General features: G+C 43.4%; 2 protein-coding genes across 6 annotated transcripts; one reads left to right on the top strand and one right to left on the bottom strand.

Annotated features, from left to right (window-relative positions):
* Positions 1–66,209: 66,209 nt before the first annotated feature.
* Positions 66,210–69,709, bottom strand: LOC147634269 (uncharacterized). 3 transcript variants are annotated; one of them, XM_086805396.1, is made up of 7 exons: positions 68,975–69,405; positions 68,678–68,843; positions 67,444–68,389; positions 67,213–67,334; positions 67,005–67,045; positions 66,816–66,914; positions 66,210–66,584 (listed from the first exon to the last, which is right to left on the bottom strand). In XM_086805396.1, exons 3-7 carry the CDS (start codon positions 68,276–68,278, stop codon positions 66,416–66,418), a joined length of 1,266 nt encoding a protein of 421 aa, XP_086661522.1. In that variant the 5' UTR covers positions 68,279–68,389; positions 68,678–68,843; positions 68,975–69,405; the 3' UTR covers positions 66,210–66,415. The 3 variants fall into 3 exon arrangements, with proteins under 3 accessions (XP_086661522.1, XP_086661521.1, XP_086661520.1); XM_086805395.1 differs by lacking the exons at positions 68,678–68,843; positions 68,975–69,405 and adding an exon at positions 69,624–69,709; XM_086805394.1 differs by lacking the exons at positions 68,678–68,843; positions 68,975–69,405 and adding an exon at positions 69,455–69,611.
* Positions 69,710–83,803: 14,094 nt separating this feature from the next.
* Positions 83,804–117,295, top strand: LOC147634268 (inner membrane protein PPF-1, chloroplastic-like). 3 transcript variants are annotated; one of them, XM_086805392.1, is made up of 12 exons: positions 83,804–84,434; positions 85,577–85,687; positions 106,930–107,004; positions 107,391–107,451; positions 107,534–107,607; positions 115,341–115,445; positions 115,598–115,705; positions 115,803–115,906; positions 116,117–116,281; positions 116,423–116,594; positions 116,683–116,827; positions 116,934–117,120. In XM_086805392.1, exons 1-11 carry the CDS (start codon positions 84,036–84,038, stop codon positions 116,782–116,784), a joined length of 1,476 nt encoding a protein of 491 aa, XP_086661518.1. In that variant the 5' UTR covers positions 83,804–84,035; the 3' UTR covers positions 116,785–116,827; positions 116,934–117,120. The 3 variants fall into 3 exon arrangements, with proteins under 3 accessions (XP_086661518.1, XP_086661519.1, XP_086661517.1); XM_086805393.1 differs by having other exon boundaries at positions 116,686–117,295; XM_086805391.1 differs by having other exon boundaries at positions 116,683–117,295.
* Positions 117,296–119,259: the final 1,964 nt, after the last annotated feature.

Raw genomic sequence — 119,259 nt, 5'->3', positions numbered from 1 at the left:
CACCACTTGACAAACATAATTGTAACTTTTTGCTTGCATAAAATATTTAGAACCTAAGTTTCCAAAGCCATTTTCTATATATTTGAAGAAGGTTCTTAACTTGACATGATGTGGTTGGAATGGCGGCCTTTGTTTCCTCCTTTTCTTTGCACATATCACCACTGCAAGTGGGGTTGGCTCTAGGTACCGTTTTCACAACTCATCTAAAGCTATTGTGTAACATATATATTGTAGTGTGCATACAAATTTACATATTTGAGGGTTTTTAGAATCTCCATTAGACACCCACTCACTCTACTCCATCCCCAACCAGCCACCCCTACCCCACCTGTAGAATCGTCGCCCCACCACATCCACTTTCTTCACGAAGGCAATGGTGCTCAAAGCCATCAAGTGACTTGGGAACGGTCGATCCCCAGATCACGAGGGGTTTCTAGCAGAACACATCTCTCATGCCGTAGATGCATTGGCCCAGCTCTTGGCTCACATTTTCAATCGTGCTTTATGTGAGGGTTTTCCACTCACATAAACGACCAACACCATCACTCCCATCCTGAAGGTGGGAGACCCCCTAGAACCCAATAACTACCGTAGCATCATGATTGGCCACACATGGGTCCAGTGTGGAGATGCAACTGAGTTCCTTAGCGGAGACTCAAGGATGGAGGGCCCAGGGGCAAGCAGGCTTTCGGGCACATTCAACATTGGATCACATCTTCACACTCGGCGCCATCACTGAGGAAGGAAAGGCGTCCAATAAAAAGAGTTACTGCTACTTTGTGGATTTTCACAAGGCGTTTGACATGGTGCCCCGCGCCCGCCTACTACAGAGACTACAAGACATGGGGGTACCTTCTGAGATGACATTGAGCATCATTACCCTATCATTGGACGAGTTGGAGTGCCTGGTAGGATGTCAGCTGAGATCTCTAGCACGATTGGAGTGAAGCAGGGCTGCCTGCTCTCTCCGACTTTGTTTGGCTTATACATTGATGAGATCTCGGACTTCATTGACAGCTTTGGTGGACCGGCAGGAAATGGGGGCGGCATACTGATCCCTCTACTGCTATATGCAGATGACATAGTCCTCATTTCAGATTCAGTGGCTGGATTGCAGAGGCATCTGGATGCTCTACAAGAGTTATGTACACAACGGGACCTAATGGTCAACCTTGGCAAGACCAAGGTGATAGTCTTCCATGCCTCTCTGACACACCTTAGGGACCACAGCTTCACATACAAGGGAGATCAGTCAAGATTGTCACCTCATACACCTACCTTGGAATGATATTCAATGGGCCCAAGTTACCGGCAGATGCCCGGCTGACCCGAGGGTATGCAGCATTGGCCTTGCTTGAGCGGCAGTGCTTCCAGGCACAGTTCTAGGAGCCCAAGATGAAGCTCTGGCTGTTTGACACACTAGTCACACCCACGTTGATGTATGGCACGGCCTTTTGGGGACCTGACCTATCACCGAATAGATGGAAGAAGATTGAGATGCTCAGATCATGTTCTCACGCATGATCCACAACAAACCATCAGTGCCACATGAGATTGTGAGAGTAGACTTCGCCACACCACCGATGGAGGTAGATGCCCTCTTCTAGATCATCTCATACATCCACTGATGAGTGCGGGAGATGAGCCTACACGGGTATCCCCATCTAGCCACGGAGTCTTCATGGCTGTTAGCAAAAAAAGGGCATGACACTTGGTTTGCGAAAGTCTCCGTATGGCTCACATCACATGGTATACAAACGGACTGCCTCCCACCACTATCGGCTCCCCTCTTCTACAGATCACACATGGAGAGATCAACTGGATCACTTGGTTGGACCTCTTCAGACAACATATTTGGGACATTCGGGTGACAAACTGAGCTTGGCTCGAAGATGGCCTTCTACCAAGACCACGTCTTCCGACTCACCAAAGATGGCTTCATCAGGTGAGCCACCTACATGGACGTTTACATGTCACATGCCATGAGGATTGCCATAGGCCAGCTCAGAGTTTCATCCCATTGCCTGCACGAGTGAAGAGAGCCACATGAGTGAAGAGAGCACATGATTTGCAGATTATATCCCACAGAGGTGGAGACAGAGGAGCACTATATCTGTTGATGCCCAATATACTAAGAGATTCGAGGGAGATTCCGCTGCCTCTTCCAAGAGGGCTTTGGTCTACTCTCCAAGATTATGGACTTCCAAGACCAAAGATGACTTGGGTATGTTTCTACTTGAGATGGGCAGACACCAGAGGATCCTCTCCAAAGACCCAGGATCCCTTTCTCGACAGGTGGCTATCACCGACTTCTTTAGAGACGGAGGGGACAGGATGCACCCACCAAGGCCATCACATTGAGACAGACCAGAGGAGTCACACGGGAGCGAGCAACAGTACTACAGCGTACCCCCCACCCCCATAGCAAACATCTGGTCTATAGATCAAGATCTAAGACATCCTACAACGGCACCAAACTACTTTCACTCAGCCATCCGACTCGATGGACCTAGGCGGCGTCTTGGCAGCTGCCCTTGATTACCCCATGGCTGTCGATGTTCTACATGGACCACTACCAGGAAGAGTTGCACCCCGTCCCTAAGAAGTCACTTCAGAACGGGCTTGCGCGCTTCGACATACTCGGTGTCCCAAGCCTATGGGACACCAACCACAATCCTCCCATCAGGTCTAGATATAGGACGTGCTTCAATCGCCATCACACCACCTTCCCACGTATTGTGAGAAGGAGACCTCTCGACCATGCTCAATAACCCCGTGCTCAACATACTCGAGAGAGGTGTATCCTTTACTAGGAGGATGACATGCCCCACGTGCTTCATATTCTCATGTACTCCATGATGAGACTCTCTTGTACTGGTGCTTATACCCCATGTACTTCCCCATGATGATCATTGTATCAATCTCTACTGTGAGAGAGCTATGTTATTTATGCTTGCTTTGTTTTTCTTTTCCATGTTGAGACATACCATGGATAGCATTGTATCACTTTGGTCTCATAGGCCCATTGGGTCTTTTAGGAGACGTTTAATATAACTTTCTCTTTCTGTCTTTCCCCTCTCTCTCTCTCTCTCTCTCTCTCTCTCACACACACACACACACACACACAATGTGAGAGAGAAAGAAGAAAGAAAGAAAGTTGTATTAACGTCTTCAAAAGGCCAAAATGACCTATGAGACCAAAAGGTTACATCATATCCATGAGGTACATCATCTTGGGTACAAAATAGTAATAAAGAAAGATAACAAAAATCTAGAACTTTAAAGTCTGATCTAGGTACATGAGAGAGAGAGAGAGAGAGAGAGAGAGAGAGGAGATGTTTATAGTGTAGTTCAAAGAGCAATTGAATTATATAGGTAAGACTTTACATGTTATGTGTGTCATGATTCACAAAGCCATCTAGATGCATCACTTAACAGTGCATTACTTCTCAATTTTTCAATGCAGGTTATGTCAAGGTATAGCCGTGTGCACTCTCGACCCATCTCAGCCATCCTTTTACCATCTCCAATGTGACCAATGCCATACACAGACTCTGAAATGGGCAAGGTTAAGGATCATGAGGGATTACTATCTGAGCACATTGCTCACGGATGTAATAGTTTAGCTCCCTTGCCAGCTGATATGCTCAACAAGGCCCTCATCCAGGACTCCCCCCCTTCCTGGTCTTGTAACACCATCACCCCTTTCCATAAGGCTCGGGATCCCTTGGATCTCAATAACTACTGGTCACATCTTGGACAAATCACATGGATCTGTGCTGGAGACAGATTAATTCACTTGCAGAGAAACATGGACACACAGCTAGAGGGCAGGCAGGCTCAAGACCAGATCTCATGTTTATTGCTGCTGTATGGATTTCCACAAAGCATTTGGTACTGTTCCTTGAGCCTGCTATCTCAAATGATTCTAGGAGTTGGGCCTACCTTCAATGCTAAGATGGGGGGTCATGTCTCTATATGAGTTAGTGACACGGAAGGTCAGAGCATGGGGAGGCCTATCAGCCAGCTTAACCGTAGAAATACACCCAAAGAAGGATATTAAAAAAGAGCATGAGAGCTCAGATATACATGGTATAAATAGGAGGTGGATACCTAAGAATGCATTATAATAAATATTAAATTCAAGGGCGCTCGCCCTACTAACATTTGCCTGTTTTGATCTCCCACACGCATACTAGTACGGTTTTTCCAAGATTGCTCTTCTTGCAAGAAAACTGAAACCAACTCATTGTTTTGGGCGTTGAGGTTGCTCTTCATCATGAGCCGAAGTGTGGATGTAAAACCCTGGTATGAATCCAATGAAGCTATGAGAACTGTAGACACCAATTAGCTGTCCGTATAGGCCTCATTAATACATGCAAGCTACTCTCTAAGATCTTTAATCCTTGTGAGAAAGTCATCCATTAAGTCTCCCTCATTCATATGCTCGGACTAACGGCTTGTGCAAGTGGGCCACTTGTGCCTCGTTACGCACTTGGTAGAGCGCAGCAAGCACATTCCAAGCCTACTTGGCAGTTTTACATGAGCGAATATGAGGAATAATGCTCCTTTTCATGGAAAGTACCAGCAATGCATATTGGCTTGTTCTGCTATGGGAGGTGCGGATGGATGCCACAGTTACTAGTATCACCATCCAAAGTACTTGTATTCTCCTACATTGGCGAGATAGGGCCTCAATGCCAATAACAACATTCCAAAGTATCGGTAATATCCTGTGCTAGCGAGATAGAGGATGTCTCAATGCCAATAACAACATTCCACAACCAATACATGACACATCATATAGGCTCACAATGGGTAGTTGGTCCCATCAAGCATATCCTCACCGGAAAGCATCCCAAATACATCACTATTGCCTGCCATTTCAGCCTGCAAATGACACAAAATGCAAATGTCTATACTCGTCTGCAGGGGCATAGTTCACAGATGTTTGCTTCAGGATATCCCCAGTTACAATACACACCACCTCCGCTGAGTATTGACTGGGCCAAATCAACTGGAGCTGACTTATCACAGAGGAGCTGCAGAACAAAAAACTCTCCAGCATTGGGAGCACATAATGTTTTAGTTATCTAAGCACAGGTTTGCGGCTGTTCACATGCCTGCTAACCTGCACTTTCCATTGGACCATTCGGTTAAGCTCACAAAACCAGAGCACGCAGCACACAAAATTAGACTTTACCACTGTCATTAGGTTTTTTCACATTTGGGCATTTTGGGCCTCACTGTTTTTTTTGCTTTGCACCACGTGCACCACATCCCCTTGCCACAACTTGTCAGCTTGTCACCTTCCCCCCTCGCAGCAGAGAAGCCCTTGACTGTAGACGGTCATCCCTGTCCAGCCATCATCAGATCCCTTGATGAGCCTCCGATTGTGCCACCCAGCTGTCCTCAGCCCTGACAAAGAAGGCACAAGTGGTCTGATGATGACCGTTTGGAGCGCTCACGTTGTGCATTTCCTGCATTGCATGACACTAGGTTGTAGGCTAATCAAGTTGGGGCTTGCTTTCTGCCTTCCAAGCTTACTCACCAGTTTCAAGTACCTGGTTGAACCTTATCACCACCTAAAGCCTTGCTCGCCACCTTGAATGATTGCCGTGCCTCCTTCAAGCTCCACCTTTACAAAACCTTCACTGTTGAGAAAAAATATCTGTGCTGCCCGTCACCAGATGTTCATGTTTACTAGTGGGCACCTTCACTTGCCCATGTCATCTCTGATGTTGTAAAAGGTTTCTTGCTATTTCAACAATCCTAGTGTCATTCATGGCCTGCTGAATTATAATCCACCTATGCATAGGTATTCTATGTTAAAAATAGTGAGACATTTATCATTTCCTATGCAATGGTTATTGAATCCAAACAACCAGACTACCTTTCCCAATTGGCATTCTATGTTAAAAATAGTGAGACATTTGTCATTTCCTATGCAATGGTTATTAAAACCAAACAACGAGACTACCTTTCTCAATATGAGACTCGTTTGCTCCTTCCACTGCCTCTTATTTTGAACAATTAGTGATTTAAAAGTATAGATGCTCCCCCCCCCCCCCCCCCCCCCCCGCGGCGGCGTGACGGTTACTCATGCTTTGTCGTGCTTGTGGCTATATGGTGGATGCCCTATCAGATATCTACGTTGGGACCTTAGTGAGTGGAAATGGACTGATGTGACTAACCCCATGAGGAGCATACCTTTCTTCAACTACATTGTGCGTAACACCAGGTTGCTCATGCTTGGGCAGACCCAGAGAGTCCCCACTCTTAGGCCTCACTATGAGGCATATGACATTACACTCCCCCTTCAGAGACGATTCTGGTAGACTCTGGCACTCATGCAGGAGGAGCTAGATTTCCTCCTTCTTATGGTTGTTTCTACACGATGGGTTTCCCACCAATTAGTGTAGATCTATTTTTGGCATGAATCCCTCTCGTCCTAGTGCCCAGCTTCATCTGGATAGTGTATCATTTCTTATGCGAGTGCAAAGGAGCACATAAAATTTGGGTATCCGTATCCATAGCCCAGCTCTTGGGCAGATTAAGGATTGATCCTATCTATATTACTTGGGGTGCTATTGCACGGTTGACTCAGTCTGGCCCACAGCTTCTTTTTGAGGGCAAGAAGCAGATCCTATTATACTTGTTTGTAGGGGCATAGCTCAGAGATGTTTGCTTCAAGATATCCCCCAGTTACCATACACACCACAATATTGACACCACCTGTGAGATTATTGCTAGTATCATAGCGAGGCATATCTGGAAGGCCAGATGCTCAGAGGTATTTGAGGTTATCAATAAATGGATTGACATCGTTAATACACTTTTGGCCACCTGGGCCCGTATACAAGGATCACGGTGAGGCATATCTGGAAGACCAGATGCTCAGAGCTTATACTGTATACACACATTTTCTTGAGCTATGTTTTTGTAAATTTATTTATTTTTTGTTACCTGTGAGACAAACAAAATAAAAGGACAAAAATTCAAGTATGCATGAGGCTTCATCCATATGAACATGTCAACATGAAAAAGCAAACCAAACACTTCATTTTGATAAATTATAAATTTCAAAATCATACCTATCTTCCAATTTGTTCAATATAGATTCGGGATCCAACTAGAAAATTGGAAACTGGGGTGAAGATAGGGGCAACTGACCATAGCTTGTCCTCATCTGCACTTTGCACAGCACTCTTCATATTTGATTATTAGAAATATTAAAAAGGAAGCATAAAGAAAAGTCCAAATTAAGTCAATGTTCTCCTGAGTGCACACATTTTTATCTTATATTGGAGAACCCTTGAAACAAGCGGCTCTCATCAAAGTACATCTAAAAGCAATGGAAAAACACTTCGTAGTTCTACTGATTAATCTACCAGCTCAAAACTATCATGCAATAACTGACGTAATGATCGATGGAAGTAAATATACTTGTGATCCGAGGTTGTGAAAACACCTCATAATTAGGATCCATCCATATTTTCCATATAGCCCAATATCTCCTCCAACCAAAGAAAAGAGCGTATGCTTGCAATCTGGAAGGACTCCCTTGAGTTATTGCAAGCCCATAGCAAATGAACACTACTCTTCATTTGATTATGGCACCGCAAACAATTTAGAGCCGCAATTTTTGGCTTTGCCAAATACTCTCCTAACGAAAGCATTCCTGTGAGGCATCTCCATAGAAAAACCTTTTGTTTTAAAGGCAATTCGCTTTGCCATATCTTTCCCAAATTACCTTTCCACTAGCCTAAGGACTTATTCATATGCCACACCCAATCCGCATGTCCCTTTATCCATGGCAGTGGAAGCAATAATCTATATGCCCTTGCCTGTCAGCCCATAAAGAGGAAATTGTGTAATATAACCTCGTCGACTTTTAGCAGCCAATCGTCTTGTCTTTGCCAAACCGATATATGGGACATATCCCCATGTCCTGCTAGCTGATCAATGACAAGTCTCCATATAGGGCGGTAATGGACTCCCAAATGCCATCGTCTTTGTGCTTGTGGAAACGACAATGGTTTGCTCTCAGTCGATATGACATCTCCCACCTTGGAAATTCCTTTTTGTGCAAAAAAATAAGCTTTTCTAGGCTTAGCCACAACCAATGGCGTATCAAATGCTCTGCTTTAATGCACATTTTCATCTACCAGTGTGTTTCTAGGAGGCATTGGCCTATGTGCCCAATGCAAATGCATGAGCACAGACTTCCAGTCTTGGAGCAACCTGGAAGAGTAGAGGTAGCTTTGGATTTTTCCTTGTACCTAACCTACCAGGATATCCCAGTAGGAAAAATTCCAATGCCCAAATGAAACACGTACATATTGCACCCAGCATCTGTGCACCCATGGTTTTCCTTGTTCTATGAAAGTTATTATCATGGTACTTTTCCGAGCCAGTACATGGTAATGCCTCAAAGCCTTCTCCTTAGAGCTAGTTTTCCATAACAGTTCCATTATTGATGACATAAATGTGTTGATCAATTTTTTGTCCCAAATCATTAATGGCTAGAAGAAATGTATGTAAGCCATTATGATGGATTACACTCTTCACAGCTTGACATGCAAAGACCATGTAGACAAGTGCTAATGTGGTCATGCCATTTGGCTTGACGAATGCCCCAGCTATATTTAACCACATGATGATGCGTGTTTTGCGTGTTTTCAATTTGTCAATGTGTACAACAGCAAAGGATGTGTAGGCTTGTGCCATAGAGTGAGTTCCATCCAGTTTCTGCAAGCCATGAAGCTGGCTGCTGTCCTATCTATGTCAATTTGTCAATTGCATGTAGTAATGCCCTCAAAGGGAAACCTTGTCTTACTTATCTTCCCAACGTCCAATGTCTGGAGAGATCCTTACCCAAAATACATTGGTTAGAGCCATCCCTATACAACCAATAGATTACATGCTACATTTTTGTGCCAAATCCCAGAGTAGCCATTACATCACCTATGTAATCCCATTGCACTATATCAAATGCCTTCACCACATCCACATCCATGGTTAGCACATCTTGTTTTATATATTTGGCATATTCCATAGTGATATAGGCATTAGCAATATTATCCATTATTTGCCTTCTTGGCACAAAACCATATTGTTGAGGATGCAATTTAAACACCTTTCGCTAGCATTAAAGTGATGGGAACCATTCATTCAGCATTTCACACAATTCCTTTTTAGAAGCCAATGTAACCAATCCTTCTTTCCACGATGCTGGCATTTCACCGCTCACCCATGCAACATTAATCATATATAGAATTGGGTTCTTCAGATCCTCCCAGAATGTCTCGGAGAATTCCAGTGTCAGGCAGTCCCATCCAAGAGATTTTCAATGACCCATGTCTTTTAATGCATCTTCCAGTTCAGTTTCACTAAACAATGCATCAAATCGTATGGTGTCCCCATTAATCACTATAGGGCTTACACAAGAAGATTCACACCTTGCATTTTGGACATCTACTATGATTTGTGAGTGACGGATGCCCAAAAATCTAAGCGAAATGTTGCATACATGTGTCTATCAGCTCAGTTTTTGTGCTCATCCAATGACGATTAGCTTTTTTAGTTCGAGCAATATTTTGCCTTCATCTTTCCACATGTAGAATTTTGAAGAAGGATTTTGAAGAGCAACCTTTGTCTATTATTTATTTGCAGCATGCCCTTACCTGTCATTTTTATCTTCCTTTGCTCATCCAGAGTAATACAAGTTTTGGCGTCACACAATAACATCTGGTAATGCATGACAAACGGCTAAGTTCTGTCAATGATTGTACTGTTTGTTTTGCATCATCCACCCTTTGCCTTTGTTCCGCCATGTACAATCTACCATAGTCTACAGCAACACTTTACATGCAATGAGCAAAAAGCGACACCAAGCTGCATCCAAATCTTCGATCAGTTGATCCCAGAGTGGTGCAATAGCATCCTTAACCATTGCCTTAAATATGATGTGTCTAAAATAGTTGTTGTCAACAATCAAAAGGCGTTGATGCCACAATGGAGGTTCGTGTGGACAGACATTTGAAAATATAAGCCCATCCATAAAGATACATGATCAGACAGTTGTGAACAGCATAATCCACCCATAGCTTGCATGTGAATGCATCATACTACTGAGCATTTAGCATGTACCATCTATCAAGACATGCCCAATAGTGATTGACATCATTATGTTTGAAAGTAAATCCAGGCACACGCACCATATTGGCCAACCACATATCACTAGCGTCCATTTGAAGAATGAAATTTTGCCATTCATGTCTTTCATTCACCAGAATTTGAGATGCATGGGAAGTAGTCTTCTTCTCTTGGGGAGTTATTGAAATCCCCAAACACAAAAGCATGTGTGAGCTAAGGATAGGAGGCTAAATTCACCACCACAACCTTTGTTTTGCTGTGACAATTGAGAAGTATAAAGTCTTGCAAACTAATATACTTCTCCCTCCTGCGACATACATTGCATAACCTCCATCTCCCATGAGGATCATTGAATTCAAGCAATGGCTGCAACTCATGCCTTACAAGGAAAGCAACCCTTGAATAACTACTTGTTCCCGCATAAAATATATCATAACCAGCGAAGTGCCTAGACTAGCCACCAAACTCATGTTGATTATGTTCTTGGATACACAACACATCAAGCTTCATTCTATTTACATAGTACCAAAAAGCACCTCCATTTATTCGGATCACAGAGGCCCTGAATATTGTAAGTCACACACTTTCAAGGAGTCATTGACATCTTTATCAGAAAAAATATAAGAAAGCTAATTGACATCCATGTTGTGGTCACCACTAACATCCTTTACAGATTTTTGCCCAATTTCTAAACACAACATTTGTGAAAGGACTTTGATTCTGACCTCGTACAGTTTGTAGTTCCGGATATGATATGTAGATTGGGACAGCTGTTTAGTTGTTTTCTTTGGAGTCACAAATGCATCTTTGTCAACCTTCCCTTTTACTTTGTTCTTTCTAGTAATTGATGTTTTATTATTTGCTGGAATTTGATTATGCATACCCTTGAACTTTTCCTGAATCTTAACCCCAGCTCCTGTGTTAACCACCTTGTGACAGGTTGCACAACTTCTTGTTTTGCTGAGATGGGGATACAACTTTTGGAGGGGGTTGGTGTATTACAAATTGACATTGTGAGGCCATGTGCCCAAATTTACGACATTGGAAACAGGCTCCAGCAAACACACCCCAATTAAGCTCATAATATTTTCTGTCAATAGCTAAAGACAATTCCAGGTCTGCTCACCCCAATAGAAATGTGAGGGATAGCGGGTTTATCAATGTCCCACAAAATACATAAAAGATTTTCATTTTATGTGGGTCTAGGTGGGAATATAACCTTACCCAGTGATGCTGCTATGCATGGGCGATGAGCCTTGAATTCTTGCGAAAAGTGCACCACTTCCAATAGTGGCTATTTATGCTTAATCACATTTTGATAATCCTTATTAGGTGACTAGGGCAATCCATGCACAATTTGTGTGCCATACATCAACGACGACATTTCTAAAAGCGTAGTACGATGTATGCTATCAGAGCGAGGCACTTCAAAAAAGCCACGAGAGGCCCAGCACATCCCATCAACAAAACCCCCTTGCAAGACTGATTTCAACCACTACGCCACTTCTTGGGCCTGAGGTATTTTCCCAATTCTCAAGAAAGAAAATCAGAAAACGCTTGGGAGGGGTGACAGTTGAAGGCACAGGAATGTACCGGATGTTTCCAATTCTTTCTATTATCCGGCAAAATCTTCAGCACAAGCGCATCAAAAACAAACTGCTCTTCTGGAGAAAGAGCCACTTCTGTATTGACCGATTTGTCTGTACATAGCTGCTTATTCTTCTTGTGTCCCCCTTCATGTGACAAGAGTAAACTTGATTGCTAGGATCACCCATGATGAAAACACAGAGACTCCCACACTCTGACAAATTCTCACTCAGTCTCTCTTGCCCCTCACACACACAACACACATGCACACACGCACGCACACGCACACACCCACGTGCCCGCACACACAAAGCAAGGATGAAGAGGCAAAGGGCAACGAGTCCGCACACACACATACAAATACGCGTGCACAAGGCACACAATTGTGCGTCATAAAAACGAAGATCACACACAGAGGAGGTCACGCACGATAGAAAAACAGAGGAGAGGTCGTGCACGACAGAAAAACATAGGTCGCACATCAGGGAAGCAGAGCGTAGCTTATCTCTCTCGGGAAGCCCTGAATATGCGTGACGCTGCACACCCGCTGCAAACACGAGATCTCTATAACCTTGCGCAGACACAAACAATCAAGCGATGGAGTTGCTACACACTCTTTTTATATATATAGTAAAAAACCGCTTTTAGGAGCAATGAACATGGGGAGGATATACTTAACAAAGAAGTCATCCAATCTGTTGGGTATCTATAGCCTCCAGCTGTTGACAGTCATGTAGAGACTAGCGCAAAGTGGTTGAGTACTTTACGTATGGTGCGGTACCGTACGCGTAAACCAACGCAAGTATGACAATAGACAGTCGCCACTGGCATGGGTTCCAAAAGCGCACAGTACGGTGTAGGTACTAGACACGTACGGGATACGCGACGACGGCCCAAAACACAAGGAATTTTTTTGAAAAAGGTACATAACCCTACGCGATGCAAAAGCGACCCATTTGGGATCCAAAAAAAAAGTCCACGTCAACTGTTCCTCCATACGCCATACACGGATCCATACGGAACGTAATGTACGGACTGAACCAATCCGTACAAGTACAGAATGTAACTATGGACTAGCAAAAATTGGCACGAAAGAAAGCATAAGCATCTAGAAAAGGCTGTCAAAACATAATATGGTTCCTAGACTTCCAAATAGTCCAAAGTGCCCAGTATCTCATCCAGATAATGAAAGTGTCAAATCCACCCATGCAAGATGGCAAAACACCAAAAGTCTAGAAGAGTTTTCCTCCTTTGAAGGATGGAAAACATCCTTGGAGATTGTGATTCAGTGCTTGAAAGAAAGTCCTAGACTTTGTGCAATGCCAAAGAAGATGCGAAACGGACTCTACATGTCATCCACATCTACAAAAACTATCACTAGAGATATGTCGTTTTGCCATAAAAGTGGAAACTAGAAGTATTCCCACAAGGCATCTCCATAAGAATAGACGTTGTTTGAGAGGTAGCTGACAACCCCAAATTAGTCAAAGCCTTTGTTTCCACCATTAGTATTCTTATGCATTTTCCATAAAGTATCATCATGAGGCTAGATCCACAGGAAAGGAAGCAACAATTTGTACACATTACTTGCCGAAAGCGCATCCAATCAAAGAGGACTTGTATGACCAACAAGTTGCAAATAATGAAGTATTTCCTGATCATCCGGGGGTGGGATGGGTTCAAAAGGCCTCAAAAGTGTTGTAAGTGTTCCACACTCGCATGTGATGTAGACCAAATTTATGTTTCAGAGAGGCTTGTGGGAAGGCAACAAATGAGTCCAAGGATGCAAAAGGGGGCTCGAAAAAGAAGTCGGGGGGTAAAAAGGATGATCCTACATCGCAATTGTCCTCAACTGCAGATTGTAAGTTTTCTAAGAATATCCATATGTTCCCAGTACTAGCCTTGTCGGGTGAGCTTCTGCATCTGGTCTTTACCATATCTATGGTGTCATTTACTCATTTGACAACATCTCTATGCCTTTTCTTTAACCAATAGCTTTGTTCTTGATGGTACTTCTTCATGGCTTGTTACATGTGTTAGATAAAATAAATGCATCCTTACCCTGTAAAAACTAGATAGACGCTAGTCAACAAACAAGTATGCATCATTCGCGTCTACTCGGTTTTCCACGTACTAGCCAAGTAGTTTGGAGCCTAGTGGACTATCATATGCCATAAATCCAAGCATTGTCCACACACAAAAATAGCACACAAAGTTAAAGAAATTTAAACATACATCAGTATATGCAGTGCACAAGTAATGATTCTCCTGTTCATGGATTGTCCTGTTTGGTTTCGTCAGAAACCATGCTCAGCTATATGGTTCCCGAGGTAAACCACTCAGACTATCACTCAAGGCCATCTAGTCACTAGGACTGCCCGACTATGAAATCCAATACAATCATTTGGGCCATCTGGTCGCATAACCACCTGACTGTGAAGTCCAATACAGTCATGCCCGACTGTGAAGTCCAAGATATTTGGCATCATTGCCTCCCATATACAAATCTCGTTCTAGCATCGTTGACATCAATGGGTCATCTTGCATCATTGCCACACCCAAATACAAATCTTGCTCCTTGGGCTATCGAGCATCGTTGCCACACCCAAACTAGAGCATGTCCAAGTAGCCATTATATAAGCAAAATAATGATCAATTCCAGTCCAATATATACACAATGAAGAGGGCTAGAGGTACAATCCATCCCTCTTGAATCTGTCTTGATCGCAAGACGTCTATATCTGTACTTCAAATTCATCTGGACCAACCACTTTCTCATAAGCTCCTAGTATATCTGGATAGTCCTTGAAGAGGGCTAGAGGTACAATCCATCCCTCTTGAATCTGTCTTGATCGCAAGACGTCTATATCTGTACTTCAAATTCATCTGGACCAACCACTTTCTCATAAGCGCGTAGTATATCTGGATAGTCCTTGAAGTACTTCTCTAGCATCCATTTCGCATCCAATAGCGACTGATTATCGAATTCCAAGAGAAACTTTCTAACCACTGTCTTTCCTCTTTTTCTCACAGAATGAAAATCTGTTTTGGCTCTTCCACCCATAGACACCAGAAACGAGAAACGGGAACGGAAATGTTCGAGGAGTGGAAATGGAGAAACGAGTTTTTAGGAGTGGAAATAGTCGTTTCCTATGACAATATCACTTGGGAAACAAGAAACGGCCATGGAAATGGATGGGGTCTTGAAAAAGAGAAACACGTTCCTAAAGACTGAAACGGCCGTTTCTTGTTTCTACCCCTGATGGATCCTTCCATACAGGCTCCTCTGGGGGGTAACATTGTACATGGTTCCAATAAACTGTCAAGGAAGGCATCATATATCCTCCAATGCTCTGGAAAGTCCAACCGATAACATACATGGTTGATCATCTGGAAAAAAAAGTCCAAATACTATCATTTCCATTCCCTGACTTTGGCAATCCAAAGATAAAGTTGATAGGAATACTCTCCCAATGGGTGCAATATTCTTGCTAGTTTTGTCGATCAAACTTTGACCTTTTGACAAAACAGTCTCGAATGTATAGCTCAATGTCTGTTATCATGCTTAGGCCAATAGAAGTAGGTCTACAAAGCTTGAGTTGTAGTCAAGATGTCTCTATGTCCCATGTAAGGCGGAGCATGGCATTTCTTCAATCACTTTTGGTCTCACATACACCGGTTGGCATCAAAAGAAAACCCTCTTTGATGACATAAGACATCACCAAATCTTCATTCTATAATCTATTCCAAAACATCTTTGAAATCCTCTTTGGTAGCATAAAGATCCTTCATCAAAGTGAAATCCATATGGTGACCTATAGAAACCACATGGCTCAAGGGTCTCCAAGATAATGCATCTACTTCATTGTTGTCTTTGATGTTCATAGGCCAAAACATGGCCTGCTTGCCGCTCCAATGCAATCTCATCATGTTCAACCACAAAAAGGTCTAGAATAAATAACACTGGTCCTTTGGTAGCATAAAATCTCAAGGCTTCAAAGAATTCTTTTTCAGCTTCTTTGATCCCAAAGATCCTACAGCTTTCTTTGTCAAAACTTACAATGGTCTCCACTGCAAACCACTGATGAACTTTGTGGCATGATGTCCGCTCTACCAGCAATCTCCATCCGTCATCTGAATAAAGAACCATCAAGTCCTCGCAGCACAACATGATTATTTGGTCTCACTGACGAGTATCATGACTCGTGGTACCCCATCAACACTAGCCATGAGTGACAGTTGTTGCAGCCATGGAAGGTGTCTCTAGAAGGGCAGGGACTTCTAGAACTTGTCCAAAGGCTCACCCTATGGAAGCCAAAAATTTTCAATAGATCCGTGGGAGCCCAAGGAACCTAAGGAAGAATAGACAAAGTTGTGGTCCTCTAGCACCTCTGGTCGAAGTATCGGAAGAAGAATAGTTTCCTTGAGCTGAGGGAAATGGACTGCTCTCAAGAGTCTGTGAGATTGTCTTTGCCGAATCAAAATCTACTTGGAAGAAGGCCCTTCCAAGTAAACCGGCAACATCAGTAAAATGTGATGCAAGCTCTATGGGAAGTGTTGCCAAGATCCAATCCCTAGCATAGTGGTTACATACTTTAGGTACGGTATGGTATGCGTATGAGTACGTTAAGTATGCATCGGGATAAGTACGTTCACTTTTTTAAAATAATGTATATATAAGAAAAAAATATGTATTATAAACCATTCATAATTTAGCAACACCGGTACACAAAATTGCGCAAAAAATAATTGAAATTCAAACATCTATGCTCTATAAATGTCAAATGAGCTGCAAGCATACAACATGAAGTCGTGTTGAATCTGAAAACCTAGTACAAACAACAATAGCCATATGGGTATCACAAAATAATATGACATCATACATGTTTGATCATAAATCATGAAAGTACAATGCTAGCTGCCGCTAGCCGCTACAAGCTGAATATGTGACTAGTCAATGGTCACTATTGAAGTAAATACCGATATGTGAACTACTATCTAGTAAGAGCAACTAGTCACCACAAGACCACTGGCTAATAAATGCAAGCTCACAGCTACAAGCTGAATATGTGACTAGTCAATGGTCACTATTGAAGTAAATACCGATATGTGAACTACTATCTAGTAAGAGCAACTAGTCACCACAAGACCACTGGCTAATAAATGCAAGCTCACAGCTACAAGCTAAATATGTAACTATTCAGTGGTCACTATTGAAGCAAATATTGATATACTAACCACTAACTAGTAAGAGCGACCAATCGCCCCACAAGTCCATTGGCTAATAAATCAAGTCTCATGAGTCACCACTCACCATAGTTGTCAGGTACGAAAAAACGGTACCGGTTACGGGACCTTTAAATTTTGAAAAATAAGCTTGATTGAGGTATGATCCACTTTAAAAAACACTTGAAAAAAATATATTTATACACATTTAGAGATGCAAAGTCTAGAGAAGTTGTAATTTGTCATAAACTAGAACAAAAACTCAAGAGTCATGATGAACAATGAACACTGAACATGCCATAAATAAGAGTTGTGGCCCATGGCCTACAATAGAAAATACAAAAAAGTGTGTTGTTGTCGAAATTAGAGCAATGTGATGAGCTATGGTGGATCAAATACTAGAATCAACATCATTAATAAAGTGATTAGCAAATGATTAAGACATAATTAGTGAGTAATGATTAAGACATAATTAATGAGTAATTAGCAAATAATTAAGATATAATTAGTGAGTAATTAGCAAATAGCTTAATGTAGGCATGAATAATAAAAAACCAGCAAATTCTCATTAGGCCAATGCCTCAATTTATAGAGTTTACATCCAAGCATCTAATCCCACTGATTTCTCCTTGATTCACTCTAGAATATCTCCATCTCTTTTGCTTGATTCTCTCCACCTCTTCACTTTTCCCAAAATATCTCCATCTCTTTTGCTTGATTCTCTCCAGAATATCTCCATCTCTTTTCACTTGATTCACTCCAGAATATCTCCATCTCTTTTGCTTGATTCTCTCCACCTCTTCACTTTTCCCAGAATATCTCTACACTTCCTAAATCTTCTTATGCTACCCTTTATTCTCTCCCAGTAGATTTTTCTCACCTTTTCACAGGTTCTTTCACATTTACACATTCTCTTTTACAGCCTCTAACCAAGGGCTTGTTCCCGCACACACCCTATTCACTTGTATATTTCAACACCTCCTCTCAAGTGAATACTCTCTAGCACACCTGGACCCTATACCAAGTTTCCCTCTTACTTGATAGTCCGCGACCAGTGTCTAGCATACCTCCCCTCAAGTTAACTTAGCACACCTGGACCCTGTACCAAGTTTCTCTCTTACTTGATAGCCCGCGCCACCTCAAGTCCCTAAACTCATAGTCCTTGACACTCTCTCTCTCTATGTGTCCAAGGCTTACTACAAGTGCCCGCCGCGACCTTGACTAAAGTGCTCACACATACATCTACCACGTGGCCTACATCATCGGTGACTTAGAGGTGGTTTTACTTTGTTGGGGCAGGTTACATTGGGTTGTGGGGTCTCTCTCTCTCTCTCTCTCTTAGAGATTTTCACATGGCTCCTCACTCTTTGGAGCCTCGCATCTTCTCTTGTCTTCAGTCTTCTTGTCGTGGCAACTTCTCTCCATGTGTCCATGTCATCCTCTTCTTTCAGTCTTCTTGGGGCAGCTTCTCTTCACGTGTCCATGTCTTCCTTCAATGCTTCCTCTAGCTTTTCTTCTCGGTGTGGATCCTCTTCTTAGAAGGAAATGTTCTTCTTCTTCCATGGCTGGGGCCATGAGCTTGTCCGTCACTCAGGCCTTCTTGCTCCATGTGAGCAACATGTTTAAATGTTTTGTTGACAGTTCTTTTGGGCTTTTGATGTTTATCTTGTATCATAATGCAATGCAAACCCAAATTTATGCGGGAGGTCTTACCTCTTGCCTTATTCTGGACAAGGGCAGTGTCTGATCCCATATTTACACTGATGTAATGTGTCCAATACATAATGCATATAGCATTCATTCTAATGCACATTCCCAAATGCAACTCTGGCTGTGAATAATCTTGAATTTGAGTGAGATTTATAAGCATTAACCAAGGGTTAAATGCAAAATGATGATTACCATAATTTTATCAGCACAATTTTACCAGAAATTACATTAAATCAAGGGTAACCAATTTGTACGGAATGGTTAGAGTATCAAACCAACTCCGAATTGCAATATGAAGTTATAGGGATCTGTATCAGATACCTAATGGTTAATTTGAACCCTCAATTGCACCAAAATACAGTGATTAGCACTGATTAATCAACTGATTAGCAAATGAATCCACTATTTTGTGTACAGAAAACAGAGTATGCGAGGAGTCCAGATCTGGTGCCTTAGACTTCAAATAAGCTCAAATGCTTTCAAAGCCATCAATATCAATGAGTCTAGTAGAGGATTAAGCTAATAAACATAAGATTTGACCAAATATTGAATGCTTAATCTCTGTTTTACCAAAGTCACCTGCAGATTTGATGAAGAGCTTGGATCTCACTGTAGACTTGATGAAATTGAATTCTGACTTCACCAACTTGTAGAGCATGCTTGAAAACCCCTGGAGCTATGAGTAATTAGACCAATTTGATTTGAAGCAGCTGGAATGTCAAATTTCCTCAGAAAAAAATGCGCCTGCAAATCGAGCTGCCGACGCCGGCGTTCTGCGCTGATTTGCCTCAATTCCTTTTTTGAGGTGAGTATAGCCCCTTGAGTCTAGTTTGAGTACCTAAAAGGGCTTGGGCTAATGTTAAGTTTGCAAGGAGCTAGAGCTAGAGCTCCTCCACCAGCTGGGGGTATAGAGGCTAGTTGAAAACTAACTAAAATTTTAATTAATTTCTAATTATCTACTAATCCTAATTAATTAGATAATGAATTCATAAACCTAATGGATTCTAGGCATGGCTCTGATACCATGTTGAAATTAGAGCAATGTGATGAGCTATGGTGGATCAAATACTAGAATCAACATCATTAACAAAGTAATTAGCAAATAATTAAACGTAATTAGCAAATGTAAGCATGGTGGATCAAATACTAGAAACAATATCATTACAAAGTGATTAGCATATAATTAGCAAATATATATGTAATTAGTAAGTAATTAGCAAATAGCTTAATGTAGGCATAGATAATAAAAAACCAGCAAATTCTCATTAGGCCAATGCCTCAATTTATAGAGTTTACATCCAAGCATCTAATCCCACTGATTTCTCCTTGATTCACTCCACCTCTCCCAGAATATCTCCACCTCTTTTGCTTGATTCTCTCCACCTCTTCACTTTTCCCAGAATATCTCCACACTTCCTAAATCTTCTCATGCTACCCTTTATTCTCTCCCAGTAGATTCTTCTTACCTTTTCATAGATTCTTTCACATTTACACATTCTCTTTTACAGCCTCTAACCAAGGGCTTGTTCCTGCACACATCCTATTCACTTGTATATTTCAACAGTTGGTGACTAGTCACAACAGTAAGTACAAAAATGTCCAAAGTCTAGACTCTAGTCCTCCTCCTCACAGAGAAATCACTAGGGGAAGGAATGCTCTCGCTAGAGGTGCTCCCATCATCAGAGGTCAACCCAAAACTGCCATTGCTAAGGACATTGCCCTCGTCATCGTACTCAAGCTCTCTGATGCCTGCAATAGGAGCATCCTCTTCTTCAACAATAGGTGCTAAAGTATTCCTCCAAGTCGACGACATGTTAGCATGGCAATATACAAGCCACTCTAACTGCATGGTGCTGAGACAGTTTCGTATCTTTGTGTGTATGAGTGAGTAGGAACTCCAATTCCTCTCACATGCCCCCGAAGAGCAATCCTATGAAAAATAAGAGTCAAAAATTAGAATGTAAGAACTAGTTAGTAGTTATGACTCTAGAGTACATACTATATATTCGATAGTCACCTGTGATAAGACTCTCAAAGCCACTTTTTGTACGTGAGCCATTTGATAATCAAATGACTCCCACCAAAAAAGTGAGCGGACCATTGACTCCCTACTCGAGCAAAGTGGGTTCGTGAAAGCGGCTCCGCTCTGATCATCATACCGAATGAGCTCTTGGAGGAAGTCTCTTTGCTCGTGGGGACGGGAAGTATCCTTGGTGGCAAGTAGGCATCCCGATCGGAAAGTAGGCATCCCGATCGGAAAGTAGCTCCTCATCGGAAAGTAGCTCCTCATCGGAAAGTAGCTCCTCATCGGAAAAGAGCCTTGGTACTTTGTAGGCGGGATGCAACAAGGCCGCAAGACCATGGATAGGTCTATGCATCCATTGCCACCTCCTCTCCACAAGTGCCATGATTGAATCCCGTCACTCGCGGAGTGGGTTAGTGGGATCCCTAGAATGCAAAAATTTCACTTTAAGGTTAAGCCTTTAAGGAATGAGAAAGAGATGTGAAAATGAGATTTGAAAACATGGGACATGGGTTTACCTAATCCCTCTATAGGAATGTCGGGATCCTCCTCATCAAGCACGGTGGTCGCACGAATCTCCGCTAGAGCCTCTCGCATGAAGTGGGTGAGTAGCCCCAATGTGGAGCCCTCCATGTTGGCCATGTGCAAAACCCTATACAAGGGAGTCACCGCCGCAATGACAATGGCACACACCTCGCACCAAAAGGACTCTCTCATGGATATCCGTTGAACGCCTCGGGCCTCGTCTACACTAGTCACCAACTCCTCTCTTAGCCATGTGACGAAATCCGGGAAGACCCCACAGTCATCTAGAGCTTCGGTCGCACGTCATATAGCTGCTCCAAGAGAAGCCACATGTAGGCAAACCACGTGGAAGAGGGCTTCTTAAGCTCTAAGTCGCTTTGCTCGTGAAACATAGCGAGCACCTTTACCTTCTTTGTGAAGAAATTCACAATGGATAGGCCTTGTGCGACCACCCTCTTCACCCACTCTAGCTTCCCCACATCCTCCAGTAGGACAATGGCAAATGCAATGACATTCTTAGAAGTTAGAAGCTTGAACATGTTACATAGATACTAGAGAGTTGAGACTTGAGAGTTAAAACTTAAATCACAATGCACATGTGACATGTGACATAGTACATACCTCTATGATGACTTGCCGGATGTGACAATAGATAAAGTCCCCCCATGTTTTTGGCCCCGCCTTTCCGGTTTCCACGGTGCGTAAGAAGTATGTGCCGAGAGTGCATGAAACAAGGATGTTCATGATACCTCTCTTCTTCCGATCACTCCATCCCTTAGAGAGGATAGAGCAACCATACTTCGCCCATCCTTCCTGCACGGGTGTGAGTTTGTCATTGATCCTTTGCCTCTCATCATCAAGCGTGGTGGGGCGCGCTTCTCATGGTAGGTGATACCATGCCATTTACCATGGGATGGCCCCACCTCCGCAATGGCCTTCACCATTTTATGCCATTGTGGAACCTTGAGCACATGGAAGGAGAGATTGCAATCGATCACCATGCATGCAATCTCCTCATTCATGGCTTTCATCTTCGCCTTCACATAGGTGAGGTTGTTAATGTTTGCACCGATGGCGGTTTGTCTCATTACCGGCGGAGAGCTCTCCTCCCTTGGCCTCTTTGATTGGAAGTTGGAACCGCCCGAGGCAGATGGAACGGGTGAAGGAGTCACGGATGTGGAGGTACCGGACATGGAAGCTCCCCCACATCCACCTTTGCCTTGGTTGCGAATGAGCAAGTACTTCTTCACTATACCATTTGTAATTTCTTGGGGAATCTCCTTGCACGACGCCACTTCCCCACCAAGCTTGGACATATGTTCAAGGAGCCTTGTGACGCTACTTGTGTAACCCTTCCCGCAAAAGTTACACGTCCATTTCCATGCCCCCGAATTACCAGTAGGTTTCTCACCAGTGGTGGTATATAAGGCAAAAGCCTCATGCTTGTCCTTTCCTCCGAACCTCATTGCCAAAGTCTAAAGAGAGAGAGAGAGCTTGAGAGAGGGAAAGAGAGCTTGAGAGAGAGAGAGAGAGAGAGAGAGAGAGAGAGAGAGAGAGGGAGAGAGGCTAGAACCTAGCCTCTAGGTACTAGGTAGTAGGCCTAGGGCGGGACTCGGGAGAGGGAGAGAGGTAGGGGAGAGAGAGAGAGATCTTGAGAGAGAGAGAGAGAGAGAGAGAGAGAGAGAGAGACTTGAAAGTTGAGAGCATGAAGGATGAGAGAGGAAGAGAGCTTGAGACTCGAGAGCATGAATGATGAGAGAGGGAGAGACCTTGAGAGCTCTTATAGGGCCTGGTCGTATTATGGATTTCATCCAGCTATCCAGCTCCACCAACCGGTGCCCCTTCCGGTAATGATGTGATTTGGGTGCAGTAGAAAGGTGAAATGATTGCACGTGAAAAGACAGCTTCAGAGCAGCCGCCCAGCCATTTGAGTTGCTCCAAATCCCTACCCTCTACTTAAGCAGTTCATTCAGCTATTTAACTGTCAAATCCAGCTTTTCAACGTCAAATCAATGCATTAAGTGCACCAGTACTGGTGAGGGGTAACCGGAAGGGACACCGGTTGTTTGAGCTGGATAGCTCGATGAAATCCATAATGCGACCAGGCCCATAATATACAAGCATAGAGGTGAAAGGGATCCAAGGCCATGGCACATGCCCAAATGGCTACAACAAACGGGGGAAAGAAACAAGACAAAACGGGTGCCAAAAAACGGTAAAAAACAGCTAGTTTTTTTTTCCAGGACCGTTTCGCATTCATACTGTACCGTATGGTACGAAATGGTCATTTTGTTTCGTTTCGATTCAGCGAAAAAGAACATTTCACTCCGGTCGTTTCACCCCGTCACACACATACATGTCATATTTGATTGATTGTTGCAGACATAAGTACATACACACACGCATGCTTGCATACACATGTGCACGCGCACATGGGTTCTCGAGTTCAAATCCCACTCGTCTCAGTCGATGGACACCAAGGTCCTTCGTTGCCTATGGGTGAACCATGGCCTTTCTGTGCTGAGCTTCCCCACTAGCCTCAGCTGATGCGCCGAGGTCCTTTGTTGCCTACGGACAAACCATGGCCTCCCCCTGCTCACAGTGGGTGGGTTGAGCTTGGAGAGGAGCAGCATTGTCAACTGATTACTCTACCTTGGGAAAAAAAAAAAGTCAATTTTAAGTCATGTCTTCATAAACACTGCAATGTTTTATTAGGTAAAATTAATCAGTTTGCAAAAGTGTTTAGCAGGTTTATAAATAGTGGGTTACGCCTACCCATGAAAGCTTCAAACTCTCATTTGCCTTGTAGCATCTGTGCAGCACGGCAATATATTAGTGCCTAAAGTTCATGTTAGCTACAAGATTTCTGCAATGTATGATACAAGTTATGTGGCAAAGACTCACCTACTCATTTTCTATCTTTCTTGAGAGGTCCCCTTGAATCAAGAGTTTTTGTGATTGGCTATTGAAATGAAGAGAGGAGTTTTTAGGTAGATACATATGGAAATAGCTCTCTCTCTCTCTCTCTCTCTCTCTCTCTCTCTCTCTCTCTCACCTCTTCGAGCTCCTTCAAAGCAAGTAACTTCTCCTACTACAGGAGAAAATAAGATGAGAGCTACATCTACGTCGCAAAGGATGGAAAGCTCGTAAGCTTTCTTAAGAAGTCCACTTCTTCTTTTATCGAATGTCACACGCCTGTTAAGAGTCCTTCTCAATCTTTTGAATTGGAATCGGACGTCTCCCCATGCCCACACAACCTAACCTAGGTAGCTATTGAATATAGACAAAATAAAGCACCAAAACGTTCTTTTCTATTAATTATCCAACTAAAAAAGAACTATTTTTTTATATAAAAGCTTTAATTTAGCAATTCACAAAAAATAAAAAAAATAAGGATCAATAATAACTATATATATATTAATTTAAAGCTGAGTTCACAATTATGTCTTTTACATCCATCAAAACTATTTGCTGCCCCAAACCTACAAACTGACCCACTACTTACCACATTTCACTTCATTCAGTAAATTACAAAACAAAGTCCATCTATCATCCTTCAAAAGAAAATTGGATTGCTCCCAAGAGATCTAATATCCCGGCTTGATGCAAGCTTCCATCATAGTTTCAATGGTACACCTTCTAGGGGTTTGTTTTTCCAATATGTCCCGCTTTTTAGACCAAATTTTTACTGTAAGTTTGGTCCCCATAGGATTTTCTATGATCCACTTATTTCTCTTTAAGGTACCATCTTCTGGTTTTGGGTCCAAATTTGGCCAGCTTGGTCTTCAAACCCTCAGCAATACTAACCTGCATGATATGAATCATGGGTTAGGTTACCCTAGTATGCTTGAAGATTCCCCCAGGGAGGGGTGGAAGGGAGGAGAAAGAGGCAGGCACGGGTTTTCATGTCTCTAGAATTTTGCAGACTGTTAGGGGTTGCATGACGCATGGATCGTACAACCGTTAAGGTTTCCATGTCCGCCTCTGCAAGGTGCTCCTTGTGGGCATGCTTTTTGATCTCTCTACCTTGGCATCGACAACAATTGCACTCCTCCACAACCACCCCCTCCGTCTCCTCCTCCTCTCTCTCCCTCCCTTGACGAGCCCTATACATGTGTTGGTTTTCGGATGGTTGCAACTTGCACTGTGAATCGTGTGGCTTAAGCAGATATGCATGGGGTGATAGTAAGGTCTTGGCAGGAGACCTTGAGCTTGTTTATGTCAGCACAGAGGATCAAGTAGCTGACATCTTCACCAAAGCAGGGAGTGTTGAGATATCGAGCTCGTCTAGTGAGGCGGTGGACACTGATGACCCGCCTGGGGGATAGGCCCCGCACTTACACCACTGGCATGGTTGGTGAGATCTTGGGTGATATGCGGCCAGTGGGATGACAGGCTGTGTGACAGCTGTCAGGCAAAAATCTGAAAGGTGTTTTGGGTCTGTGTACATATGGGATGCATGGTGTGTGAATAAACTTTGCCCTGAATGCCCTGGCAAATGTACAGGCTGAATGGTTTTGCAGTGAGCTGGTACATGCGTGTTGTTTTTCTTGGAGCAGATGCTTGAGTTTGGAAGTTTTTTATTACAGCAGTGTGGTGTGCGGGTGGTTGCTAAATGGAGGGCACCGACTGGAATTGGTTGTATTTTGGTAAGTCGAGGTGCTGATGATGATGGCCGTGGGCAGCTCTTGTTTTGGAAGGTTGTGGTGCCGCATGTTAAGAATGAAGCAAGGTAATGAAGGGAATGTGGCCATCCTTGAGGCTTGAGGCTTTAAAAATAAAAAAAATATACACTAATTAACGTGGCCACCTTATAAGGGTCCACGTGGAAGGTGTTGTAGGCCACCAACGTGATCATCTAGAGGCTGGCGAAGATTCGAGGGAGTGCTAGCCGCCTTGTAAAAATGGGCATCGGACTGGTGTGATAGTGAGAGAGCCAACACCTGAGGAGGATCGCCTTGCTGAGGTTCTCAATAGAGGCGCGAAGACGGAGCTGCAAGAGTGAAAGTGATCGCTTGCTGAGGCATTCTGGGGAGCGTGGAGCGTAGCCGTAGGTGCAGGCGAAGAGCAGGAGCAAGAGGGGTTTCCGTCATGTACCACGCCTTGGGTGATCCGGCAAGGACTCTCCGACCAGCGGGCAGAGCTGCACAGCGAGTAGGAAGGTGTGGCTGCCTGGTTGAAAAAAAGGCACCCGGGTGTATGACAGGAGAGAGGCGAGCAGCGTGAGGAGCCGCCTTGTGAACAGTGGTCTGGTGAGACTGCAGAGATAGAGGCCAGGCAAGAGGAAGGTGGCCGCCGTGTACGTAAAGAAGGCTGGGGGTGGTTCTGCAGACAGATGCGAAGAGGAATATGGCCGCCTTGTGATGACGAGGAGGCGGCTCTAGTGTTTTTGAAGTGGATGCACAAGAGGCCTTTGACGTTGGTGTCGGGCTAGCAAGCACTAGTGGTTGTGTGGCTGACCAACGTGTGAGAGAAAGAGCCGCCTTGGTGCAGTTGCAGAGGGCGCCGGATGTGGAAGCACCGGCAGGTGCTGAAGTCAGGCAAGACAAGGGTGGCCTTGGCGACGGGCTGGTAAGGAAAAGCTAGATGCGCAAGGTTCATGAATTTTTAGCTGGCTGTGGCTGCAAGGACTGTGGTGCCAACATGTAAAGGTGCTGCAGCAGAAAAAACGGTGGCTGTGGGTATGTGTGTGACTTCAATTTTGGATGGCAACCTGTGTGGGCTCTTGTCTATGTGTTTAATGGAAGGAGTGATTTTGTGGGTGGTTTGGGAAGGGTGAAGTGTGAAGTGTGAAGTGTGAAGAAAGAGTGTGTTGTGATGGGGATTGTGGTGCCCCATTGTCTATGGTTTAGGCTGCAGGAGAGGATACGTTGAGCCGCCGAGCTTCGGCCTCGATGACCTGGCCATTCCCATAGGTTGAGAGTGAGTTGAGTGTAGTGAGACGTGTGTGATATCGTCTCTGGTGCCCCCATATTGTTGTTGTATTCCAAAGTTGCGAGGTGGAAGGCTATAGAGGCCTTGTGTTTTCTTCCTTGTTTTCGCCTCACATCTTTTTGGTGCCCCCACTGAGGAGGACCAAGCTCTTGCCTTTGAGGGTGTTGATTTTAGCAGGGAGTAGTTGTACTTGAAGCCACCTCCAGAGGGTGTATGCCCCATAGGAGCACGACTCGTCAGCTACTTTTTCTTGCAGTGTTGTGTTGGTTTTTCGAGATGTTGATGCATCCTGAGTTTTATGGGCATAAAGATGAGGATGTGGGTGATTTTCTTGAGAGGTTTGAGGTTGCGTGCATTAGCAACCTTGTTGATAATGAAGAGCAGGTGTTGAAACTTTTGAGGATCTTTTTGAAGAGCGATGCTAGAGATTGGCTCAAAGGTTTTGAAGCAAAGAAAGCTAAGGCTGTACCACCTAGTGTTTTGACATTAGACAGATTGACAGAGGCTCTTTTGGAGCGGTTCCAGCAAGTTGAAGACTCGAGTGTGCTATGGCAGGAACTCAATGATTTGCGACAGGGACAAGGACAAAACGTGGATGATTTTTTGCATGTGTTCACAGGGTTGTGGGATCGATGGTGCTTTTCTTTGCGGAGTGAGGCTCCCCCGATGTTTGTGAAGAAAGGATTGTTTGTAAGTGGTTTGCTTCCTGCGTTGAAGCTCAAGGTCAAAGGGAAGAAACCCAAAGCGTCTGAGGATGCTGTGCAGATTGCAAGGGAGGACAAGGAGTGGAAGATGAAGAAGATGGCAGAGCTCGGTATGCATTCAGAGGATCTCTTAATGCTGGAAAGGATGCCAAATCTTTTTTGCTGGAAGGAATGCCTTCAAGGTCAAAGCAGGTGAATAAATGTATGCTTGATAAGCCGTCGGGGTTCTTTTCGTGGTTGAAAGGGTGTCCGAATGAGGATTCCATACAGGTTAAAAAGCCAAAGCAAAAGGAGTGCTTGACAGGTCTTGAAGAGAAGCCATTGTTCTTGGAAAGCAGGGTTGTTAAAGATGTTATTATGCCGAATGAAGAGATGGATGTGCTGATTTGTGTGGAGGAAGAGATATCCTTGCAATCGAATGTCGATGCTGTTGTGGAAAGTGATTTGGAATGCTCTTTTGGTGATGACTTGATTGTGGCTACGGATGTTGAACATATGTGTGATGACACACCCATGTGGGAGGATAAGCAGAATGTGGACCATGAGCTGATTGCTTTGAAGAATGAAGAGGAGCAGGTCATTGCTGACTTCTTGGATGAGCATGTTTATGATTGTGAGAATGTGATTGATGCTGTGGATGTTTCCTTGTCTGATGAGCCAAGTGATATGGATCTTATGCATGAAGATGAAACCTGGATGGGCATAGACAAGAATGTTATGGATGATTGCTTTGATGTGACTTTGGACAGGAAAGATGATGCTCCCTTATATGCTTGAGGATGGTGTTCACAAGTGGTCTTGAATTTGATGATGAGTGCTGCCATACAACAGGTTAGACAGATGAGTCTATGCATTGTGGGTTATCACTTATGTGATGCTTTGGTTGAAGCAGGAATCGAGCAAAGTTTTAGACAAAGAGGATAGGATGTGTGATGAGGATGTTACAAAGGGGCTTTTAGCTGCTAATGGTGTGGTGATAAAGGAGAAGTTTCAATGAAAAAGATGGATATATGGTCAAAACAGGTACTCTTGGATGTTAAAGTTGAATGGTGGTCTATGCGTTTTGGACATGGTTTGCATGCAAATGTTGAGGGTGCTTATCTTCTCAAATGGTGGCAGTGTATTGATCAGTCCTTGTTCTTTCAAGAGCCTTTATGCTGGCATGGTGAATTTAAAAGGATGCTCTTTGACCCAGGTGGGTGGATGTGGTATGCTATGATGTTAAGTTGGGTGACACAACTTTGGCCGTTTGATCCAGGAATATGAATGCAAGTTCTTGTTTTCTGCTGAGCATGAATGCTCTAGAAGGCTGGGGGGTTGGCAAAGTATGTCAGGCAAAAATCTGAAAGGTGTTTTGGGTCTGTGTACATATGGGATGCATGGTGTGTGAATAAACTTTGCCCTGAATGCCCTAGCAAATGTACAGGCTGAATGGTTTTGCAATGAGCTTGTACATGCGTGTTGTTTTTCTTGGAGCAGATGCTTGAGTTTGGAAGTTTTTTATTACAGCAGTGTGGTGTGCGGGTGGTTGCCAAATGCAGGGCACCGACTGGAATTGGTTGTATTTTGGTAAGTTGAGGTGCTGATGATGATGGCCGTGGGCAGCTCTTATTTTGGAAGGTTGTGGTGCCGCATGTTAAGAATGAAGCAAGGTAATGAAGGGAATGTGGCCATCCTTGAGGCTTGAGGCTTTAAAAATAAAAAAAATATACACTAATTAACGTGGCCACCTTATAAGGGTCCACGTGGAAGGTGTTGTTGTAGGCCACCAACGTGATCATCTAGAGGCTGGCAAAGATTCGAGGGAGTGCTAGCCGCCTTGTAAAAATGGGCACCGGGCTGGTGTGATAGTGAGAGAGCCAACACCTGAGGAGGATCGCCTTGCTAAGGGTCTGAATAGAGGCGCAAACACGGAGCTGCAAGAGTGAAAGTGATCGCTTGCTGAGGCATTCTGGGGAGCGTGGAGCGTAGCCGTAGGTGCAGGCGAAGAGCAGGAGCAAGTGGGGTTTCCGCCGTTTACCAGGCCTTGGGTGATCCGGCAACAAGGACTCTCCGACCACCAGCGGGCAGAGCTGCACAGCGAGTAGGAAGGTGTGGCTGCCTGGTTGAGAAAAAGGCACCCGGGTGTATGACAGGAGAGAGGCGAGCAGCGTGAGGAGCCGCCTTGTGAACAGTGGTCTAGTGAGACTGCAGAGATAGAGGCCAGGCAAGAGGAAGGTGGCCGCCGTGTACGTAAAGAAGGCTGGGGGTGGTTCTGCAGACAGATGCAAAGAGGAATATGGCCGCCTTGTGATGACGAGGAGGCGGCTCTAGTGTTTTTGAAGTGGATGCACAAGAGGCCTTTGACGTTGGTGTCGGGCTAGCAAGCACTAGTGGTTGTGTGGCTGACCAACGTGTGAGAGAAAGAGCCGCCTTGGTGCAGTTGCAGAGGGCGCCGGATGTGGAAGCACCGGCAGGTGCTGAAGTCAGGCAAGACAAGGGTGGCCTTGGCGACGGGCTGGTAAGGAAAAGCTAGATGCGCAAGGTTCATGAATTTTTAGCTGGCTGTGGCTGCAAGGACTGTGGTGCCAACATGTAAAGGTGCTGCAGCAGAAAAAACGGTGGCTGTGGGTATGTGTGTGACTTCAATTTTGGATGGCAACCTGTGTGGGCTCTTGTCTATGTGTTTAATGGAAGGAGTGATTTTGTGGGTGGTTTGGGAAGGGTGAAGTGTGAAGTGTGAAGTGTGAAGAAAGAGTGTGTTGTGATGGGGATTGTGGTGCCCCATTGTCTATGGTTTAGGCTGCAGGAGAGGATACGTTGAGCCGCCGAGCTTCGGCCTCGATGACCTGGCCATTCCCATAGGTTGAGAGTGAGTTGAGTGTAGTGAGACGTGTGTGATATCGTCTCTGGTGCCCCCATATTGTTGTTGTATTCCAAAGTTGCGAGGTGGAAGGCTATAGAGGCCTTGTGTTTTCTTCCTTGTTTTCGCCTCACATCTTTTTGGTGCCCCCACTGAGGAGGACCAAGCTCTTGCCTTTGAGGGTGTTGATTTTAGCAGGGAGTAGTTGTACTTGAAGCCACCTCCAGAGGGTGTATGCCCCATAGGAGCACGACTCGTCAGCTACTTTTTCTTGCAGTGTTGTGTTGGTTTTTCGAGATGTTGATGCATCCTGAGTTTTATGGGCATAAAGATGAGGATGTGGGTGATTTTCTTGAGAGGTTTGAGGTTGCGTGCATTAGCAACCTTGTTGATAATGAAGAGCAGGTGTTGAAACTTTTGAGGATCTTTTTGAAGAGCGATGCTAGAGATTGGCTCAAAGGTTTTGAAGCAAAGGAAGCTAAGGCTGTACCACCTAGTGTTTTGACATTAGACAGATTGACAGAGGCTCTTTTGGAGCGGTTCCAGCAAGTTGAAGACTCGAGTGTGCTATGGCAGGAACTCAATGATTTGCGACAGGGACAAGGACAAAACGTGGATGATTTTTTGCATGTGTTCACAGGGTTGTGGGATCGATGGTGCTTTTCTTTGCGGAGTGAGGCTCCCCCGATGTTTGTGAAGAAAGGATTGTTTGTAAGTGGTTTGCTTCCTGCGTTGAAGCTCAAGGTCAAAGGGAAGAAACCCAAAGCGTCTGAGGATGCTGTGCAGATTGCAAGGGAGGACAAGGAGTGGAAGATGAAGAAGATGGCAGAGCTCGGTATGCATTCAGAGGATCTCTTAATGCTGGAAAGGATGCCAAATCTTTTTTGCTGGAAGGAATGCCTTCAAGGTCAAAGCAGGTGAATAAATGTATGCTTGATAAGCCGTCGGGGTTCTTTTCGTGGTTGAAAGGGTGTCCGAATGAGGATTCCATACAGGTTAAAAAGCCAAAGCAAAAGGAGTGCTTGACAGGTCTTGAAGAGAAGCCATTGTTCTTGGAAAGCAGGGTTGTTAAAGATGTTATTATGCCGAATGAAGAGATGGATGTGCTGATTTGTGTGGAGGAAGAGATATCCTTGCAATCGAATGTCGATGCTGTTGTGGAAAGTGATTTGGAATGCTCTTTTGGTGATGACTTGATTGTGGCTACGGATGTTGAACATATGTGTGATGACACACCCATGTGGGAGGATAAGCAGAATGTGGACCATGAGCTGATTGCTTTGAAGAATGAAGAGGAGCAGGTCATTGCTGACTTCTTGGATGAGCATGTTTATGATTGTGAGAATGTGATTGATGCTGTGGATGTTTCCTTGTCTGATGAGCCAAGTGATATGGATCTTATGCATGAAGATGAAACCTGGATGGGCATAGACAAGAATGTTATGGATGATTGCTTTGATGTGACTTTGGACAGGAAAGATGATGCTCCCTTATATGCTTGAGGATGGTGTTCACAAGTGGTCTTGAATTTGATGATGAGTGCTGCCATACAACAGGTTAGACAGATGAGTCTATGCATTGTGGGTTATCACTTATGTGATGCTTTGAAGCAGGAATCGAGCAAAGTTTTAGACAAAGAGGATAGGATGTGTGATGAGGATGTTACAAAGGGGCTTTTAGCTGCTAATGGTGTGGTGATAAAGGAGAAGTTTCAATGAAAAAGATGGATATATGGTCAAAACAGGTACTCTTGGATGTTAAAGTTGAATGGTGGTCTATACGTTTTGGACATGGTTTGCATGCAAATGTTGAGGGTGCTTATCTTCTCAAACGGTGGCAGTGTATTGATCAGTCCTTGTTCTTTCAAGAGCCTTTATGCTGGCATGGTGAATTTAAAAGGATGCTCTTTGACCCAGGTGGGTGGATGTGGTATGCTATGATGTTAAGTTGGGTGACACAACTTTGGCCGTTTGATCCAGGAATATGAATGCAAGTTCTTGTTTTCTGCTAAGCATGAATGCTCTAGAAGGCTGGGGGGTTGGCAAAGTATGTCAGGCAAAAATCTGAAAGGTGTTTTGGGTCTGTGTACATATGGGATGCATGGTGTGTGAATAAACTTTGCCCTGAATGCCCTAGCAAATGTACAGGCTGAATGGTTTTGCAGTGAGCTGGTACATGCGTGTTGTTTTTCTTGGAGCAGATGCTTGAGTTTGGAAGTTTTTTATTACAGCAGTGTGGTGTGCGGGTGGTTGCCAAATGCAGGGCACCGACTGGAATTGGTTGTATTTTGGTAAGTCGAGGTGCTGATGATGATGGCCGTGGGCAGCTCTTGTTTTGGAAGGTTGTGGTGCCGCATGTTAAGAATGAAGCAAGGTAATGAAGGGAATGTGGCCATCCTTGAGGCTTGAGGCTTTAAAAATAAAAAATATATACACTAATTAACGTGGCCACCTTATAAGGGTCCACATGGAAGGTGTTATAGGCCGTCGCGTGATCATCTAGAGGCTGGCGAAGATTCGAGGGAGTGCTAGCCGCCTTGTAAAAATGGGCCCGGGCTGGTGTGATAGTGAGAGAGCCAACGCCTGAGAGGATCGCCTTGCTGAGGTTCTGAAGAGAGGCGCGAAGACGGAGCTGCAAGAGTGAAAGTGATCGCTTGCTGAGGCGTTCTGGGGAGCGTGGAGCGCGCAGCCGTAGGTGCAGGCAAAGAGCAGGAGCAAGTGGGGTTCTGGGGAGCGTGGAGCGCGCAGCCGTAGGTGCAGGCGAAGAGCAGGAGCAAGTGGGGCTTCCGCCGTTTACCAGGCCTTGGGTGATCCGGCAAGGACTCTCCGACTAGCGGGCAGAGCTGCAGCGAGTAGGAAGGTGTGGCTCTGCCTGGTTGAAAAAAAGGCACCCGGGTGTATGACAGGAGAGAGGCGAGCAGCGTGAGGAGCCGCCTTGTGAACAGTGGTCTGGTGAGACTGCAGAGATAGAGGCCAGGCAAGAGGAAGGTGGCCGCCGTGTACGTGAAGAAGGCTGGGGGTGGTTCTGCAGACAAATGCGAAGAGGAATATGGCCGCCTTGTGATGACGAGGAGGCGGCTCTGGTGTTTTTGAAGTGGATGCACAAGAGGGCTTTGACGTTGGTGTCAGGCTGGCAAGCACTAGTGGTTGTGTAGCTGACCAACGTGTGAGAGAAAGAGCTGCCTTGGTGCAGTTGCAGAGGGCGCCGGATGTGGAAGCACCGGCAGGTGCTGAAGTCAGGCAAGACAAGGGTGGCCTTGGCGACGGGCTGGTAAGGAAAAGCTGGATGCGCAAGGTTCATGAATTTTTAGCTGGCTGTGGCTGCAAGGACTGTGGTGCCAACATGTGAAGGTGCTGCAAGCAGAAAAAACGATGGCTGTGGGTATGTGAAACTGGCCTTCAATAAAATTGACAGGCGGTAGACAAAAACTTCACCACACATAAGCGCTTAAAGACAATTTAAATCACTTAAACTTGAAGAGAGACAAAGTAGAGAGACAATGTAGATAGGGGGAGCTAGATTACTCCTACACAAGAGAAGCACTGGCCCCAAACAGTTGTGGCATCCCCGCAGGTATTTCTTTACTCTCCACGAAGCTTTTGAACAAATGACCTAGGCTTAATTCTTTTACATCCATAAATCCCATGTACATCAATTTGTTTAATAATTACCGGTCTTGCTCCAAGTATCCTCGTCTAGGTGCACTCCTACACACGCACTAGCATCCAAGACCCGAGAGTGAAGGCTTCTTTGGCCTCCTCCTCTAAGATCCACATTGTGGTTATGACTAGAGACCTCCCCCATGCCTCACTTATATAGAGCCGGCTTAAAAGTAAGTTTTTCTTTTAAAACACTGTGGTTATGACTAGAGACCTCCCCCATGCCTCACTTATATAGAGCCGGCTTAGGCTTGCTTTAAAGTAAGTTTTTCTTTTAAAAAGCACTTTAAATAAGCAACTTGCTTTTAAAAAGCAACCGAAAAGCAACTTTATTGACTTTTTGTGCAAAAAGTCATCGTCCTAAAAATCTCTCAAACCACTTTGAATTTGAAGATGCTGTAAGAGACAAAGTTGCTCCTCTCAACAAGCTCTTCGCGATGACATGAAAAAATCTTCATTCTGAAAATCTTTATAATTAGGGTTAGAGTTAGGGTTTCTACCAAGGCAAAACATGTACTACGGTGACATACCCCCCTCTTTAAAGAATGCAACCATCCTCGATTGCGCTCCATAATGCAACTAGAACGTCCTGAAACATAACAACACAAAGAAAGATAAACACAAAACAAGTGTCATCAAAAGCCAAGCATCCACTCCAATGTCTCTAGGTGATGTCACAACTGCTCCAAAAGATGGCTTTTTTGCAAAACCCAATCACAGACATATACATGCAAGATGCTCCACATGTATAAATATTTCATACAAAAATATGAGTACATCCAAGACTATATGGTAAAGATCAGCATCCCAATCTTTTTCCAACCATACCCAAGTGAAAAGGTACCATAAACCATGCGACTAGTATAGATATCATAGAAGTCCTGCAAGGAGATATACTGTCAGCTCTCAATACCTCGGGTGAACCATAAAGAGATCACCAAGCGACTTCCAAATCCCATATGAGTGCGTATGTGACAAGGGAGCAGAGGAACCACCCTCTTGAGCATTAGGCAATGCTCCTCCAGATCCACACTCTGCTACTGAACCTGTGTGAGCACTTTCCATGGTAGGCTCCAAATGAAAAGCATCAAGATAACATTGTAAAAGCATAGGTGAATTTGCAAAGTCACCCTCCATCCACTTCAAATCCATAGGTGAATAGTTCCTCAACTTCACCAAATATCGACGTGAAACTTTACCTCGTACTTTTCTTTTAAAAGCTCTACAGAACCCAATCACCTGTGTCAAACACCATTGCTTCACCATGTTGGTGTATTGCCCACTTAGCTTTCTCATGAGTCTTTGCAATAAAAGCTTAGACCCCCCACTGAAGATGATACCTACCAAACCTTTGAAGCTTCCCTAAAGTTGCCTTCTCACATGGCTTCTTCACCTCAAAGTCTCTTTTGGCCTTGATTAGCCCATAAAGTTCCCCTCGAGAAACGCTGATAAGCACATTTGTTTGGCACCTCTTGTCATCCCTCCAATCTTTCTTTTTGGTCAGTGATTTGCCCCTCCAAGAGGCCTCGATCTTGCCCTCCAACAGGCCACCAAAAGCACTTCTCATTCAAGCCCCAAGAAAAAGTGACTTTTCGAACCAAGAAAGCACAAAAAGCAGCTTTTGTAGACTTTTTGCTCTTCAAAACCAAGCCAAAATCAGCCCATGCTTTCCCACAGCACTGGTCCACCCTTGGACACCCTTGTGTATTGAGTCTTAACCCTGTCAAAGTATAGTCAAACTTGGTCAAACATGCCTGCCTTTGCATGTCCTGATGTCCCAAGTCGTTCCAAACCACATGCATGCCATTATCGTGACGTAGTGGACCTCTCCATACACTTAAATTCACTTTTTGACTCTGTGGCAAACTCAGCTTTTTGGTCAAAACAGCACTGCTTTTTGATTGTTACCCACTTGAATGCTCATTGGCTAATCTACACATGCCAACACAGGACTTCACTATGCATCTTCATGCGTCTTTGGTCCATGTGAATTCTCTTTGCTTTTTCCGCAAGAGAAACCGATCCTCTTCTTAGGCTTCTTTCTCGTCTCTTCCTGTCATGCTTGCATGCAGACGACCACGAGCTTGTCCGCTTGAGAAAGTTGAGGTGATCCCGACGATGGAATCTTAAAAATCGGCCTCCAATAAAATTGAAGGGTGGTAGATGAAAACTTCATGACACACAAGCGCTTAAAGACAATTTAAATCCCTTAAACTTGACGAGAGAGAATGTAGATTGGGGGAGCTAGATTTCTCCTACACAAGAGAAGTGGTGGCCCCAAATGGCTCTGGTGCATTTCTTTACTCTTCACAAAGTTGGTTACAACTTCACGAGTCTCGCTCCAAGTATCCTCCGTGAGGAGCACTCTCGCATACGCACTAGCGCCCAAGGCCCGGTCGCGACGAGTGAAGGCTTCTTTGGCCGCCTCCTCTCAGACCCACGTTGTGGTTATGACTAGAGCCCTCCTCCATGCCTCACTTATATAAAGCCTGCGTAGGCTTGCTTTAAAGCAAGTTTTGCTTTTAAAAAGCAACCAAAAAGCAACTTTATTGACTTTTATATCAAAAGTCATCCTCCTAAAAAATCTCTCAAACCACTTTGAATTTGGCGATGCTATAAGAGACAAAGTTGATCCTCTCAACGAGCTCTTCACGATGAGGCGAATAGATCTTCATTTTGAAAATCTTGAAAATTAGGATTAGGGTTAGGGTTTTTGCCGCCGCAAGGCAGAACATGCACTGCGGTGACAATCTTTCTTGCTTGAGAGAGACATTTCATCCGATAAGATATCCAAGATGCCATACAATCTGATGTGGAGGTAATATGAAACATGGCCAAAGAACGGAATGCCAGTCAAATTCTTTAAGAGGCAATAGCCTGGACTTAGTAAAATTAACCTTTAATCTAGAAGCTAGTCCATATAGCTTCAAAGCATTCATGATTGCATTGACATCATGTTGTGTGTTTTTGGGAAAAAAGAAGGAATCATCTGCATATGCTTGACTAACAAATTGGCTAGCTCTTGTAATGTCAACACCATGCAGCTTCCCTTCTACAATCAAATTATCCATATATAAGAGCAATGGATGAGTGGGTGTCGCATAAAGCAAGGCACTCAATGGACATCCCTGTCTCACAGATCGTCCAAGCTTCCACAGAGCAAAGAGGTCATTTTCAATAATACATGGGGTTGTGCCTTCCTCATACAACCACTATATGATATTCCTCATTTTTGGACCAAAACCCATTTTTTCCATCACTTGAGGTATGAATTACCATTGAACATTGTCAAAAGCCTTTTCAATATCTATTTGCATGATGAGTACATCCTAATTCGTATATTTAGCATGTTCAATGCCTATATAGGCATTTGAAATATTATCCATGATTTGTCGCCCAGGCACAAACGCCTAGGCACAAAACCATATTGAGGAGGGTGCAACCCATCATGAAGGACATCTTTCAATTTGTTGACCATCATTTAGCAATTAGCTTGTAAATAACATGCATAAGAGTGATAGGTCTCCAATCTATCAATTTATCACATAGCCTATTTTTTAGGGAGCAAAGACACTAGCCTTTGCTTCCAAGAAGTTGGCAGGACACCAAAACAGTATACACTTACTGTTGACCATCATTTTAGCAATTAGCTTGTAAATAACATGCATAAGAGTGACAGGTCTCCAATTTTGTCAATTTATCACATAGCTGTTTTTTAGGGAGCAAACACACTAGCCCTTGCTTCCAAGAAGCTTGCAGGACACCAAAATGGTACACACTTATGCCATAATACTCTCTCACACACACCACCTGGGCCCATAGAAGTAAGCACATGTATGGGAGTGTGTATTAGACTACGTGCAAGGGTGGGATTTGAACCTAAGGCCATACAATCTTTCACCAACCGGTCCACCTACTAACGGCTAGTGTTGCTCAAGCTTTATTTCGAAGAAATAACTGAATTAAAAAAAGTTGTGATAAGCCAACATGTTCACTTCAGTTGTATACTTGTGCTCAGGTCAGATCACCATCTAAGTGGCGGGAGAACTTCTCTCCAGCCACAATTTTGTTTGTTTTATGAAACTGCTCAAGATTTCAGTTACCAAGTTGCTTTTACTGCCTGAATATACATAGAAAGAAGCTGCCATCTGCATAATGACTATACCTTAAACAACCATATTTTTGCTCCTGAGGGATCGTGTCTGTAGTTTGCAACTACTGAAAGGCTTACAGTGCAGACTTTTATAGTTTGAGAAGTTGCATTGGTAAGCCTCACAAGGTAGGACTTGAGAGATGGCCTCCTTAGTTACACACAACCAAGAGTTCTAAGACATGCTTAAACATGGATAGGCTATTTGAGTAGGTAAGGTTGGATATATAAAACCTAGGTAATGAATGTAAACATCTGAAGTCTTAATCTGAGTAGAGCAAAGTAGATGTATTTCTGAGGCACAGGTTGGAGATGATGCTTTGGGCTTACACTATGGAGATAAGCGTATGCAAGCTACAAGTGCCTTCACGTGTACCTGAGTATTTGAGATTAGCTGAATCAAGAGTTGCTACGAGAAAGGGGAGAATTATCCATCATAGTGAGGACGAACTGTGTGTGTGTGGAACGACCATTCTACATTAAGATGAGAAATATGGGTCCCAAATTTTGTTTGGTAATTAATGAATTTGTAGAGGTGGTATAACTTTAGGAGTGAGGTGGTATAACCTTAGGAGTGAGGTGTGGAGATGTGAAGTTAGGCTCTTACCCAACCCATTACCACTCGAGACCCCACAACAAGGGGTCGCTTGAACGGTTGGACGATGGTTGCAACCTTCAGCATGGCCTTCAGCTTTTACTGGTCACCATACGGTAAACCCTTGGAAACATTCACTCGACACCAAGCTCTGCAGCATCGTCGCACTCAAGGTGGTCATGCCCAAAGAGACCCAGGGCTCTTTAGTACCTGGCTTGATTATGTGACACACATGAAAGTGCCCCTTCAAACGTCAGAGATCAATAGAGTCTGCATCAGATCTGCAGATGCTAAAAAAAGGAAAATGTGCCTCTTTCCCTCACTGATCAACCACGTCCATGCAGAGAGCTCTCCCTCTGACGGTGACTCAAGCTCTTCCTCGTCCCCTCATCCGCATACACGGAAAACAAACGCCCTCCCTATCTTGACATCTTTGGTCGAGACCATGCTGCAGAGATGCCCGAACCTTCCACCAGTACTGTGCCTGATGATGACGGTGCTCAGTATGACTTCCTTCTGCCTGCTTATCGCTTTTGCAGGACACTTCAACCTCTACGTCCACCAACTTGATGTGAAGATGGCTTTATTCCACCGAGATATCTCGGAGGAAATTTATCGTCAACTTTCCTATGAAAGTCTGCAAGCTCCAACGCTCTCTGTGCAGTCATGACCACAGCTTCGGGTGCCTCAAGTTCCATGATGAGTGGCTAGCTAAACATCTACACCCGGCATTATAATCATTGTTGTGATGACATAGATGGCATCTCTTGGCACTCCCAAGTCAAAGTTCGGTTGCTTTCTCATCCATTGTGGAAGCGCAGCTGCTTCAGCAGCAACGGAGGGGCTTCGAAGACTTCTTAAGAGATTTGGGTGTGACTCAACCACATCTACATCGACAATCAATCTTGCATCAGCCTTGACAGGAATCCCAGACATCATGTGAAGACGAAACACACAAATTATTTTGTTTTTTCCAGAAAAGAGACTTCTATTAAGTAATATAAAAACATACAAGGGGAGATCTCAAACCAAAAGGTAGGGAGAGGTCAACCAATCACTATGCTGCAATCAAAGCCCGTAGGTGTGGAGGAGAAAAAAATACAATGGATCCACTCACTCATAAATCTGCTGCGTTTTGTTTGCACAACTCTAGAGGATTTTGTTTCTGCACCTCTAGAAGATCCCCATACCCATACGGGCTCAGGTGGCCAAAAGAGTGAACGATGTCACTCCATATAATACAAATACACTGGGTGTCATAAACAAGAATACCCTTGAAGACCTGTGAGCATTAATCTTCTAGATATGCCTCCCCATGATACTAGCAATAATCTCCCAAGTGATGTCAATACTCAGCGAAGGTAGTGTGCATCGTAACTAGGGGATATCCTAAAGCAAACACCTCTGAGCTATGCCCCTACTCCCTTGCCCTCAAAAAGAAGGTGTGGGCCACACTGACTCAACCATGCAATAGCACCCCAAGTAATATAGATAGGATCACTTCTCAATTTGCCCACTCTCTCTCTCTCTCTCTAACACACACACACACACACACGTGCATGCATGCACGCACACACTCCCTCTCTCTTCTCACACTCTCCCACACATAGAAGATTGATCTCTCTCTCTCTCTCTCTCTCTCTCTCTCTCTCTCTCTCTCTCTCTCTCACACACACACATATACCTATAATAATATGTGAATATATGTAAATATATATTATCTATAATAATATGTTTTCTTATATTTAGAGACATACACCTATACATACATGTGCATTTATAAAATCAACAAACACACATACACATATATTTTTAATTAATATTAAATTTTAATACGTGGGACTGCATGGTGAGGTGTGCTCGCTCTTAAATAAGTGTATCTTACATACAATGTCTTTTCTCTTTTCTTTTGCACGCTAATGCATGTGATTATGTGTGCACATACACACATATGGGTGATTGTGTAATGTTGACTTCATGTGTGCATGCAAGTGTCTTGATTGTGCATATATGCTAGTGTGAATATGGTGTGAGTGTGTGTCCATGGTGTGTATGTTTGTGTTTATATGTATCCATGTGCAAGTGTGTGCATGTACGTGTGTGTGAGCATGTGAATATATCCGTGTGTACATTTTTTTTTGTCTATGTGTGTGCACGTGCATGTGTGTGTGAGCATGTGTATATATGATGTGCAAATGTGTATGCATTTACGTCTATGTATACATGTGTGCACATATACTTGTATACGTGAGTGTATGTATGTGTATATAGGTATGTACTTATGTGCATATATATGCAAGCTTGAGTGTGTGTGTGTGCGTGTAAGTGTGCAAATCTCTATGTGTGCACGTGTGTCCATGTGTGGGAGTGTGTGTGTATGTGTGTTTATGTGCATGTGTGTGCGTATCATGTGCGTGTATCTGTGTGTTATGCGTGTGTGCATGCACATACATGTGTGTGGGTCAACATACATATAGATCTATTTATATATACATGCTTACATACCTATACATGTTGAGATATCGAGCTCATCCAGTGAGGCGGTGGACACTGATGACCCGCCTGGGGAATAGGCCCCACACTTACACCACTGGCATGGTTGGTGAGATCTTGGTTGATATGCGGCCAGTGGGATGACAGGCTGTGTGACAGTCATTCTAGAGACTGGCATAGTTATAGCGCCAGCTCATTTAGTTGGGTTCACACTATAGAGAACCCGTGTATGTATTTGGTTGAGTACCTTTCATATTGTGTGTACTCTCATCTTTGTATATGGTGTGTTGAGTGTTGAGTGAAGAAGTAGAAGAAAATTTTCAGCCTCTCACCTTGTGTGTTCTCTATTAGGGTTTTGTGAGTGTGTATGTGTGCTTGCAAGAGCTCAAGCTCTCTTCCCCCCTGCATCTTTTCATGGTATCAGAGCCTGGTTCGTGCTAAGGGCTAAGCTGCAAGTAAGAGAACCACAGGAAACGGTACGAGGGTAAGAGCTTCGACTACTCTTCCCTATTTGTGTTGGTGACTACACCCTTGTCGGGAGCTCTACGGGAGGCATCGGCAACAAACGATCTCTAATTGAGGAGCTTTCTTCGCAGGAGTAAAGCTATAGGACAACTCTACTGTCCTATTTGACAACATTTTTCTGGGCCGAAAACGCGTTTCAGGCACGTCTGGACCTCCGTTTTTCAGAAAGCAGGCGATTTCGAGCACTGCGGGTAAGTCATCGATTCTCTGCAGAACTTTGTTTTAAGAACTGCAGGAAGACAGATTGACTGTGCAGACACTGTGGGTGTTGCAAAGAGGTCAACAATTGCCATTGGGTGTATGTATGCACATTGAAGTCACTGGTTATGACATTTGAGAGTACTACAGTACCGCTACAAGAAATACAGCAGTTTGTGCAGGACAAACTAGAGTGCTGTTTCTGGTAAAATTGTGTGTTTGGCAAGATGTCAAATGATGGGGTAACCCAGATTGTGACTGAGAAGCTAGATAAGAATAACTTCCATGCTTGGAGGTTCAAGTTGACGAATTTCATGATGGGAAAGGGCTATTGGGACTACATAGAAGGTGAGCATGAAGAGGCACCGGAGATACCGAACATAAATCCAACTGCTGCAGATGTGAAAGAGTTTAAAGACTGGAACCAAGGAGCCAGGAAAGTTATGTATTGGCTCTCCATTAGTATACAGAACACCATGATTGGGTATATTCAGGATGCCAAGTCCCCCAAGGAGGCGTGGGACACCTTGGTTAAACTCTATGAAACAAATACCAAGGCACGCAAGATACAATTGAAGAACGAACTTCATACTGTGGAGAAAAAGAGCATGTCTATGAATGACTATGCATTGAAGATAAAGGGTATTGTGGAATCCCTTGCATCTATTGGTGTGTCAATAGATGATGATGATAAGGTGGAGGTCTATCTACGTGGTCTCGGGCCACAATACAAGGCATTCAAGACGTCTATTCAGACTCGGGAAAACATTCCCAACTTTACAGATTTGGTGTCTATGCTGATTATAGAAGAGAAGAGCTTGGGAGAAGACCAGCAGTCTTCACAAAGCAAAAACAGTTCAGAGCAACAGGCCTTCTACACAAGTTCAGGTAGAGGACGAGGTAGAGGAGGCCGTAGACGCGGTCAAGGAGGCGGCCGAACAGGTAATCAGAATTATGGCCAATAGTAGCAATAACAACATTCCCAGAATACACAACAACAACAACAACAACACGCAGGTGGAAGAGACAAATTCAGAGCCAGGGGGAGTCAAAGAGGCCGTGGAAATTGGCAAAGGCAGTATAATGATGCACGTGAATGCTATTATTGTGGTAAGCTTGGACATGTGCAGGCAGAATGTTATAAGAAGCAAGCTGAATGCAAAATGGAAAAGTGTAGCGAAACAACTATGCATCCTCAAGCAGAAATAATGAGGATAATGAAAGGTTGTTTGTTATGCAGCATGTCGTGAATGCCATGTCTGAAAATGTTGATGCAGCACAAAAAGATGATGTATGGTATGTGGATTCAGGTGCTTCGAACCACATGACAAGTCATGGGGAGTGGTTCAAGGAGATAAAAAACCCGAAAAGACCAGGTTTTGTGGAAACAGAAGATGACACTGCTCATCCAATTGCCCATGTTGGAGATGTGCCATTGTCTATGCAAGATGGCAAAGTGAAGTACCTTGTAGAAAGCAGATATACTTCACGTTCCGAACATAACAAAGAATCTGGTTTCAGTTGGCCAGATGATTGAGCAAGGTTTGCCGGTTCGGTTTACCCTTGATGGTTGTTATGTTGAAGACTTTAAAGACAAGTGCAAGTTGGTTGCAAAAGGCAATAGAGTGGGCAAAATGTTTACATTGAATGTAGACATGCCTGAAATGAGTACTGCGATGTTTGCAAATGGTTCAGGAATTGTTGCAGACACAGACATATGGCATAAAAGAATTGGACATGTGAATGTGCAGAGAATGAAGTCTATGCAGACAAAAGGAATTATGACAGGGCTGCCAAAGTTTAAAGTAGAAGATATGCAGAGCATATGTGAAGCATGCCAATTTGGAAAGCAAACAAAGCATGTATTTCCACGTAATAGATATGTGAGCAGAAATGCACTAGATGTTGTGCATTCAGATCTATGGGGTCCTACGAAGACCATGTCTATGGGAGGCTGCAGGTATTATGTGATATTCATTGATGACCACACAAGGAAAGTGTGGGTATATTTCATGAAGGAGAAGAGTGAGGTGTTCACTCACTTTCAGAATTTCAGAGTTTTGGTTGAAAAGCAAACAGGGAAATATGTAAAGTGCCTAAGGTCAGATGGAGGGGGAGAGTACTTCTCCAATGAGTTCTCTGAATTTTTGAAGAAGAATGGTATTCGGAGATAGTTTACATGCAGATACACTCCGCAGCAAAATGGAGTTGCTGAGCGAAAAAACAGGGACATTGCTGAGATTGCGCGGGCATTGATGGAAGAGAAAAATATGCCGCATAGCTATTGGGCTGAGGCTATTTCTACAGCAATATACATCATGAACAGGACTCCGACTGCAGCCATACATGATGTAACTCCAGAGGAGAGGTTTACTGGCAAAAAACCAGATTTGTCTCATCTGAAAGTCTTTGGATGCATTGCATATGTGCATGTGCCAGATGAGCTGAGAACTAAGCTGGATCCGAAAGCTGAAAAATGTGTGTTTATTGGATATTCCCTTGAGCAAAAGGGATGCAGGTGTTATAACCCTGCTACACATGAGTTGAGGGTAAGCAGGGATGTTGTCTTTGATGAGATGAGCAGCTGGTATGCTGCTAAAAAAGTGTGGTTGCACAGAATGCAGGTCAACAATCATAGTCTTTGAGTGGACCAGGAGAGTCCTCATCTAGTGGGTCTGTTGATAGACCATGGAGTGGCAGGCTATGTCATAATACCAGTCCTGCAAATGTGATTAGTACATCACGTAAAGGAAAAGAGAAAGTGGTTGAGCCCCTTGGTATGCTTGACATTTCTGCAGGGCATTCTCATGTTGATGGAGAGTCTAGTGGCTTAGAGATGAGCCTTGATGAGGAGCTTGGGATCCCACCTATGAGAACACCTGGTATAAAGAAGGCTATGGAAGCCATGAATGAAAAGCTGCGAAGATCTGGGAGAGTGAAAAATCCTGTGCAGAGATTTACCTATGATGGTTATGTGGCACATCACTACGCATATATGGCAAAGGTTGTGCAGGTTGTTGAGCCCACATGCATTGATGAGGCTGTTGGAAATGTGTGTTGGGAGAAAGCTATGGTGAAGAGATGAATGCACTATATGGAAATGAGACTTGGGATTTTGTGCAATTGCCTGAAGGCAAGAAAGCCATTGGATGCAAGTGGGTGTACAAAGTAAAACATAACAGTGATGGAAGCATAAACAGGTACAAGGCTAGATTGGTAGCCAAAGGATATGCGCAGACATATGGCATTGATTATGAGGAAACTTTCAACCCAGTTGCCAAGATGGCAACAGTGAGAGTTGTGATAGCAGTGGCTGTGTCAAAGCAATGGTCTTTACATCAGATGGATGTAAAGAATGCATTCTTGTATGGGGATTTGCAAGAAGAGGTGTATATGTTGCAGAGCCACCTGGTTATGAGGATGTGGGTTACCCCGAGCATGTTTGCAAGTTGAAGAAAGCCTTGTATGGCTTAAAACAAGCACCAAGAGCATGGTCTGACAAGATTTCTGAATATCTTATCACTATTGGCTTTCATGTAGCCAATGCAGATTTCTCGCTGTATGTGAGACATGGTGATAGAGGGGTTGTGCTTGTTGTCATCTATGTAGATGACTTGATCATTACGGGGGACCATGATGCAGAGATCTTTGATGTAAAGATCTTGCTTAGACAGAAGTTTGAAAAAAAGGATCTGGGGAAGCTCAGATATTTCTTGGGCATTGAGGTGATTAGGTCACCACATGGTATTGGATTACTACAGAGACAGTATGGCTTGGACATGTTGTCCAACTATGGTATGACAGGCTGTAAGCCTATTTCCGTGCCATTGGATCAGAATGGCAAGTTGAGTGCAGATTCAGGAGAGATCTTGGAGGATCCTACTATGTACAGGTGCATAGTAGGAAGTTTGATCTACATGACGATCACCAGACCAGATTTGAGCTATGCTGTTGGGTTGGTGAGTCAGTTTATGCAGGTTCCACGAAAATCGCACTTGGATGTAGTGAGATACATACTGAGGTATGTGAGGTCTACTTTGCATTGTGGACTATTCTATGAGACTGGGACAGAGATATGTGTACATGGGTACACAGATGCTGATTGGGCTGGTAGTATCTCAGATAGAAGATCTACCAGTGGCTTCATGTTTTCTTTGGGGAGTGCTGCTGTGACTTGGAGCAGCAAGAAGCAGCCTACGGTTGCTCTATCGAGTACAGAGGCCGAGTACAGAGGAGCTGCTATGGCAGCATGTGAGGTAGCTTGGTTGAGAAAGCTACTTGCAGATTTGGGTCTATTAGTGGATAGACAAGTTGTCATTTTCTGTGACAACATTAGCAGTATACAGTCTTTAATGCTCGTACGAAGCATATAGAGATCCACTACCACTTCGTCAGAGAGAAGGTCTTGGCAGGAGACCTCGACCTTGTTTATGTCAGCACAGAGGATCAGATAGCTAACATCTTCACCAAAGCATTGGGTATACAGAAGCTCCGCAGATTCAGGGCTTCGCTTGGTGTACATGACATGGAGTTGAGCTCGAGGGGGAGTGTTGAGATATCGAGCTCATCCAGTGAGGCAGTGGACACTGATGACCCGCCTGGGGGATAGGCCCCACACTTACACCACTGGCATGGTTGGTGAGATCTTGGTTGATATGCGGCCAGTGGGATGACAGGCTGTGTGATAGCCATTCTAGAGACTGGCATAGTTATAGCGCCAGCTCATTTAGTTGGGTTCATACTATAGAGAACCCGTGTATGTATTTGGTTGAGTACCTTTCATATTGTGTGTACGCTCATCTTTGTATATGGTGTGTTGAGTGTTGAGTGAAGAAGTAGAAGAAGATTTTCAGCCTCTCACTTTGTGTGTTCTCTATTAGGGTTTTGTGAGTGTGTGTGTGTGTGCTTGCAAGAGCTCAAGCTCTCTTCCCCCCTGCATCTTTTCAATACATACATACAAGTTCTCCCTCTCCTTTCTCCACGTAAAGGCTAGTTTTATAGGGTAGGCACCCTTGCTTTATCTTGTATAGATATAGATGTGTGTGCATGTGTACATGTATACGTGTGTGTATATGCATGTAGACGTGCAAATGTGTATGTATATGCATCTATGTATACATATGTGTGTATATGTACTTGTGTATGTGAGTGTGTGTATGTGTGTATATGTTTGTGCTTATGTGCGTACATATTCATGTGTGCATGTGCAAGCTTGAGTATATGTGTGTGTGTGTGTGTGTGTAAGTGTGTAAGTGTGCAAATCTCTGTGTGTGCACATTTCCATGCATGCATGCATGCGAGAGTGTGTGTGTGTGTGCACATTTCCATGCATGCATGCGAGAGTGTGTGTGTGTGTGTGTGTGTGTGTGTGTGTGTGTGTGTTTGTGTAGGTGAGTATATATGTGCGTGTATACATATACAAACGTGCAACTCTGTGCATGTTACATGTATATGTTTGTGTAGGTGAGTGTATATGTATACATGCGTGTACATGTGAGCGAGTGTGTATAAGTCTAAGTGTGTGCATGTACTCTATATGGTGTGCATGCCATCACTACAGCACGTTGAGGACATAGCAACATTTTCTAGCAGCATTTATTTTGTCGGGGATTCCATTCGCTACTCAACAGTGCTTATGGGCTTATACATAAGTCCTATGCATATCCTATTGCATAAGCCTTATGCAATAGGGCCTATTGCATAATATGTTAAAATGAACTAATTTTATGATTTTTTATGATAATCTTTTGTAGGTCTATTCAAACAACCACCAAGGGTTTAGGCCACGGGCATCTCATACTGATTCGACTACAAGAGGTAAGCCCTCTTTTTCCATTCTTTGTTTATGCTTATTCTCTTCGGTGCCGGGAATTAGAGTATAGTGCTTATGCATACCCTATGCATAGTGCATACCTTATACATAGGGCTTATGCGGCTTATGCATAGTGCTTATGCATAGCTTATGCATAGTGCATACCTTATACATAGGGCTTATGCGGCTTATGCATAGTGCTTATGCATAGCTTATGCATAGGGCTTATGCATAAGCTATGTATAGGGTATGCATAAGCTATGCATAGTCTATGCATAGACTATGCATAGATTATGCATAGTTTATGTATACGCTATGCATAGGGCTTATGCATAAGGGTATGCATATCCTTATGCATAGAGATATGGGGCATTGTTATATGCCATCTAGAATGCTGCTTATGTCAAGTTAGGAGTGGGTATCCGAGTAGGTGGTTATAGTGGAGGGGAAGCCCTCGATCTTCTCACTATCTTTCTCTTGTAAAAGAGGAGTTGCCTTTGGCTTTAATAGTGGGGAACATGTGGAAAGTCCTTAGAAGCTATCATTTGAAAGTGGCACTGTCCACCCTGCTTGTCTAAGCAGGGTGGAGGTCTTAACAATGTTCTAATATCACATGTTGCCTTTATCGTCTAAGCAGTATTATAGGAGGTCTTAACAATGTTCTAAGCAGTATTATAGGAGGTCTTAACAATGTTCTAATATCACATGTTGCCTTTATCGTCTAAGCTTGTGTTATTGTTTTCTTTTAGTTGGCTTGACATTGTCGAGGTAAGCTCTCTTATTCATTCAACCTCATGTTTATTTCACCCTTGGGTGCCGGATTGAGGATTTAGACTTATGCATAGAGATATTGGGCATTGTTATATGTCATCTAGAATGTTCTTTATGTCAAGTTAGGAGTACTTATCCGTGAGTAGGTGGTTATAGTGGAGGGGGAGCCCTCGATCTTCTCACTATCCTTCTCTTGTAAAAGAGGAGTTACCTTTGGTTTTAATAGTGGGGAGTGTGTGGAAAGTCCTCAGAAGCTATCATCCGAAAGAGGCACTGTCCACCCTCCTGTTGTCTAAGCAGTATTGTAAGAAGTCTTAACAATGTTCTAATATCACATGTTGTATTTTTTGTCTAAGCTTTAAGCATGGATTTTGTTAGAGTAATCATGTTTTGTTCCCTTATGCATGTATATATAGGCAATGTCGATCGACCCCTCACAAGACCCTAATGTGGCAAATCAGCTATCTAGTATAAATGAACAATATGGGCATCAAGCTTGGTCTCAATTTACTCAAACACAGATATGGTTTCATCAAACCTTTTCACATACACAAAGTTAATTTTTTATGCATTCTATAAGTCTTATTTTTTAATCTTATATGAAAGCGATCGGGCTAATCAATGCTATGGGGACAATCTACCCCACTTGGCCAGTCGGGGCACACCACGCCTTTAATAGGCGCAGGGCCGAGTGGTGTAGGCCCATCATGATCTGGTTGTGATGAGCCTACACCACCTTCCTCGACTAGACCCCCCCCCCGCTCCCTCACATCCGTCTTCCCGACGTAGTAGGGAGTCTGGGAGGGGTAGTAGACATGCTAGTGGGGGGGAGGGGGGAGTAGGCTGCTTTTACTTTGGCAAAAGCAGCACTAGGTCTCCCAATGCATCTCCCCAACAAGGGGGCTCTTCATCTACACATTATAAGCTAGTCCCTAGGAGACCCATTCCACCATTTGATCCACGCACCCTTCCATACAACGTGGATATGGATAATGCCCTCGTGAGTGATTGGATGCACAAGGAAAGCAAGTCATCAACCACATGCATGTACTTGCAAACCTAGAGTTCATGAACTCCTTTAAAAAGTGGAAAGCACAAGATGAACTTTCAAAGCAATACATCGTTGATGTGCTTAAGTCGGAGTTCCCTATTCCACATGCGGGTCTTTGCTTCTCTAAGGATGAAGAGGTGAATCAAGCTTTTGCTCTAATATCAAGAGAGCAGCAAATAATAACTTGGAGAAGCCCACCGTTTGCACGGCCGAGGAGTAGAGGCACGCACATAGCTTCGTGAGAGAAAGCACCCAAGTGCTTTTCAACAACAAGCAATGGTGAGTGCTTCCTGACTATGGAAGCGAGGGGCTTCACACTTCGGCTGCGATGGAAAATCCTCCTTTATTGCTCGTTTCATAAGTAATCATTTCTTCTCCTCTTTCATTTTGTTTTGTACTATATTATTTTCTTTGAGACTAATTGTATATTTTCTTAATTGTTTTTTGTAGAGGGAGGTTATTGGGAATGACCCAACAAAGGAGGAGTATGACTATGGGTATAGAGCCCCCTATTCGCAATTGTGGGCGTGGATACGTGCGCGAGGCGTATGCTTGGATGAGTTCATTTTGGGGACTCAAGCAGATGAGGTAAGTGAGCCTAAACCATTCTCTTTTCTACTTCTAATTGTATTTTAATGGCCTTGCTTACCTTTGATTGCATATATGTAGGTTGAAGGGGAAGATGAAGAGGAGGATCCTAATTATGAGCATGAAACGATAGAAGAAAGTGAAGAGGACGAGGAAGACGATGATGATGATCTCTCGGAATCCAATGAGGTAAGTGAGCCTAAACCATTCTCTTTTCTACTTCTAATTGTATTTTAATGGCCTTGCTTACCTTTGATGGCATATATGTAGGTTGAAGGGGAAGATGAAGAGGAGGATCCTAATTATGAGCATGAAACAATAGAAGCAAGTGAAGAGAACGAGGAAGATGATGATGATGATCTCTCGGAATCCAATGAGGATTCCAGTTAGATACCTCTTCATTGTAAACATTTTTATGCATATATGGCCAAAGGCCCAACACTTTGTGAAATATAATAAATTTTGGGCTCAATTGCATTCTCCACAATCTATGTGTTTCTTATGTTTGTGTTTGTGTTTGTGTTTGTGTCATAAAACTGAAACTGTGACTCTGTTTTAATTTTTTTTTAAAGAGTTAGGGCAGACTGGGGAGTCCTGTGTAGACTCCCCAGTCTCTCCTAGCTCTTTTTTTACTGTGGAGAGCTTTCGCTGCTGCTGCTGAACATCAAAAAGTAGCAACAAAATATCGCTGCAGGACAGCGATATTCTACTACTCAGCAGAGCAGAGCAAAAATAGCATTGTTTTTAGCAGCGAAAATAGACCGACATCTATCTACCCTTCTAGTTATAAAAATGCTTTCGCCGTGGGACATCAATATTCTGCTGCTTTTAATAGCGAAAATAGTAGTATTTCTAGCAGCAAAAATAGCTCGACATCTATCTACCCTTCTAGTTATAAAACACTACTATTTTCGCTACTACACCCTCATTCTATTGTAGTGCATGTGTATGCACATGTGTTTATATGTGCAAGTGTGTATGTGTATGTGTATGTGTATGTGTTCATGTGTGCATGTATGAATGTGCATTCTTGTGTATGTATGTATGTATGTGTGCATGTGTACATGTGTGTGTGTGTGTGGGCATGTCTCTCATAGAGATACACACTCAATCTCCCATGCATGCACATATAAACATTCTCACATACACACATATACACATGCACATGCATCCACTCTCTCTCTCTCTCTCTCATACACACACACACACACACACACACACCTCTCCTCTCTCACGCATACACGTGCACATGCACTCTCTCTTATCACACCCCCTCACATAGAAACTCTCACTCTCTCACTCTCTCCCAACACACACACACACACTCACACATGAACACACACACACACACACACACACTTGCATGCTCATCTGTGTGACTATGTGTGTGTACATACACACGTATCTGTGATTGTGAAATGTCGACTTCATGCCTGCATGCATCGTGCAAGTGTCTTGATTATTGTGCGCATGTGCTAGTGTGTGTATGTGCACATGTCTGTGTGTATGGTGTGAGTGTGTGTGTATGTTTGTGTTTGTGTGTATGTGCACATGTCCTGTGTATGGTGTGAGTGTGTGTGTATGTTTGTGTTTATGTGTATGTGCACATGTCTGTGTGTATGGTGTGAGTGTGTGTGTATGTTTGTGTTTATGTGTGTCCATGTGCGAGTGTGTGTGCATGTATGTGTGTGCGAGCATGTGAATGTGTTCATGTGTGCTTCTATGTATATATGTGTGCATGTGTGGGTGTGCACGTCCATGTGTGGACATGTGTACTTGTGTACGTGAGTGTGTGTATGTATGTAATATGTATGTGCTTATGTGCACACATATGCATGTATGTGTGTCCAAGCTTGAGTGTGTGTGTGTGTGTGTGTGTGTGTGTGTGTCTTCACGTGTGTGCATGTATACATGTGTGTTTGTGTCTATCTCTCTCTCATAGAGACACACAATCTCCCATGCATGCACACACACACATCCTCTCTCTTCTCACATGCATGCACATACACGTGCAATATACCCCCCCCCTCTCTCTCTCTCTCTCTCTCACACACACACACACACCTCTCTCTCTCATGCATACACATGCACATGCGCTCTCTATTCTCACGCCCCCTCACAAACGCATAGAAACTCTCTCTCTCTCTCTCTCTCTCTCTCTCTCTCTCTCTCCCACACACACACACACACACACACACACACACTTACATGCATATGTGTGATTGTGTGTGCACATACACACGTGTGTGTGATTATGTAATGTCGACTTCATGCATGGATGCATCGTGCAAGTGTCTTGATTGTGCATATGTGATGGTGTGAGTATGTGTGAGTGTGTGTACGTGATGTGTATGTTTGTGTTTTGTGTGTATCCATGTGCCAGTGTGTGTGTGTGAGCATGTGAATATGTTCATGTGTACATCTTTATGTCTATGTGTGTGCACGTGCACGTGCATGTGTGTGTGCATGTACCACGTGCAAATGTGTATACGTTTATGTCTATGTATACATGTGTGCATACATGTACTTGTGCATGTGAGTGTATGTATGTGTGTATATGTATGTGAGTGTATGTGCTTGTGTGCATGTATATGTATGTATGTGTGTATATGTATATGCTTGTGTGCATGTATATGTATGTATGTGTGTATATGTATGTGCTTGTGTGCATGTATATGCATGTATGTGTATGTGTAAGCTTGCATGTGTGTGTGCATATCTCTATGTATGTGCACGTGTGTCCATGCATGCGAGTGTGTGTTTGTGTGCATGTGTGTGCGTGTGTCTGTGTAGTGTGTGTGTATAGATCTATTTATATATACATGCTTACATACCTATAGATACATACATATATACACACATACATACATAATTAATATATGTGTGTGTGTGTGTATGTATGTATTTATCTATATATGTATAGGTATGTGTATTCTCTCTCTTACACATGCACATAATATAATATTAAAAGATATACATGTGTGTGTGTGTGTGGAGGAGGGGGGGATTGCTTTCTAATGTATTATATATATATATATATATATATATAAGTGCTTACATACCTATAGATACATACATACATACATACATACATACATAATATTTATGTGTGTGTGTGTATGTATTTATCTATGTATGTATAGGTATGTATATTCACTCTCTTATACATGCACATAATATAATATTAGAAGATATATATGTGTGTGTGTGGAGGGGTGCGCAATTTGCTTTCTAATGTATTATATATATATATATATATATATATATATATATATATATAAAGAAACTCATTCAATGAGCAAATGACGATAGTGACAATTAATTGTGCATCTAGGCCTATGGGAAAGAAACCCTCTCCTCTCTCCTTTTCAAAAATTCTCTCTGTCCTTTCTGTAAATAAAGGGATAGGCACCCTTCCTTTATCTTGTACAGATAAAAACTTTTCCGTGTGAAAGAATTATTATTCAAGATCACTACAAGCAATTTTGAATTTGGGTTTCTCTCAGGCTTCACGATAATATTGCAGAAGCCTGCCACAATCAACCTGGTTCTCTTCTCTTTATTTAAGCGCAAGCGCTCTGTCCATGAACCTGAGAAAGATCTGGAAAATTTGAAGCACAGATGCACTTTCGAGCAAGATCAGAGAGCACACGAGAGGGGCCAGAGTCACCCTTTCCTTTGCCAAAAGCTCAAATGCACCAACAGCTCTCAACATAACGTTGTTCTGCGCCTTTCATTTACAGGTTATAGTGGCATCTCTCTCACACATGCGCAGCATATGACACCCATCATCTCATTGCTTTGTGCAATTCCATCTATGTCAGGTGCTTTTGCAAATGCTTTTGCAAAGTATGTGATGGAGTCTCCAACGCTCTTTGCAAGTTTTCCTGTGGTAAAAAGAAGCTTCTCCATTTCAGTTCAAGCAAGAATGGTGATGTTCTTCATGCTATCAGAAGCTTAGAGGAAATCTCGGTTGGGTTTTGGACCTAGCTAGAAGCTATTGTTGTAGCTGACGCCTTTTATAGAGAGAAGCCTTTGAGTAGACCTTTAGTACCATGCAAACACACAGATTTTGAATACCACTTCATCTGAAAAATGGTTGAAGGTGGTCAGCTCTTACTCGAGTACAACCCCACAAATTTGATGCGGATGGATTTTCTTAGGCCCTTGGTCCAAAGGGGTTGACCTCTGGCCCCTATATATGCTTAACTAATGATTGATAATGATGAATGATGAATTGACTTGATTCTACTAAATGTGTTGAATGAATTATGACTTATGCGCTTTTATACTTGTGGAGGATGCTGGTCGGCCAACTATAGAGGCTGTTGGCCACCAGTAGTGGACTTGAAATTCAGGAATTAAATCCTATTTAATGTTGCGATTTACCATAGATGCTGCCCACTCTACTACCATGCAAGCTCACCTGCCACCTGTCTGCTGCCTTGCATCCCTGTTGGCTGTCGATTATGTCTTGATGGCTGTCGACAAGTCTCCAATATCCTCCCATGGGGTAGATGGTGATGATGTTGATGCTGATGTATCTGTTGCTATTGTTGCTGATGTTGATGATGATGATGATGATGATGCTAATAATCTGATACTAATGGTGCTACTGCTGCTAATGGTAATTCTCCTATTGCTAATGATGCCCTAAATGCTAACTTAGATCAGGTATTCCATTGTTCATATATTGAGGATTAGCCATGGCACAGGCGTGCACGTGATGTACCCTCCTGCTAAACTTGATAACGAGGTGGACACTCTATCATCCTTCCTCCCTGGACTTCTAACTTGAAACTACTACTTCTGACTCTGACCCTGACTTTAATATTTATGTCTAACCACCTTCCACTTCTAAGCTCCACTTCCAAGTCTTGCTGAGCATTTGTTCCACTTCCAAGTCTTGCTGAAGAACTGAGCATTTGTTCCACTGTTGTCCCCATGCCTGCTATCCTTTACCCTTAACACAACGGTGGGTCACGTGCCAAAACTGATCATGCATGTTGCTAGGCATTTGGAAATGATCTAAGAGATTAATGATGTACTGGTTATGCATACATATCCTCAGGAAATGCTTCCTCTAGCTTCACCTGTTGTTGCAAACCACTCCATCTGCTACCCTGCTACATTCTTCTACTGGAACTATGCACCTTCCTAGGACTATGCTTAGTGGGCTAAGCCTGAATACTCTAATACCAATGTTGCATGCGCGGAAGCCTTTATTATATGCCCTAAGCCTGATTAAGAACAAGATGCTGATTTTAACATGAGAGAAGAAGAGAGAGATTGTTGGTGTCAGATTTTCTTGTATTTAATATAATACAAAAAGGTTGCTTAATAAATGTACATGGTCAGCAGGCTCTTGGTTAGCCCCAAAGGGGTTGACCTCTGGCCCCTATATATGCTTAACGATTGACTGATAATGATGAATGATTAATTGACTTGCTTCTACTGAATGTGTTGAATGAATTATGACTCATGCCCTTTTATACTTGTGGAGGATGTTGGTCGGCCAACTACAGAGGCTGTCGGCCAGTAGTAGTGGACCTAAAATTCAGGAATTAAATCCTTCAATGCTGTGATTTGCCTTAGATGCTGCCCACTCTATTGCTATGCAAGCCATTAGGAGACCTTTGGACATCTTTTGGGCCTTGTAAGGATTCCTAATTTTTAGGGATTAAGGCTAATTTTGTGCTTTCTTAAGGAGACAAGGTCAATCAAGAGAGCTACTTGGAACCTATAATTTGAGCTTTCTAACCCATAACTCCCCTACAAAAATAGGGTCTAATGTTGTCATTCTCTCTCCTCTTCTCTTTCTAGCAAACTTGTAACTAAGGGAGAGCCCGAAATGGACATTTTTTTTCTTTCCATTTTGTAAGGTTTATACTTCAAAACTAACCCCACACCCATATATATGTATAACATTCAATTTTTAACCTTGATTTTCCCCTAAAACCCGCTCTATCTCATCATTGAATGCCTTCACCTTTTTCTCCTTCATCTAATGCCTCCAATTCCCCACTAAATCAACCAAATCAGAGATCTCTTGTCGCTTTCCACATCATCAGTCTTGCAACTAAGGGGGGGCCAAAAATCATGAAAAAAAGAATTTTCTCATTTTTTAACTTTTTGCTTTAAAAGTTATCCCAAACCTAAATATATGTCAAAAAATCAATTTTCAATCTCTTTTTTTCCCCAAAATTGAATCGACTCTCTCTCTCTCTCTCTCTCTCTCTCTCTCTTACTCATCTCTCTACTATGAGCATGGCCTCACTCTATCCCTCTCTCTACAATCCTCTCATCAAGGCTACTTTCAACTCTCCCTTTCTCTCTCTACTATGAGCTAATGGCGTGCAAACTCTCTCTCTCTCTCTCTCTCTCTCTCTCTCTCTCTCTCTCTCTCTCTCTCTCTCTCCTGTGATCGCATCCTCCCTCTCTCTAATATCAACTCCTTGGAAGGTTATGGCATGCACTCACTCCCTCTAATCTCAACTCCTCTCTCTCTCTCTCTCTCTCTCTCTCTCTCTCTCTCTCTCTCTCTCTCTCTCTCTCTCTCTCTCTCTCTCTACCGTGATCTTCAGCCCTCTTCTTTTCCACTATCAACTCCTTCTAAGCAGGGCATTGCGTGAAATCACTAACACTAATGTGTCATTGAATCGACGCAAAGTGGATTTGCATGTGCGGGTGTTGGAAGAGTATGCAGCTTTGGGCAAGTTCATATCACAAAGCAGAGGAATGTACGTAGACAAGGCGGTCACACTAATGTGGATCTATGGGTTGATGGGCATCTATATCCTACTGACCCAATAGCGCATTACCCACCCACTTTCAAAGACTTACCATCATTTATTCAGTATATGTGGGAGATGGTGAGAATGGGATGCTCGACTGCAAGAGATGAGCAACAACAAACGCTGGTAGAGTCTTCTACTTGTCATCACAGTTGCATATGCTCCAAGTTAACCTTGCTGGTGTACACCAAGGCCTACTTCAAGCTCAAGTGAAAATCAAGGAGCTTGAGGGTGTAAATCAAGAGAGAGCAACGTGTGTGGAAAAGCTTACGCAGACCATCTCCCATATGAAAATTGGAGCTAGGGAGCGTAAGAGGCTACTCAACCACATCGAAACACTTGCCAAGGGGCACTCGTAATAAGTGGAGAATTCAAGCAGCGCGGTATGGCTCCTCTTTCTTATTCTCTAGCACTTCCAATTCAAAATACCAATGTAAATCAAGTGTGCAATTGTGTAATGTCAATGTAATTTTGTTAGTTTTTAGAGTATTCCTTGTTGAGATATCGAGCTTGTCTAGTGAGGCGGTGGACACTAATGACTTAGGCCCCACACTTACACCACTGGCATGGTTGGTGAGATCTTGGTTGATATGCGGCCAGTGGGATGACAGGCTGTGTGACAGCCATTCTAGAGACTGGCATAGTTATAGCACCAGTTCATTTAGTCGGGTTCACACTATAGAGAACCTGTGTATGTATTGGTTGAGTACCTTTCATATTATGTGTACTCTTATCTTTGTATATGTGTTGTGTTGAGTGTTGTGTGAAGAAGAAGAAGATTTCAGCCTCTCACCTTGTGTGTTCTCTATTAGGGTTTTGTGAGTGTGTGTGTGCTTGCAAGAGCTCAAGCTCTCTTCCCCCCTGCATCTTTTCATGGTATCAGAGCCTGGTTCGTGCTAAGGACTGAGCTGCAAGCAAGAGAACCACAGAAAGCGGTACGAGGGTAAGAGCTGCAACTACTCTTCCCTATTTGTGTTGGTGACTACACCAACACAAATAGGGAAGCAAGAGAACCACAGGAAGCGGTACGAGGGTAAGAGCTGCAACTACTCTTCCCTATTTGTGTTGGTGACTACACCAACTACTCTTCCCTATTGGTGTTAGTGACTATACCCTTGTCGGGAGCTCTACGGGAGACACCGGCAACGATCTCTGATTAAGGAGCTTTCGTCGCGGGAGTAAAGCTATAGGGCAACTATACTGTCCTATCAAACAGAGTTCCTATCGGACAGAGTTTTTCGGGCCGAAAACGCGTTTCGGGCGTGTCTGGACCTCCGTTTTTCAGAAAGCATGCGATTTCGAGTACTGCGGGTAAGTCATCGATTCTCTGCAGAACTCTATTTTAAGAATTGCAGGAAGACAGATTGATTGTGCAGACACTGTGGGTGCTGCAAAGAGGTCTACAGTTGCCATTGGGTGTATGTATGCACATTGAGGTCACTGGTTGTGACATTTAAGAGTACTACAGTACCGCTACAAGAAATACAGCAATTTGTGCAGGACAAACCAGAGTGCTGTTTCTGGTAAAATTGTGTGTTTGGCAAGATGTCAAATGATGGGATAACCCAGATTGTGACTGAGAAGCTAGATAAGAATAACTTCCATGCTTGGAGGTTCAAGTTGACGAATTTCATGATGGGAAAGGGCTATTGGGACTACATAGAAGGTGAGCATGAAGAGGCACCAGAGATACCGGACATAAATCCTACTGCTCTACAGATGTGAAAGAGTTTAAAGACTGGAACCAAGAAGCCAGGAAAGTCATGTATTGGCTCTCCATTAGTATACATGACACCATGATTGGGCACATTCAGGATGCCAAGTCCCCCAAGGAGGCGTGGGACACCTTGGTAAAGCTTTATGAAACAAATACCAAGGCACGTAAGATACAGTTGAAGAATGAACTTCATACTGTGGAGAAAAAGAGCATGTCTGTGAATGATTATGCGTTGAAGATAAAGGGTATTGTGGAATCCCTTGCATCTATTGGTGTGTCAGTAGTAGATGATGATGATAAGGTGGAGGTCTGTCTACGTGGTCTCGGGCCACAATACGAGGCGTTCAAGACGTCCATTCAGACTCAGGAAAACATTCCCAACTTTACAGATTTGGTGTCTATGCTGATTATCGAAGAGAAGAGCTTGGGTGAAGACCAACAGTCTTCACAAGAAAAAAGCAAAAACAGTTCAGAGCAACAGGTCTACACGAGTTCAGGAAGAGGACGAGGTAGAGGAGGCCGTGGACGCGGTCAAGGAGGTGGCCAAACAGGTAATCAGAATTATGGACAGCAGCAGCAGCAACAACAGTCCCAGAATCAACAACAACAACAACAACAACATGCAGGTGGAAGAGGCAAATTCAGAGGCAGGGGGAGTCAAAGAGGCCGTGGAAATTGGCAAAGGCAATATAATGATGCACGTGAATGCTATTATTGTGGTAAGCCTGGACATGTGCAGGCAGAATGTTATAAGAAGCAAGCTGACATGCAAGATGGGAAAGTGCAGCAAAACAACTATGCATCCTTCTCAAGCAGAAATAATGAGGATAATGAAAGGTTGTTTGTTATGCAGCATGTTGTGAATGCCATGTCTGAAAATGATGCAGCACAAAAAGATGATGTATGGTATGTGGATTCAGGTGCTTCAAACCACATGACAAGTCATGGGGAGTGGTTCAAGGAGATGCAAAACCCGAAAAGACCAGGTTTTGTGGAAACAGGGGATGACACTTTTCATCCAATTGCCCATGGTGGAGATGTGCCATTGTCTATGCAGGATGGCAAAGTGAAGTACCTTGCAGATGTACTTCACGTTCCAAACATAACAAAGAATCTGGTTTCAATTGGCCAGATGATTGAGCAGGGTTTGCAGGTTCGGTTTAACCATGATGGTTGTTATGTTGAAGATTGAGCAGGGTTTGCAGGTTCGGTTTAATCCTAATGGTTGTTATGTTGATGATTGAGCAGGGTTTGCAGGTTCGGTTTAACCCTGATGGTTATTATGTTGAAGACAAGTGCAGGTTGGTTGCAAAAGGCAACAGAGTGGACAGAATGTTTACATTGAATGTAGACATGCCTGTTTTAAAGACAAGTGCAGGTTGGTTGCAAAAGGCAACAGAGTGGGCAGAATGTTTACATTGAATGTAGACATGCCTGAAATGAGTGCTGCGATGTTTGCAAACGGTTCAGGAATTGTTGCAGACACAGACATTTGGGATAAAAGAATTGGACATGTGAATGTGCAAAGATTGAAGTCTATGCAGACTAAAGGAATTGTGACAGGGCTACCAAAATTTAAAGTGGAAGGTATGCAGAAAATATATGAAGCATGCCAATTTGGAAAGCAAACAAAGCATGTGTTTCCACGTAACAGATATGTGAGCAGAAGTGCACTAGATGTTGTGCATTCAGATGTATGGGGTCCTACGAAGACCATATCCATGGGAGGCTGCAGGTATTATGTGACTTTCATTGATGACCACACAAGGAAAGTGTGGGTATATTTCATGAAGGAGAAGAGTAAGGTGTTCACTCACTTTTAGAATTTCAGAGTTTTGGTTGAAAAGCAAACAGGAAAATATGTAAAGTGCCTAAGGTCAGATGGAGGAGGAGAGTACTTCTCCAATGAGTTCTCTAAATTTTTGAAGAAGAATGGTATTCGGAGACAGTTTACATGCAGATACACTCCGCAGCAAAATGGAGTTGCTAAGCGGAAAAACATGCACGTTGCTGAGATTACACGAGCATTGATGGAAGAGAAAAATATGCCGCATAGCTGTTAGGCTGAGGCTGTTTCTACAACAGTATACATCATGAACAAGACTCCAACTGCAGCCATACATGATGTAACTCCAAAGGAGAGGTTTACTGGCAAAAAACCAAATTTGTCTCATCTGAAAATCTTTGGATGCATTGCATATGTGCATGTGCCAGATGAGCTAAGAACTAAGCTAGATCCGAAAGCTAAAAAATGTGTGTTTATTGGATATTCCCTTGAGCAAAAGGGATACATGTGTTATAAAGGAAAAGAGAAAGTGGTTGAGCCTCTTGGTATGCCTGACATTTCTGCAGGGCATTCTCATAAAGGAAAAGAGAAAGTGGTTGAGCCCCTTGGTATGCCTGACATTTCTGCAGGGCATTTTCATGTTGATGGAGAGTCTAGTGGCTCAGATATGAGCCTTGATGAGGAGCTTGGGATCCCAGCTATGAGAACACCTGGTATAAAGAAGGCTATGGAAGCCATGAATGCAAAGCTGCGAAGATCTGGGAGAGTGAAAAATCCTATGCAGAGATTTACCTATGATGATTATGTGGCACATCACTATGCATATATGGCAAAGGTTGTGCAGGTTTTTGAGCCCACATGCATTGATGAGGCTGTTGGAAATGTGTGTTGGGAGAAAGCTATGGATGAGGAGATGGATGCACTATATGGAAATGAGACTTGGGATTTAGTGCAATTGCCTGAAGGCAAGAAAGCCATTGGATGCAAGTGGGTGTACAAAGTAAAACATAACAGTGATGGAAGCATAAACAGGTACAAGGCTAGATTGGTAGCCAAAGGATATGCGCAGACATATGTCATTGATTATGAGGAAACTTTCAGCCCAGTTGCCAAGATGGCAACAGTGAGAGTTGTGATAGCAGTGGCTGCGTCAAAGCAATGGTCTTTACATCAGATGGATGTAAAGAATGCATTCTTGCATGGGGATTTGCAAGAAGAGGTGTATATGTTGCAGCCACATGGTTATGAGGATGTGGGTCACCCCAAGCATGTTTGCAGGTTGAAGAAAGCCTTGCATGGCTTAAAACAAGCACCAAGAGCATGGTCTGACAAGATTTCTGAATATCTTGTCACTATTGGCTTTCATGTAGCCAATGCAGATTTCTCGTTGTATGTGAGACATGGTGATAGAGGGGTTGTGCTTGTTGTCATCTATGTAGATGACTTGATCATTACGGGGGACCATGATGCAGAGATCTTTGATGTAAAGATCTTGCTTAGATAGAAGTTTGAGATGAAGGATCTGGGGGAGCTCAGATATTTCTTGGGCATTGAGGTGATTAGGTCACCACATGGTATTGGATTACTGCAGAGACAATATGGCTTGGACATGTTGTCCAAGTATGGTATGACAGGCTGTAAGCCTATTTCCGTGCCATTGGATCAGAATGTCAAGTTGAGTGCAGATTCAGGAGAGATCTTGGAGGATCCTACTATGAACATTTGATGTTTCATTTTGTTAGGGCAATAAGCTACGATATGCCCTTCTTACTGATAGTGGTGGCATATAATCTGGTCTGTTGGCCTAAAGTGATTGTTACCACCCATTCCACTATTTCTAGGAGTCCCAAAGTTCCTCCTAAAAGAAGGTTCTCTCTATATATTTCAACTATTCTCATGATAGGTCGTTATTGCAAGTCATCCTTGCTTGCGTAGGTAAACCTCATTGTATAAATGGTTTTGGTGGTGGTGCTATTTCATGTGTCACATTTAATTGATCCATAAAATTATAGTTAGTTTGCAATCCCCCGCTTGCCATTGTTGATGGTTGTGCTTAATGAAGCATTTGATCCTCTGTGTGGTTATTCCTCAAATAATAATTACAAAATAAAGTTCAGGGTTGGTTTGGAGCAATCCTAGATGGTATCAAACATTTTATTGCTAAATGGCCATATCCATGGCACTCACCACACCAAATGCTCGACCTCGGTGGGTTTTGAGCATTAGATACATTTTGTGGTGCTACAACATATATCCTTTTTGCTTATGGGCATACTAAATTTTGAATTTCTTATTTGAACTTCCCTAATGAGTTTGCCACTATCTCAGTGACTTTAGCTTCACTTAATGGTCCTTGAGAAGTTCCCATTTGAACCATATAAGCTTGGTACTGACACATAGGGATTATATGGAACATAACCACATGAGATAAGACCCATTATGGATTGTCCTTACGGTGGCTCTATCGGCTTCACTTGTGTAGCATACCAAGGTTGTGGAAGCCTATGATCTTACAACAACTCCCATCGCCTTTGTTGACTTAACTACACCTCTTTCTAATATCTAGCTTCTTGTTTTACGTTTATTAGCATAATAAGACGTCTTAGGCTTATTTAAGTTTCTACATTTACAAAGTCCATCAATAAATCGACACTTTTATGTCTTCTCGTTTAGAGCACTATCTCCAACCTTTCGTATTGTCTCCATGCACTCCATGAGTGATCAATACTCTCATTGATTCCTTGGGAAAATTAATCTAATTACTGTGCTAACCAATCTTGAAACCCTTGCCTCCTAGACTTTATAAGAAAAGCCTAGATAAGTCACCGTTTGTGGCTTTTGAAGCTGGGTCTAAGTTTCCATACAACTCAATCATCTTTCAATGTGGCTAGAAAAATATATAACTTTTAGTCATCACCAATGATTTTGTTGGCCACACATGTGACCTTAAAGAATGGGGAAGTCAAGAGCTATAGCATGAATGATTTTAGGGAGTTGTATGACGAGCTAGAACAAGAAAAGTTAGCAGTCGAGGTGGCATTAAGAGAAGGAAGTGTAGTACTCTCACATCTAGAAATAGATAAAGGTCAAGCTTTATTAGAGGTGTACCAACATAAGGAATTAATATAGAAGACGGATGCTTATCATAGGAAGGAAAATGCATCATTAGAGGCCAGGTTAGCAAAGAAAATTTTGGTCATATAGAAGAGAGAGAATTACTAGTTTGTGTATTCACTCGCGATAGTCAAGCATGTGTGCTTAGGCAGCCTGCTTTTAGCATCCTTTGTGCTCTCAATCCCAAGGCATCCGAAGCTCAGCCTCTTCCCAAAGTTCTCAAAGCACCATCACTAAGTCTCGGGCCGGTGTGTTCTCTTCGAAGATTGCTTCGCATTCGCCTACAACTTATGCACAGTTCTACCTAGCGTTTGGTCACTTTGTCCTTCTGTTTGGCAATCAGTCACTAAGTTTGTTCGCTCAGTCTTATCGACACAATTCAGCTTGTATTCAGTTCTCCAAGAGAAATAAAGCAAATACTCCTGCTTGCAGGGGGGCCTTCAGTGGGTAATTGGGACCCCATTTGGTATCATCTTGACTACTCTTTTAGTTCATGTATGATGTTAAAGGATTGCTAAAGACTCACTAAACTCCGGTACAAAGAAGACCCCGTTGTTTCACACATTCCTAGCTTGGCATATACTACAATGCAGACTAGTTAAGAAGGCTAGACTCCTTTTTGAAACACAGACATGAGTGGAGGAATAATGAAACACCAAGAAACAGAAGCCGCCACCATGGTCATCGAAACTCTGGATTCACTAATTGGCTCTATAAACAGCACCTTAAATGTTAGAAAGAAAGCATTTAACCACCTTATCTCTAGGCGCAACTCCAATGAACGGGAGCAGGACCTAGAATCTGAAGGTTCCTCCCATAGAAAGCGGTCAAACCATGTCAGACGCCACAATATTTCAAACATTTGGTGTTTATCCTGAGTTGGGCTTATCCCAAGCAGACCATGACTATCAAACAGTCCAAATGTATTTTATGGCAAAAAGGACATGTCTCTTTGATGTACCTCACAAAGACCCACATGCCCAACCCCAATGAAATTCCTTATGGGAAACTTACTCTTGTCCATGTTATGCTGTTGGTTATGTATTATGCTTCATTAGTCTAATCCAAGTTTGCTTTGCTTGCGAGGATGTCTTATTCTTGTTAGTACACATCTACGAGTGAGTATCATCTATGTGTGTGTAGTGGTCCATGAATCATCATCGATTGGATCATTACTATTCTGAGCTTCATTCTTATTACATATTAGTCTCATGCACCTACATTACCTTGCATGGAACTAAATCATGCATGTGCAATTCTACTTTGAGTAGTGGTCCATGAATCATCATTGATTGGATCATTACTATTCTGCGCTCCATTCTTATTACATATTAGCCTCATGCACCTACATTACCTTGCATGGAACTAAATCATGCATGTGCAATTCTACTTTGAGCATTTACATACCTTGTGTACTTGGGAACTAAATCATGCATGTGCAAGACCTGATCACGCACACCCTAGTTTCAGCCTCCTTTGCACCATCCAAAGCAACCTAGCACATCACCTACCCTTGTGCACACAATCTTTCTTTTTTATCACACCCTCCAAAACATTTATTGTGATCATCTCGATAGATTTCTCTACACTATCCATAGGCTTCTTGCCTGCCTCCAGAATTTGTTTTTGGTTCTCCTCTGCACCACATGGGGTTTTTGCTTACTGGTCATCCTTTAACAGCCTATTTCATAATATGGTCACTATCCTCGAGGGTACATAAAGGGGCTGGTAAGAAATGCATGGGAGCTCGAAACTGTGGCACATAAGATCACAGTCACTGATCCAAAAGGCAAAAAATTAAGACACTGAATGCACAAGCACGTGTGTGTGTGTGTGTGTGTGTGAGAGAGAGAGAGAGAGAGAGAGAGAAAGAAAGAAAGATATATTAAGCGTCTACTAAAGACCCAATGGGCCTATGAGACCAAAGTGATACAATAATGTTCATGGCATATCTCATCATGGAATGGAAAATAAAACAAAAAGAAAACATAAACATGGCTATCTCACTAGGGTGATACAAAACTGTCCATGGAAACTCATCATGGAATACTAAGAACATAGAAACATGAGAGCAACATCAGCTCCGAGTAGATGGTATACCACGAGAGAGAGAGAGAGAGAGTTTAACGCCTAAAGAAGGCCAAAAAATGGTTTAAGGGACCCAGACAAACAGATGCATCTGTTACAAGCTCATAGCATCGGTTAAGAATTGAGAGTCAATCAAGTAACAAACAGCAGAGAGAGAGAGAGAGACAATTTCTCCACATTTATTGGGTGGATCAAGTGTTTTTAACCACGAAAGAAGCCTAGAGCCTAGGGGTTCCCTGTTATTTCCTGGGTTTTGAACTACAATATGGAGTCTATCCGGTTGACAAAAAACTCAGCAAACAAATGGAAGGCCCTGCATTCACATCTACAAAAGTGCTTTTTGCCTACCCAAATTTTGCCCTCCTTTACAATTTAGAGTTGGTTCCACTACCTGGAACCTGCACAGCATCATAATGCCCATAACCATGAAACAAAACTCTAATGGGATTTTCGCTTCCATACTCAGACCCGTATTCGGCTATTGAGATAAGTCCCTCTGAGGTCTTGTCAAACAAATGCACAGTGATGGGCATCCTGCAACTCAAAACAAGCCTACTTGATTGAGTACATGCTCAGCATAAGGAAAAAACATAAAAATCCATAATTGTCCATAAATGCTTACAAATACAAGAGACCAGGCACCCAAACACTCACTACCTTTATGAAGGTAATCAAGGGGAGGGGAGGGGAGGGGAGCGGAAAAGGGGGGAAAAGGGTGGGGGGTGGGGGGTGGTTTGGGGGTTTGTATATGTATGGTTTACTCACTTCAGAACATGTGAAGCCATCAGCAGCTCTGGTTCTCCCCCCCATACATAGGGTTCCCGCATCCTTCTCACATAAGTGTCAAAATCCTCTTCAACAAACCTGGGTAAAAGTTTTAAAACTTCAGCCGTCCAGTTCAATGCTAGAGTTGGAATATCCCACGGTCGAAACTTTAATATGGCATGCACTTACCACTCCGACTCACTTCGTCGGCTGACAAGCTCATCTACAACCTGACATGAGCAGCAAACAGTGTGAGATTAGTTGACACCCTTCTCACATGGAATTGCAGAAAACCTAAGCCCATCAGCAGTATAGTGAAGGCACACCCAACCTTCGCACTCAGAGCCAATATGAATCCAAACCCATTGCATACTCTTAACACAAGAAAATAAAAAACCTTGTTGCGCAGATCATCTGCCAGCTCTTGTTGCAAATTCTCACTTGGAGCAGGCTTTCCACTTCTCAAGCAAGCACCGTATGCAATAGCCCGGAAGAGGCATCTGCCATCACCAGGTATTCCTGCTTTTACAGAAAAAGCACAACCGCATGAGACCATGCATTCTTAAGAATAAAAAATGTGGCAGGCAATGAAGAGCACTGAAGGCGAACCATAATTGATGACACTTGCCAGTGACAGTGTAGTCGGTGTAGACTTGCTTTCCCTGCAGGGCATTTGAGGCTGCTACAGCCTCACAATTGGAGCCACTCTGCACAGAGATGAGTTGGTCCGTGATTCCTTCAACATGCGAGAGAGGACTGGGTAGCATGCTTGGAACTGAGACACCCATTCCTGAAGAGAAGCAAGTGCAGACGCCAAATAATAGCCATGCGGAATGCCTTCCATGAAGCCAGCGAGCGGGTCTCGCATCCCAGGCAACATTCCAGGATCCATCCAGTAAACTTGCTGCCATGGTCAACCTTCTCAGACCTGCTACAGTACCATGGGGGGTGCTAAAGCCCGCCACCAACCGGTGCGTAGCTCTACCAGAGCTTGCACGCAATAGACCAACAGCAGAGACCTTAGAGTCTAACAAGCCTTGTTCTTTGCAAAATAGACTCAATGGGCTCGAAGGCAAAGGGCTCAAATAATGAGCATCAAAGCAGCTTTTAAATGGAGGAAAGGCATTCTGGTCCAAAATTGATGGATGATGGGATGGCAACAATCCATGCCAAATCGTGGCACAACTCACTTCATGGCCCCCCTCCACACACAAACTAGTATGACAGCAGGATCTCTTAACAGTGCTCGGTACTGGTAGACCACACCCTTCTCCATTCACAAATGCCTGTTGGCGTGGCCAGCTCAAACTTCGAGAAAGGCTTGGAGATGCCACATGTGGCCGGCAGATAACTTGAGTAGAATAAGGATGAGAGCTACTGCAGTGAAGTTGTAATAGAGCCACTGTTGTAGAGAAGTGATTGCTGCCGCAGGAACATAATCGGAAGCACACATTCCCAAGCATCTGCTTTCACTCTGTCACAAATGTAGCACTACTTTCCTTTGTGTGGTGATGGGAAACTTTTATTCTCGAGAGACCCCAAGTGGAATTCAGTGATGCAATAACCTGCACAAACTGCAAAAAAAGCCACCAGAAAAGGAAAAAGAGTAAGGAGAGAAGAAGCCAAAAACCCAAATGGTATATACCTAGATGAATTCAGGAACATACCCAAATTCACCTGATAAGAAAGTGCGATTTATAACCTCATGGTAGTCATCCACAAGATAATAAACCATCAACTCCATGATGCATAGTATAGACTAGAAAATCAGCATCCACTCAAATTCATAAAAATGAGACCAAATGAAAGATGCTATGCCAAACAACATGGAAACTCTTCATATTAAAGCTGGTTACACATACAAGGATGAAGACTTAGGCTGACGACCTCTGGCATTCAAATCCACCAATGAGAAATTGAGGCGCATGCAGTGTGTACACGCGGCCAGGGGAGGAGGAGGGCATGTAAAAGGTAGCACATAAAAATGGATTCTCCACATGAAAAGCGTGCGGCCTGAGAGGCCCACATCTAAAAAAATTTGCAATCAGACCATCAAAAACCTTGCTTAATACAATGATTAAATACAGAATTAAGAATCTTATTGTGATTAACAAATAAGTAAGATACTGATTTTCGCACGCTATAATGTAAGCAGTTACCAGGAAGCCAATTAAAACCAGGATTATGTATGGCAAATTGTGACACCTTGTTCTCAGAAAAGGGAGCTTAAGATACTTGAACGAGTATCAGCTAGAAACGAAAGAAAAAACATGGTCATGACATGCACATACACAATACAAATCAGACACCATATCAGTGTAAGAACCCATCTTCCAACACCCCATCTCATGCTACAAATCAGACACCATATCATAAGAACCCATCTTCCTGCCCAAAGACTTTTCTAAGCAGCAATAACCCTACGTTGGGTAATTTTTACCATAACAGAAAAAAAAGAGAGGGGTAGAGGGGGCAGGGTGTTTGTGTTGACTGGCCCGGGGATAGTTTTAAAAACAGCACAAAACTTTTATACCAAAAACGCGATTGATAGAAAATTAAGAGAGTAAGTATTGGGTAGTTCACTGCATAGAAGAGAAAAAACAACGTTAAAAATTCATGCAGAGAGGGTTTACGGATACCTTGCAAGAGCTGCTTGGACAAGGGTTTATCAGAGGAGACTGAGCCAAGCTGAGAGAGAAAGAGAGAGAGAGAGAGAGAAGCGCAAACCAAGCCTAAATTATAATTATAAATATAGCTAGTTCACGCTCCACCACTGCCCACTTTTGTCAAACGAGTCACGACTCTCACCTCGGGCTTAGTCTTCAAGGCATCTTAAGAGGCACCTCTCCGCGTGGGATATGTATAGCTAACACATGATTAAAACAACAAGTCATATGTGCATGTGTGTGTATGTAAGGGTGTGTATAAGTCTATGTATTTGTATGTGTGTGGAAGCCTATGTGAGTGAGTGTTGGTATGCATGTGTATTTGTGTGTCATTCTCTCTATGTCTTTATCACGTGCACAAATCTCTCACACATACACGTGCATATGCACTCTCTAACTTTTCACACTCGTCTCGCACGCACACTCTCACACACATAGAAACTCTCTCTCTCTCTCTCTCTCTCTCTCTCTCTCTCTCTCTCTCACACACACACACACACTTTTCACATGCACGTGTGACTGTGTACGCATACGTATGTGTAGTAATATAATATTTTTATATGTTTACTAGATGTATATTGATCTATATATCATTATTATACATATTATTATATATTTTTTATTTTCTTATTATATATATTTTTATTTATTAATTATATATTTATATTTATATATTTATAATATAAATATATATGTCTTTAATTTTCTTATTTATACTTATGTATCATATATATATAACATTATATATTAGTACTACAGATTTAATATATGTATATATATTTATATTTATATCCTTACTTATTATATGTTTACATGTTATTATTATTATATATATTATTTATTTATTATATATCTTTATTTTTTTATATTACATTATTTATTTAACTTTTATTCTCCCCTACACTCCTCTCTCTTCCCCTATTCCCTTGTACTAACCTTCTACCACCCACAAGTGGGGCAAATTGGCTAGTGTGAGGGCCCTTATAAAGGCCATGATCCACCCAAGTTCAAGTCCCACCGTTGGTCGTATATGCCCTCGTGTTGCATTCTACCGATGTTAATACCTCTCTCTCTCTCTCTCTCTCTCTCTCTCTCTCTCTCTCTCTCTCTTATACCCTAACATGTGGCTCCTCCACACCTCCTTCTCTCTTTCACACTTGGTCCTCTTCGAACCGCCACGTGTTCCCTTTCCTCCCAAAAACTTGCGTATAATAGATAAATATATTATGAGTATATTATACACACACGCACACGCATATGTATGTGTGTGTGTGTGTGTGTGTGTCGATAAAAATACACACACACACACACATATATATATTTTATTTTATTTAATTAATCTAACTTTTATTTTATTATATTCATTTTATTGAAATCTACTTTTACTCTCTCTCTTTCCCCCTCCCCCCTCCTACAAAGGCTTGCTCCCATCTCACACTCTCTCTCTCTCTCTCTCTCTCTCTCTCTCTCTCTCTTAAACACACACACACACACTTGCACATGCACCTTCTCTCTCTCTCTCTCTCTCTCTCTCTCTCTCTCTCTCCCACGCACACACACACACGTGTATGCACCTACACATGCACTAATGGAGACGTACACTCTCTCCCCCTACATACATTATTTTACACACACACACACACACATATGTACGCACCACACATGCATCAATGGAAACATACACTCTCTCCCCCTACATACACTCTTACATAGAAATAATCTCTCTCTCTCTCTCTCTCTCTCTCTCTCTCTCTCTCTCTCTCTCTCTCTCTCTCTCTCTCTCTCTCTCTCACGTACACACACATGCACAATGTTAAAGATCAACCGACCAGCACTCCGGGGGTCCGTGCGTCGATGGAAGATGCATAGAAGGCAACCACCCAACCTCTGGTGCCACTCTAGCGCTCGAGGGGGAAAGTAAAAGGAGAGGAGAGAGGGGTAAGGGCAACTAGATAAAGCTAACAAGAAGATAAGGTAGCAAGTGTGAATAGAAGAGAGGGGGTAAGGGTAACTTGAAAAGGGATAAGATAATAAGAGAAGAATGAAATAACATAAATGGGATAAATAGAAATAACTCATATAAGGATTCTATGACAAAACAAGGATAAACTTCAATGTTCTCACCCGATTTGTTGTAATATTCCAAAGGTATATCTCAACTCACACATAGATAGGTGCCCTCTCCATGCACAAGGAAACACACCCCCACGTCTCTTATCACATGCAAACTAAGGACATTAATGACATGAGTACAAAGCATCTCACACATGCCATAGCTCCAATGCAAGACTCAACCTATCAAGCAAGAGTATCCCAAGCCACCAAGAATGTCAACCACACAAGCATGCAAGCATCTCTCACATGCAAGAGCTTCTAGTGAAAGACCTCACCTAGAATGCAAGAGCTAGAGACACCAATGTGGTGGATTCTAACTTGGGCTAGAGGAATGCCTTGCCTCTCACCCTATGCTTCTTTATATAGGAAAATGAGGCTCATCTCCTTGCCACATGGCAAGCATAGAGTGATCCCACATATTACAGCCAATAGGGTGTGGGCATACACATCACTCCTCAAACCATCCAAAATATGTGTACAAAGTAATGCAAATTGTGTGCAATGTGTGCACACAAATGAGTGCAAGGTGGGCTATCCAAGGGAAAAACTCATGGGAAAGGAAAAAGTTGCCTTGGATGAATACAAAAAAATAAATGTGAGGTGAGGGATAAGAGAGAGGGTTAACTATAGGGGTTAACATCCTCCTACCTTTGAAGCGCATCCGGTCCCTTGGATGTGAAAGGGGATGGGACTGAAGTGTGTCAATGAAGACGAGATGGAGGGGTGTCTGGATGAAGCTTATGCTGAAGGGGAATATAATATAGGTATGTACAAGAGAGATATGTATTTCCAAGGGGAAAAACCCTATGGGAAAAAAGTGCCCAAGGACATGGAGAAATGACACGGAAATCATTCACTTGGATCCCAAGGACATGGAGGAATGACACAGAAATCATTCACTTGGATCCCAAATAAAAATTGGAAACTCCATCAACAACTCTAGATTACAATGTCGATGAATCCATGCCAATGAGAAGAGGGTAAAATATATGTCAAGGCGAGAGGACCACTACCTGGATCCCAAACAAAAATGAAAAACTCTTGGTACTCTGCCTGATGTAAGCCAAGGTCCCAAATGAATCAAGACAAATGGGGTACCCTAGCCAATGCCAATGTACTACTCCCAAGTGAGAAGGATGTGGGCAGTGAATAGACTATAAAGTAAAGAACACCTTTGCAAAAGATGTCACCATCAAGGAAATAGTGTCCTTATCAAAAGGATCTACAAAGGTGGGTACATAGGTTAATGACAAGGATAAGATCGTTGAAGCCCATGGAGTGTCAATGGAGCCTAACCCTGGTTTCCAAATGAAGGTGCTCCAAATTGTAGCTTGAGCAAAAGCTAGTGATGAGTGGTATCCATAACAATCTACACCCATAGAAGATGGTGGAGTGTATAGAAGCTCTATCCCGAAATATGACAAGAGATCCTCTGTAAATACATGAATGCACTGTTCCACCTCATAAGATGGCTCAAAAAGAAGAAGAAAAATCATTCAAGTGTGTAGCAAAACATGTGTTAAATACAATAAGGCTACGTGATGATCAACATGTATCTCCCGTGGTGAATCATAAGTGGATACAATGTCCTGAGTAGAGTTTGTGGCGGGGATTCATCATGGGGTACAATCTCCAAGGGGGTGAGCATAGAAAGGTGTTGCTCCGCAACTTGTGCTAGGTGGTAGGGATATGAGATGGGTGTAATAGTTTGGGCATATGTGACCAAATTTGAGGGTGGAACATGATACATGAATTGAAATACCTCTATGTGATGCTCTAGATAGAAAAAAACAATATGCTCTTGGAGTAAAATGAATACACAAGGGTAGCCATGTAATTCCATGAAGTATATCAAGTCTTGATCGAGCACTTTGTGATGAGATGTTCACGGCTCATCAAACAATGTAGATGCAAGAGAATCCCTCGTGCTCTCAAGAAATTGAAAAATATCCCACCAATCCTCATACCATTGCAGGATCCCCATGTAGCTAGTGAAGCATGATTCAACATGTGGCGAAGGAATGTGAGCAAGTATATCTAGAAAGTGATGTGCCATAGCTATGAGAAAATGCTTTGACCTGTTTAATGATGTGGCAAAGTATTTTTAATTTAAGTACAAAAATGTACTCGATTCTCTTTTCCCTCTCTCTTCTTCCTCTTCTTCTTCTTTGGCGCCTTGAAACAATTAAGAGTTTAGAAGTAGAGTTAGTTGTGTGTGTGTGAATACTTATTTGAAAGTGAGTTTGTGAATTGTGTGTGTCACTATGTGTAATATGTGTGTAATAATTGGCAAGTGAGTTAGGTGAGTTACGTGCACATGTGAAAGAAGAGAGGAAAAAAATCAAAAATAAAAATGCAAAGAATAAATAAAAAGTGAGTGGGTAAATGTCAGAAAGTTAGGAGATGGTGATCGTCAAAAAGGGGTGTATGTGGAGGGGGTTAGGGGCATGGTTGGGCCGCTGGGTGGACATATGGATGGCATTGGTGGTTCGTGTGTAGGCGATAAGGTAGGCTACATGGTTCCTATTAGAGAAGGAGATAAGAAATAAGGCCAGCTACACCGTATCGCCATGGCGTTGGTTGGTAGATGTTTATGTTGGCCGTGGTGGGAGGCCGACCAGTAAGCGTGCTCACACAGCAAGGAGGCTGACCTTGTTGTGCCCCTACTGCTTCTCTTGCATGTAACCTAGCCATGGTGAGAGGCCATAAAATTTCCCATCCTCTCTTTCTCCTATTTTTAACCTTACTATTGCTATTCACTGTGTGTTGCGCCTTGCTATTTCCATAGACACCTTCACATGGGAGCTCGACTGTGTGCTCTGTCTTGCTATGCTATTCACTGTGTTGCGCCTGGCTATTTCCATAGCCACCTTCATGATGGGAGCTCAATTGTGTGTTGCGCCGGCTGTGATGTGCATTGTGTGCTACACCTTGATATTTCCATAGCCACCTTCCCGATGGGAGCTCGACTGTGTGCTATGCCGGCTATGATGCTTTCTTCACTAGAAAAGGTGACGTTGTGTGCTGCGCCAGCTGTCATGGTGGGAAGCATGTTTGCTTGTTGGGCTTCGATTAGAGCTTATCTACCAATGGAGTGAGGGTTTACTTGATGGAGCGTGGCATTCTATTTCAATGCTTTTGCATCACTTAACATAGAGCTTGCTAAACTTTCCACTTCTTGCTTGAAGCCTTTACTTTAGGCATTCTTTTGATGCACCCAGATTTGTCCTTGCTCCCTTTGGGCTGCAAGTTTCTCTCAGCTGGTTGCCACTCTAAACCATCTGGTTGTGTTGTTCTTAATCCTATTATGATTGTGCAGCATTTCTCTCTTCAGCACACTTAGCTGGTTTGAGTGCCTAATGCGTAGGTTGACCGGTTTGATTCCTTGTTTAATTACAGCTAGCTGCTTCTTTGTATTCTTTTTTTCCTTGCTCCTTTGAATTATTTTCTTTGGTTGTACTTAAGTGTTGGCCGATTGGTATTGATTTATGTAAGCAAGATAGAGGGCTAATGGGTTATGTTTGCAATAAGGATGCATGCACATTGAAGCATACTAATGTATTGAATACCATAAATGTGAGTGTATCTAATAGAATCATGGTAATTGAATTATACAAGTGAGTATGCTTGTGAAAGAGGACTAATTGGTTATGTATGCGATAAGGATGCATGCACATTGAAGCATACTAATGTATAGAATACCATAAATGTGAGTGTAGCTAATAGAATCATGGTAATTGAATTATGGAAGTGAGTATGCTTGTGGAAGAATTCAAATCCACCCACTTTTTAAGGCTTTCATGTAAGATAAGATGATTAATTACGCATGCATAGCTTTATCAAGAGTGCAAATATCTCAATACTTTCACTCTTGTCTCACTTTGGAGTGGACCTTAACTTTTACTAGGCATATGCATACTTAAGAAAGATTGTGAAGTCAAAATGAGTGAAAGACGATGTAAATTTAATCACCTCACAATGTTCTTGTAGTGGACGTGAGGAATTCTCACACGGAGATGAAATTAGATCTGTTTTGTTATTGTTGCCTCCTTGTTTATGGACGATCTTGGTGATGGGGTAAGTTTAGTTGTGATTCTTTCCTCCTTGCGGACAGGTCCTGGCAATTGAACCAGTGTTAAGGCTTAGCCGACCAACACTCCACGTGTCCGCACATTGATGAAAGATGTATAGAAGGCAACCACCCAACTGCTAGGAGATTATCGGTGCCACTCCATCTGTGTTAATATCATAAATAATCACATTTTCAAACTCTTGTGTCATTTTATTACTAATAAATGCACATATGTGTCCTAAATACATCCACAATATCATGTGTTTATAATTTAAACATGCCTTAAAAACTCCCAAAAATACTCTAAGTCCCACACACTTAGTCTCGTTGTTTCTTCACTGTTTTTGTCATTATAGTCATCACTATAGTTGTAATACTTAGCCAAGATCCATCCTATTACACTCACAAAACTCCATATTCCTCTCATAAAATCAATATAGTCCTCAATATAGCCTAAAACCTCCACACATTCCCATATACCTCTATTGTATTCGCGCTGTTTAGAGCCTATACTGAGAATGTTCCCATAAACAGTGATAGAAGAGTGCTCCATTCTCACATATTTATCCTTAACAAAATGCTTTCCAAATATTTTACATCATTTACCCAATATTAGATTTCACTATAGTGACTACCCTCTCTATACACTCATTGTACCAACCCTTTTCTTCATTGTTTTCCATTCCTTGTATACATATCCACCTACAAACTTCCTCCACTTTAGCTTATACTATCCATATACACTCCTATAGTCCTTATACCTTCATGAACCATTCCTATTATTGCCTATTCTATCACTATACATTATTGTTCTCGACACATAATGACATACGAAACAATGAAAGACTTGGAATTGGAAGGACTTCAACACACTAACTGGCTCATCCGTATGGCTGATCAAAGTAGGATAAAGCCCTTTGGGTATTCTTTCCAGTGTAAAGACCACCATGGCGGGGAAGGATTACTAGTTGGCATTCTTGGTGGTGCAACCAATCTCTTATGGTACTCGCTACCCCATTCTTTTGGGAAGACCATGGTTGTATGAGGCCAAAGCAAAGACGGGTTAGTTCAAAGGAACTCTTACCATTGGAAAAGGAATAGAAAGAATTGTCTTGAAATTGTATGCTAGTTATAAGGGAAAAGGCTCCACAGCCGTATAGAAGACGAGTTCATCCGCGATCCTGGCCAAGATGTCACTCAAGTGACACTTCAAATGAAGATCACAGAATGAAGTGAAGATTGCCCAAGGCCCATGCACAAGTAAGAGATGGCCTTTTGTTAGATTCACAAATCCAAATTAACTCCACCTTTGTAGGGGAGTACCTTGCCCCCACAAGAAGTAATGAAGGCTTTGCAGTGGAGTCCAGCCAAGACATTGAAGATTGGATGAATTCAAAAGAATCATATGTTACAATCCTTGAAGAAGGCTCCACTAAATGTGATTCATCCTCTCTTACCCTAAGTGAGGAAGACATAATAATCCCACATGCAGGAACTATTAAGGAAGAGGAAGAGGAAAAAGTTGTCTCCTTGAGACAAAGTCCAAAGAAACAGCCAACAAAGAAGAGGAAGTAGTAGATGCAGATCAAGAGGAAGATCAAGAAGATGACCAAGACTCAATGGAATCAAAGGTACTTTCATCAAAGAAGCGAAAGGACATCAGGAGAGTTGACCTTGAGGACCAAAGATGGACAACAACGAGTACTCAAGGTGGGAACTCCAAAAGAGATACAAGGATTCAAGGACCTCTTGGAAAGCAACTTTGATGTGTTTGCATGGTCTTATGGAGACTTCCAAGAGTTTGATTTCAAAGTAGTCACAAAGCCAAGAATATCTCATGTTCTTACCGACCACTTGTCTCGAATTCCCCAAGGTGAAGCAGAGGAAATTGTGGATCCAGACTTGCCAGATGCAACCCTCTTCTTGATGGAGACCACAATCCCATGGTATGCTAATATTGCAAACTTGTTGGCTACCCAACAATTTCCCCCAGGATTCTCCAAAAGAGAAAGGAAGAAGTTGTTGCTGGAAGCAGCTCCTTATACTATCCTTAGTGGTGCACTTTACAAGCAAGGTAAAGATGGAGTTCTACAAAGATGCATCGACAAAAGTGAAACCTCAATTATATTGAAGGCTTGCCATGACAAGCCTTGTGGTGGACACTTTGTAGGAGAAGCAACTACTGGAACATCCTTCTTGTAGGTTATTGGTGGCCAACCCTTCACAAAGATGCCTTTGAGTATTGTAAAAGATGTGATGCTTGCCAAAGAACGGGTAAACCCACCAAGACAAGAGCCATGCCACTCAACCCCATTATTGTCGTGAAGCCATTTGAAAAGTGGGGTATAGATTTTGTGGGCCCCTTTGAGCCAATAAGGAGAAGACAGAATCAATATATCTTGGTATGCACAGATTATGTCACCAAGTGGCATGAAGCAAAGGCAATGAGAACTATTGATGGCAAGAATGTGGCCCTGTTCTTATATGATAATATCATCACAAGGTTTGGAAGTCCTTTGGAGTTGGTAAGTGATCGAGGAACCCACTTCATAAATAATGTCATTGAAGAACTTTCCGAAGTGTACAAGATCTGCCATAGAAAGTTTACACCTTATTGTCCCCGAGCAAATGGGCAAGTGGAGGTCACAAACAAAATCCTTTGTTTCATCCTTACCCGAACGGTGGCATCCCATAAGAGAGACTGGGATGACAGGTTGCTGGAAGCTTTGTGGGCTATGACAAACCCCTTTCCAATTGGTGTATGGAACAGAAGCAATCTTCCAAGTGGAGCTCGAGTTGCCTTCCCGTAGGGTAGCCATAGCTGAAACACTAGGGGAACAAGAATCCTTGAGCACAAGGTTACTTCATTTGGAATGTTTGGATGAGATACGAAGGATGTCCACGCAATGTATAGAGGCCACACAAGTAAGGAGGAAGGCTTACCATGACGGCTTCCTCAAGCCAAACATGTGAGATCCCTACCCTCTCTACGCATCGAATTCTGGAGTGCTAGGAGCAGAAGTAGCAACCTCTTGCACAAGGCAGAGGTTCCCACTCGTGACCTCGCCCACGAATGTCCGGACAAGAGACTAATCCGATGGTTCTTCCAAAACCAAACCCAAAAAAAAACTTCCCTCGCCCAAAAAGCACAGGCGATTCCTCCTGGAAAAAATCTTCTAACGTAGTCAAGGGCCTTAACTAACCTGTGTATTCTGACCGAACCCGCGGGTCACATGGCCGAATCAAAGGAGGAACTTGCACTTGGTTCATAGATACCAACGCTTTTTTTCCCATCAAAGAGGCACAATCGTTGATTCTTTTCCATAGAACAAGGATTATCCTAAGACTTACTTCAACTATCATCACTTGAATAGAATTTAATTTTATTATAGGAATCCATCAGTTCAGCCTAACCCCATCCCATGGGTTAGCCCCATCCCATGGGTTAGCCTAACCCCATCCCATGGGTTAGCCAACCACTGTATTGATAGGATCCATTATAAATATTTGGTTATGTTTTGTCCCGGGTACCAGGGAAAAGAGTTCCTAGCCCCCCTAGTCGGCTCTCATACAAAACTTAAAGACACACCACTTATGCACCCAATATGAAATTACCTTTTCTTAGACTCAACTATCTCCAAAACAACATTGCAATAAAACCACACTATTTCCATCATAGTCCTTAGTATTCCATTTCCAAGGTCCAATTCTAATCATTCTTTCCTCGGCGTACCTATGGCATCATTGGCAACCAGAACGCTCACCACTTGCTCACTCAGGGGCCTTTTCAATAGATCCTAGCCCATAGTACCCAGGAATATAATCAAATATTTCATTTATTCCTTCCTCAGTGTACTTATGGCATCATTGGCAACCAGAACGCTCACCACCTACTCACTCTCAGGGGCCTTTTCAATAGTTCCTAGTCCATAGTACCTAGGAATATAATAATGTAAAATCCATATGGAAGATCAGCTAGATCAACCAACAAGATCCATGTAAAAGAGCCATGAACTCATCCGTTGAAGATCAGCAAGGCCAATCAACCAGATCCATGCCCGTGTTCAGAAAACAAACTCCAACTCATTTTTCTTCCTCGACGCATGCGTGGGTATCCTGGGCGACCCAGAGCCCAAGCACCGTATGGTCAGCACCCTCCTCTAGGTTCCTTTGCACAGGTGACCTAGCGCTTCACTCATAGACCGCTTCCTTGGTCCCTCATCCACCGTACCGACGAAAGCTCACCATTTTAACTGAATTGAGGCTGCTCAAGAACTCGATCGATCTTGCCACATGAGACATCCTTCTTCAACTCTCCGTCAGCTATTTTGCAACATTTCCACTTAGGTCCCTCATCCACCGTACCGACGAAAGCTCACCATTTTAACTGAATTGAGGCTGCTCAAGAACTCGATCGATCTTGCCACACGAGACATCCTTCTTCAACTCTCCGTCAGCTATTTTGCAACATTTCCACTTAGGTCCCCACCACGACCTCATTCCACACAAGATAGTCAAAATGCTTCCCCCAGCATACTTGACGTAAAACAATCTTTAAAAAAACAGGTTTCACATACAAAATACAGTTCCAAACATAATTCCCATCTTTCCTCATCATTACACATCCTATCACATCATTCCTTATCATTTCTTACCATTCCACTTCATTTCTCATCATTCCATATCATTTCTCATTATCCCACATTTTTCTACATCAATTCACATCAATTCACATCCATTCACTCTCCTCATCTCACATCAATTCACATCCATTCACATCATCCCACTCTCCTCATCTCACATCAATCCACATCCATTCACATCATCCCACATCATTCCCACATTCATTCACATCATCTCACATCCATTCACATCCACTCACATCATCTCACATCAATTCACATCCATTTACATCCACTCAAATCATCTCACATCAATTCACATCCATTCACATCATCCTACATCATTCCCACATTCATTCACATCATCTCACAACATTCCCACATTCATTCACATCATCTCACATCATGCCCACATTCATCCACATCATCCCACATTCATTCACATCATCCCATATCATTTCACATCCATTCACATCCACTCACATCATTCCCACATTCATTCACATCATCCCACATCATTTCCACATTTATTCACATCATCCCACATTATTCCCACATTCATTCACATCATCCTACATCATTCCCACATTCATTCACATTATCTCATTACTCTACATCAATCATCACATCAACCAGATTAAAAGTACAATTACTTTACTTTTTATACTGACATGACTTTTCTAAGTCTCGGCCATTACTTGGCTCAGTTAAAGATAACTTTTCTTGACTCAATTCAGTTAAGCCTAAATTTTCATTCTCTTTTTGGATCCTCGATCCTTTCAAGAGTTCTAGATTCCTTTTCGAGGGAATCTAGGAATAAATCAGTCCCACTGTTATTCACATCCATTTAACTAAGCGTGTTTTTGGTCTTTCTCTAGGAAATCCTTTTCCCATTCAGAATGTATCCCAAGATTCTATTTTTCGAAAATCTAGACATATACTTCATAATTAAGGTTAATTATGTTTGTGATTTTCCTTTTTGATTAAAATTTTATCCAAAATCAATGCTTATGAGATATGTGCATATCTTGTTTATCCAAGCACGTGGTGCTTGCTTCAACCCTTGCAAAGCCTTCCTCTTTCAACTTAAACACTAATTCATTTTTATCTACATAAATCATTTCCATAATTCTCATAAATTGAATGAATCTATAAATTTGTGGCATAACCTTCTTTATTTTTCAAGCAAATGAATAATGCTCAAAACTCCACTTTTAGCATGAAATTTACTATGCATAAATTCATTCTCTAATGATATAAATTTTTCCATAGCTTCCCCACATTTTCTAAGAAATGATAATACTCAAAATTTCACTTTTGATATAAAGTTATTTATGCATAAATTCCATTTTCTAATGATAAAGATTTTACCATAACTTTCCCATATGTTCTATGAAATGAGAATACTTAAAATTTCACTTTTAGTATAAAAATTAATTATGCATAAAATTCTTTTTTTAATAATAAAAATTCTATCATAGTTTTTTCGCATTTTCTATGAAATAATAATACTCAAAGTTCTTCTTTTAGAATAAAAATTATTTATGCCTAAACCTTCATTTTCTACTAATAAATTTTTTCCATAACTTTCCCACATTTTCTATGAATTAAAAATGGTTAAAATAACACTTTTAACATAAAAATTGGTTTATGCATAAACCTAAGTTTGAACATAAACATAATTACATTTAAGCACCTTATTTATTTAAGAAAAATACCCAAATATGATTTTCATATGAAAACAATTATAATAATGTTAGCCTAAGCTCTCTTTCACTTTAGAATGAATAAATATGAATTTTCTTAACATAAAACAAGTATAAATGAACTAATCCTCATTTTAATTAGATTCAAAATCATAAAAATATTTAATCTCTATCTCTAGCTTGTTAGGTCTAGAGATTTGGTTAAGAAAATGAGATTAGGGCTAAGATCTATCCTTCCAAGAAGGATTAATCCATCAAGGTGAGTATTCTACGAAAAGAGAGATTTAGATATCAAAATATTACTTTTAAGCATAAAAGATTAGCATTAATCCATTTTAACAATATAATTAAAAAACATGATTTTAAAGAAGAAACCATAGATTAAAATGCTTCCCAAGCATTAGAGGGGTTGGGAAGAAGATTACCATTTAGAAGAGAGAAAAACACCATTGTTTAGGCTTACTCTTGGTTTTTGGCTTGATTCTTTAGGGAAATGTAAAGCCCTCAAAGAAGAAGCTTGGCCACCAAGTAAAAGGGGGTAATCTCCAAGAGAAGAAGAGGATTAGTGAAGCTCCAAAGCTTCACAATGGAGAGGCAAGGTAGAGATATAATAGAAAAATACTAAACTAAAAATTACACTAGCATAGAGTTACTCCAATATGAAAATACAAAGGAATGGGGGTCTATTTATAGGAGAGGGAGGCCACCAAGCTAGTCCAACTAGAATCGTTGCTAGCTCTTCTGTGAATGTTGTGGTGCTTTCCCATCCAAGATCTACTTTAGCCCCATTAGGATATGGCCCCTTTTGTAGTGTTGCAAGCTTCTCTCCTTTATCATTTAATGAGTCCACCACTTGTGGAGTTGATACTATCATTGGTGGTTGTGTTTGTTGTGCTTCTTATTTGTTGAAGGATAGTGTGGACAGAGCCTCCTTCTCAACCTAATGAGGTTGTTCCTTAAACACCACATCATGGTTGACAATTATCTTCTTTGCCTTCTCCTCCACCTAATGAGGTTGTTCCTCAAACACCACATTATGGTTGATAGTTATTTTATTTGCTTCTAATTCATATAATCAGTAACCCTTTTACTCTCTATTGTATCCCAATAAGATACATTTTTGGCTCTTAGAATCCCACTTGGTTTTGGGGAACATGCACATAATTGTCACAACCAAATGTCTTGAAAAATGTCACAACCAAATGTCTTGAAAAATGCAACCAAACGTTTCTTACCACAATAAGCTTGTTGAGGTGCCATGCCCTTCACTACCTTGTGTAATGTCTATTAAGGATATGCACTTCATCACAGCATTGTTAACTACCTTGGCCCTGAAAGAATGCTCCGTTCCTTTCCCTTTGAGCATACTCTATGCCATCTCGTGTGATGATTTTGATAATAGCTCACTTGAGGTGGCGTCCCATCACGCATGAAGCTAGGATGCCACGAGGATGTGCACCATATTGAAAGGATCAGATTGTTATGGAAGCATGAGACAATTCGATTCTTGTGTGCTCGACCTATTTACAAGGCTCGTGTCTTCCCTCACCTTGGTTTGAGGTTTCTAGGGGCAAAGGTTTGAGGCATAGGCAAAGACTTGGGTACTGAGGCTAAAGCGCGCAAGACACTCGAACACGCAATGGTTTGAAATTGGGAGAAAAAAAAAGCACCTGGTGTGAACAAATAAGGAGCTGGATGCCATGGTGATGGCAAACCAGCCTGGCCACGTTGGAACCGTGTGAACAGGCTCTTAGCTCACCACCACTTAGATAAGGGAGTCCATGACTGAGGGGGGGAGAGACACATCCTACTCCCTAGAGAGAGAATTTCCTCTCTCCTCGTTGGCAACTTCATTGGTCGCACAATACCCGACGCTCTTGATCCTCCCCTACTCGATTAGCCCATTAAGGATTTCTTCTGGGCTACGGTTTGCTCCACTGTACGGAAAACCGCCCAAGAAGCTCTCTTGCCTCAAGGGTTCCCAACAATAGGCTTGGCAAGCCTGGTTTAGGGCTTCTTTCTCTCAGAGGAGCGACGCCATGGCGACTTCTCTCTCCACTCACCTGCTCTCAACACCCACTTGCTATAGCAGGCCTAATCTCGCTTCCTCTCTGTGCTTTTCTTCTTCGCCCACCTTGTTTTCTCCATCCCGCAGGTTCGCCTTCGATCCCTTCAGCAGCAGGAGAAGACAGGGTTTCAATGGCAATGTCAGCAGTGCTCTTCTTGTGCGCTCTAGCTTGGAGCAGCTGGAGACCGTGGAGGCCGCCTCTCAGTTCGTTTCTAGAAGCTTCCCTGAGCTCGTTGCCAGAGCGGAGGGTATTTTATATACCCTAGCTGATGCCGCTGTTTCTGCAGACCCTGCACTCGTTGACGCTGCCCAGAAGCCAAACCAGGACTGGCTCAGTGGGCTCACAGATGGGCTGGAGTCCATTCTCAAGGTGCTCTGCACTAATCTCCTGTATCCTTGCTCACTCATGTTTATGTTAGATGTGCTTGATACGAAGAGCTTCTGTGATTCCAGGTTCCTTGGGGTTATTATTTTAACGAGCCAGAAAAAAGAGACAATTTTGCTTTGTATTGACCTAAGGAATTCCTGCTTGGGCACATCCCAGGCTTGTGGTTGTGCCTTTCCTGACCTCGCTGCAAGTTGCTTGCATCTGTCATCTGGAATTTGGATGGGATGATGCCATTCCACAGATGTTTGGAGAATTTGAATTCACCAAGCTCTGCAGGTCATGACAGTCTGGCAATTCTTTCTTGGATGGATTGAAATGTGCTGTTACAGCTCTCTGTAGGACACAATGCTAGAACTGTAGTGATGAATCTGTTTCCAATGGCAGAGTTTTGAGGGGAATTGGCACACTGTATCTCTAAAATCTCTGCAACACCTGTTTGTGGGGTGACCTGAGAGCTAATTCTGGGTGTCACTGATGTTTCACCCTATTAAGTGGGGTCATTATGTGGCTGATCTTGAGCCGACTGCCAACCATGACTGTGTAAGTCTGCCCAGTTGTAGAATCCCCCCTTCAGATCAAGCGCATAACAAAAGACGTTGACAAGAACAGACTAGAAGTAATAAAGCTTAGAGGTCACAGCTAACTGTTCATGTGCACGTGCGCGTGTGAAGCTTGTCAGCTTCAACATTACTAGGTTAATGTTGCATTAAGGAAAGCCTTTTGTTTGTATCAATAACATCAAAGTGCATGAGGCCAAGGGTCGGTCTATACTGGTGCCAGAGTCTGTCAACCACACCGGTGACCGCAGTTTTTGGAGCCAAGGTTCATTACATCCAGTTGTCAGAGCAAGACCACTTTGTTTATGGGCCAGAGACTGCTTTTGATTTATATACCATTATTGGCTCAAGATAGCCCGCCCACTGCCCCTAGCATTTGCAACAGCTATATTCAGAATTACAACGTTAAGCTTTTTCTCAGTCTTTGAGGTGTGGGTGTGATCTTGGTTTTCATTCCATATTGTCGAGGCTACGATGTTCTTGTTGTATATCTAAGCACTGGCTAAGCAAGATTCATACAACTTGACATGTTTGATGTCTTATTTGTAGTTTTTGCATCCTTTGCAGGTTCTAAAAGATGGATTACAAGCTCTGCATGTGCCGTATGCATATGGCTTTGCGATCATTTTACTGACTGTACTTGTCAAAGTTGCAACTCTTCCCCTGACGAAACAACAGGTTTTCCATCTTTCCTCTCACTATGTTGCCTGTTTCTGTTTGCAAATTGCTACCACTGTGAGATTGAAGATATTACTGGTGAACAACTAACAGGGTACTGGCCCCTGGGGTCTGTGCAAACTTGTAAAGCTACCATACTCTTTTTCTAAAATACTCATTGAAACAGGATTTTTTTGCATAGCTACAAGATATTATTGCGACAAATATTTTTAATGGTGTTCATTACTGTATCTCTGATTTGAGGAACCTGGAGTGGGAGGGTCAGGTCAAGGACAACACACAGGTGCACTCGAGCACAGATTAGAGCCAAGCTGCAAGGCTAGAGAATAGGAAACTCCACCTCCGTGTGTTGCCAGTGTTAATGGCAGAAAGTGGGCAGTATTTTGAGTTATTCATGGTCCTGAATTTGGGGAGCCAGCAATTGCTTAACTGGTGGTTTCCATTAAATGATCATGATACCCTACCTGTCACTTAAAAGCCTGTACTAGTATGTTAACCCAAGACAAGATATGCGGTGACTACAGCAAGAAGGGGGTTAAGTGAGAAAAGCTTGTTGTCCACAGAAATAATTCACATGCTTCAAGCACATGCTACTTGTTATTGGGCTGGTTGTTTGCTTACCATGACAGAAAGGGGAGGGGGAGAGCCCCCAAATTGCAGGTTGGCCAGCAACTTGCAGATCTGCCAGTAATTTTGCTTAGCGGTTTTCTTGTTACAATTGTTGGTCATTCTGATTGTCATGTGCATCCCGCACTTGGATGCCACATGGACATATCTGAACAAGAAGGTGCAGGACCTAGAGTGGAAAATTGGTCCCATGTGAGCCCAGTCCGGGACGAGTCAGCTAGGGTTCTACTCCATGCGTCCATGGTTAGGTGTGCATTGTCCTGCACATGCGTCCGAGGTAAGGTGTGCATTGTCGAGGGTCCTGCACATGAAGCAGTGCCATTCCGCGCTGTGAGTCTCCCTCTGGAATGATGTCAGGTGATTTGAGTAATTGGTCTGTGACCAAGTGCCGGAGATTTGTAGGTCCATTTAGGTTGCATATAGAAGAGGGGGAAGCCCTTTTGGCTCCCCCAGAAAACAAGGTAAAACTCCTTGCACTATGCATGGGAAGGCCTTTGAGGCTACCCTAGAGAGGGCCAAGAGGCCCAAGAACAGCCCAATGTGCTGTTGGCCAGCCCTAGGGGGGGGCTGGACAGCAAGGTGGCAAGCCTGTTGGCCAGTGTTGTAGGCCTGGACCAGCCTCAAGGTTTGGCCAGACTATTGGCTAGCCCATGGGCAGCCAGCCAATCTGGCTGGGCAGCCCACACAGGCTGCCCAGCAGTCCAATCAGTGTGCAGGCTGGCCAGCAATTATTGACAGTGTGAAACAGCTATTTTAATGAGCATTTAATGCTACTTATTTAGGTCGTGGAGGAAAAGTTTGCTGGCCAACCAGGACTAGAAGGGGGTATAAATACCCAAGCCCAGAATTCAGTTCATTTTATCTCATATTTCACCAAGTGCTGAAGCTACTCAAGGGGCCAGGACATCCAAGGAGGAGTTAACGCAAGGGTGGATTCTCTAGGTCAAGGGCGGAGGATTATCCTTAGCTAAGAAGGCTCGGGTTTAGTCTTTTATTTTCAGATTTTGCATCATTCTAATAAAAGCAAATACACCATTCGTGGTGGGGGCCCTACACAAGGTATTCGGGACCCAACACTGTGTCCTCTTCTCCCTCCCCCTCTCTCTCTCTCTCTCTCTCTCTCTCTCTCTCTCTCTCTATTTTCTGCACATCTATTCTTAGTTTTGTGCGTTATTCTCGGCGTGAAACGTTTGCTGATTTCTGAGCATTGAAGTTACCGATCTCCCCCGAAGCTTCCACATGTTAGAGTGGTATCAGAGCCTATTTCAAGTGTATAGATTCAACAAGAAACCAGAAATTTTTTCTCGCTCGTGTGGTTGCTTTTTAGACTCCGGTGGACCACCCCTTTCAGAGTGATTCCCGTCCCTCGAAGGACGGTTGGTTTCAGCCTCCAAAAGTCTCCCACACACACAGTGGATGGTCAGATTGCACTCCAGAAAGGTAGTGCATTTTCCTACTATGGCGAGCTACGACGACGAGAGAGACGAACATTGGGACGGAAGTGCACCAGGCAGTCCATCTAGGAAATTAGGCATGAGTGTACAAGAGATGTTCCAAAAGATGATGTGAGCAATCGCAGAACAGAGTACCAAGTTGGAAGAGCAGAAGGCGCAGATACTGGCTCTGGAAGAGCGCATCTGTTCTCTAGCTCTGCGTTTTTCGTCTCCTCCCTCTCCTTGCGTTTCCTAGATTCGAGATCCTCTACAAAGAGACCCTTACGAAGGGTCATGACCGCAGCGGAGTTCGATGCTTGAGTTGCAGATCCGTGCAATGGAGATTTGACAACGTGAAGACGACGCCATGAGACGCGTGGAACACGAACAGTATCTTACGGCTTTGGATGCAAGACTAACACCAGCGGCTTCCTCAAATCATTTTCTCGAGAAAATGAATTTCAGTAAGTATAATGGTAAACTAGACCCCACAACTCTTTATTCATGGTTGCATCAATTTGAAGCTTACTTTGCCGCAGTTCGAAAAAGTGATACTGACAGGGTGATCTTAGCTAGTTGGTGCTTGGAAGGTGAGGCTAATCTTTGGTGGACCCAGTGGGCTCATGACCACACCGGATGTTTGTGACGAGTTTGTCCGCGACCTTAAGCAGCGGTTTCTACGCCCCATTACCTTGAGCGACTCGAAGACGAGTTTATGGGAGCGCGTCAGAATGTGCAATCAGTCCTTCAGTTTGTCAATAAAATTTCAAACTTATGTTTGCAATTGGGCTTATCTGATACGGACAAGAAAAGGCAATTCCTGTATGGCCTTGACACGCAAATCCAGTGGGATGTGCATATGTTTAGGCCAGCCACCTGTGCATATGTTTAGGCCAGCCACCTTCGAAGGCGCACTCTCGCTTGCGTAGAGTGCTGAAATGAAGCACAATGGTGGAAAGCCCAAGACTTCCCAGCCGGCTACTATCAAGACTAACACCTCGGGGGAAAAAGGCCAAAACCAGACGAGGTCTTTCCCAGGGCAGAGCACGGGAGCCTCTGGCTCCAAGAACTCGACCAATGCGGCCAAGCTTACTCCAGACTAGAAAGCGGAGGCAAGACCGTCGGACCGGTGGCAAGTTGAGTGTTGAGGAGATCGCTCAGTACAAGAAGGAGGGTAGGTGTTTCTTTTGTCATGCAAAAGGACACACTTCTTGGGAGTGTCCTAAGAAGACTACCACTCTAAAGACTGCCACCCTAGCCTCTACGGCTTCAGTGGTGAGTCCAGCTTCCACATAGACCCGAGTAATTGTCCCTAGTTCTTCGAATCCCAATACTTCGGTTGGAGCAATCATTAGCCGAGAGCTCGAAGATAAGCAGAAGGGCGCCCATGACGAGGAGTATGAGCGCAACGAATTGCTCAAGACCTTTGGCTACATAGGTGGCCAGAGAGTCGTCTTGTTTGACAGCGACAGCGGAGGATGTGGTCATGGAACAGGCTGCTTGGCATGCCCGTTTCGTCCTGACTTCGGTGGACAAGTAAGTTGAAGGTTTTAGCACAGGTATGACAACAAGTGTCAAGTATGAAGCTCTAGGTGCTAAATTAGTCATTCAAGGCATAGAGTTTATGCGTGATTTTATGGTTGCTCCGCTTGTAGGAGTAGACATAATCTTGGGCATTCAATGGTTTCACAAGTTTCTTCCTGATGTTAAGTGGGACAAGCACACTTTCCAGATTAGCCGGAATGTGTCCAACGCCCCAATGATCATTAAGTGTGAGCCAAGAATTCCAAACTTTCCGTTCATAAGCCACTTGCAGGCTAAACGAGCGATCGGGAAAGGTGCACATTGTGCGATGATTTATATCCAGACTGCCCAGACGGTGGCCATCGCTTTCGAGAAGTATTGGCTCTCCATGAAAAGTTCCAAAAGATTTCTCAGGACAATCTCCCTCCCGAGCTCCCCTCGTCCAAATCGGAGGACCACAAGACTGACCTCCTCCTAGGCTCGGAACCCTGGAGTAAGTTTCCATGTCACCTTTCCAAGGCAATGGAATCGGAGTTGGACCGCCAACTCCAAGAATTATTGCAATCTTGCTTTATCCATTCGATTGTGTCGCCATTTGTAGCACCGATCTTGTTTGGGTCTTCTCGATTGTGTATCGATTATCGTGCACTCAATAAGTTGGCTATCATAAGTAGATTCTCGATGCCTCGAATAGACTATATTCTTGAGAGGCTGAATGGAGCTAAGGTGTTCTCGAAACTCGATTTGAAGAGTGGGTACCACCGGGTGAGGATTGTTGAGGGGAATCCCAAGATAAATTTGTGGTCATGCCTGTTGGCTTGAAGAATGTCCCAGCCACATTCAATCGGATGATGATGCGGGTGTTCCGGGAATTGATTGGAAAGTGTGTGTTCATATTTCTTGATGACATATTGGTATTTTCAGCTATGGTTGAGCAGCATGACATTGATGTGGAGAAAGTCTTGAAGTTGCTGGAAAGCAACGAGCTCTACATTAATGAGAAGAAGTCGGAATTTTATTTGTTTGAGGTTCATTACCTTGGATATATAATTAGTGCAAAAGGCATTCGACTTAATCCGGCCAAGGTGGCCGAGATTGTCAATTGGGAAGTACCACAGACTGCTTATGACATTAGATCCTTTGTGGGTATATGCCAGGCATACTCCACGCACATAGACAAGTTTTCTGACCTCTTGGCAGATCTCATCGATTTGCTAAAGGGTGTCAAGACTAAAAGGCAGCGGATTTGAATGACTCTACGAGCATTGGAGGCATTCAAGAACCTCAAGGTGGCTTTGTTAGAAGCGCCTTGTCTAACACTTGCCTCGTGAAACGAGCCATTTCAAGTGATCGCGGATGCGAGTACAGAATGACCATCCAGTGGCTTACATGTCTCGTAAGTTATTGCCCGCGGAAAAGAACTACTCGGTCTACAATCAGGAACTCCTCGCAGTTATTCAGGCCTTGAAACATTGGAAACATTTCCTTTATGGCCGTGACTTTGAGGTTCGCATTGATCATCAAGCATTACGCTGGATTCAGACAATGCCAATGTACAGTGAAGTGACTGACAGCATCGCCAGAGCTAGATATTCCAGCAATTTGGTGGTATGATTGAGTATCTTCCATGAAAGGCCAACCCAGTGGCCGATACTTTGAGCCTGAAGGGACAAGTAACTTTGATTCAGACCACTAGACTCGACCTTGTTGGTACAGGACTAGACGACATGAAGTACACGTACGTGGGTTCCGAGGAATTCAGTACACAGTGGGAATAGGCAGTGGATGCCATAGGACCATGCTACTTTTTGATACGCGATGGTTGGCTTTTCTACAAAGGCCGACTATGTGTCATGAAGTCGTTTAGGGCAGCTCTTCTCCATGACGCCATTACTGGTGGTCATCGGGGCATGAATTCGACTTTGGAGAAGTTAGAATGGCAATATTATTGGCTAAAGATGAGGCGAGATGTGTTTGCATACGTGCAACACTGTAACATTTGTCAAAAGGTGATAGCTCCTCGTGGGAAGAAGATAAGGTTGTTACAGTGCTTACTAATTCCTCGGGGATCTTTTCAAGATATATCGATGGATTTTGTCACGAATCTACCTCCCAGTCTGGGTAAGCGTAATACTCAGTGCTTGACTATAGTTGATAGATTTAGCAAATTTGTTATGCTTATTCCATGCTGCAGGGCCAATGTGACCGTCGAAGATGTTACCCATTTGTTCATTCGGCATTGGTACTCGATTGGTGGGATTCCTAGAACCCTAGTGTCAGACCGAGATACCAAGTTTACCAGTCATTTTTGGAGGGCATTATTTGATAACTTTGGTACTAAATTGACTTTTTCTAGTGCATTTCACCCATAGACTGACGGCCAGATAGAAATCTACAACCAGTTGGCCTTTGATGTGCTGAAGTGTTATGTCCACGATCAGCAAGATAAGTGGGAATCATATTTGGCTTTAGTTCAAGCAGTTTTGAATGATTCTTTTTCTTCAACTATTGGCAGAAATTGACGGAGTCTCACCAGGCGATTTTGGAGTCGGTAAAAGACAGGCTAGCTAACAGGAAGCCTACACTCGACAGGTCAACAAAGATCGAAGGGATATGAAGTTTTCGGAAGGTGATTGGGTTTATCTTTGGATCATGAAGCAAAGGTTGAAACAGGTGGGCGAGCGATGCCCAAAGTTGTCATTCAGCAGCTTCGAACCTTTTTCCATCTAGAGAAAGATTAACGAGGTTTCAATGAAGTTGAAGCTACCTCCGAGCTGGACTGTGGAGGATCATAAGGAGTAGAGAACTCCCTCTTGATGCCTTTAGCATCACAAAAGTCCTGAAACTGTTTGGACATATACTCTCCACCATTGTCGGAACGCAAAGCCTTCAATGTTTTGCCAGTTTGATTCTCGACATGAGTAACAAACTTCTGAAACACTGAGAATGTATCACTCTTCAAACGAAGAGGATATACCCACACCTTGCGTGTGGCATTATCAATAAAAGACACACAATATTTTGCCCCTCCCAAAGAAAGCTGAGGCATCTCACATACATCTGTATGCACAAGCTCTAACTGAGCATCTTTCTGTCCAAGAGCTTTCTTGTGGGGGCACTGCAGTTGCTTGCCATATATACAATGCTCACAAAACTGAAAACTTGAAAACTTTAGAGAAGGCAAGTAACCCAAATGAGACAATTGCTCCATTCCCTTGACACTCATGTGTCCCAACCGGCTATGCCACATAGAGATTTCCGGCAGCTCGGTTGCATTTACATTAGCATGGTGACAAACACCTGCATGCATAAAGTAAAGAGTGTCCACCTTAGAGCCTCTGGCAACAACCAGTGAGCCCTTACTAATTTTCCACTTTCCACGACCAAATGTGGTAACATAATCAGCATTATCAAGCTGTCCAGTAGAAAGCAGGTTCTTATTGATCTCAGGCACATGCCTGACATCATGGAGCATAAGCTGTGAGCCATCTGAAAACACAAGCCTCACATCACCTCTGCCAAGAATCTTGCATGCATGGTTATCACCCAAATAAACCACTCCTTCATTGCCAGCAGTATACCTGACAAACAAGTCTCTGCAACCTGTGACATGAAAGGAGGCACCTGAATCAATGATCCATGAGTGCATACCATGACCACCTGTAAGAAGTGAATGGGCATCAAGTGAAGACGTAAATAGGACCTCATCCTCACTGTCACCTGCATGTGACACATTGATTTCTTCAATCTTGACTCCACTTTTGCCCTTTGGCTTTACATCTTTGGCTTCATCTTTGTCTTTGTCTTTGCCTTTTCCCTTTTCCTTTTTATCATTTTTCCATTTGTAGCATTGCTTTTTAATGTGTCCCTTCTTGCCACAATAATGGCATTCCAAGTCCTTTTTGGAGCGGGACTAGCTCCTTCCCCGTTCTTGGCTTTTTCGCCTTTGCTGGGATCTCCCACGTGCATTCATTGCATTGGACTTTCCAACAGAATTATTCTTCCTGGTCATCTCTTCTTGAAGAAGAGCACCCTCAACATCTGCATATGACAGCATAGCATTCGAATTGCTAGTGGCTGTCCTGAATGTGTCCCAACTCTCTGGCAAAGTGCATAACAGAAAAGTGGCTTTGAACTCATCGTCCATTGCCAACTTTTGATTTATAACTTGGCTGACAATACCATTAAACTCATTTAGATGGGCTGTCATAGACGCCCCTTCCTTCATCTGAAGACCTACGAGTTTCTTCAACCAATACACTTTGCTTGAGGCACTTTGCTGGGCATACAAGTCCTGCAATCTTTGCCACATTCCCCAAGCTGTCTTCTCTTCACGAATGCTGAAAAGTAAAGAGTCTGACACAGACAACATGATAGTAGATCTTGCCAGCTCATCCATATCTTCCCACTCTTCAGCAGTAAGCGGGCTTTACACCCCTTTCTTTGATAGGCTTGTGCTGCTTCTTCTGGAGCAACACATTATAGCACTGGGTTTGCCAAATATCATAGTTATGTGAGCCTTCAAGCTTCTTGATGTGAAGCAATGAAGAGCTCTCACCTGTGGTTGCCATAGCAATATGCAACCTGTCAACGCCTGACTCCCTGCAAAATGTGCAAACACTGCACCAAAAGCACACAAAGTGCTCACAGTTGTTCTCCCAAGCTTTATCTCCCACTGCGGAAGCAAGAATGCAACTTTTCTCCCACTTTATGTGATGAAATCACCAAAATCTGGTTGCTGCAGATTTAGGACAGCACCTTAAATGTGCTCTGTTGCCCTTTCAAAGTACTGTACAACAGTACTAAGTGCTCACCTGTGATGTACCAAACCTGTACCGGCAAGTACAGCAGCTGAAAATGAACCTTTTCCTCACTCAAATCAGTGTACAGCCATGCCAAAACTTGCACAAAGCTGTGCCAAATCTGTACCAGCAGGTACAGTAGCAATAAATGCTCTCCTGGCTGTTCAAATGAGTGAAAATCAGACTTTTACAGTCCCGTATGTTGAGATATCGAGCTCGTCTAGTGAGGCGGTGGCCACTGATGACCCGCCTGGGGGATAGGCCCCACACTTACACCACTGGCATGGTTGGTGAGATCTTGGGTGATATGCGGCCAGTGGGATGATAGGCTGTGTGACATCCATTCTAGAGACTGGCATAGTTATAGCGCCAGCTCATTTAGTCGGGTTCACACTATAGAGAACCCGTGTATGTATTTGGTTGAGTACCTTTCATATTATGTGTACTCTCTTATTCTTGTATATGGTGTGTTGAGTGTTGAGTAGAGAAGAAGAAGATTTCAGCCTCTCACCTTGTGTGTTCTCTATTAGGATTTTGTGAGTGTGTGTGTGTGTGCGCTTGCAAGAGCTCAAGCTCTCTTCCCCCCTGCATCTTTTCATGGTATCAGAGCCTGGTTCGTGCTAAGGGCTGAGCTGCAAGCAAGAGAACCACAGGAAGCGGTACGAGGGTAAGAGCTTCAACTCTTCTTCCCTATTGTGTTGGTGACTACACCCTTGTCGGGAGCTCTACGGGAGGCACCGGCAAACAGTCTCTGATTGAGGAGCTTTCTTCGCGGGAGTAAATCTATAGGGCAACTATATAGTCCTATCGCACTGAGATTTTCGGGTCGAAAACGCGTTTCGGGCGCGTCTGGACCTCCGTTTTTCAGAAAGCAGGTGATTTCGAGCACTGCGGGTAAGTCATCGATTCTCTGCAGAACTCTGTTTTAAGAACTGCAGGAAGACAGATTGACTGTGCAGACACTGCAGACATGTGGGTGCTGCAAAGAGGTCTACAGTTGCCATTGGGTGTATGTATGCGCATTGAAGTCACTGGTTGTGACATTTGAGAGTACTACAGTACCGCTGTGCAGAAAATACAGCAGTTTGTGCAGAAAAACCAGAGTGCAGTTTCTGGTAAAGTTGTGTGTTTGGCAAGATGTCAAATGATGGGATAACTCAGATTGTGGCTGAGAAGCTTGATAAGAATAACTTCCATGCTTGGAGGTTCAGGTTGACGAATTTCCTGATGGGAAAAGGCTATTGGGACTACATAGAAGGTGAGCATGAAGAGGCACCGGAGATATCGGATATAAATCCGACTGCTGCAGATGTGAAAGAGTTTAAAGACTGGAACCAAGGAGCCAGGAAGGTTATGTATTGGCTATCCATTAGTATACAGGACACCATGATTGGGCACATTCAGGATGCCCAGTCCCTCAAGGAGGCGTGGGACACCTTGGTAAAGCTTTATGAAACAAATACCAAGGCACGCAAGATACAGTTGAAGAATGAACTTCATACTGTGGAGAAAAAGAGCATATCTGTGAATGACTATGCGCTGAAGATAAAGGGTATTGTGGAATCCCTTGCATCTGTTGGTGTGTCAGTAGATGATGATGACAAAGTGGAAGTCTGTCTACGTGGTCTCGGGCCACAATACAAGGCGTTCAAGACGTCTATTCAGACTCGGGAAAACATTCCCAACTTTACAAATTTGGTGTCTATGCTGATTATCGAAGAGAAGAACTTGGGTGAAGACCAACAGTCTTTACAAAGTAAAAACAGTTCAGAGCAACAGGCCTTCTACACGAGTTCAGGAAGAGGACGAGGTAGAGGAGGCCGTGGACGCGGTCAAGGAGGTGGCCGAACAGGTAATCAGAATTATGGTCAGCAGCAGCAGCAGCAGCAACAACAACAGTCCCAGAATCAACAACAACAACAACAACACACAGGTGGAAGAGGCAAATTCAGAGGCAGGGGGAGTCAACGAGGCCGTGGAAATTGGCAAAGGCAATATAATGATGCACGTGAATGCTATTATTGTGGTAAGCCAGGACATGTGCAGGCAGAATGTTATAAGAAGCAGGCTGACATGCAAAATGGGAAAGTGCAGCAAAACAACTATGCATCCTCAAGCAGAAATAATGAGGATAATGAAAGGTTGTTTGTTATGCAGCATGTCGTGAATGCCATGTCTGAAAATGTTAATGCAGCATAAAAAGATAATGTATGGTATGTGGATTCAGGTGCTTCGAACCACATGACGAGTCATGGGGAGTGGTTCAAGGAGATGAAAATCCCGGAAAGACCAGGTTTTGTGGAAACAGGGGATGACACTGCTCATCCAATTGCCCACGTTGGAGATGTGCCATTGTCTATGCAGGATGGCAAAGTGAAGTACCTTGCAGATGTACTTCATGTACCGAACATAACAAAGAATCTGGTTTCAGTTGGCCAGATGATTGAGCAGGGTTTGCAGGTTCGGTTTAACCCTGATGGGTGTTATGTTGAAGATTTCAAAAACAAGTGCACGTTGGTTGCAAAAGGCAAGAGATTGGGCAGAATGTGTACGTTGGATGTAGACATGCCTGAGATGAGTGCTGCGATGTTTGCAAATGGTTCAGGAATTGTTGCAGACACAGACATTTGGCATAAAAGGATTGGACATGTAAATGTGTAGAGATTGAAGTCTATGCAGACAAAAGGAATTGTGACAGGGTTGCCAAAATTTAAAGTAGAAGGTATGCAGAAAATATGTGAAGCATGCCAATTTGGGAAGCAAACAAAGCATGTGTTTCCATGTAACAGATATGTGAGCAGAAATGCACTAGATATTGTGCATTCAGATGTATGGGGTCCTACGAAGACCATATCTATGGGAGACTGCAGGTATTATGTGACTTTCATTGATGACCACACAAGGAAAGTGTGGGTATATTTCATGAAGGAGAAGAGTGAGGTGTTCACTCATTTTCAGAATTTCAGAGTTTTGGTTGAAAAGCAAACAGGGAAATATGTAAAGTGTCTAAGGTCAGATGGAGGGGGAGAGTACTTCTCCAATGAGTTCTCTGAATCTTTGAAGAAGAATGGTATTCGGAGACAGTTTACATGCAGATACACTCCGCAGCAAAATGGAGTTGCTGAGCGGAGAAACATGCACATTGCTGAGATTGCGCGAGCATTGATGGAAGAGAAGAATATGCCGCATTCCTATTGGGCTGAGGTTGTTTCTACAGCAGTATACATCATGAACAGGACTCCAACTGCAGCCATACATGATGTAACTCCAGAGGAGAGGTTTACTGGCAGAAAACCAGATTTGTCTCATCTGAAAGTCTTTGGATGCATTGCATATGTGCATGTGCCAGATGAGCTGAGAACTAAGCTGGATCCGAAAGCTGAAAAATGTGTGTTTATTGGATATTCCCTTGAGCAAAAGGGATACAGGTGTTATAACCCTGCTACACGTGAGTTGAGGGTAAGGAGGGATGTTGTCTTTGATGAGATGAGCAGCTGGTATGCTCTTGAAAAAGAAGCTGTTGGGGCTGATGTGAGTGGAAGTGTGGTTGCACAGAATGCAGGTTAGCAATCACAGTCCTTGAGTGGACCAGGAGAGTCCTCATCTAGTGGGTCTGTTGATAGACCATGGAGTGGCAGGCTGCGTCATAATACCAGTCCTGCAAATGTGATTAGTACATCACGTAAAGGAAAAGAGAAAGTGGTTGAGCCCCTTGGTATGCCTGACATTTCTGCAGGGCATTCTCTTGTTGATGGAGAGTCCAGTGGCTCAGATATGAGCCTTGATGAGGAGCTTGGGATCCCAGCTATGAGAACACCTGGTGTAAAGAAGGCTATGGAGGCCATGAATGAAAAGCTGCGAAGATCAGGGAGAGTGAAGAACCCTGTGCAGAGATTTACATATGATGGTTATGTGGCACATCACTATGCATATATGGCAAAGGTTGTGCAGGTTGTTGAACCCACATGCATTGATGAGGTTGTTGGAAATGTGTGTTGGGAGAAAGCTATGGATGAGGAGATGGATGCACTATATGGAAATGAAACTTGGGATTTAGTGCAATTGCCTGAAGGCAAGAAAGCCATTGGATGCAAGTGGGTGTACAAAGTTAAACATAACAGTGATGGAAGCATAAACATGTACAAGGCTAGATTGGTAGTCAAAGGATATGCGCAGACATATGGGATTGATTATGAGGAAACTTTCAGCCCGGTTGCCAAGATGGCAACAGTGAGAGTTGTGATAGCAGTGGCTGCGTCAAAGCAATGGTCCTTACATCAGATGAATGTAAAGAATGCATTCTTGCATGGGGATTTGCAAGAAGAGGTGTATATGTTGCAGCCACTTGGTTATGAGGATGTGGGTCACCCCGAGCATGTTTGCAGGTTGAAGAAAGCCTTGTATGGCTTAAAGCAAGCACTAAGAGCATGGTCCGACAAGATTTCTGAATATCTTGTCACTATTGGCTTTCATGTAGCCAATGGAGATTTCTCATTGTATGTGAGACATGGTGATAGAGGGGTTGTGCTTGTTGTCATCTATGTAGATGACTTGATCATTATGGGAGACCATGATGCAGAGATCTTTGATGTGAAGATCTTGCTTAGACAGAAGTTTGAGATGAAGGATCTGGGGGAGCTCAGATATTTCTTAGGCATTGAGGTGATTAGGTCACCACATGGTATTGGATTACTGCAGAGACAGTATGGCTTGGACAGTATGGCTTGGACATCTTGTCCAAGTATGGTATGACAGGCTGTAAGCCTAAGAATGGCAAGTTGAGTGCAGATTCAGGAGAGATCTTGGAGGATCCTACTATGTACAGGCGCATAGTAGGAAGTTTGATCTACATGACGATCACTAGACGAGATTTGAGCTATGCTGTTGGGTTGGTGAGTCAGTTTATGCAGGTTCCACGGAAACCGCATTTGGATGCAGTGAGACGTATGCTGAGGTATGTGAAGTCTACTTTGCATTGTTGACTATTCTATGAGACTGGGACAGAGATATGTGTACATGGGTACACAGATGCTGATTGGGCTGGTAGTATCTCAGATAGAAGATCTACCAGTGGCTTCATGTTTTCTTTGGAGAGTGCTGCTGTGACTTGGAGCAGCAAGAAGCAGCCTACGGTTGCTCTATCGAGTACAGAGGCCGAGTACAGAGGAGCTGCTATGGCAGCATGTGAGGTAGCTTGGTTGAGAAAGCTACTTGCAGATTTGGGTCTATTAGTGGATAGACAAGTTGTCATTTTCTGTGACAACATTAGCAGTATACAGTTGGCTAGGAACCCAGTCTTTCATGCTCGTACGAAGCACATAGAGGTCCACTACCACTTCGTCAGAGAGAAGGTCTGGCAGGAGACCTTGACCTTGTTTATGTCAGCACAGAGGATCAGGTAGGTGACATCTTCACCAAAGCATTGGGTACAGAGAAGCTCCGCAGATTCAGGGCTTCGCTTGGTGTACATGAGATGGAGTTGAGCTCGAGGGAGAGTGTTGAGATATCGAGCTCGTCTAGTGAGGCGGTGGCCACCACTGATGACCCGCCTGGGAGATAGGCCCCACACTTATACCACTGGCATGGTTGGTGAGATCTTGGGTGATATGCGGCCAGTGGGATGACAGGCTGTGTGACAGCCATTCTAGAGACTGGCATAGTTATAGCGCCAGCTCATTTAGTCGGGTTCACACTATAGAGAACCCGTGTATGTATTTGGTTGAGTACCTTTCATATTATGTGTACTCTCTTATTCTTGTATATGGTGTGTTGAGTGTTGAGTAGAGAAGAAGAAGATTTCAGCCTCTCACCTTGTGTGTTCTCTATTAGGGTTTTGTGAGTGTTTGTGTGTGCTTGCAAGAGCTCAAGCTCTCTTCCCCCCTGCATCTTTTCACCGTACACTGCATACAACAGTCCCGGACAGAAATTGGGCAAAAGCCCCTTGACTGCAAGCTGATTTTTGAGGATTCAAGGCATAAATGTCTTGCCTGCTGCTTTGCCAAGCTCAACAAGCATACGAACTTGAAAAGCCCCTTGATTTAAGATCAATTTCTGATCATACATGGTACATTGACGCACATGAAGGCATCCAAAGTCTTCACAGTGCTTCCCCCTGGCCACATATGCATCCAAGACATGAAAGCCCCTTGATTTACAGGCACATTGAGTGCTTGTAAGGCATCAACACATTGCCCAAAGCATCAAATGCGAGTGCCTGCATGCAAATCAACCAAATCGGCACAAAAGCTCCTTGATTTGCACTGCAATTTGCTGCAATTTTGCCCGAATGTGCGATTTCTCACATCATACAGCATGTATGAGTGCTTAATTGCACAATTACATCAAAAGCCCCAAATTTCGACATCCAATTTCCTGCAAATTGATCCTGATTGTGACCAATGTCACCCAATTTTGCCAATTTTGCTGTGAAATTGAGCAATTCGGCAGCTGTACCTGCTCAATTGATTGAATTGATAAGAAATTCCCAAAATTGAAGGCAAATACCTCTTAATTTTTTAATTTCTCTGAGATTTGCAGGCTGAATTTCTTTGTGTTGATGCTGTTGCAGAAAGGGGGGGGGGCACTTCTTGTTGATGTTGATGCTGTTGCTCCTGCTTGTTGCTGTGGATTCGATTCTGTCCACAGGAGGCTTCGCTTCAGCCAGGACCATACGAGAGCTGTGAGCTATGGCGTTTGAGAAGCAATAAGGTCAACGGCTTCTGCACAATTGAGGCGGAGACCTCTAGTAAGGCGTTTTTGTGCAAGGAAGCATGCCTGATGCAAGAAAAGCTTCTCGCTTTCCCTGGGCAGAAGCTTCATGGTTGTCCTTTACCCTCTTGTTGTTGGAGGCTCTTGTGCAGCAGAAGGGCAACAAGCGCAGCACGCCGCCAACCTTATCGCTGGTAGCGGGGTAGCGCCAGGTATGCGTGTTGTTCTGGTTCGCAGCCAGTTAAGTGTCCGCCTGTTATATTGACGCCCACTTGCCTAGTGGATAGCACTACACCACTTCGCGCAGGCCTCCTCGCTACCCCAGCTTCTTGTTGCCGCCGACCTTCTTCTTTGTCGCCTGCCTAGTGGCTTACGTGTCCGCCTGGCTGCTGCCGACTGGTTCATCGCCTGTGGTGTGCTACGCGTAGCTCTGCCACGTCAACACTTAGTCGACCTGCTTCAGCTGCAGCCTGCGTAAGTTGCTGCCCTGTTTGTGTGCGTTGCTATGCTGCACTGCCTGTCATGGCAGCTTCTGACACCTGCAACACCCAAGCCAGTCGTATGCTTGAGCTTGTAATGGGAGCCTACAAATACAGCATATAGAGCCGTCAATTTTGCTGCCCTGCACTGGAGGTGTGTGAAGCGAAGGCTACAGAGATGAAACCAGTGGCACTTGCTGCTAGCTCTGATACCAGTTGAATGGGAGAGTTAATTAGGGTTTCATGTGGGAGACATACACAGAGAAGAAGGGAGAGAGAGAGAGAGTTGTGGGGATAAGTCAACTCATAAGAGATGAGTGTGTGACTCCCCTATCACACATGTATATTGCACTAGTACACATAGTGCACTTAGTACTTTTAAATAACTTATGGGCTTGTATACACTATAAGGGTGGGCATAATGCCTTTACCCCAACAATGGTTTCAGGGAAACATTGTTTATGGCTCCCTTTATTGGGATAGATTATATCTATGGAGATTTCTTTCTTGGACGAGATTTATATAGATATTGGGCTTCACAAGCAATTTCTATGGACGAATCTGTCCCAGTTTATAGAGAAGAAATATTTGGATATCTCATGGATATGATGCTTTTATGGATAAAGTCCACGTCTACTCCAAGGTGTGTGGTTAGCACGGAGTGTGTGGTAAGAGTTATGGTATACAAGGATTATGGTACAAAGGTCTATGGATTCCTGGACTTCTTTTCTAGGGATTTGGATCTATCCTCAGGTTTATGGATTATTCTTTTTGGCTCCCTTTATTTGGGATGCATTGGACTTATGAAACTCATGGTTCACATACCCTGTGTAGTGTTCTCTTGTCCTACGTGCTCTCTTGAAGATTGTTTCTACCTTGTATGGGTGGAACAATAGAGAGCAGATGGAAGGGAACACGGGCACTTCAGAGGGTAGTGTCGAGCACAACATGCCGTGTGTAGTGTTCTCTTGTCCTACGTGCTCTCCTGAAGATTGTTTCTACCATGTGAGGGTGGAACAATAGAGAGCAGATGGAAGGGAACATGGGCACTTTTGAGGGTAGTGTCAAGCACAACATACCATGTGTAGTGTTCTCTTGAAGATTGTTTCTACCATGTGTGGGTGGAACAATAGAGAGCAGATGGAAGGGAACATGGACACTTGAGAGGGTAGTGTGAGTTGGTGGCCGAAACGCCTACAAACTATTGGTGGCCGAAATGCCTATAAACTATGTGCAACAGAAATACTTATGGAACACCAGGCAATCTATGCCTGCAAGTGATTGTTTTATCTTGTTACTTAAGCCCACCTCTCATCCAAGGTGTGTGGTCAGAGTACCAACACAGAGTGCAAGTGGTAAAGTGGACATGACGCTTGGTTGGCACGGGACTTATGTCTATGCCAAGGGTCATGTGGACCGATGTCTTGTTGGCAGGAGACTTATTTTGTCTCGCCCATTTACTTGGGACATGATTATGATATTTGGACTTATGGGACTGTTTTGTCTCGCCCATTTATTTGGGATATGGTAAAAAAGAAGAAGAAGAAGCCATATTAGAATCACTATCTCCCCATACAGAGGCCAAGACGTTCATTGTTCATCTCACCATGCATGTGGATTCATGTTGGGATTGTGAGAGGGCAATTCAATGAACACTCCACTATACACGTGGATTCGTGTTGTGATTGTGGAGTGAGTGTTTCATTGTTTCCACACCATGCTTGTTGATTAGAGTTGGGATTGTATGGGAGAACATGGGAACTATTGGGATTGGGAGAAAGGATTGCCAGAACTATGGACAACCAGCTTTTCTGTCACCATGGTTTGTACTCTTGATTGACACCAGTTTGTGTGCATAGCACATGTTTCTGTGCGAGGCACTAGTCTCTTGTGCATGGCACTTATTTAAGTGTCTTACACTTGGTTGGTGATTTTCATTGGCATATGATTATCTCATTGATATCGGTGATTGAGACACAATTGGCTCTTGTGCCTGTGTAGCGTATCTTCCACAAAATTCTCGCCCATTTATTTTGGGACATGATTTTGATATTGGTATTATGGAGACTTATTTAGTCTCACCCATTTCTTTGGGAGTTATATTGGATTTTTGAGACTCTCTCGTCTCGCTCACTTGATGGGACATGATTATATCTTGAATATATGGCTTGAAGCTTAAAGTTGCGGACAACTTTTAAGAAGCTGGGGAGGATGTCACCAGCCTGGATATTTCCCAGTATGAAAGGGGTCTGGTGGACTCCAGGATGTCTGAATATTTGGAAAGTACAAGCTTTGGGAATGGGGGATTATCCTAGAATACAAAGGACCACACTCCTAAAATTTAGGAGAGTTGCTATTTTTGGCCCGACTTCGATGGAAATTCTGTTCGCGTCATTACATCTGGAATTGAGCAGATACCAAGAGTTGGCAAAGTGCCTATGGCAGAATGTCTACCAGTTGGGATATTTTTAGAGAGAAAGTTTATGGAAGGACCCATCTCTTAGATTGGGACATGTGGCAAGAAAGTGGACCAAAGTGAGACAAGTGGCCTGACACTTGTTAGAAAGTGGATCAAAGTGAGACAGGTGGCCTCACACTTGTCACTTCAGCTATTGTGTGGCTCTCCACTTGTCATTGTAGCCTTCTCTTGCCATTTTAGCTCATGGGAGGCCCAAATCTATAAATTGGAGCCCTCTCTCTTCATTAATAGAGGCTCTCTTGCTGCACACTAGCCTCTACCACCGTTACAGGCTGCCCTAATGATGGATACTCTCTTTCTCTCTCACTTGAAGGCTGCCCATGAAGAATACCGGCTGTTGGGGACTGTTTTGGAGGCTTCCATCGCGAAGAAATACTGAAGGTAAGGGTATTTAATCATTTATTATGATTTCTAGCCATTGTACTTGTTGTACCAACCTTTGTACCTGCTATACCAGCCATTGTATCGGCTGTACCAATCCTCGTACTTGTTATACTTGTTGTACCACCTATTGTACCGGTTGTACTAGCTTTTGTACTTGTTGTACCACCCATTGTACCGATTGTACTAGCTTCTGTGCTTGCTGTACCAACCACTGTACTTGCTATACTAGTCACTGTTCATGCTGTACCAACTATCATACTTATTGTGCCAACTACTGTACTTATTGTACCAGCCATTGTATCGATTGTACCAGTCGTTGTACTTGCTGTATCGACTGAATGGAGAGTTGTACTTGTTGTACCAGCTCTATTGCATGAAGACCCATGGTTTTTGGGGAAGAATCAGTACCCACTCGGAGGTATATAGATTATATTGTTGGCTCGGCATTTCTACAACCTATGTTCCGGCTTGGTAGCCTTGTGTTGGGTTGTGTTATGGCATTTGTATATGGATAATCCGGCATCTCTCATGGGGAGAGTAAGGCCCTCAAAGCTTGTACATGATATTATTCTCCTTGGGTAATAAAATACTCCAAGGGGGGGAGGTCGGCCCATTCCGGCCTCTATGCGGTGTCACACGTGCAAGCTCCATTTTCAGCATTTGTGGATATTTTGTCCAGCTTTCGCAAAGTGATTGTGGATATGTGTTAAGGCTGTGGCCATGATTAAATGTTTTAATATGCTTTGATGGTATCAACAAGTGTGTCAAAGGCCCTAGTCCCCTGGGCATCCGCCGCGAGTCTTACCATGGGCAGCCAGCCAATCTGGCTAGGCAGCCGACACAGGCTGCGCAGGACTACCCAGCAGTTCAATCAGTGTGCAGCCTGGCCAGCAATTATTGACAGTGTGAAACGACTATTTAATGAGCATTAAATGCTACTTATTCAGGTTGTGGAGGAAAAGTTTGCAGGCCGACCAGGACTAGAAGGGGGTATAAATACCCAAGCCTAGAATTCGGTTCGTTTTATCTCATATTTCACCAAGTGCTGAAGCTACTCAAGGGACCAAGACAGCTAAGGAGGAGTTAACGCAAGGGTGGATTCTGAAGGTCAAGGGTGGAGGATTATCCTCAGCTAAGAAGGCTCGGGTTCAGTCTTTTATTTTCAGATTTTGCATCATTCTTATAAAAGCAAATACACCATTCGTGGTGGGGGCCCTACATAGGGTATTCGGGACCCAATACTGTGGCCTCTTCTCCCTCTCTCTCTCTCTCTCTCTCTCTCTCTCTATTTTCTGCACATCTATTCTCAGTTTTGTGCGTTATTCTCGTCGTGAAACGTTTGCTGATTTCTGAGCATTTAAGTTACCAATCTCCCCCGAAGCTTCCGCATGCTACATTGATTCCAGCCCAGGGGGTTGCAGTTGACCTAAGAAATCTCCGTCATTGTCGGCCGCAGATTTTCTGCCGTAGCCTGTAAATTGCAACGGACAAACCTGCATTTATTTAATCGATTGTGAGCTGTCCATTCTGATGGTTGCTGATGTGTCGTGCATTGAGCTGCTGTCCATTCTGCCTGCTAACGTGTCTTACAACGACTGGTCACTGCTCCCAACACATTCTGCCCCTGCTGATGTGTCGTACATTTAGTGGGCTTGCTCATGATTCTGCCTGCTGATGTGTTGAGTTTCAACTGGGCGCTGCTGCTGACAACCATGACGGACAGAATGATCATCCCCATGACCATTTTGTACTCTATTCTGACCTTGCCAATGTGATGTCCACTGATTAGAGATATTACAATTTGACTAACCTGAGAACACATCATTGGGTCCAAGCACGCAACGGGACCACAAATTATTTTCTCATTGTTGCATGTTCTTGCACGAGTCCTCCCAAAGTTCTTCAATAAAACCACATGGCGATTGCTTTCCATCCCATTCCATCCATCTGGGCTCATTGGCCGTCGAGCGTTGTTACTCTCTTGGTTGCCTCTCTGGGCCTTGACAGGCTTCTTTGTCTGCATGGTTCATTAGAGGTCAGCGTGGCCATTCCCATTGACACATTCCATGTCTCACAAGCCCAGCTCTGTTGGCCGTCAGTTGGCTGCTGCCACTGTTTTCACTGTTTCTCCTGGTTCTGTTTCCTCTCAGCATATTGTCGCAAAGTGGGGTTTGGTACATCGTGTGACCTCTCGCAGCTTGAACTGTATTGTAGGTTGGGGCCTTATGTGTCTCCTCTGTGCATGACCGTGGTTCCTATTATGCCTACAAGGATCCTTAGTTTGCCTTTTCGCTCACCCTCTGCTTAATTTATACAGCGATTTGAGAATTACAATTTGACTCAGAATGTGCTGGTTGTCCAGTGCTTTGAGAGTCAACTTTGTCCAGAGCTCCTGAGGGCACATGATGTTAGAGAGTGACCATTGGTGCAGAAATGGGCTCTTGGCTCCGCCAATTGCCTTTCACGTGGAGAATTGCTGTCCGCAAGCCTTTGTCCCATTCTTCCTTCTCCTCTCTCCTCCCTTTGAGCCTTCTTTGCTAGTGAGGTGCTTTCATATTGGGACCCTCTTGTAAGATCCAAATGTAGCTGTTTTTAATCTGTTTCCTTGTCTTTTTCTCATAATTTGTGTTTGAGTAAGGAAAAACAACCTGGATCCAGCTGGTCCATGTCATTGTTTTCTAATCCCAATGTGGGGACTGTCCTTGTCTTCAAGGTCATTGAAGTTCTTGTTGTTGCCACTTTGGCTGTTTAGAGATATTGTAAAATATATATGAAACCTTGAAATGTATCATGTGATTCTTGATAGGCAGAATCAACTTTGGCAATGCAAAATTTGTCACCAAAACTCAAGGCTATTCAACAACGGTATGCCGGAGATCAGGTTTGCTCGAATTCCCAAACCTCTTCCTGTAACAGTTAGTATTAAATGATGGATATTTGCATGTATTTGTATTGGTTTATTTCTTTGAATCTGCTTTTGTTTGAAGCTTCAGAGAAATGGTAGTGGAATAGAAAGGTAAAAGACTCAGCAGCATAGCATGGATATGACAATGCCCTTTAGTTACTTATTTGTACTTATTAGCAGCGTAGCATGGATAGGGCAATGCCCTTTAGTATAGAAAGGGCACATGGGCGCTCACATGTGGGGCTGTAGAAAGGCGCTCGTGTGTTTTTCCAGTACTTTTTTTCCCTTTTTTTCTTTTGCAAATATACTAATAACAATGTGACATAGTCATTTCTTTAGATTTTTATTTTTTTTGTTCCTAGGAACGAATACAACTGGAGACCTCACGCCTCTATAAACAAGCTGGTGTAAACCCATTGGCAGGTAAGAGAGAAGTGATGTCTGACTCGCAAATCGAACTTCCTGCAGCTTGTTAAATTACAACCATAATTTTTATGTTTTGCAGGCTGTCTGCCTACGTTGGCAACAATTCCTGTGTTTATTGGTCTATATCGAGCCCTCTCAAACGTGGCAAACGAGGTGAGAAGCTATCTTATAATGGATATTTCATTGTTGATTTTTTGACCAATGTTTGAAATTTGACAAATTCTGATTTTTGAGTTTTGTGCTCTTTTGTGTTGTGCTTGTACATGCATACACTTGTAAAGTCACCTCTCATACAATCTTATATTGAAAGGTGTTAGTGTGGAGTACATGATGGTATCCACTTTCTAGGTCAAGCTTCGAGAACACCTTGGCTCCATTCAACCTTTCTAGGATATAATCAATCCGAGGCATCGAGGACTTGCTCTTGACTGCGAGCTTGTTCAGAGCACGATAATCCACACAAAGTTTGGAAGATCCGCCCTTTTTCTTGACAAAAGGGATCGGTGTTGCAAATGGGGATACACTGGAATGGTTGAACCCTAATTGCAACAATTCTTGGAGCTGGCGGTCTAGTTGTGATTCCATCGCCTTGCTTAGGAGATACGGAAACTTGCTGGGGGGTTGTCACATGCACCCAAGTGTTGAGGTGTAGTGTGACACTTTGGCTCATCATTAGTGCTATACTTATATAGAAATTAGTATTTTTTAAGGAATATTTGTTGTACTCCATGACCCCATTGTGAGCCTTAGTTTGAGACATGTCAGGCATGACCTATGTAGGTTAGTCTCCCAGCCTTAGGTGTTAGGGTTAGTCCCTTAACCTAGTTGGAGAACAAGCATTTAGGTCACCTGAGGTTAGGGCATGAGAAGTCAATCCTTTAAGTGCATACATAAAGCATATAAAGCATGTAGAGGTATTGGTACTTGGGGCAGCCCATATCTCTAGTCGGCAGCCCTATAGAAGCAATTGCAGTAGTTGACCATCAGAACACTAGTCAGCCAGCACCAAGAGCAGCCGACTCACACATGTGAAATGCGCAAGCATGTATTGCTATTTTTCATCAGTCGTGGGCACTAAATACTGGCCGACAGCAATATGCATCCACCGACCAGCAGCCTAGTCTCATATATAAGCAGGCCTACCTTCCCTTGCTTACATCATCTCATTATTCATTCAATTCAGCGGTAGAACAAGTGCATAATATATGTATTTTGGATTACTTTTTATTTCCTCTCTTTAACCGTGTTGTTGTCTTGTATATAAGGAGTTTTGACATCTCTTGACTACTAGAGTCTTAGTCTATGATAAGGAATGAGATGCTCTACAAGTTCTTGGCTTAAACATTAAATAGGCCTCGGGACACCACCCTAGGTTGGTCTATTTCTGTCGGGCAGCAAAAAGTACACAAAATATTATGCTTGCTATCGACTAGCTGCGCAGTACCTTTAGTACCTTGTCGATCAGGTCATGCACCCACAAGATGCTTTCTAGGATTCCCTGTGCCCCACTACACATGCCCTAATTCAGCTGTTTTTCTGTTGACCTTCAAGGATTTGCCTTGGGATGATCATGTCCATGTGCATGCACATGACATCCCCTTCTGCTAAACTTAATGAAAGGATTCCAACTACTGACCTTGGATGGCTATCATCATCCCTTTGTCTCCTCATGGACTCCCATTGTGGCAACCTTTTCACTGCCTTAGGTCTCTGATTCTACTCCAAATTTGATGAAGATCTATGCATATGTTCCACTTGTCCCTTGGCCCTTCATGCCCCGTCCTTGAACACTTTCTTTGGTCTTCTTTTCCTAAGTATTGAGTCTGGCATCCTCACTCCACCCCTTGGATGATGATCATCTCTTGGAACTGTTTTCTTGAAAGCCTTTCTTGGTATGCCCCAAGTGGCATCCGACTCACAGGGCTGCCATTTCCCTTGGGTCTTGTGGAACACCATCAACCAACCTCCTAGGAACTTCTTCCATGTCTTGTGTTACTCTCCTTGGACTGTGCACCTTCATTTGGGACACCATCAATGTTTAGCATTGCTAAACTTGATGCTGATACAAGGTTGCCTGGTCACCACACCACGAAAAGAACAAAACACGGGTTATGGTTTCATCCATGCACGATGTAGTAAGGGTGGTTAGACACGAGCGGCAACAATATCTCAGAACTAGCCTGAAGCTCTGATACCAATGTTACATGCGCAGAAGCTCTGTGTCTTCTTTCAGCCCTAAGCACCTTTCATAGGAACACCTTGATGCAAAACGCAGCGAAGTGATGGAGAGAGAGAGAGAGAGAGAGAGAGAGAGAGAGAGAGTTGTATTTTCAGTATATTCATATAGTACAAAAAGGTACATGTCTTGGTAGCCCTAGGCATGCCTAAAAAGGCGATCTTGACTACTAGAGTCCTAGTCTATGATCAAATCCCAATAAGGAATGAGATGTTGTACAAGTTCTTGTCTAAGTCTTTGAGTAGGCCTTGGGACACCACCCTCGGATGACCGAGTGCTGTTGTCGGCCAGCATAAAATACACAAAATATTATGCCTACTGTCGACCAGCTGCATAGTATTTTCAGTACCCTGTCGGCCAGGTCCTGCACCCACAAGATGCTTTCTGAGATCCTTTGTGTCCTGCTCATGCCCTAATTCATCTATTTTTCTATTGTCCTTCAAGGGTTAGCCCTGGGATGAGCATGTCCATGTGCATGCACATGATAGGCCATGCAGCAGAGGACAGCTGTGACGTGGGAGAATGTGACACACCTACCAGTATGCAGGGCACACCCAAACATTAGATAGTAGTTGACATGTAGAGGCAGACAGTGCAGGCACACCTTCACCACGTGGCAGTGATGATGTAGTGGCGGCGGTGATGTGGCAGTCGGGTACTTGTGGCCGACAACAATTCTACTGGCCGACTAGGAGCATTGGTGCATATATATATCTGGGAAGCCAAATCGTGATATTCATTTGATCTCGTCAGTGTTGGACTTCTCAGAGCATTTTTTTTGTAGGTGAAGTGCTAGCCAGGAGTGTAGAGTTAGTTGGTCATAGGGCTGTGATTTGATGTCGTCATTCTCATCCACATCTTGTACTTGAATTTCAGTTGTATTACCTATTTCTTTTACATAATATAGAGCAATCGTTTAGGACTTTTGTGTGTGCTATATGTGTGATTCCACTACACTATTCTTTCTCTCTTTGGAAAACCCTAGCACATAGGCAAAAGCATTCTACAAAGAATAACTAAAAGAAGTGGAGGATCTGGCTTCTCTTTTCGAGTGCCAAAGTCTATACCAAAATCTCTTTTGAGTCACTTAGTTAAATAACTCATATTTTTTTTCTTGGACTCTCTCGTGTGCTCGTGTGTCTATCAAATTTCTCTTTATTTGTAAGCTTGGATGTTTAGTCAAATTTGTGCCGGTTTGACTACTTTCACCCATGATACTTACTGGCAGTTTGTTTGAGAGGTGTGTGATAGTTGGGGATATTTTTGTTTTTTTACTGGAGTGCTCCATAGTTTTAAAGTTCTACAACATGACAGTAAAAAAAAACGCAGCGTTTTCAAGCCCTTGTGATAGTATTGAGGAGAGCATAATTGAACCCTGAGCAAGTCGGCTACCTTGGTCATGTTAGCAGTCATCTCCTGTCTATATATTTACCCCAGGGCCTCTATTGTGGGTGTGCTCGCTCGATTTAGGTGTTTTCTCATTTTTCCCCACTCTCCATATTTTCCCTATTTTTACCAGGTGTGGGAGGTTGTCCTGTGGCTCTTGGCTCATCCAGATGGTGGCCGATTGATTCTGCTGCCCCCAGGTTGTCCTCTGTAGCTGGCCGACTTGATATGTGTGCTGGCCAACTGACAGTAGCTGGCCGATTGGAGCTGTAAAAAGTCGTGGACCATTCAAGGTGCTGTCGGTTGGTTTTCTACTGGCCGACTGGTTGATAGGGGCCATATAAAATGGCCCCTTGCCCCCCCACTCTTTGTATTCGGTCTCCGGGATTTTCTTGTGTATATAGCAAAGTTATACGGTTCTCTCTCTCCCTCTCTATTGCTGTGTTTTTCTGCAGTGCACTTGCTCTTGTGTTTTCAGATCTTGTCTTCATCTCCGCTCCATATTCTGACATGGTATTAGAGCTCTAGGCGCTTGGAAGATCTTGGGAACTGTGTGAGCAAGAGGGGGGCTGTTTTGTTGCTGATTGGTGGACTGTTTTGGGCCGTACGGGAAGAGGAGAAGCAAGAGGAAGGCGGGCTGGTTTGCTGGACAGCCACTTGCAGGTTTAGTTCTTCATTCCCCCCCCCCCCCCCCCCAACCCACCCTTTTTCAGTTACACCCCTGCAATGACAGATTTACTTGAGATGGCTGAGAAGCATGTGAAGATCCCGACACTCCCCATGTTCCCAGTGGACTGTCAGTTGGATGGGAACAACTACGGCATATGGAAGGTAATGATGGAATCTGTTTTGGAGTCTTACGACCTTGCTGATTTTATTGTTGTTGGGGTTCCACGGCTGGCGTTAGAGGAAGGGGAGTTACCCTCTATTCTGAAGGAACGTGAGGCACAGGCACAGTTATGGGATCGTGTCAATGCCAGAGTCCGTTCTTTCATTTTCCTCAATTGCACACCATAGGTAATCAATCATATCAAGCATATGACGCTGGCGAGAGGTATATGGCAGCATTTGGATTCTCTCTATAACAAGGTATTACCCATGAAGAGGATCTCCTTGGAAGTCCAGATGCGGGTGATGAATCCTGTAAAGTCGTAGACGATGCGGGAGCACATCAACAAGCTGCAGGCTCTTCAGTAGGAAGTTCTCCAGGCTGGGAAAGAGATCATCGAAGGATATGGCCATAACGTTGCTGTCACATTTGCCCTCTCAGTACTTAACATTTTACTCTTCGTTGATTACCAGTGGCAGGCTCAGCACCATCACATGGGAGGAGCTTGTGTGTATGGTCTTGGACCAAGAGGAAAGATTCACGAACCCTCCATAGGGCGGAGGTTCCAAGGCCTTAACTGGCCAATGATCGAAAGGTCGTAACAACAAGGGCAAAGGGAAGGCTTCACCGGAGAAGTCTTCTGAGAAGAAGTCCTACTCAGACCGCGAAAAATTGAAGGGAGAGAGGACGTGTAATGATTGTGGCGAAAAAGGCCACTATTGGAGGCAGTGTCCTAAGCGGAGCATCGAGAAGGGTGTAGAATCCTCAACAGCAATCGTGAAGACTACAGCTTTTGTGCACCTGGAGGTTATGGACACCGATGTTTCATCTTCCTCGTGCAGGGAGGAGGTTGGGGACTCTCCGCTACGGATACTTGGGAGTGGATTCTAGACAGTGGTGCTTCCAGGCACACGACTCCTTCCCGTTCGGCTTTACAGGATCTCTGCAGGTATTCTGGTCACATCCTTACTGGGGATACATCCACTATCCCGGTTCATAGTGAGGGCAAGTTGGAGATAGTTCCCGATGGCAGAGGGGGGAAGCATTCCTCCCACGTGTTGTATGTTCCATCACTTGGTTTTCATCTGTTGTCAGTGCATCAGGTTTGCAAGACTGGCATACGGGTGGAGTTTGATGAGCATTTTGTTGCTCTTCGGGACAAGGCAACAAGCCAGGTAGTTTGGGAAGGCGGAGTGGAGAATGGAGTTTACAAACTTTCAGCACTCTCTCCCAGGTCCTCAGTTTTGTGATGAGTGGCAGTCTGGTAATGGCCACTTAAGTGTGGATACGCTGCAGGTGCAGGCTTTCCCGGACCAGAGGGTGGATGGCTTGCTAGATGATGGCAGTAGTTGGTAGGAACTTCCCAGTACAGATGTTGGTAGTTCTTGTGTTCATCAGTCAGAGGAAACTTTATAGGTACCTATGCTCTGATGTCTCGTAGCATTCGGGACAGAGAAATTCGTGTAGTTGAGGAAGTTCTTTCCACGGGGACCTATCGGAAGGCCAGGCAGGTGATAGTTGATTACTTGCAGAAGGAGGTGGATGTTGCACATTCTCCAAGCTTTGTAGTTCCGGATTTAGAGGGGGTGGTTTACAGGTTTTCAAAGGCCTTGAGTGGTCTTTAGTAGGTTTCCAAGACTTGGCATCCCACCGTAACAGTTGTTGATCCTTGTGAGCACTATGATGCCTCCTTGACTTGGAAGCAGAATGGTTCATTGATTTGGTTGATGCATACCAGATTGGACGGAAGCTTTGTGATGAGGCTGTTGAGCTCATGTTTGTAGAGGACTCTTTGGGAGGCAGGATTGCGTATCTTGTGGTTTCTGCAGCATGCGAAGGATCTTGGACTCTTTTACACAGGAGGGGGATTGATGGATGGAGTCGGACTCCACGGAGGGAGTGACTCAGATTGGGGAGGAGAGCCTGACACGAGGACATTGACATCAGGTTACAGTTTTTCCCTTGGCTCAGGAGTAGTTTTATGGAGCAGTAAGAGGCAGCCATCTATTGCCTTGTCGTCGACAGAGGCATAGTAACGGGCTGCTTGGTGTTGCTTGCGAGGTTGTGTGGTTGCGGAGGTTGCTTGGCGAGTTTGGGTTTCCACTGGAGGAACCCCTAGTCTTCCACCAAAGGCATTTCATTCGTGAAAAGATCGTTGCTGATGACATCTTGCTAGAGTTCTGTTTGACAGAGGACAATGCGGTGGACCTCTTCACGAAGTCTCTATCTCAAGCTCTGCTCTGTTGGCACTCCAGCTTACTGGGGTTGGTTCCACATCCAAGAGCTGAGATGGGGTGTTAGCAGTCATCTCCTGTTTGTATATTTACACCAGGGCCTGTGTTGTGGGTGTGCCCGCCCGATTGAGGTGTTTTCTCATTTTTCCCCACTCTACATATTTTCCCCTATTTTTTCCCTATTTTCACTAGGTGTGGGAGGCTGTCCTGTGGTTCTTGGCTCATCTAGATGGTGGCCGACTGATTCTGCTGCCCCCAGGTTGTCCTCTGTAGCTGGCCGACTTGATATGTGTGCTGGCCAACTGACAGTAGCTGGCCGACTGGAGCTGCAGCAGGTCGTGGACCATTCAGGGTGCTGTCGGCTGGTTTTCTACTGGCCGACCGGTTGATAGGGGCCATATAAAATGGCCCCTTGGCCCCCACTCTTTGTATTCAGTCTCCGGGATTTTCTTGTGTATATAGCAGAGTTATACGCTTCTCTCTCTCCCTCTCTATTGCTGTGCTTTTCTGCAGTGCACTTGCTCGTGTTTTCAGATCTTGTCTTCATCTCCGCTGCATATTCTGACAGGTCAGTGATAAACTGGAGGAAACAAAGACAGTCCAGTTGTGTGGCTGGAAAGCTTAATAGGATCAGGGAGTTTAAAGCATCGGTGTGAGAATCTTAGTGAGGCCTATGATTTTTGGCCAACAGTTGGAAAAGGGGCTGGTAGGGTAGTGAGTGTGCACCGTCTAAGGGCTTATTGGTGGAAAAGGGAAGTGAGGAGTTATTATACTTTGAAGTGATCAAGGAGGAAATAATAAGTGTTTGCATATGGATTATATGGGGCAATCACTATTCATTCCCTTCTCAATTCAGTGGCCTTTTTCTTCCATAACAACCCTATAACTTTCCTCTAGCCTTACACTCCGGTACTCCAACACAGCCTTGAACATTTGCTAGCACTTGTTCGATGTGCTGCTTGTGATGGGGAATCAGCCTCAAATGTAATTTTAGTTATAACCCTAGCTAGGGCTATTACAAAACACTTTTTAGAGATGCAAAGCCTGCTTCATAAACCATTAATGATATTTGATAGCCTTGAGTCCTGGGGGACGTGTGTTGAGATTGCCCTATTTAGGGTTTTCCTTGGAGCAGCTTCTGTATTTACAATTGTGTATAGATACATACATATTCTGTGTCTAATGCTTTATTTTGTGCCAGGGGCTCCTGACAGAAGGTTTTTTTTGGATTCCATCTTTAGCTGGCCCTACCACTATAGCTGCCCGCCAAAGTGGAAGTGGTATTTCATGGCTCTTTCCCTTAGTAGTAAGTTTCTTATCTTGTATTTCACATTTGCGATTACCCTACTGCAAGTTTTATGTAGAAACACACAAAGATAGGTTTGTCGAAGTTGCTCCGTGGAGGGATCTTGTAATGCGTGCTGAACTTCTAATGGGTTATACTTCTTGTTTTTGTAGGATGGCCAACCTCCTCTAGGTTGGGGGGATACTATTGCCTACCTTGTGCTGCCTGTGCTGCTAATAGTTTCTCAATATGTGTCAATGCAAGTAATGCAAACTCCGCAGGTGAAGTTAGAAAAAAATCAAGGACAAGCTAGTTCACGGGTTCTTTTGAAAAATGTAGTGTTGTGGAGTCTGGACTAACTTCCGATTTGCCCTACAGTCAGATGACCCAAGTCAAAAGAACACACAAGTTATATTGAAGTTTCTTCCATTGATGATAGGCTATTTTTCTCTTTCGGTACCTTCGGGGCTCAGTCTTTACTGGTATCAATTCCATCCTATGCCTCCGTGTTTTGTGGTTGGGCAAGCCATGATGTTGAGGTGGCTTCATGTGATATGGGATTTGCCTTGGTTCAGATATTTTAAGGACTTGGCCTTGATATCAGAACATTTCCTTTTAGTTTTCATACCGAAGTTAAAGGAGGATGATGCATAAATGGTGGTGCTTATGGGTTTCTTCAAATTTTTTTAAAGGTTAACAAACAATCTCCTAAGCACGGGGCAACAAGTATGGCTCAGGAAACTTGGTGGTGCAAGCTCACCTGTTGGTAAGGGTGGAGGCGATATTATAACAGCAGGGCAAGCCTTGCGCTCAAGCTCAGCACCAGTAATTGAAAAGAAGGATCGCCGGGGAGAAAGGTGTGATTGGGTCCATAAGCATTTGAGTGAGCTGGTGGTATCTTGTGGGATTTCCTTTTGTGGAAATTGGAATGTTAAGTAGGGTGCAAATGTTTGCATTGAGGGTTTTAAGTTGTTGATTTAGGTAACATATTTTGACAGGTTTAGGCAACTCAAGTCTGAGAAAGGGCAGAAGGTGGAACAAGTTGAGGCGGCCAAACTCACTGAGAAATCTGCTAACCTGACAACTGCTACTTCAGCTGATACCGATTCGGAGGAAGGCAGCGATGAGGATGGAACCGGTCAGGGAGCCATAGACCTGTCTTCTGCGAAGGTAGCATTCCACTATGTTACTTCTGAAAATGTAACTGCAAAAACCTTGCCTCACTCTTTGGTACTTGCTCCTGGTTCCTAATATATAGCAGGATTCATTGGAGGAGGTTTATAGCAGAAGTGGAGCAGCAGGAGCAAGCCCCTCTACATCGAAAAGAAGCAAGCGCTCAAAAAGGAAGCGTTCTGCTTAATTGCAGACTTGCTGCAAAAGTCTTGTCATACAGCACTTAAAATGTTAGTTCCTGATGATGTAGATTGAGATGGCGGTTATTTGTATTGAAGAAATGATTTGTTGCTCACTAGAAGCTTATTGTTGGTTAAGTCTTCATTTGTTATGCAGGTGTGACAAGTGTGGCTTCACATGGGTTTATAGCATCACTCTTTCATGTCAGGGAGCATCTTTGGTGCTTGCAAGCTATGCCGTGTAGTGGTGGTGAGTAGTCAACCTATGCCAAGAGTTAAGAGCTGTTTTTTCAATCCAAATTGCAAGTTTGGAACTCCATATGCGAGTAACCATGACTTCATGTGATACTCTGCCCTTGTTGGTTGTTTACGAAACAGGCTCCATATATAGGTGTTAGGACTCTCTAGCTTAGCTACAGTAAGTCACATGACATGTCGTACCATGACACCATGCGCTGTGTATGTTTTGAGTCAACTGCTGTAATTCTTAAGAAATCTTGTAGTACCTTAGTGTGTAGGATATGAGCTATGATGTTTTTATTCATTTATGTCACGTGGTTCATTGACTTCAAGCAAGTTCTTGTCTGAATTCATTCTAGGTCAGTATATTGCCTCTGAACCTGTCAAAGAAGGACATGGTTCGTGTGTGTGTTGCTCTTATTCAAAGGGCTTGGATATCCTTGTTTGAAGTCCCACCTCTTCTTTTGTGGGAGCAATGTGACCTCTTCTTTTGTGGGAGCAATGTGTGGAGACAAGCTGGCTTAAGCCAGAAAATGCACGTCTCTCTCTCTCTCTCTCTCTCTCTCTCTCTCTCGCTCACACACACACACACACACACACACACACACACTTTTTTTAAACAAAAGTTAAAAACCACTGTTCTATTACCAAAGAGCAATGTACATGGTGAGGATGTACTTGAGAGAGAAGTCATCCAAGAAAGAAAGCTAGAAATAGCTCAAGATATCAACAGTCATGTAGGGACTGCCGAAGATTTTTACAATCTAGAGAAGGCTGCTGAAACATAATATGGTTCCTAGCTTTCCAAATAGTCCGAGTGCCAAGTTTCTCGTCCAGATCACGAAAGTGTCAAATCCAGCCGTGCAAGATGTCAAAACACCAAAAATGCAGAAGAGTTTCCTCCTTTTAAGAATGGAAGATGTCCTCGGAGATTGTGAGTCAACGCTTGCAAGAAAGTTGTGGACTTCATGCAATGTCAAATAAGATGCGGAATGGACTTTGCATGTCACCCACATCTACAACTTCTATCATTGTAGATATTTTGTTTTGCCAGAAAAGTAGAAATTGGAAGTATTTCCACAAGGCATCTCCGTAAGAATAGATGACGTTGGAGATGTAGCTTACAACTGTTAATTAGTTGAAGCCTTTCTTTCCACCATTTAGTATTCTAATGCATTTACCATAAAGTATCAACACGAGGTTGGATCCACTGGGAAAAAAGCATCAATATGTGCATACAACTTGTCGAAAGCACATCCAATCGAAGAGAATTGGTGGGATTAACAAGTTGCCAATCATGAAATCTGTCTTGATTGTCTAGGGGTTGGATGGTTTCAAAAGGCCATAATAGCGTAGTGATAGTTTTGCACACGCTTGTGATGCAATCCAAGCTATGTTTTAGACAGGCTTGTGGGAAAGTCAACACAAATCCCTCATTTGGTATGACATCCATCATAATGTTCATGTCAATTGTGGTCGAAAAGGTTTTTTGTGGTTCTTGTATTGCCAAAACACCGAAGACCAATGAGTGCTTTCTAATCGGGGAGAATCCCCCGCTAGTGCATCTCCGCCATGCCAATGAATAGAAGATGGCTAACTTCCAATCACGAAAAAGGGAATAGGTATAAAGGCATGTTGAGATTGTTCCTTCAAATTTACTTAGCAGTGCGTCCTAGTGAAAAATTTGCCAATTGCCACATGTTTGCATGCATTGTCCCATGATTGCCAAAGTTGATAAAAAGTGGGAATCGTGGTGGCCTTTCTTGCCAAGAGATAATAATGCAGATCAAGTAAATTTAGTCACCATGTATTTAAGGTGTGCAGACCAAAGGTCGTCTCAAAAGATGGAGCACTCTTGTATGATGCTTGGTTCTCCATAACAATTCCAAGGCATTAGACATAAGAATTTCAATATTAGTTTTACATCAGATCAACAATGGCATGTAAAATTACACGTAGGCCATAGTGATCGATTGAACAATTCTGAGATGCACATGTAAAGGGCATGTAGAAAGTTTCCAATAGGCGAGCTTTGCCTTCAATTTGTTCAATACCCAATGAATTGCATCTTGCGTAGATATATATCATGCCATTGGATATCCCAAATGTCTTAATGAGGTGGTTTGGCTAAATATAATGTCATGGCCATAATAGTGCATGCGAGTTAGAAAAGTCGACGGAAGCAGTTTAGACTTGGAAAAGTTGATATAAAGTCTACTTGCTTTATCAAATAATTTCAAAGT

Source organism: Cibotium barometz, chromosome 11, assembly GCF_041138505.1.
Source record: "Cibotium barometz isolate CiBa-2024 chromosome 11, ASM4113850v1, whole genome shotgun sequence".
NCBI lineage: Eukaryota > Viridiplantae > Streptophyta > Polypodiopsida > Cyatheales > Cibotiaceae > Cibotium > Cibotium barometz.
The sequence above is the reverse complement of the archived record's forward strand: the minus strand, read 5'-3'. Positions and strand labels throughout refer to the sequence as shown.

Bases quoted from the DNA above. Each gene is read 5' to 3' on its own strand.
- LOC147634268 (XM_086805391.1), top strand. From the start codon at position 84,036: ATGGCGACTTCTCTCTCCACTCACCTGCTCTCAACACCCACTTGCTAT. The intron at 107,452-107,533 runs GTAAGAGAGAAG...TATGTTTTGCAG, and splicing joins TGGTGTAAACCCATTGGCAG to GCTGTCTGCCTACGTTGGCA. The intron at 115,446-115,597 runs GTAAGTTTCTTA...TTGTTTTTGTAG, and splicing joins CATGGCTCTTTCCCTTAGTA to GATGGCCAACCTCCTCTAGG.
- LOC147634269 (XM_086805395.1), bottom strand. From the start codon at position 68,278: ATGCTTGGGAATGTGTGCTTCCGATTATGTTCCTGCGGCAGCAATCAC. The intron at 67,335-67,443 runs GCAAGTGTCATC...CTGTAAAAGCAG, and splicing joins CACCGACTACACTGTCACTG to GAATACCTGGTGATGGCAGA. The intron at 66,915-67,004 runs GTAAGTGCATGC...ACTTTTACCCAG, and splicing joins CGACGAAGTGAGTCGGAGTG to GTTTGTTGAAGAGGATTTTG.